This window comes from Pezoporus occidentalis, unplaced genomic scaffold (genome assembly GCF_034315485.1).
Source record: "Pezoporus occidentalis ecotype Australia unplaced genomic scaffold, CSIRO_AGI_Poc_V1 ctg4, whole genome shotgun sequence".
NCBI classification, from domain to species: domain Eukaryota; kingdom Metazoa; phylum Chordata; class Aves; order Psittaciformes; family Psittacidae; genus Pezoporus; species Pezoporus occidentalis.
This window is the reverse complement of record NW_026915724.1, coordinates 14,086,991-14,231,169: the sequence shown is the minus strand read 5'-3', so window position 1 is coordinate 14,231,169 and position 144,179 is coordinate 14,086,991. Positions and strand designations below refer to the sequence as shown.

Below are 144,179 nucleotides of genomic sequence, written 5' to 3'. Positions count from 1 at the left end.
ACTGAATGCACCAGTTTCTAACCTTACCACCATGCAATTTTTTTCACATGTGAAAATTTAAAATGTATCAGTTCATTCCTTCTCATTACAAAAAATTAGCATTACACCTACACTTATTTCCTTTAAGGGTATCTAAAATATGTTTTTTCCCGACTTTTTCTATTTCAAATACTTGTATTTGCAGCCTGACTATTGCAGTTGAAGTAAATTATTAAATAAACCCTTACTTAAACTCTAAAATGGTTCTTTTTGTAGAAAGTACAGCAATCCACATTAGACATGCAAATAGCACTGAGGCAATGGTGCCTAACACTCATTTTCTGCTTTGCAGAAATCCTTATTTAAAACGGGGGAGATTCCTTACATGAATATCCACAAGCTCAGTACTTACAATTTTTACACAGCCACTATATTGACTCAAGTTCAGTGAAAGCCTGCATTGCTCCATCTGACCTTAATTTTTGATGCATTTGAAAGTCAGAATTCAGTCAGAATCAGTACTGCAAAATGAAACTTTGGGGTTTTTCTGTAAATGTCAGTGAATAGATAGCATTCAATCATTTTTATACATCAAGTTATAGCATGTTTTGGTGGGATTTTTGCAGGAACAAAATAGATTTGTTTTTCTAATTATTATTTTTTATTTTTAGACACACTGGTGATGAAAATAATTGCAACAGATGCAGATGAACCTAATCACTTGAATTCTAAAATTGCCTTCAAGATAGAGAGTCAGGAACCTGCAGGTCCACCCATGTTCATTATGAATAAATATACTGGAGAACTCCATCTTGCAAATTATCTTGACAGAGAGGTAACATTTCCTGTTCCAAAGTTAAATAATATGAGGTTGTGGTGTATATGTGTTGGGGGAGGGAAAGAAGGGAGAGGGCAGAAAAAAAAAGAGAGAAAGGTTGTGCGGTTTTACAAAAATTAAGGAAGAAATGCATTTTTTTCTGTATGTTACAATAAAATGTCTAAGGCAAATTCTGCATTAGGAAATAGTAGCAAGACATGAATATTTATAACATTTAACATGCACACGCAGTCCTTCTAATACACTCATTTCTCTTTCTGCAACAGCAACATAGTAGCTACACCCTTGTTGTGAAAGCATCAGACCGGGATGGAGCTGCCGATGGAATATCATCCCTCTGTAGCTGTAACGTTAAAGTTATTGATGTCAATGACAATTTCCCAACTCTTGCTCAAAGCTCTGTAAGTTTTTAATACCAAAAGCAACATCACTGTTTAAAAACCCTGTTCAAAAGTTGATAACAGAGCCCTTACCAACCCATAGAATTCATTCATGTTTGAATGCTCCACTGGATTAACGTGGTTGTTTCCTTGAAATGTGCTCAAAATCCAACTCACTGCTTGCACACCAATTCTGATAACATACATACAGATTGTTCTTGTATTCAGAGAAGTCAGTCCTGACAGACACTTCTCTGAATGAATCCAGTCATTCAGATGTCCAGATCCTTGCAATACGGATTACATACATTAATACAATCTTTGTATGTGTTTTCTTACAGAAAGCACAAACCCCTTTCCTTTAAGCCACCTCCACCTTCAGCTCTTCAGATCTGCAACCAGAATCATAATTCACCCAGAAGACATGAATTTTATTAAATTGGCATGGACTAAGGGCAGGACAACCTTTTAGAGAATCTCTGCATTTAGCTTTGTTTTCCTCACATATATTTTAGTGTTTGCTGATAGACATTTATCTGTCATTGCAGTTTTCAGCAAGTATTTCAGAAAATTCACTCAGTTCAGAACTGCTACGAATACAAGCTCTGGATGCTGATGAAGAGTTTACAGACAATTGGTTAGCAGAATTTTTCTTTATATCTGGTAATGAAGATAACTGGTTTGAAATTGTTACAGATCGAGCTACAAATCAAGGAATCCTTAGAGTAATTAAGGTACGGATAAATATTGTGATTCAGCTGTTGAAATTATCATTTTTAAATAGTTTTAATTCATTTAAAAAAAAAAATTACCAATAAAAACACTGTCACTCAACCTTCTAAAATATAAAATATTTACATAAAATTAAAGGAACTTTTATATCTAGTTCTCTGTGGTTTATCTTTTAGGAACTGAATTATGAACATCTCCAGACTCACTCACTGATTATTGGTGTCAGGAATGTGGCTGCTTTCCACCACTCTGTTGCTCATGAATACCAAATGTCTGGAACACCCCTCACAATAGAAGTAAAAAATGTGATTGAACCACCAAGATTTAATCCATCTTCAGTTGTGTTTTCTCTATCAGAAAGAACAAGAGTAAATTATGTTGTGGGAACATACACAGCCATCGATGAGGACACTGGAGCTATTGCATCAAATGTTGTGTAAGGTCTACCCTGCTTAACTACCTGGGTGGAATAATTCTGAGATATCAGGGGGATGAGGAATTGGTATTTTAAAGGGTGGTTTTAAAAAACAACTTTTAAAATGTTAATAGATTAGCAGTAGAATAATAGCAATGGAATAGCATATTCTTCCACCCATTTTTATGCTATGATTGTTTCTATTTCCTGACGCACTTTCCTTACTTAGCCTTGTATACAAGACAAAGAAAATATCATTTTTCTATCAGGCTGTAAGTTAAATAAATCAGAACAGATTTTTTTCTCTAACCTAAACTAAGAATATTTTTTCCTGGAACATTTGCTACAAACACAGAATTTGCTAGCATCTCTAAAAATCAAGCAAAAAAACCCTGCCAAGAATGGAAAATACTATACAATCAGGATATGAGAGGTCACTACCAGCTCATTCTATATTTAAAAAAAGGAAATATATTTCTCCTAAAATTAATATTTAATAGGACCATAATTTGCTTTTTAATGTATGTAGAAATAAATACATCTAATTTACAAAGTTTTGAAAAGTTTTCTTAAAACAGAAAAAAGTTAGCACATACAGCTTCAGGCAGAAGCTGTAGATTTAAATACTGATATCAACAGGGTTCTAATAAAGGTTTGCAGTGTCCAGAAAGATTTTATTTTTAGACTATGACACCACTTTCAACATATAATGGACTTCTATGCATTTACTTTATTCCTAATTATTTTTCTCGTCTACATTTTTTTAAGTCTACAGGAATTCTGCTTGAACAGGGTAAAATGCAATAGCACCTAGCAGGGCCTAAAGGAAAATATTCCCAAGTGACAAGTATTCTTTGAAAAATGAATATGTAATAAATATCTTCATAACATAATGTTGACTATTTTCATTTCACCAAACACAGATATAGTATAGGACGTGATCCAGGTGCCTGGTTCAGAATCAATCAAAACACTGGTGAAATCACACTGAACAAAGTTATTAACCGGGAATCAATCTATGTAACCAATGGGCAGTACAGAGCAGAGGTTCTGGCTATCACCAGAGGTAAGAAAAAAGATAAACTTCTCTGAAAATAAACTCTCTTTGTTTCATCTTTCTCTCACTGTTTTTTCTTTTTTCTCTTCCTAGTTTTCCCACCTGAGCTGCACTGTTTATAGTGTCAGTATTCCCTCCTGACCATGAATACCTTCTTTTTACAGGGGTTCCTCGATATACTGCTACTGGCACCATTGTGCTTTCAATACAAGACATGAATGACAATTGCCCAATTATTAATACTGAGTTACGGAAAGTATGTATGCATTCCCCATCAGTGATTATCACAGCAAAGAATATGGATGGTGAGGTATATGGTGCCCCCTTTACTTTCAGCATACATGGTGAACCTCAAACTACATGGATTATCAGATCAATAAATGGTAAGCTAACCCACATCTTATTACAGTATAAACCGTAGTAAAAGCTCTTCCCTAAAATAACAGATTAAGATAATCTTTTAATAAAAAACAAATATGTAAACTCACTTAAATGTGATTTTAAGCTCATATGTATTCACAAATTTACTATGGATTTGCATACATGTGTGTGTATACATATATACATACATACATATATACACCTCATATTAGCACTAGAATCAGAATCATTACATGTGTTTTAGCTGGTTATCATCTTTTAAAAGAAACTAAAAACATACTGATAAAAATGGAGCAGCAAAACTCTACTCTGCTTGAGCGTAGCTACAAGCACTGCCTATGGTCTAAATGTAATGAGGTAATTCAAAAGGATTAATTTAGATTAGACATTAGGAAAAAATTCTTTGCTATGAGAATGGTGAGACACTGGCACAGGCTGACCAGAGAAGCTGTTGCTGCCCTGTCCCTGGCAGTGTTCAAGGCCAGGTTGGATGGGGCTCCGAGCACTTGGTCTAGTGTACCTGGTGTACCTGCTTATGATGGGTTGGGGGCACCTGATCTTTAAGGTCCATTCCAACCCAAAACAGTCTGTGATTCTATGATTCTGTAATTTGATACCTTTTTATTTCTATATTATAAAAAAATTCTAAGCATATGACAAAACTCTAAATTTTTTTTATTAAAGTTATTAATTTACTTTTATGAGGCATATGAAAATGGCAAATAAAGAAAGCAGTTTTTGCAAATTATTGTATAAATTGTACTTTACTTTTATTTCTAAGAAAAACATGTTAATTGGTGCCCAGTGAAGCTTTTCCAGTTTCCTTCAATAGTACTTGACTATATTATTAAATGACAGAATCTGCGTAACTTACTGTAGGCATAGAAGACTATATTAAATCATAAATATCACAATTACAGCTACTTTTGTCTCCTATTTGTCCTAAACAGATGCAAATGTGTAACTTTAAATATTTTAAAACTACTGAAAAAAACTTTCAGAAAACACATTTAGATTCCTTGTAAGAGAAACAAAAAAGTATCAAAATTGCAATTTTTATGTTCACCTTTATGCAAATAAAAACCAGTAAAAGCAGCAGTAGACATAAAAAGGCGCATTTGCCTCTTTTATATTTCTCACATTAAAAAGTGATGACTAGACTGATCTGGTTCAGGTTTTCAAAAACTGAAAACTGGCATAGATGAATATCATAAATTTCAGCTTTGAATAAGTACTGTAGACACAGGAACAGCAGATCTTAGAATAGCAGCACTTCATAATGTTCTATGAATATGACTTCAAAATTCATTATTCAATTGTACAGTATTTGCAGTCAATACCCTAATCTAAATATTTGTCTCTTTTTTTTTTCCCCCATAGCTTCCTCTGCAGAACTAACAACTCAGAACATTGACTTTTACATTTATAGAATCTATGTCAGCGTAAGAGATAGCCAAGGCCGACGCTGCCTTAAACCACATGTAATTCCTGTGCAAGCTTGTCAGTGTGATAGTCGTAATTACTGCACCAGTGGGGCCACAAAAATAATTATCATCGGCGGTGGCGGTGGCGGTGCCGGTGGCGGTGCCGGTGGTGGTGGTGGTAGCAGTGACAGTGATAGAGGCCAGGAAGGTGAAGGGCAGGGACAAGGAGGTGGTGGTAATGGTGAGATTGGACCTGAAGGAGGATATACTGAGGACCACACAAACTGGCAGACTTACACTGGTGACTATGATGAAGATGACGTATATACTGCCGCCACCGATTTTGGTTATGGTGGAGATGGAAACTATGGCAGAGATCTTGAATCTTCTACTACACTTAGCGGTGCTGCCATTGGCCTGATGTTCCTTGGTGGATTAATATTTGTTCGTAAGTATAAAATTAAAAAAAAAAAGTATTTATTTTCTAAAAGGTGTATTTTTTTAATTCTTCTAAAATACGGTGACTTTTCTGGTTGGTTGCTAACCTATTAGCTCCCATGGGCCATTTGACAGAGAAAAAATTGTCTCATAAATTATAATTTCTACATATTTATATTCTGCATATTTATACACATAATTCATTCAGGCATAACTATTTCCTTCCTAAGGGTTAGGATTTTATTCCCAAGGTGTTATCCAGATACATTAGACTGGGTAAAAATGTTTAGTAGAAGATACAGATCTGGGGCAAGAGCTGCCCCTGCAACTTTGAACTTACCCTTTGCAATTCGTACTTCAGTTACATTACTAAAAGTAATGGACTAGTATCAGCTCCAAGTAGGGTGTGAAGAGATATAAAGAACAAACTTCTTCTGAACTCAGAGCCAGCATTTCAGTGGTAGTACAATAAATACAATAATCTTACATTTTGAACTTTTTGGCTGTTGCTACCAAACGTTGCATCTATTAAAAACGAGTAGCATTTGTGACAACAGATTCTAAACAGATCATTCACTCATATGTCCTGGTATTTTTGAAGAAATATAAGTTTAGGGATAAGATTATTCAAGTTAGTCTTTATGCAAAAATTTACTTTTCAGACCACCACAATCAGATGTGGTCATCTTTTCTTTCATGGCCTGGGCATCAAGCAATCAGCATCTAAAATTTCCCAGTGCAGAAATACTGATTACAAAACCAGAGGAAATTGACTTTTTTCCCCTGACTTTTTGAACAACGTGGTTTGTTTGAGTTTTGATTTTTGATTAGTAGGAATCAACTAACACAAAATTTTGAAGCTGCAAAAGGCTGTTTTGATAGTTCCCCAGTGATTAATGTTACAGGACAGTCTGTCTTTCTGACTTTGGAAATTTCTCATAGTTGGTAGTCTGGAGTACATACGTCCTTAGTCAAGCAGTGTGGAGTAGTGTTTTGTACGCTCTGTAGCCCTTTCCTCTTTTCAGTTCACTTTGATGTTAAACTGGGAGCTTTAGATAGTTTAGGTAATTGCCTCCACTTTCTCTACAGTAGGACAAGGTTACTAAGCTAGGTTAAGGACCTAAAGACAGCCAGATTTAATATTGCAGTGACTTTCTAAAATAAACAATGTTTTCAATGTTGGCATTTAAAGCATTCAGCAATTTCCAGCACAGAGTCCTTGAAACAGCTAAGCATAATACAGCACAATGGGAAAACTGACTCACTCTATGTAATCATCTCTTAAAGCTAGCATTTGAGATTTGCCTCTATTGTTTTTTCAAACCAAGTATTATGTGTAAGTGATGTAAAAAATACAACTGGACCCATAGCCAAAGATCACTGTAGTCAAATGGACCCCCCTTCATTGATTCTTCTGTCTATTATAGATAATGTGTATTTCTTTTCAATTACAATATCTGAAGAGAAAATTGTATGCTTATATATCAAGAATGAATATCACTGAATGCTACACAGAGCACAGCTTGTTCTATTTAATTTTCATATGCATGCAACTTACATTCATTCTCCTGAGGCAGGTCAAAGTCTGTTCCCAGGTGCATAGGCATAAATTTGGAGTAACAGCCCTACTCCACCCCCACGTTGCTCTGCTATAAATGAAGATACAAATTCTTCTGAATTTCCAAATACATACATTTCCAAAAGCAGCTGATTCTGAAAGCCAGACTTGCAGGGTGCTTGGTTTGAAACATTTTAAAAGACACGTTTTCAAAAGTTCTTGAGCACCTGCCTTCTGGGAAAAGCAGCTATTCCTGTGAGGAAGAGATGTCCTAAATACCTGTTTTCCTGTTTCTGTCATGTTAAGTGATTCCAATTTTGATGTCAATGAGCGACTGTTGTGGATGTGGACCTGGTGCTGCAGGTGGAGTTGGAACTGGATTTGAACCTGTACCTGAATGCACAGAAGGGGCAATTCATCCATGGGGAATAGAAGGAGCCCAGCCTGAAGACAGGGTCAGTACATCCCATGTTTTTAAAACCCGCAGCAGCTCGCATTTATAGAAAAGACTGCATTTGATTAGAAGCGTGAAAGTGATCGGAGTATTGTGTTGTCATCTAGAAGAAGTCAGGCAGATACGAAAGGTGATTCTTAATTGAAATTTGGAAATGGAGTTCGTGTGTTTTAAGTTGTGTTCAGTCATCTTGGCCAAACAGTTTGGTGATACCTATTCCCTCAGCTGAAACACAATAACTAGCAATCTTAATCAGTGCAAAGCAGGACAAGGTAATAGAAACCATCTTCACTAGTCACCTTTTACATTAACAATGGAAAAAACTTGAAGTCGTCTTTTCCTTTTTTTTTTTTTTTAATGGGGATGGTAACTGACAGCTACTGTTAACAGTTTAGTTTAGACTGCTAATTTCTTAACATGCTTCACAATGTCTTGGTCTTCAGAAGAAAATTTCAAAGTCATCATTCAAGCAGTCAAAATATTGTTTTCCAGGATGTCTCACACATTCTTGCCCCAACAACTGCTGCAGGAGGTGATTTTGGTGAGCCCTCTGGTAAGCAGATCCTAAAGCTTTCTTTGTGAGCTGTCATAAAGCTATCTCTCAGAACTTACATCTTCTGATTCATAGAGCACTTTGGTTTCACAGATATAACCCAGCCCTCCTAATCATACATCTGCAGATAGTCAAACTGATGCTAGTATGACTTCCAGTGTGAATAAGGAATACGAGGTTTGAGTTCTGAGCAGATTCACTTCTGGAAACTACATTTATTTTGAAATATCTGCCAAGGCTTTCAAATCTTGGGCAATTTATCATTTCAGCTAGTGAATGGAGGGACTTCTCAAGGCAGCAGTTTTAGTACAAATCAATCTTGAGGATAGAAGAAGGAAATTTTCTTTCATAACTTGGTGGTGAAAGGTTCAGCTCTTCAGCTCTCAGTTTTCTGGCTCTGCTTCCCACAGGAGAATAGGACCTGTCAAGCAGCCAGTTAATCACTGACCATTTGTGCACTAGCCTGGACCGAAAGCTGGTATATAGCAGAATAAATTCATGTTTCTGAGATAAAGTTCCCCCAGGGATTCAATGGCCATAGAGAATAAGACAAGCTTTTTTCCCCATTCCTTCTTCCACAACAGGAAGAAAGGATGCTGTCACAGATCTATTTTCACTAGCTTCTGACAGGAAGACATGTCACTCTGCAAAACACCTTCTCTAATGGCTATTGATTATTAAAAAATGTTCTCATGCTTAAGGTAAAATCAAAAGGGAACATTTGGGGGCATAAACATGAATTAAGAGTCTTCCTTCTCAGGGAAGTTACGCTGCCATTGAAAAGTTTAAGACTTAGACATCTCATTTACTTTATTTCCACTCTCCAGTACTATTATGGTGAAAGCCCCTGGTTTAATTTCTATAAACTCAGACTAATAAGATTAAATGAAAAAAAAAAAAAAAAACCAACAAAATTTAGCCTATGTTTCTTAATATAATCAAAGCTAAGACTACTGTATGCAATTGGCTTATTACATGATGATATTTAAGACCCTCATTCCTGGTTATTATATATGAAAAAATCTGGAGAAGATAAATCCTGTGAAAGTATGATTTTATAATTTATCGTAAAGATCATTTTCATTCTTCATCATGAACACTGGTGGTTATTATGCTCTATCATTGTTCTCCCAAATCCTCCTTAGCAATCTATTGACTAGAAAATGTGAAGAGTTACAAAGGTATTTCTTTTGCAACAGAGTTTAAGGCAAAACAATTTTAACCCCAAAGTGATCGTAAATATACATTTATGTATTTGCATAAATATCCACAAGCATTATCTGATTTTCTAATGCAAATTCCAAGACGACATATATATGCATCAGACACAGGACTCTCCAGTCAATTACTCAGGTAAATCATTGATTTTCTAAAGCACATATGCACATGTTGCCTAGCCTCAGGAATAAAATCAAGGTCTTAGATGTCTTCTAATATTCAATTTTTAATTGCAGTTTCAATGTTTGGCACCTGTGCATGGATCTGTGACTAAAATTAGTCTAAAACACCTTTAGAAACTCAGTAGTGTCAGTAGTGTACTGTTTTTAAAAACAGCTGCCAAATTCTGTGTAAATTTTCACAGAGCACAGGAAGGATAACTTCTTCTGTTTTCAGACATATATACAAACACATACGGAGGAGGAGGAGTAGTAGCTTCTGGTGTTGAAGAAACTACAGGGGTTGGCTATGGCACTGGTACTGGTTATGGAACAGCTGGAGCAATTTCTGGAACAGGTGAAGTAAAAGGATCAATTGGAGGAACAATTAAAGAGTATCGAGAAGGAGGGGTGAACATGGCCTTCCTAGACAACTACTTCTCTGAGGTAACTGCTTGATCTTCTTTGCGGTATATCTGTGAGCCTACTTTTAGATTCTCCTCTCCAATTTACATGGTGAAAATCCAAGATAACCCCACTCAAATTGAAACTTCCATGATATGAGACTGGTGTGAGAACAAAGCTGACAATACTAGTAGGCAAAACTATGATACTTAGGAGTACCACTTTTGAGCTGCTGCCAGGGTAGGTTTCATTGTTCAATGGCCTTTTTGTAAAACTGATGGACACACTTCAGGTATGGGTAGCAAGCAAGTAAATTATTGCAGCTTCATAATAGACCACCAAATTTATATATTTGTCATCTTTTTCAGTGTAGAGTTCAATAATAACTTTGTGAAATTATTCACGTTTCCTCTACAGCTTGTTTAATAAAATCACTTTAATCATTAAAGAACTGTGAACACCACTTCACTTTCTTCCTTATTTTTACTGGCATTTCTGTTCCCTAAAATATTTATTAACTGCAAGTGGCACAAACATGAAGCTTTGTAATTGGCAACAAATTAATTATCCTTTAAATATGGGATTAAAAAATGCTATGATGTTTACAAGATTAATTAATTAATGGGATATATTTTCATAATTATCATAAAAATGCATAAATACTATGATTGCATATGTCACCAAAATATCGATTAATATATAAGGATTGCTGTCTCAACATCTCGAGCATGGACTTCTTCCAGACCACAGTCTACCTGCCTAGCCTGGAAGCCCTACATATTAATTGTCTGCCAGCCATAAGCCTCTACAGATTATTCCTGCTATCTCAACCTCCAAACACTGTCTTTCCCTCACAGGCCACCCCTTCTGTCCTTCCCTGCTTTCTATAACTTGACCCCACACTCATTTTAAGTTCTCTTCTTTCCTGCCTGATCCCTCTGTACTGACCACCCCACCATCCCCAATGCCATCTCAAATCAGTGATCTCCATCCCGCTCAAAATGGATTTCCTCTCTAGGTTCACAAAACTTTCTCCACTTTTCCCTTTGTTCTGGCCTCTCCACTGCTCCTCTTGCCATCCTGCTTTGTTCTGTTTCCTACCACTTCACTCAGATACTGCTGCCCAAGCAGCAGATTTGTTCCCCTGTCTCTTTCAATCTTTCCCTTCACCCCACAGTCAAGCTCACTGAAAACAGACCAAATTTGAGATGCCAACTGTGTGCAGAAACACAAATAAAGCATCAGTAACTTTTGAATAGAACTTATTTCAAGGTTACAAAGATGTTGATTATATAATTGGTTCTGTGGATGCCCCATTTTTCAAGTCAGCTGGGGTATACTGTGTTTAGGGAAACCTTATCATGGTCTGAGTCTTCGTGGTTAAAAACCTGATAAAAAGCCGCTCTCTTCTTTTTTGTTTCTTTATTTGTTTTCAAACTACAGAAAGCATTTGTGTATGCAGATGAAGATGAAGGTCGGCCGGCAAATGACTGCCTACTAATATATGATCATGAAGGAGTCGGTACTCCCGTTGGCTCTGTAGGTTGCTGCAGCTTTATTGGAGAAGATACAGATGAAACGTATTTGGATACACTAGGACCAAAATTCAAGACCTTGGCAGAAATCTGTCTGGGCAAAGAGATCGAACCTTTCCCTGATGTCAATCCACCCTGGCCATGCGTTAACGTCACCTTTCCCAACCCTGAAAGTGATATAAACCTTCCGCCACCTGGTACCACCATCATTGTCAACGGAGCTGCACCTATGCCTCCCCCTGTTGGCGCTACAACAGTTGTTACTGAAAACACCTACACATCCGGGTCAACCATACAGCACTCAAGGCCGATGTCAGATCCTTTGCTCCACGGCAATATGACGGTGACTGAGACCTACACCTCCGGCTCCCCCTCAATTTGCATTGACCCTCTGCGTGCATCCAATGTTGTTGTAACAGAAAGGGTTGTCGGTCCTGCATCTGCTTCTGATTTGCGCGGCATGCTAGATATCCCCGATCTCACAGATGGGTCCAACGTTATAGTCACAGAAAGATTAATTGCACCTAACTCCCGCCTCCCGACCTCTCTGAGCATTCCTGATTTGGTAGACGGATCAAATGTGGTAGTGACAGAAAGAGTGTTCAGGCCTGCCTCTGGCATGCCAGGCAGCTTAATAAATATTCCCTCAGAATTAACAAATGCCCACAACATGATGGTCACCGAGAGGGTAGTATCAGGGTCTGGGATGAGCAGCATGGGGGGAGCAAATCTGGGGAGCATGAGTAGCACGAGTCAGATGCTCAGTGCTGACTGTCACCTTGGCCAAGCAATGGGCACAGCATCCCCCAGCACCTCCCGGAGAAGAGTGACAAAGTACAGCAGCATGCAATACTCCAGTCAGTAAAGCCTCTGCCAGCACCCCTTCCTGCTGAAATCACCATTTGCACCGACACTCATTAGCTGCCACCCACCAAGAATATTGTTATTATTTATAACCAGGAAATAGCGCTAAAATTTCAGGGATTCCTACTTGTGTAAGGATCTCCGAAGGGTGACCCATCTCAAGATCAAACTTTGTCAGTGAAGGGAAAGTCAAAGTTAGCTTTAAATTTACTTCTCTCTCTCCACATAGACTACAAGTGTATGAACAAATACTTCTGGTTTTGGAGGGAGATTTGATTACTGAGTGGAGCAGTGAGAGGGGTTCCTTGTATGCATACAGTATCAGTATGAATTTATGTCATATAAAAGAATGTTAAAATATTGTACTGCTGAGTGATCTCCCACAATAAGCAGATTTGGGTTAATAGCCCCTCACTGACAAGACAGGAAAAGAATGTAATTGATAATTAGTCAGCTCAAGACTAAATAAGCACTTTCAATTGCACCATTTTACATTGCATGTTATTCAAGAAGTGGTGTAAAATGGCACTTACAACCATTTCTCCCATCATCAACAACAGTTATAAATAATAATCATATAAACACAATGTATTTTCATTGCTTTCTGAAGTTCTCAGTAAAACGAACACTCTGCCATGGCCTGCCATGATGTTCTCATGGAAAGGAGTGTGACCAGCAAATCACTGCAGCTGGCACTGCTGTGTTGACACTGTCACCCAAAAAGATGTTGGCTTCACCTCTTCTCCCTTACTGTTACAGCTTTACTTAAATCTAAAAGGACTTCAGTGACAACCAGGAGCTCTTAGTCAGATTTTTGTGCCAAACTCCGACTACCATTTAAATCTCCAATGTCAGATCATATTAAGAGGGCTATAATATACTGTGCCAATCCTCTTTTGAAATACTGACAATAAAGTCTTAGAAGCTTTGTGATATGGGGAAGGAAAGAGCAAGTATTGTATCACTGACACTGGTAGCTAAAGTCCTTCAGGAAAAGAGAAAGCACTTAGGAGCAATATAAATTTGCTAATAAGCAATGTGGACAATTTTTATTTCATATGTCAATGTATTTTACATTGATATTTTGAAACTTTATTTGAATGTGTTAATTGAAAAAGTCTTTATGATAATATAATCTTAATTAAATCTGGCTTTTATTTTCCCACAAAAACAGCTCTACTGGACTCTGTTATTTTAATTGTCTTAGAATATGATCTGAAGGAGTACTGAAATATAGTATCTATCTCATTTTACTTATGTATCATATGTAAAGTAACCATAGTTATCATCATAATTATCATATGTAAAGTAAACATAACATCGCTTAGGTGTGAATATAATAGAGCTATACAGATGGACTAGCTTTTTTTGCTAGCCCAACAAAGCCGTAGTTTCCCCTCAAATTTTGCTTCTTCAGCTTTGATGGATGGGTTAATGAAAAGGTTAAGGCTTGTCTGTGAACGTCCCACTCTATAAAGTGGAAAAGAAACTTTGGGTTGCATATCCAGCTTACTTTATCTAAGAAGAACTAGGGGACAAGTTTCTGAGTCAGATACCAGGAAAAGGCTTTTTGAAAGATACTTTCAGAAATCTGACTAGATCCACTGTCAAAGACAACCTGCAGTGCCCTTTGAGTCAATGCCACTGCTATTAACACTAGTAATCCCCAGGAGTCATGATCAAATCCAATGCTACCTCGAGAAAGGGTCCCTTCCAGGGTTTCAAGTTCTTCATAAGTCAGTTGTGCTAGATGCTCTTCCCATATCTGAAGTATTGCTATTTTTATTTCATCCTGTAGCCTGATTATCTTAGGTATCACTAAAATTGCATTGACTTCAGTGGTATTAGTCTCTCCCATACGTTATGTTGTTATTCACCAACTGTAAGTTTGGTTTCTGGAACTATTTGTTAAAGAAAATAGGTACTAATCTGCATCCTGGAGAATTTGTGCTGAAATTCACTAAAATGCTGACAAGCTCTATTTTGTTTTGCTAGCCACTTATTTACATAGAAAAGCAAATATCTGAAATAACTATGACCCTCTGAACATTTAGAAAGATTATACAATATAGTCAAAGCCCACTAGAGATATTTTTTAATGTAAAAAAAAAATACAAAGTCTTGTGTAAATATTTCCATAATCATCTATGCAAATCAGAAATACTTTTCCTAATTGTGATTCAAAAGTAATAAAAGTAGTCTTTGGGATCACATGCTGAATTCTTTGTGGCCCTCTTGAACAGGGATGCTGTGTGAAGTATGAGTGAACTAACTGGTCTCTTGTATGTCTAGAAATACAAAGGGTAGAAACTAATAGAGAAAAAAAGTTGTTTCAAAGGACAGATTTTGGTTATTTAGTGATTGTCTACATCTAGTACTATCTTCTACCAACTTATTAAAGATCAATAGCTTATTATTTAATGCAATGTCTTGAAATATTTCTAACATTTTTTAATATTGGTTTCTCACATCGAACAGCAATCACATCACCCCTCAGCGCATTTCCAGTGCATCTCTGCATATTAATTTCTACTACTGTGTAATTTTTACAAACTTTCTTGAAATTTCTTTCTTAGTGACATGTGGATAACTTTAGGTTACTACAAATTCTGGATGAAAAATGTATATGAGGATGTGAACAAATATTTGATTCATTAAAAATTCTGTGTGAATTCTTTTCTAGCTTTATTATTAAAAGTTAGCAAATAGTTTTATCCTGACTAGTAGGTATTAGTTTTGTTTCTTTTCCTTCAGTTGTAAGTTAGAAGTCCGCCTGCTGTCTACCTTTAATTATATCATTTAATAAGGAAGAATGAGTGATTTTCAGGGAAGAAAGACAACTCTGAGTAGTGATTATCAATCCTGCTCTATACCATTCAAGCAAAATATTTTTATTAAAGTGTTGGCAGCATGCAATACTAAGTCTACAGCTTCCTTGTTTTTTACTTGGGTTTTGTGGAGCAGGGTCCTGCAGTTTTACACAGGCTCATGCAGTTTTACACAGGCTCATTGAGATCTTGGCATCATGAAAAGTATACTGCCATGGAAAAAAATAGAGCCACAAGGTGAGGGTCTCATTAGATTTCTATCTTGGGAACACTGTCTGAACTTGAACTGCAGGTTTCGATACTTTTTACACTTTCCTGATTTAGTGGTACTAAATAGAACATTTAAATTGTTGTGAGCAGCACCTACTATGTGCACCATCAAAAGAACACATAATTTAAGCAATAGTAAACAAAAACAAGACTATTATTTTGCTTGAATTGACATAACAGTGTAATTCAAATGCTCCTCACTACTGAGTAACCAAATGCATTATTTTCATTTTTCATTCTATTTAAAATATCATTAATATTATAGTGCTATTGTGCTTTCATAAATAAAAATATTAGAGCTTTGTTTGTAATAATTTCTGAATGGCACTGAAAAAATACAATAAATAATCATTTGGAAGTCATGTTTTAAGTAGAGTGGCTCAGGATTATTTTTTTTCCCCATTTATCAGTAGGAAACTTAGTTTGCATAAAAACTGCTAGTTTGTACAAGAAATTTCTGGGTTTAATTTTCTTTTGTAGAGAAAAAAATCATTAAACAAAAGGTCTTGATTTAGAAAGTTAGGATATTCCAGGGTGAAACTATTTCATGTGTCAAACTGACTAAGATACTTTGGTTCAGGTTGTGAAGCTGAAACTTGTGTCAGGACTCACAAGAATTCTGGTACAATTTCCTCAAGCCATCATTCTCTGCATTGTTCTCTCTCTTTAGACACTCTTTTCTGTGATACAGTTGTATCCTACATCTCCGAATTGCTTCAGAGGAGCTATAGATTAATGCTGGAGCACAAGCCATAGAGAAGAAAGAGAGCATATGACACTTGAATTACAGTGTTTGGGCAGCACACGCATTGCAGGTACATTCAGTGCATACAGGTAAAGATGAGTTGAACAAAGGAAAACCACTTTGGTCCTAAAACTAAAAACTGAACATTTTGATTTTTCTGAATCAAATTTCCTTCTTATATTCCAGGCCAGTATTGATTACAATTTTTTTTTTTTTTTTTTTGCACAGATATTTTCCAAAAAGGTTTATCCGAACTCAGTAAAAGAGTAAGTATTTGACTCAAATCTTTAATGAATGAGTCAAAATATAGGTAAGCTAAATGGTAATTTTGTATTTGCAGGCTCTGATCTTACAGTGATCCAGTACCAAAGATCTGGGCAAGGGTTTGTCCATGTGCCAGTCAGTGCAGGCTCAGGTTGTCAGGGAGGTGAATCACCTTATGACTCAAGAAACAAAGATCTCCTCAGTACACATTATAAGACCTTGGTAAATTGTTTAATTTTCCTGTTTTCAATAAAAATTGTCTTTGAAAAGTGGAATGGCAATTTAATCTCTTCCTCTTAGGAATATGATGATAAATTCATCCATGTTTGTAAGATGCTGAGGTGTTAAGGTGCTTTGGAAATACATACAAATACACTGTGGGCAATGTGCCTGTAGCATGCATACAGAGGACAGCTCTCAAGTCTCTGATGCTGAATGTGTGTTAAAATAAAAGTCTTTTGACTGTAAAATCCACTCTAGATCAATTATTCATACATAAATAACTGCTATTGGACATGCAAAGTTATTAAAAATAGTAGGAAAGTAATGTTTTTCTTGGTTGTTTCTGGGTTTGTATATCTGACTTGTTTTCTTTAGTTAATATATTACTGAATAAAAATTACCATGGTAGGCTCTAGGTGCACCATCAACAGGCTGATCAAGGAACCAGAGAAATTCATGTGTAACAGTTTTATAACTGCAAAGTAGCCTCAACTGGGTGAGTACTAGGGGATGGACAGCAAACAATGGCCAGGCTTGAACACGCTTTCTAATGGCATCTCCCATTGCCACTGTCAGAGGCAGAATGAAAAGAAATACACCTATTTTCCTTTTAAGTCTTCTCAGTTATGCTCTACTGCCATGCAACAGGTGCTTTCAATTTTATTATGCCCAGATCTGAAAACTGAGCAAGAGTATTGCCAGTGATTGCAAATAGCTTTCTCTATCACCTTCAAGAAGTTGCCTAGTCTCATTTCTAGGAGATTGTATGGGATTTGCACTTTTTACAGAGGAAAAGTCTGAAAGCATCTGAAATAAGCAAGTCTTAATGGAAAGTAGTCAGCCTTAACACTATGTTAACCATTATGGTTTGCACTTTCTTACATTCATAGCTGCGTAACCATTAGGAAAAAAATTAATGCAGCCCTTGGGTCATTGGGGATTTTTGCTTTTTGCCATCAAAATCAGAATGTATTTCAATTCAACAGAGTATCAGTAGTCTCAAGGTGATGGGATACACATCTTGTAACCATCCCACAATGAAACATGCATGTCCACGGCCCACTCTGACAGAAGTCTCACCAGACTCAGCTTATTTTGTTCTATCACCGTTTGTGATTCACAGAGTATCTCTGTAATTGTTTTTATCAATAAAATTTCTTCAAAAGGAAAATATCACTAGCGTGTGTGAAAACTACTTTGGCATCATCCTTAACATTTCATTTCTGTAAGAAAAGCCTGTGGAGACATTTTTAACAGGTGCATAAATCCAGCGGAGAATAAAAATGACAGTTCTAATATGTGACAGACTTGAAGCACCTTACAGTACTTTATATGTGTGCATTTCAGCATAATATATCACAAGCTGTGCCATACCAGATACCATAAATGTTGCAGACAAAATCATCCACAGAAGTTTCACCTCAAAAGTTCCACTAGCTTCATAATGGACACCATGAGCTAAGAGCTTTCAGGACAAAGCTAGCATATATAATGAAACATCTAAACACAATGTGCCCTGATTTCCTTTATTCTAAAGTACAAAAAAAGTTAACTATGTTGATTTTTAATTTTGCATTCAATTGAGCTCTCTGTTGAAATTATCTGTGACTAGATTGACTCACTGGATATTTTAAGCTCCTGAAACTATAGCTCGTTACTTCACCATTTTTCCTTAAAATTATTTCCATGATTAAATTTAGCTAGAGTTAATGTATTTTCAGTTGGAACAGGCCTTTGACACTAATATTTGATGACAGGCATGAATTTTCTTTACAGCATTACTTCTTTCTTCTTTTGTCCTCAGTAAGTACTTTTAAAAAGAGTTGCCCATGTGGAACCCCTGGAGTACGAACATGAAGAAGTGAGGAGTGAGTTTAGGATTCACAGTAAAGCCCACAAGCAATATTCAAGAGAACAGGGCTGAGGTGAAAAGTTCATGTAAAACTAGGCAATATGGCAAATTCTTGGCAATATATTTTGCCATGTTTTGATTTGCAGGTGAAAAGAGAAAGAGAAGGTTAAACTGCAACTAGACCTTTTCTTTGAAGTGTGGACAGGGGGTGTGGTATGAGGAGATGAGAGGGGAAAAAGAGAGGAAAGAAAGAAAAGTCTAATTCTGGAAAGTGTTTTAGACTTAAGGATCATCCATTCAAGGCATTACAAGAAAAATCAAGTGCACACAAAGTTATAGAGTCGGATTCTACATCCCCAGTGATAAATGAACAGTACCTGACTACATCAGCAGCCCCTCTCAGATCACCAGGAGATGTCAAAAAGGAAAGCCCAGTGGTTTAAAGGACTGGACATTGCAGTCTCATCTAACTTGTGTATTATCCAATCACATTGCTTCTGTTAATGAAAAAGGGAGCAGAAGGGACTCAACACAGGATCAACTCTACTGGGATCTTTCCTGACAAATGGCCATTCTAACCCTAACACCTCTCAGTAATGAGGATTCAACAGCCTCCCAGCTGATACAAGTTCTTTAATTACTACTAGAAAGTTGAAATTACAGTTTTCTTAATTTTTTTGCATTTTCTCATCTTTCGCAAATTCAGAGCACATAAGCCCTTTTAATGGACCTTTTAAATATCATAGAATGGGTTGAGTTGGAAGGGCCTTTCAAATATTGCCTAATCTAACCCCCTGGGATTACCTAATCTAACCCCTTGTTTTACTGAAATTTCTTGGACTCTGTGAGGACATGGGAACCAAGATTTCTTCCACTCTACTTTGGTGAGACCCCGCTTTGAGTACTGCACCTAGCTCTGGAGTCCTTAGTACAGGAAAGATATGGACCTGTTGGAGAGGGTCCAGAGGACTGCCACAAAAATGATCAGATGGATGGAGCATCTCTCCTATGAGGAAAGGCTGACACATTTGGGTTTGTTCAGCCTGGAGAAGACTGGGAAGACTGTATTGTTGCCTTTCAGTTCTTAAAAGGGGCCTATAATAAAGATGGGGAGAGAGGTTTTAGCAGGGCTGGCTGCAACACAGAAAGGAGTAATAGTTTTAAACTAAAAGAGGAGAGATTCAGGCTGGAAATGAGGAACAAATTCTTCACAATGAAGGTAGTAAAATACTGGCACAGGTTGCCTAGAGAGATGCTAGATATGCCATTCCTGGTGACATTCAAGGCCAGGCTGGATGAGGTTGTGAGCAACCTGATCTAGTTTAAAATGTTCCTGCTCATTGCAGGGGATAGGAGTAGATGTACTTTGAAGGTCCCTTCCAACCCAATCTATTCTATGATTCTATGATTCCTTTTATTTTCAGAGTGACTGATTTATCTTTATTAGCTTGAATCATGTGAGTCCTCCTGATTGCCCTTCTCACTCTATAAATCAAAGACATAGAAAATTTAAGAGTATGAATAGAGACTCTACCTTGCTGTTCTTTTGCTTTTGCAGTTAACTTCAAATTACTTATATTATTATATTTACTGTTGTTCTTTTTCTTGTTGTCTGCTTGTATTTGCTTGGCCCAATACACATTCTCACTTATCCTGCATAGAACTTTTAGAGAACACTAGTAATTTCTTAGTGTAAACACAGCTAATAGCATTCTATTTCATTCTTTTCATAGTTCAGCTATGCAAAGTACCTCAGTGAAAAGAACAACCCAGCTAACTTCACAAGGATGATTAATATAAAAGCCAATTCACAGAGTTCCACAACAACAGTCTTTTAGGAAATCTTACAAGTAATAATAGAACAAATTTCAATTTCATATATTTTTTTCAGTCTTGGGTATTTTGTACCACTTTAATAGATTTTTCTCTCATAAATATTTTATTTTTTTATGATGAATACCACCCTAGATATATGTGAGGTAATGTCCATGTGTAAGGCAACAGCAGTTATTTCTGCTCCAAGGCTTTTCAGGTGGTCCTAGATGGCTCTTTGCAGCTGGCATAAGCTGAGTTATTTTAGGACTTCTTCTTGGGGGGAGCTTGAGTTGACTTGTGGGCTCATATAATGAACTTAGGGTAGGCATTTCCAGAGTAGCAGCTCCAAATGGTTTGTCTGTAACCTCACTGCAGTGCAGATATATTACCAGGACAATTAAAAGCAGAGCCAGAGGCCAAATTTTGTGCTATACTGTCATTAATTTAATGCATGGATGGTACTGTGCCAACTCTCAACTAAGAACATGAGTTAAATGCAGTGAAAACATAACCTAACAGCCAGCTTATACACTTATTGATATGACAGACATGCACTCTCTAACAAGTTAGCCAACACTTGCAAAGAGCATGTTTTTCAACAAGGTACTCTGTGGTGAAACCAACCAAGGGTGAGGTTTTAGTTAACATTCAGATGTATATGTTGCACAGGTAACTTTCAAATAGGCCTTCAAGAAATCAAACAGGGTCTTTAGCGATAGGACAAGGGATAGAAGAAGGCAGATTCAGTCTAGATACAAGGAAGAATTGTTAGAAAATGAGGGTGGTGAAACACTGGCACAAGTTGCCCAGAAAGGTTGAGGATGCCCACCCCTGGAAACATTAAAGGTCAGGATGGATGGGGCCCTGAACAACCTGATGTAGTTGAAGATATCCCTGCTCATTTGGTTTAAACCCAGCCAACCAAGTATCATGCAGCCCCTCGCTCATCCCCTGCCCTTTACCCCATCCGAGGCAGGATGGGGAGAATCGAAAGAGTGTAAAACCTGCAGGCTGAGATAAGAACAGTTTAATAACTAAAGTACAGTATACTACTAGTGCTACTACTACTACTACTAATAATAATAATGTTAAGGGAAATAACACGGGGAGAAAATATAAAATCAGAGAAGGAAAGGGAAAAGAAAACCAACAATAAACACAAGTGATGCACAATACAATTGCTCACCACCTGCTGATTTGATACCCAGCCCGACCCAAGCAGTGACCTGGGCCTTCCAGGTAATTCCCCCCCAGCTTCTATACTGGGCATGACATGCTGTGGTATGGAATACCCCTTTGGCTAGTTTGGATCAGGTGTCCTGTCTCTTCTTCCTCCCAGCTTCTTGTGCCCCTCCTCACCGGCAGATCATGAGATACTGGAAAGTCCTTGATTAGGGCAAGCATTACTTAGCAATAACTAAAACATCGTGCCTTATCAGCACTGTTCTCAGACTAAAGCCAGAACACAGCAGTGCACCAGCTACTACGAAGAAAATTATCCCAGCTGAAACCAGAACAATAATCTTTAAAGGTCCAATCAACCCAAACCATTCAATGATTCCATAATTCTATGATTCTATGAAAATTTGAAGGAACTTTCCCTGTAGCCACATCCAGTCCATTAATAACTGGCAAAAATAGAACATAGAATCATAGAATCATAGAATAGTTAGTGTTGGAAAGGACCTTAAGATCATCTAGTTCCAGCCCCCCTGTCATGTGCAGGGACACCTCACACTAAACCATATCACCCAAGGTCATCTTTTATAAGCTGACTGTAATCTGCCCAAAAAAAACAGTTGAGTTCCTGTTGCTGCATTTCCAGCTGATAATCACCCCAAACCCCACCAATCTGAGTTCACTGTTATGATTTCCAGCCTGAACTTCAGAGCAGCTGATATCTGGCTTTGTGCCTGCATTTTCTTCTCCCTTAAAATGGAAATCTGTGGAGACAGTGTTCTCACAGGAGAATGCATAATTGGTACATAAACTCTGAATAATCCTGAAAGATACAGCAAGGCCATGAGAGGACCAAAGAAGCTTAAGCAAGCAAGATAAGAAGAAGCTGGAATTCACTGAGTTAATGAGAACTGTGGACTGTCGGCAAGCTTTCGAGGTCATGTTCTCACACCTGTGCTTAACCAATTATATGTTAGTCACTAAGGGTCTTCAAGACATGTATCCAATCATAATATGCCAAATCACTGTAAGTGCATGTAAGAAATAGTATATAAGGAGTTAAGGCTTTGTAATAAATTTGGCAACCACTTGATCACATTGATCGTCTCTGCGTTGTCCGTGACTCCCGCGTCAACAGAGATCTCTTTTTCTTGCTCAGCCAACCTACTGACTTTGCATAGAGGCATACAAAATAATTTCAAGCATATTAGCTCATGGACCTAAATTGTGACAGAAAAAAGAAAATAAAATCACAGAATAATACTTTTTTTTTTTTTCTGAGACAGGAAATGTCATATTCCTTATTCTACTATCCCTGAAAAGTTACACTGGACTGTAGCATTACAGCTGACACTGGACTTGACAAACTACAGTAAGAACAGCACAGATTCATTCCATAGCCCAAGCTGTGGCTTTTCAAAATAATCTTCCTTTTGAACACAGTTCAGTTGTCCAGCACTGATGAAGACTCATGGATGAAAAAATTGCTAATATTTATGCTTCTGCCAGACACAACTGTAAACAAGGAGAGGAGTGGCTAGAGAGAAGCACTGCAGAAAGGGATCTGGGGTTGCTGGCGGACAGCAGGCTCCATGTGAGCCAGCAGCAGGCTCTGTCAGCCAAGAGGGCAAACCACACCCTGGGGTGGGTGCATCAAACACAGCAGATCTGGTCAGTCAAATTAGGTGATTATCCCGCTGAGTACTGTGCAGTTCTGGGCCCCCCCAGTTCAAGGAAGATGTGTGTGAAGGTCCTTGACTGACTCCAGAGAAGGAAGGGAACAAAGCTGGAAGGAACGTTGTTGTGAAGAGTGGCTAAAGGCTGGGCTTCTCTAGTTTGGAGAAAAGAGGGGTGATCCCATTGCTTTCTATGGCTTCCTTAGGGACGAAGTGGAGAGGGAGGTGTTGATCTCTTCTCTCTGGGAAACAGTGACAAGACACACGGGAATGGCTCAAAGCTGCTCCAGGGGATGTACATTTCTCTACCAAGAAGGTGGCCAAACACTGGAACAGGCTTTCTAGAAAGGTGGTCGATGTGCCAAGATTGTCAGTATTCAAGAGACATTTGCACAATGCCCTTAAAAACTTGCTTTAACTTTTGGTCAGCCCTGGGGTGGTCAGGCAGCTAGACTAGACGATTGTTGCAGGCCCCTTCCAACTGAAATAGTCTATTCTGCTCTGTTCTATTCCACCAGCTGCACAACAGAGCAGTCATTTGTTTGTACCCACCTGAACACCCTCTGACATGTAAGTTTTCAGAAACAGTCACCCTGCCCTGAAAAAAGGTCTACAGGCAACTTCAGAGCAGCCTCAGTTGCTACGCAGAGGAACATAACAAGAGTTGCTCGGCCACTCCTTGTTACATACACATAAAAGTCAGTATTTCATGCTGTCAGGCAGTAACAAAACGCCTGTGTTCAGGGCAAGAATCCGGTCTGGCTTTTTTACAGCTCTGCCAATCCCACTGGTCGCAGCTCAGCAGGCTTACTCATTTCTACAGCTGCAGCTGACACCTAGAAAGTTAAACAATCCAGGCGCTCCAGAAAATAAAAAGCAGGCAGATAGCAGACAGGAGAGTGGATACAGGAGAAAGAGCTGGAGAGAGACAGATAAGGAGAAAGCAGCTGAGTGAGTGAGAGGAGCTAGTAAAGCAAAATAAAGGGCAGGGAAGGGTTGCTCCTGGTAGTTATAAGGGCCTAAACAGCTTGAATTTGTCTAAGGAGCGTGCAGGAGTCACAGAGAATCAAAAACGCAGTGAACGTGCAGGGGGAAAACAACTTCTCCATTCTAAAAGTGCCAACTGTTTACTTAAAGAATCAAAGCCTGTCGCTAAATGTACTCCTCGGTCTGTTCATTTCTGCTCCCAAGGGCCCTGGTCCCGCACGCACGTAAAGCTGGCAACTGCACCTAACACAACCGCTCTGGTAATAAGAGCTGTCCGAGGGTTAGGAACCCTCTCTGTGATGTGCATATTTTTTCACAGCATATGCATTAACCATTATATATTTTGAATAACTAAATGTAATTTTGATATATTCATGCTCAGCCTTGATACGTGACTTTCTACTGGGAACTTTTACCCAAAATCAAGTGGCAGCTGGGGACACATTGCAGTAAAGAATCTTTAAACAATGCAGAAAAGACCAATGACCTAATTTCAAAAAATGTGAAATATTTGCATGATAGCCTCATACAAATCCATTAATTTCAACATTTCATTACTAAATATGTGCACTGGATTTTCCACCTTAGCACTGTTTGCTAGGTACTGCACTTGTCTCGGTTGATTTAGTCACTTGTCTAACGGAAGAAACTGTACTTTTCCAGCAACAAAAAACAAAACTCACAGCTGCAGTAAAGTTACCTTTGCTTTTGTCAGAAGTGGAGATGGATTCTGCTGGCCTGATCTAAAGCACGTCCTTGTCTCCACCCCAGGGAAGCCTGCAGTTGCTTGGCCCTGCTATAAAGCATTACTTGGCATGAGGAGGGAGTGGCAGGCAGAGCTGAGCGAAAGCAAGGTTTCAGAGGCACCAAGTCACTGTCCCTTCAGCCAAGGTCACTCTGTGCAATGGTATCTCACTAGAAAACCCCTGCTGAAAACTATTAACCCTGAAAGTAAACACTCTCCCTGCTGAGAATAGTCAGGTTGGTTTACGTGATGATGTATTTGCTCTTAAAAGCTTATCAAAAGAATTTAGACATAGAAGTTTGAGAAAAGCGCAATCTGGAGCATGCCTCCCACCTGACAAAGCCCCTTTCCTCACCAGGCACCGAAGAAGGGTTCAGCTCCTTTTATGGTTTGAAAAGCAAAGATGAACTTCCTCTTTGTTCTGTTTGGTGAACTCTGAACTGCTGCTGTCTCAAGGGGGAAAACAAAGATACAATGCTTCATGGATCCTCCTGTGCAAACTGACTGTAGTGGCAGAACTGCAGCTTGGCGGTGGGACGAGGAGTGTTTAGCAGCTGCCAGGTTAAAGCAGAGAGATAGAAAGATATTCAGAGATAGACAGAAAGATATTCAACTTCAGTGGTCAGTGATGCAATTATGTTATAAACAAATTGATCCTGTTTGATATTTATTTCATAAGGCACACTATTTCTGTAAAGTATGAACAATGAAGCTTTCCATACAACAGAACTAAGTAAAAAAAAAGACCCAAACCTTTTTGTAATGGCTGAGGGTCTTGTAGGATGCTCAGGACATGTAGCTGACCCACATCATAGTTATAAGCCATGTGAGAACAGATGTCTTCTGGCAAAATAATCTGCAGAAGAGCTTCTGCCTCTTTGCAGCTACTGAGCTCTGTGAAAAAGAGTTTATTCTACTCATTCCCCTTTAAATACATAGGTAACTTTGAAGGGACATAATGCTAACAATTTTTCAAATGAAAATAAAATATATTCTTACTCTATCATATCAGCAATAAAAATTGGTTAATAGTTGTAAATATATATATTTACTACCATCTCATTGGATAGGCAACCAAAAACTCTTTTAGAATTCCACAAAGCAATGTACACATTGAGAAGAAAGTTGACAATTAAGGTTGTTCTCTTACAGCCTTTTGATGTAAAGAAATCCTTTCAAGTTATGCTTAACCACTAGGCTTGGAAAGGTAATATACGGATAGCATCAGAATCTACTTCTGATCATCAAATCACCAAATTAAAAGTAGTGTAATATAAAGGCTCCCTGAGACAAGCTCTGCTTCCTTTATCTCAAATAGGAATTACTAAAAGCAAATTTCACAGTACTTTTTAGGAATATAGCTGCACTAGCAGCATTATCTGTTAAACCTGTACCAAACCACAATCCTGTCCTTGAGATCCTGAAGATCCTCAGAGGATCTCGGGGTGTATTATTGTGCTTTTGTTCACTTACACAGTGATCAGCCCAGCATAGTGACTCAGTGATGAAAACAAGAAAGAATACAGAAACCCTTAATACTGTGCATTTCATGTACGCTTGCAGCTTTATTTCTGGCTTTTATTTAAATTAAGAAAACTATATTTATGCAAGCGTATCAGCGAACTCTGTAAATTGTGATATTCTAAGTCAGTAATACAAATAGATACATATAACTGTAAAGTAAAGCTTTTTCCCTTTGTGACCCCCATGTAAATGACAATTGTTGCAACTGACATCACGTGGAATGTGACATTATTTATCATACACTGTTACAACATGTAATAAGGGGACATAATTGTTCAAGGCCAGGTTGGACAAGGCCTTGTCTGACATGGTCTAGCATAGGATCCCTGTCTATGGCAGTGGGAGTGCAACAAGAGGATCTTAAGGTCCTTTTTAACCCAAACTATTCTATGATGCTACAATAATGTAATTGGAAAGATTCCCATACAGCTGGTTCCCTCTCCAAGCCTTAATAGTATCACACATAGTCATAACCAGCCGCTTCAGAAATTATTTACACCAATTGAGTGTAATGTTATAAAGATTCATTAGGTAACTGCCTCAAAGAAGAGAGGATGTATGGGAAGTACACTTAATTGTTTCACCATCATGAAGAAACAGTTATGCCAGCATAAGCACCAATTAATCAGGTGTATCCAGGAAAGATCTCTGCCAAGTAGAGATAGGAAGGATATGGCTCAGAGTATTATAAAGATTACAGGGAAGGTTATGATAAAAACCTCACCGTTTGATTCCCTCTCCCCCTCCCCCATCAATAACTCCGTACATCGGTCGGATGTCACAGTTACTTTGCCTGCTTCCTACTGGCTGCAGCTCGCTTTTCCTGGGGGAGGGGAAATAAACCCCAAACTTTGAGAGCCCTGCCGGAACCGCGGCCGGTCCCCGACGGGCTGCTCCGGCAGCACCTCCGCTGCCCTTAGCACCCCCAGAAGGCACCCGCGGGCGGAGCTCGGCGGGGCGGTGGATGGGGGCTCCCGCCGCGGTCAGGTCGAGCCGGGCGGGGCTGGGGCGGGCCAGGCATCACCTGCCCCCTCCCGGCTCGGCGCTGCTCGATACACTCCGCCCACCCGTGGCTACTTGTTCGCCCCAGGACGGGCCGCCTCCATTTCCACTCGTGGGGCGCCCGCGGAGCTGACCCCTTCCCGGACAGAACGCGGAGGGCACGGCGACCATGTCGCGGGACCCCGCCGCGGCGGCGCGGCTGCTGGCGCTGCTGGTGAGTCCGGGGACCGGGGGCACAAGGGAGGTGCTGCGCAGGGAGCGGCACCGGCGTCACCCGGCCCCGGCGTCGCGGGGCAGAGCTCTGCCCGTAGGGGGTGGTCAGCCGTCCCGCCGCCGGCTGCTTGGGGCTGGGAACGGGTTTTCTCCGTTGCTTTGGAAAGTAGAGGAAAGTGATGGTTGTTTGCTGTCCGAAAGCAGGCAAAGGCAGAAAAACCCGATGCGAACGGTGTCAGGAATGGGTGGGGTTTTTCGAGACACCAGGAGGAACGGAAACGCAGTGAGGAGTTTGTATTGTTTCCGTCTTCGTGCTCAACATATTATCTGTGTTAATAGATTGCATTACCTTAGTGAAGAAATAGTGCCATAAGGCAAAATGGGTCGTAAAGGTGAATTTAGTAGAATACCGTGTTGCTTTAGAGAAATTACACAAATTATTAATAATCCAAGACACTGCAGGCCTTGTCCTTCCCTGTCCTCACTCTTTAGACATCAGCCTTCAGGCTTTCCATTCTATGAAATACTTTTTCATGCTAAAAGCAAGGTGCATTTCATAACAAACTAAGAGCAAAATGCCTGATTTGTTTGATTTGGACTGATGGCTTCTATCTGATTCTAGATGCTTTACAGGGAGCTTTCCTTCACATCTGTGGCGTTCCTTAGTTCTTCACTTTTCCAGGATGGCAAAATGCCTGCAGAAGTCAGGCTGCCGCGGCTCAGATGAAGGTGAGGGTGGAGGCCAGGGCACAGGCTGCACTGGGAACCTGGGCAGGTTTCAGGAATGGCATACTGTATGGTCAGGCTGGCAGCTGCTGTGCATCAGGACCTTGCTTCTGGAGCTTGATACCCTGCAGAATCAGAGTTGCTAGCTGGAGACCGGTTGTCCCAGCTGACCCATAACTGATGTAGACTAGCAATTGGCCAAAAGCTGTCCAGCAACAGTTAACCCTGGTCTTTGCAGAACACTGGGAGTTATGAATTGGTTGGAAAATGTTTTACCCTCGTTTTGCCCAAAAGACCGGTGGGAAGCATGCAGAGTGCTACTTGTACAGAACGTACCACTAATTCTTTCTGTAATATCTGACGCCACACCATTGCCTGTTCTGGTGGGCTTGCACTCGCTCAGGATGCTGTTGGTTTTGGCTGAAGAGGAAAATTGTTTTCCTGAATCCTCATCGTGCTCAGTCTCAGCTGAAGCTGGGACAGGGTACAGTGTACTAAGAATGAAGTTGTTTTGGTGCTTAAATCGCTCATTGTTGGGTAGAATATTAGAGCAAATCAAGCTGCCTTGGTTGATGTCAGGAAAAAGGTGCTTATGGACTTTGCCTTTTTGGTTTGCTTGGGTTTTTTTTCCCTAATCAGGACAAAGACATTCTTGTGGCAGAAGGTCTGGTGGCCTGTTTGAGAGCATCAAATTAGGGTCATTTATATCTTACGACATGCAGAGATAGCACTGATAACTTCAAAACCTTAAGGAACTACTGAAAGACAAAGCCAGCCTCAGGAGGTACTGTCTTCCCCAGGCACGTTCTGCCTTAGAATCATCGAGAACTGCTTTCCCGAGGTCCCTGCCTTCAACCCTTTTCCAGGTGTGTCTGGGTGTGCCGGACAATAGTGCACCCGTAGGGTTGGGCTCTACCTGGCATGTGTCCAGGTGTGCTCTCAGTGCCATGGGCATGATTATTAGACTGGGAGGCTTCTCGATCATTTCTGGAGGGGGTGGACGTCACGTCTTCTAGAGAGGAAATGTTAGAACACTTCAGTGAACAGTTGACAGAGATTTATGAATCTTACTATGCGAATAACAAAACTGATTTTAATTCTCTGAATGTCTTCTTAGATTGTACTTCCTTGATGTTCGGAATATCAGACAGGGTATGATGAAATTCAGTCCAGAATCCATTAGATCACTATTGTAATGTCAGAGCCAGTAGCAATTTACTTTCAAAATTCATAGAAACAAATTAAAAAAAAAAACCACCAAAAACAAAGAAGCCAACATGAACCTCAGTTTTAGAACAAAGGTGAGATGATTCCAAGCAGCCTCACTTCTATCGCCAGTAACGTGTTGACACATGGTAAAAATATTTACAAGCTTCTATGCACTGATTCAACAACTTAATATTGTTCCAAAAGCGGGGGGAGGAAGGGGAAACCAGCACTATGGTGAGATATGAAATCAGGTTAGAAATACATAAGGTCTAGTATTTTATCCATCCTGTTGAACTAAAATGGTGTTATTATTTTGGACACCAGACTTCAGAATAAAGTGAATCCACCCAGGGGAGACTAGAGGAAGGCAAAAAATGGGATCTAAGTTTAGGTAATCCTGTTTTATGATTCCTAAAGTGAGATTAATGAACTGAGTACTGAGAAAAGAAAGTGGGTAAGATGCATGGTAAGTTTTCAGATATATGAACAGTAATTGTGAAGAAAACGGAGCTACACTGTTCAATGAGGGCATTATTAATGTGGCAAAGAGGGAAGTGTGGTTTGAGGCTAAGACATTTCAGTACAGGTGTTTGAATTTCTTTTATGGTAAATGGAGGTGCAGTGGATGCAGAATGCACCTGTGTGGTTGGATCGAATTGTGCTTTCGAAGCAGATCTTCAGTGTGTGGACCTGATCCCTCCTGGGTGAAACTGCTGAGAGATGCATCCCCCTGCTCGTGGGTGTTTGGTCTGTGGGACCAGGCTAATTCTAATCCGAGGTAAATACCACAAAATACAGGTCATGTAGTATTGTGTTCTCAGCAGCAACTGCTTTGCTCTACAAATCCTCTTGTGTTTGGTTTACAAACTAGATATAGCTACAGTCAGTGGAGCTTACAGAGAAATAGATGTGAACTGTCTTTGGGGCAAGTTGAACTGCTGTTTGTCTGCATTGGCTATATTTCTGTTAATTATAACAGAAGTTTAGGCACTTGGCGTTCATTTAGACGTGCAGATTGGTATGCCTTAATCTGAAATTGGATCTCATCCAAACAGCAATATGATCAAATTGTAAAGAGCTAAAAATTAGGATAATAAAATGAGGGTAAAAATTGAAAAACACGTTCCATCTGTAAGACAATCTAGGCACTGCCTTAGGTTAGTGAGGCTGTGGGGCCTCCATCCCTCTGTTTTAAGAACAGGTTATAAACAGTTGTCAGGAAGCACTTAGGTGTAGTTCACCTGCCTCAGGGCCAGAAGATAGTCTAGTCGATAACCTTGGATTGTCCTTTCAGCCTTTCTCCTGTAAGTGTGAAAGATCTTCACTTGCCCACTGTCTTCAGCACAAAACTGACTCAGAGGAGGTGTGAGATCCAAATTTCCTGACACAGCATATGTGAATGACCATGTTTCTAGGACTTACTGTTCATAGAATCATAGAATGGTTGGGATTGGAAAGGACCTTAAGATCATCTAGTTCCAACTCCCCTGCCATGGGCAGGGATATCATACACTATGCTGTACATAGTGTAGCAAATACAGACACATACCTTCTTGCTTACTCAGTCGTTATCTTTAAAGTATAAAACTAAGCTGTGTGTTCAGAGTTTGTCCTTTAGTCATGTCCTGACTATACATGGACATGGATTTGGGCAAGAGCAGCGTTGATATATGTGGCAGTCACTCCCTTCTTTCTCCTCTCTCTTGCCTACTCCTGTTGCTTTCCTGTAGTGTCTCATTCCATTTTTATTACTTCAGGCCTTAGGTTTTCCACCTTGTTTTCTGTAACCACCCAGTCAGACACTTCTGACAATGCCTTCTCAGTTCTGTGTCATCAGTGAATGTCATCAACAGATGCCTAATTTTTGTGCCAAGGCTATGATCCACATCAGATGACAGGGCTTTCTTATTAAGCCAGTTAGAGAAGGCAGCTCTAGGATATTAAAAAAAGGGAAAATTCAGAATTCAACACCTGTTGGATACGTGACTTTTCACTTTTCCTTGAAGAAAATGTCATTGAAAAGTGCTTTTCCCCTTTTTAATTTTTGGAACCTTTACAAATTTTCACTATAAATGCATGATTCCTTTATATCTTTGTTTCACATGTATTTATGCTTCTCAAATAAAATTGCCATTCTTAAACACCTTTTGTACATACCTTAGAAGTCCCGTATGAGATTACTTGTGGACTATAGATGAAAAAAGTACAAGAGCAAAAGTATTTTTTACTGCCTTAGCAATAAAACAGTGTTTTGCAGCTGCTTTGCTACTAAGCAAACTGATTTTTACTTTTAGTTATCTTAATGAAAAACTTTTCTGTTTATAATGACTAATGGAATTTTCTATGCTTCATACACATCTCAGTGGAAGACCTGCTTATTCCTTAATTTCAGACACTTTTGATTATACTGCGGTTCTCAGGATTCCAATACCAGGAAAATTCTCACTTCGTGCCTCTTGTTTCCATTTGGTATTGAGTCAGAAACACTTTTCCCTTCAGTTTATCAGTAAGAACAAGCAAGAAAGGATGGTCACAATAACATCTTGCCAACTATTCACTTTCTGAAAGAGATGCAGCTTCTGTTGGAAAACCTTTTCTAGGAAACAAAATTCTGCTGTCACTCTTGCTGGTACAATCTCATTAATCATAGAAGTTTTTAAAATTTATTATAACTAATAAAACCAACTAAGACTACCAATATTCATGAAAACAACTTGGTCTAAGGTGTAAGAACCTGTAGCCCTCACAGTGCATATCTGTGAGGGATTTAGGGCTTGCTGATTTTTGTCTTCAGAATATGCATATTGGGAAAATAACCCTTTGGAAAAGAGTTGTGTTGTGCAAGTTGAAACAGCCTGCTACATTGCTCAATCCTGTCCACTGCATTGCTTGTTTGTGTGGGAAAGAGATAACATCTCAGGAGAAAAAAGAAGCCATCATCAATTCAGGAATCAAGGCTGAGTCAGAGGGGTGAATAGGGAGAGAACCCAGTCAGCAGTCCAGAAACCAGTTAAAGAGAATATACAGAGATAATCCCTGACTTTTCAGTAGGAATTCACCTTTTCTGAGCTTGCTTTGCCATAGGCATTAGCATTAAAAAAGAACCAATCAGTGAAGTAGTGAAATGTAGGTAGATGTGATAGTTGTGGAGAAGGATAACTGTATTCTGTATCTATACAAAGCTTATTATTTGTTGGTTTCAAGTGTTGTAATAACCTAATTTTTGATGTTATTGTTTCCCAGGGCTTGGTTTTGCACTTTAAGTTTTGCCCTCAGTTTTGTTACTTGCACAATCTTAGGCTCTTGGAGAGCAGTTAAACACAGGGTCTCTGGTAATTTAACTGAGGCTTCAGTTCCTTCCAGCCAGGATAAGGCACCTAGCTGGGGTGTTTAAGGGCATGCATAGCTGTCCTGAGCTGTCCTGGTGCACCGAGATTGACAGTGCCAATACTGAATGCTGGTATGTGAGATTTTTGTCAGAGCAAGCGTGATTTGCTTGCCAGATGCCCATCTTTAAGTAAGGGTTGTATGTATGCCATTTATCCTTTCAGCAAGGGGCAAAGCAGAGAGCTGCTTCTGTCATGTATGCGTCAGCAGATGGTTTAATTAGTCCTTGCTTTTAAACATTATTTAACCAGTTTTGTTCTTTGGTGGAGTTGCTAGCCCACCACAGCGGGTCTAATCCAGAGTTTGCCCAGAAGAGGGAGCTTCTCTAGAGTCTTGCTGGCAACCAGTGCTGAACTCGGTGAAAAATTCGTGACGTTTTGGAATAGTGAAACACTATTCAGCACTAAAAAATGGTTGTTTAAAAATTATTGTAAAGTCTGAATTTATCGGAAAAACAGATATTAATTACTTATTATGTGTTTCCTGCTATTAATTGCTTATTAACCTTTTCCTGCCGGGAAAAAAAAAAGGGCAAAATTTTAATTATATAATTATAGTGTATATTTTTAATGTGAATGATTATGGGTGAATTTTTGGAAGCTATTATGGGTAAATAGTAAAAATTTGTCTCGGTCAAATGCCCCTTTCCTTATGGCTTTGCTTTTCTTACGAGGAAGGTCACGTCAGGTAAGTTTTAATATTGCTAAAGTGACATAGAATTAATCATGATTATCATAACTTCCATTGCAGATCTGTTTGAATTACGGAAATGGACTCTATGTGAAGGTAGGAAATAATAGAAAACTGCTTTTCTTTATCAGTGCCTGAAAAATGGTTCTCTGAGCAAAGTGTCAAAGGTGTAACTTACTTCAGTTGATAAATATATTGATTTTTACCATTTTCTGAAACTATGAAAGCTGTGTAATAAATAATGAAATTAAAGGCAAAATGTAAGTGAATAGATTCCTACATCCATCAAACTGGGTGGTCTTCAACTTTGAGAAACTTCCCCTAACATAAAGTTTGCAGATATCTCTTTTTAACTCTGTGTAAATCAACTACTATTTTATGGAAGATGTTAAGGGGAAACATTTCCAGATGTTAATCTGGAAGTCAACAGGCACAGTAGGGACTAAGCTGGACAGAAGGGTGAAGGGTGTAATACAGAGTAAGAATGAGGAGTAGTTGAGCGAGGAAAGCAGAAAGCAGACAGTGGATGGGTTGAGTGGATGTTTCATATATTCTGTTTTGGAGAGAAGATTGAGTAAGAAGCAGTATTGGTGGGATGGTAAACGGGTTAATAAGGCAGAAATGGTGGTTCAAAACAGCCTTAGTGCCAAACATCTTCCCACATCTGATGACAAGCATTTAAATCTTCCAGAGCAGGTATATTTTCACCAACCCCTAGTCATGGGAACTTGCTGATGTATTTAAAGCCTGTCGTACCTAATTGTGCCTTGATGAAAAGACTAATATAGTTTTCCTCTTCAAACAGCTCGAGGAGTGTATAGCTCTTAGATTGTGGCTCAGAAGGCTAATGCTGCTCATGATTTTGAAGTTACTAGCTATTGAAAGAGCAAAAGCTGTTCAGAAGTCTAGGCTACAGCAGCAATAAAGCATTCACCTGAAATGGCTAAGTGTAATGCTGACATTCAACCTTGTTTCTTCGCAGGTTTATAATCAAAATGGCAGGAGTGGCATGTTGTCTCATCACAACAGCCTAGTCAGACAGAAACGAGAATGGACAGTCCCTCCGGCTTTCATACGGGAAGAGGAAGACAATTCCTATAAGAATCCGATTGCTAGAGTAAGCCCAGAAAATAAATAGATGCAGAATACACATAAAAATAGAGACCAAAAAAAAAAGTAAAATAAGGGTGTGGCTTCCATAAACATATGCACACATGTTTATTTAATTTTAAAGGTCTGTTGAATGGCAGTTGAAGATTGGCATATTTCCTTCTGTTTCCTTCCTTCAGCAAATGGGTTACTCTTGCAGCCCAATTTGGCTCAGTCTCTCATCTTTCCTAATTACCAGTTTTTATCAGACTTTGGGGAATGCAATATCTTTGAGGTATTTTACTCCATCACCCCAATAGTTGAACTTGGCAAATGGGTCCCAAAACTGCTGGAAGTGATTGGGCAGAATGTAGCATGATTATGCATGCCTAGTTTTTTTAGGGAACAGAGGTAAATATAACCAATGTGTTATCCTTTGTACAAGAGTGATATTCATTTGGTTCAGCGCTAGTGTTGGAAGCTGAATTCACCACACTTGTTATGAAGTACCACACCTTCAGCATATAAAGTAACTGCTGATGGTAGCAGGCTGTTACCCGCTGCTTGGGCTGCCCCTTGATGGTGATGCTGGTACTCCTTTTCCAGATGTTTCAGGTACTTGCTGACAGCAGAAGAGAGGAAGGGTATAATCTCTAGTCTATGCAGCCTCTTCTACCTGTTCCTCTCCAGGTCTCACCTTTCATGCTCTACACCATCACTTCCTCCAGTGCTGGGTACACTCATTAGCTTAGGTCCAACCTGCCTTTAAAAGTTGTTATATATTATTTTCAGGTTTTGCTCAAGTAACTTCAATTTCTCTTGCTCAGCTTATTGTTCAAGACTCTTTTTTTCCCCTTAGTCTTTCTGCACATTTTGTTTACTCCCATCTGCTTGGTCAGTTTCCTTCTTTTTCCTTGACTTCAGATTTTCATCTTATCACAGTGGTTTTCCAGCCTTTCCTTGCACTTGCATCCTATCCCGCTCTCTGTGTACAACCAGTTATATTTTTCTTGTCCCACAAACCTCTCCACGCCATGGTACCCAACTGCTGCACTGGCTATCATCTTCCTCATCTCCCTGCAGCAGATCCTCAAACAGAACATGCAGCTCTTCCTGCATTCATCTCAACATCTTCACGTTCAAAGACGTGCAGGGAAATGTGTTTAATGTTTATTATTGTTTGTCCTTTACAAAAATACCAACAGTATTTTCTTTGAATTTTTAAATGTGGTTTTATTTACTTATGCTATTTAATCTATTATATTCCTGCTAGATACATTCTGATCTTGAAGATACAGGGATAGTGGTAACTTATACTATATCTGGTCAAGGAGTAACAGAACCCCCTTACGGATTATTTGTTATTAATGGGAAGACTGGAGACTTGAACATAACAGGAAGGGTTGACAGAGAAAAGACTCCAATGCTGCTTGTAAGTTGAGTAGTAACTTTTTTTCCATATAAGTGTCCTCCTATCCATTTTTATTTGTTTTGTTTGGACGTGTTTGCTTCATTTAGTTTTAATGTTCCTGGATATTTGTCTCTGTACACATGTTGATATTTATAAGCATATTACATATGCTTACATAATGCTTAGATTTATATATATTTATTTCACATGTGTATTTATATATAGTACAGTCACCTACTGGATTTTCTTATTGTTTCTGTGTTATTTCAGCTCAGAGGTCACGCACTGGATAAAACTGGAGCAAAACTAGAAGAGCCAATAGACCTCCCAATTAAAATTGTGGATATAAATGACAATTTTCCAGTGTTTTCCCATGAAGTTTTTGTTGGTTCAGTTGAAGAATTAAGTGAAACAGGTGACAATATTTTAAGAATTGTTTTTTTCATTCAGCTTTTTCCAACACATACAAGGGTGCAAGTTGAATATGCTGTTTTCAGCAGCACATCTGCAGTGACAAGGATATATTCTCTTGCTTGCATAGGCCAGGTTATCCATGTATGAATGCAAGTTTTTATTCAGGGCTAAGCTATATGGTGTGACTAGGGGAAAGCATTCACATAAAGACAACAGAGAAGATGTCCTCTTATGATGTCTTTGGTTTGGTATCAAAGTTACTGCAAATCCAGGAACCAGAGTCCTTCAGCAGCAGTTTCATGAGAAATGTAGTCTACCCTTTAGCATAGCAATTGCAGCTGATTTGAGAGGGACTCTACTCTGACATGCTCCTGGAAAGCCCTGCTTTATCTATTGTGTGGAGAGGTACTTCACTGTTAAGTGCATATGGCTGTGACCTAACTTTCAAAGAATGAGTTAGTGGCTGTTTTCCTGTTGATGTCAGTAGATATAAGAGCAACAGATTACTTCCCAGGAGACAAGAAAAAACAGAATAAACCAATTTAATAAATAGCTGACATTGAAATGGACACAGTGACATGGTAATCTGAAAAAAAAATCAAATTCTTGACCATACACTTGGCTGAGGTATTGAGTTCCCTCAGCATTCTTCAAATCAGTAGCAGCCATAAAGTAATTGCCCTTTATCTGAATTCCAGCTACTGTTCAAACTTGGGCACTGGACACTAAGGTACACCCTTTCCCAAAGGATTGCATTGTGGAGCATTTTGAATGAAGTTACTGGAAGGCATCAATACGGAGCAATTGTTTTAATAACACTCAGGTAGAGGATTCAGTAATGCTCCCTTCAGAACAGTGTGCGAGGGAAATGTAACCACTTGTTCAAAACCATTTTCTTTCTTCTCTGTATATCTACAGTTTTCTGTCAGAATTTTTGAGAGAATTCAGCCTGTTTAAATCTCGTCGCTGAATTCTGTGAGTTACAGATGTGTGGATACAATCCTTTTGTTTGCTTAGAAGGGTATACTTTTAACATATGTACTGTTTGGATTTTCGGAACGCTTCTATTCATTAAATAAATAAAGGCAAGAGCATCAGAAAATCATGCAGTGCATCCTGACAATCTTGTAATTGGACACCTTGAAAATAAAAATACTTCACAGTGCATGGCAGTATAAACAAATACTGTATTTTGTTTGTTTTTTTCCAGGTACAATTGTACTAAGGATAAATGCCACAGATGCAGATGAGCCAAATAACCTAAATTCCAAAATTGCTTTCAGGATTGTTTCCCAAAGCCCTAGTGCTGCATTCAGTATGGATAAGGATACTGGCGTGGTTCGAGTAGCAAAAATAAACCTTGACAGAGAGGTAAAAAAACCCTCCCATTTTTAATCTGTGAACAGCAGTCTTCAAATGGCTCTGTTGCCACCTTCAGCGCTGCCTGCTGAAGTGAAGGACTGGCCCTCTTGCCTTCTTTCACCTCCCTTGGATTAAAGCCTTGTCTGGCTGATTTGTGTTTTTCAGGAATTGGGGAGTGGTGTGTGTGATGGAATGAAGGTTGTATTCCCTCTGTCACCTCCCTAGCATATTGCCAGCCCCAATGGCCATTGCTTTCTGTTTCCCATACAGCCAGGGCAGCAGTTACATGAAGCAAGGGGTTGTTTCTTCCTGCTGGAGAGCTCTTGGCAAAGACAGTCCAGATCACTATCTGCAAAACTGCTGATTGCATCTAGAGTTTTTGTAGCCTGCTATGCAAATTGAGGTACAAATAATTAGGATGGTCACTGCTGTGAGACAGCATTGAAAGCCACGTATTATGAGCAACTTCATCTGAGCTTGCATGAATTTTGACTGGCCAGCAGATGGTGATCTGGACATTAGCTCTGCAGCTGAGGACAACGTCTCTGCCTCTAGCCCTGACTGCAAGTATCATTGGTCCTGTCCCTGAATTTCTTTCATTTGCCACCTAAGTAAAGTCTTGCATGTGGGGAATATGCAGTAGTCTGAAATCCTTTTCAAAGCCTCAGCAGAGCCTGTCAAGGTAGTTGAGCTTGAGATTTACTACTGGCTAGAAAGGAGTTATAATTGACCATGAGAGGGATTATGAAAATGTGATAGTGATAATACAGCTAAGGATTTTTTTTTTGCGTGGTTTAAACAAGTTTTCTTATTGTGGCAGACACAAAGTAGCTATTCATTGGTGGTGGAAGCAAAAGACCGTGGTGGTGAAGTAGGTGGGAATGCTGCAACGTGTTCTTTAGAAATCAAGATTTTGGATGTCAATGACAACCTGCCTGTGGTTGAAAGCAGCACAGTAAGTAGATTTATCACACTATTTGGCATGTTGCTATACTTGCCAGTATCCCATTGCTTAATACAAGGCTGTGCAGACTTTCTTGCACTAGTGGAATGAGGTAAATAATGACATCTTCTTAAAGTAGAGTGGTTTTCATTTGCAGTTTGAAGGAAGCATTGAAGAAAACAGAGCAAATGTGGAAATTCTGCGAATAAAAGTATTTGACAAAGATGAAGAGTTTTCTGATAACTGGCTGGCAAACTTTTCATTTGTTTCTGGCAATGAAGGTGGTTTTTTCCGTATAGTAACAGATACCCAAACAAATGAAGGAGTTTTGACTGTTGTGAAGGTTAGTATATTCTTTAGAGAGTCTTCTTTAACTAGTAGAACCATTTATTCTCTTTAAGTTGACATACAAATTATTTATATTCAGTCAGTACGTAAACTGTAAATTTACACAGTAGACACTCCTCCTTTGGCATGTTCTGTGTTGGTGTATTAAGTAATTGTGTGCAAAATAATGATTTTGTCCAGCATTGTGTGTTATCTCAAATAAATATATCTAGTGGGGCAGAAGTCCCCAAACTTTCTGTGTTGTTTGGGCAACGGTGCTAACGATTATGCTGTCAACTTTCCCATGTATTTTCTCTCCTTGATGATCTCAGTTTCAACTTCTTTATTTCCAGTGGCCACAGATTAATGTTGCAGGCAACACCTATGCCGTGTCATGGGCTACAGATTATTTTATGGATTTCCATAAATTGAAATTATGAAAGTATTTTCTATACATCAAAATTTCCATTTTATGAATTTCACTCCTCTTTAGTCCACAAGCATTGAAGCGTAGTGCCCTTTTTTTTTTCACTCTGTTATGTTATTTGAAACCTGGTAATTGTAAAAAAAAATTGATATGCATTATTAAGTAAATTAATTGGTTAAAAACCAAAACCAAACAGCCCACAGAACAAAACAACAAGGAAAAAAATCCCAAAAATTTAAAATTGGAAAAGACATGTAATATGGAGCACTGGAAGTAAAGACAGAATGTGTGGGTAAGACTCATCGCACCTTCCATAAATTAGTTTAAATTAAAATAATATAAAGACATACCTATGGTGCTATCCATTAAAAACAAGAGTAACCTTCCTACTATAGTAGTTTGAAGCATTATCTATTAAGAGTAACATGTTAGCCATCAGTATTACTTAAATAGCATTATTTAAATATTAAATGTCTGAATGTTGTCTAGATATCACATTCTGTCAGATTTAGAGTGTGTTGTTTTTTTGGTTTTCTTACTGCTTTAGGAGCTGGATTATGAAACCATGCAGAGCCTGAGCTTGGGCATTGTTGTTACAAACAAAGCAGAATTCCACAAATCGATTAAACACAATTATAAAGCACAAACAATTCCAGTCAAAATCAATGTGATTAATGTGCGGGAAGGCCCTGTATTCCCTGGTGGCACAAAAATTATTGAAGCAAGTGAGAAACTGCAGATAAAACAGGTTATTGGACAGTATCAAGCCTATGATGAAGACACTGGAAAACCAAGCAAGCAAATTATGTAAGAATCTTTTTATAACCATCATAACTGTGTCAGAAAACATATCTTACTGTAAGAACATGTATATTGAACTGCGATAATTTCAAAGGCAGTCATAGAATCAGAACAGTTTGGGTTGGAAGGGACCTTCAAATGTCACCTAGTCCAACCCCTTATGTAATGAGCAGGGACGTCTTCAGCTAAAACCACATCCAGCCTGACTTTCAATGTCTCCAGGACAGTTGTTTTCTATTATGTGTAATTCACATCTAGAACAGCATTATCATCATCTTCAGTATTCAGTTATGCAGAAAATAGCTGATGTGAAAATCCTACTTTTTTTCTTGCACATGGTGGGACATGAGTGTTTGGGCTGAAGTTGTCTGTGCTTCCATGCTGTTTGCTGTGCCTGTCTACTTTTGAGAGTAGATTTACTCATCTGATTTCATCGTCTGCAGAAACATTAGGAAGAAATAAGCAGAAGCATCTAGCAATCAGACAGAAAGGGTGTAAAGTCCACCAGTCTGTGTGTGTGTGCTTAGATTTTGAATCATAGCTCTTCAACTGTGGTAGTTGACCCACCACCATGGCTTTTACAAGTGGTGCACACCAGCAGAGGTTCGTACCCAACTACCCAACACTGGTCCCCTCTCCCCCATGACTGTAATACAGTCTCTCTCAGACAGCTGCTGCTCAGCTTTTGCTGGGAGCAGGGATGAAGGGCGAGAGGATGATGACCAGCAGTGCAGGTCCCTTCCCCTGCGAGAGGATGATGACCAGCAGTGCAGGTCCCTTCCCCTGCTCCATTCTTGCTCCTTGAGTCTACTTTTTATAATGCCTCCACACCTAAATCCTGGCTCTAGAGAGAAAAGCAAGTTTCAACATTTAGGATAGGTTTATAACCTTAGGTTTATAGTTGAAACCAGTTTCAGTGGCAGGAGCATCAGACCTCAAACCTAGGGATTTGGTCTCTGCTATAAACAGAGTAAGCGTACTGTGAAGCTGCTTTTCACACTGATGGTTGTTATCCTCATTGTAAATGTGTACATCTTTATATGTGATTTTAATCAGATACATGAAGGGAAGAGATACAGCAAACTGGATCACAGTAGACTCAGTGACAGGTGAAATCCGACTTGCTAAAGAACTTGATTATGAATCGCCTCATGTAGTGAATGGTACCTACACTATCACCATGTTGGGTGTAACTACTGGTAAGTTGAGAGGGTTTTGTTTTCATGATAATCAGTTTGTTTAGGCTTTAGTTTGCCTTTCTACAACTGTAGTGTGTGTAACCTCCCTATCTTTAATTGCCTAAAAGTTAGGTGCCTAGTGCTCTATATTTGGAGGAGAGACATGGGCAACTCCCTGAAGCAGAATGAACCTTGGAATGGGTTCCCAAGGTATCTGTTTCTCTTCTTTGACTACATGGAGGTGAACTTTTGCAACAAGTTTTGCAGAGACCAAGTCTGATAGGAACATCCCTTGTCAAGGTGGAAATTACCGGTATCTCTATGTACTAATGAGCAGACTTCAGAGTCCTGAGTTTTCTTGAATGCTAAGTAAGGATTCCCCAAACTTCTTGTGTATCTAATCAGAATTCTCTGCATGTTGCTGTGTAACCATACACAGGAAATACTTTCTTTTAAGTTAAAATAGTAAACCCGCTTGCCTTCAGAAAAACTTTGTCAATATGTTTATTAATATTAGGAATGAAATACATAAACTCCAGGGAGAACTCTTTCAACTTACTTAAGCAGTGTTTGTGTGAAAATACGAAGGCTGTTTCAGTTGAAGTTTTTGGACTTTCAAATCAATATAAATTTTTCATATTTTAAAATCTTAGATCTTCCCAAGAAAACTGTCACCGGCACAGTCGTTATTCAAGTTAAAGATGAGAATGATAACTGCCCAGTTATTGTGAACCCTGTGCAAACTGTGTGTTCAGATGCAAAATCAGTTGGTGTTACAGCTAATGATTTGGATGGTTACCCAAACAGTGATCCCTTCAGCTTTACTGTCATTGATGAGCCAGAAGGGACAGCAGATAACTGGATAATTGGATTCGGCAATGGTAAGCAAATATATTTTTAATTACTTTTAGCTCTTTAGAGTCCTACTGTTGTAGTTTGTTAATTTCAGTCAAACTGACAGTTTGGCTGATCCAGACCAAAAAGCCCTATATGTAGAGTCATGCATGAAAACACATAACTTGGTGTTCTGCTTCCTTCTTTCTAATGGCTGTAAAAGCACAGTCATGTCTTCCGGAGCTTGATGCCTTCCCTCAGTTGGACCATCTTTGCCTAGTTTGATGACCCATATGTGATAACCAGGATTTCAGGAGTAGTGCTGGGCTGAAGCCATTCCACAAAAATCATGCAGTGACTGAGGATGATTTTTGTTAAGCTTGGCAATAGGGTTGGGTTGCTGGCTGCAGTTGCCCTAACTTTTGATTATTATTTTCATTCATGTGGGCATCTCTTGCTTAGTTGTGTCTTTGACATGACTTGGCCACAGGAGCAGGTAGTATGTTGACTCCCTGGTTTCTGGCTGTGGCCTCAACAGATTAACCTGAAGACTGAAGCTGTGTTTTTGAGAATTCAGCCTCTACCTATCCAGATGACATGACATATATAGGCAATTAGGCTGCCTTCCATGATAAATACTCTGGTGGTCTGAAACTCTTCACAATTTTCTGAGACTGTAAGTGAGGACGGCTTCTTTGTTGCCAGCATGAATTAGTTGATAAGAGCACATATGCTGTAGCAGCAGCTGATCAAACTTAATTCCATTGCATTAGCTGGACTTACCTAGAGGGGGTTTGTTGGGAGGCTGTGGAGGTTTTATTTCCCTTAGTTTACAGGAATCAACTTTTTCTCCACTCATTTCTTGTCTTTTCTTCTTTAACTCCCCCCTTCTTCCTCAGGCACCAGCATACAGCTGGTACCACAAAACCTGAAGCTGGGCAGAACTAAAGTTCCCATCCTAATAAAGGATTACCAAGGGTTGAGCTGTGCTCAGACACAGTCTCTGCAACTGACTGTTTGTAAATGTGCGGATGACGGCGTATGCAGGGAGAAGTTTATTGGCACTCAATCAGTGGGTCTGGGACCAGGAGCGGTTGCACTGATCATCTTGGCATTTTTACTTTTGCTGCGTAAGTAATCCTTTCTTACTATCTCGCAAGCGCTGTAATTATGGTCTGCAAGGCATCAGGAAAGAAACAGTCCAGCCCCTGGGTTTCATCATCTTGATATCTACTCTCTGTAAACTCATAGTCTATGTGAAGTCATGGCAGAGCCCCAGCCAATTTTGGTAACATCAGCATTTCGCCCTCAAAGGATTACAAGCTGGGCATTTTAAAATTAATATGTACAACTTTAATGTTTGTCTGTGGCGCTGTAAATAACAGCTGGGGAAGCAGTAAGGAGTCCTGTCAGTGTTCCTACACATCTCCATGTGAAGCCTATCTCTTCCCACTCAAACTGCAGCACTCTCTCTACTCTTCCTCACTGCAGACCTCGGTCTGGTGCCTTGCTCTGGGCAGCATCTGACATTGCTCTTTGAGGCAAAATAGAAGCTTGAAAGTAAGAGAAGAATGCTTGTAGTCAGGGTATGGCCATGTATACCAATGATATATTTAAAATGGCAGTAATATATTGCTTGTACTGGTAGCAGTCTCTCTGTGGCAAAACAAAGTTCATGCCACACAAATACGCTCTGTTCTTGAAATTGGATTGTTTTGAGTTTCCCAGGCAACACTCCAGACATGTCATAGGAGTGGTGAGGTGGAATTTACATGACACCATATCGTTAGCTAGCAGTAAAAGAACAGGAGGAGTTAGAAGTGCTGAGGTTGTACAGTGATATTTAGGGCTTGGTATATGAGATTATCTATAGAAGTGTAGCTGTGCGCATGTGTGATCATCTGCAGGATTGAGGCCCTGACAGGTTAATTGTCAGTTTACCCTTTAGGAAACCAGCCTGACATATGTTTCTAGGAAATACCTTGAATATCTGATAACCTGTCTTCAGTCTTTATCTGCCCTCATACTGATCACTAGCTCATTACATTTAGGTATGGGAGCTGGGCAAACTTTGGTACTGGCTATTAGTATGCTTTCACCCTGTAATCACATAGTTAATGGCAAACTTCTGTTTCCCCATAGTTGTTCCACTGTTACTGCTCCTGTGTCCCTGTGGCTCAGGAGCAAAGGGATTTGCTGCAATTCCAGACTACAGTGAGGCAATGTTGCGTCAGTGGAACAGTGAAGGAGCAGCTCCCGAGGAGAAGGCATGTATCCGTAATAGCATTTTTCTTTGATTTCTATCCAAGTGTTCAGTTCAGCTCCTAGCACCTCTTTCACGTAATGGGCTGCTGTTTCAAAGCTGTACAGCAGATTTTAACCACACATGAACATTAATTAAAATTAACCCTGTGAGCCTCAGTGAAGGGTGGGTGGAAAGTGAATTCCACCAGCAGAAAAAAAAACACCATAGCTTTTAAATCGTAAAGGGAAAACAACCAAGCAAATCTTGTTGGTATCCTAATAGAAGATAAGAGTGTGAGAAAAGCATCGATGCTGTAAAGAGTGAAGCATTTGTATTTGGAAGCATGGAATGTTCTTCACTCCTTTGGGAGCATGGTAAAGCAGCAGTTTAAAGTTTTGGGCTGCATTTTAAATTATTTCCCTATGTATTTGCCTTCTTAAACAGAGGAAATTCTCAATTAAAAAGAAAAAAAGAAAAAGGCAGAAAAAAGTGCAGATCATTAGAGGGAACAGGGAACGCCGAGAGAAGTTTGCCCTTTGTTTTTATGCTACAAAATCCTGTTTTCAAAAAAAGGGCATGACACTGGCATGCTTCTGCACAATAATAAAGAAACAGAAGGTAAAAGACCTGGGGTCAGTGCTCACACCAAATTCTTGTTAAAGACAACAGGGAAGCCAAACTGGTAGAAAAGAAGGGCCTGGCAGCACCATAGAGGCAGCAGGCAGCTCACATTCCCCCAGTTTGTGTCTGAGGAAAGCTGGGCAGAGTCTTTCTTGGAAAAGCTGAGCTCCCTGGAATTTTGCAAGTCGTTTTTAGTGTTTTGAGTTTTTTTTTCCTGCTTTCATTCCCAACCCTTTCAAGAAAACAATGATCTATAGAAATACTTCCATGATCCTCCTTGGGAACGCAGTTGTGGAAGCTGCACCCTGGTTCAGGAAGCCTTTTACTCTTTGCAGCAACATGTATTAAGTGCGAATTCAAACAAGTCATAAAACTGCATCCTCCCAGGTTCCACCCAGCCCTGCTGCTGGTTTGGTGAGTTCCATGTGCTCACTTGACAGCACAGCTTTCATGTCGCATTCTAATTTGTGTTATTTATGTAGCCAGTGCTAAGCTTCATCCCACCCACTGGACTGGGGAACTCCAGAGGAGCAACCGGCGGAGCAGTAACAGCAGCGACAGCAGCAGCAGGAATGAGTGGAGAGGGAAGTGCAGCAGGAGGAGGCAGCTCTGCTTCTCATGTAAGAGAGCACTGCACCACTATTACCAAGGAAAGATGGGAAGAGCAAAGACATCTCCTTTCTGGTGCTGAGTATGGAGCCATGGCAGCTGGAGGGGCTGAAGGCATGGCAGGTGTAGAAGGCAAGACGGTGATGGCTGGAGGAGGAGTTGCAGTGGGAGCAACAGGAGCCATGAAAGAAGAATTTTTAAGAGACTACTTCAATGACGTAAGCATATGAGCCAAAAATAACAGTATTTTGATATTTACACTTACCATTGTGAAACACAGATGAGTGGGTATGTGTATATATATATATATAAGCAGTCCTGATACAGTGGCCAATATTGTGTGCATGTGGAGTTGTGGGCATTAAGGATTTTTGGATTAGGCTGACGTGTGGGACTTGGAGCATGATAATGCTCAGTCTTGTAGCACTGGGTGCTTATAAGGTCTCTCACAGCTTCCTGAGGGAGGTACTTGGGAATGGGATCCAGAGTATTCAGCAATGACCAAGCAGCCCCTTGCCCAGGAAAAAGCCATGAGAGAGACTACGTGATCTAAAACTCAGGGATTTAAGTGTGTTAAACGGGCCTGTTGGGAGGCGTCTGTGACTCATGATGAGTCACAGCTACAAACTTCACCATGAGGCAGGTTTTTGAAAGATAAGCCATAGATGTCATACAGGAGAGGGTGGGTCTGCATTTTCAAAGCAGCTGATGAAGTAAGTGGTGCTGGACTTGTCTCTTTGCCCAACAGCCTGTGTGAAGGGCCATTCATCAGAAGCGTATGAGGCACATGGTGCAGTCCCCTTTCTTCTGTTTTTTTTTTGGTGACCTAACCATTGACCACCAGTAGGCTATTCGTACTCACTGCAGCTATTCCTATTTGCATAACCACATCATTAGTCTTTATGCCAGTGAGTCCCTTATAGTGAAAGTTTCATTTCCGTGTGCCAGGGAGCATACAGATTGTCCATCACCTATACAAACAAAACATCTTCACACCCATAAGCATAGCTGGCTTATGATGGGGTTCTGCAGGGCAGTAGGTAGGTTTGAATCACCACCTCAGGCCAAGGAAGGATTTGAGCTGAAGACGCTTGTATATCTCCTGAGTGCTCTAGGTACTGGTTTTCTGGGTGAACAGATGCAACAGTAGCAGTTCCACTTTCCTTCTGCTCTTTGTGTTTCCTGATACTAAGGCATGCTTTAAGCATAGCTGCGTGCTGAAATCCTGAAGCAGAGCTTAGTAAAGGTCATAACTACTGCAGTCTTTAAAACTTGTGGGAGACTGAAATATCTCAGGTTGTGATTCTCAGGGGGAGCCCAGACAAGTAACCAAACCAGGTAGTTTCAGATGTGTGCTGATCTTTGTAGGAGCATCTTGAGTAATGTGTCTTCTTCTGGGATCGAATGCAGAGAAACGTAGAGAGTCAATTTGGGTCTAGGTATATACCACATTATACAGATGCCTGAGCTAATGTGCACTCTAAAACCTCAGATGTGGCAGAAAAGTGGTTCTCAGCACAAGCCAGCAACCGTATTAGTTAGACCTGGTTCAGCAGGCCCAGGGGATTTGTCTGTCTTCACTCCTGAAACTAGAGCTGTGCAAGCATGTACACAAATATCTGGGCTAGTGCTGGCAGCAACTCCATTGTGAATGCTGCTGTCAGGCTGAGCTGGCCCTGGGAGAACTATAGTGTGAACCTGTAAGCCCTCATTATTCCAGAGTGGCCTGCATAGAGCCTAAAAATTTATGTTCCCATACTTATCAAGCCATTTAACTTTGTGGTTTGTTTGCTTTTGAGCTCCTTGGGTGTGATCCTAGCAGGTTATGCTAGTGAAAAGGGCCATGGCAGGTGATAACATGTCAGCATGTACTCATTATATGTGCGTTTAAATGTTAAGATACTCTTGGGCATGGTTTTGGCACTCTCCCACAAACACCTAGTTAGAGGTGAAGTTCACTTACTGAACCAAAATAAAAGCAATCTCTTTGTGAAGATGGCACAGTTCCTGGTAAGAATAGCAGCAGATGGTGACAGTACCATAAGTTTTGCATTTAATCTCAGATTTTTCTTCTCATCAAATGTACTGTCGAGTTCAGACTAACTTCAGAAAAGCAAAAAGCACTTTTAGGTACTGCCTTTACTTGGTTGATGGGTTCTGCGAGTTCAGTTAAATTTCCTTTTTTTGTAACCTCTTTGACCAAGCATTCCTGATCTTCAAATTTATTAAGTCTCAAGCTGACATTAATGAACTTCTGCTTGCTTTTGTTTTCTGTCTGTAGAAAGCTGTCTCTTTTGCGGATGAAGATGAAACCCAAGCTGCAAATGACTGTCTCCTGGTTTATTCCCAGGGAGAGTCAGGCTCCCCCCATGGCTCCATCGGCTGCTGCAGCTTTATTGAGGGCGATCTTGACGACCACTTCCTTGATGATTTAGGAGACAAATTTAAGACTCTAGCAGAAATATGCATAGGCAGACACATCAACATGAAAGACAGTAGCTCCAGGAATGAGTCAGGTTTCAGTCTTAATGACTCAAAATCACAGTTCTTAGATCAGCGGAATGCTTCCAGCTTGGAACAAGCCTTTGCTTCAGGCAGCTGCTTCCAGTCTGCCCCACCAGTGCATGCAGGAGAAGACACCCTGTCCAAGGAGGTGGTCACAGAAACAACCTTTGCATCCTGCTCTGAGCAGCACGATGCCCAGCCCTTTCCCACTGCCCACTCTGAGACCAATTTCACCATGACAGAAATGTCCTATTCTGCAGGGGCTCCTGCCCACTCGACCACTGTCTTTCTAGACCCTCAGTTTAAGGAGAACGTAGTGGTGACAGAGAGAGTGCTGGCACCTGCGTCAAGCTTGAAGGGTATGGTGGAAATCCCCAATTTGCCACATGAAAGTAATGTGGTGGTTACAGAGAGGATGGTGAAATCTGAGGGTGCTGGGCCAGGAGCCCTGACAGTTCAGGATCTCCCTGACTCAAAGTATGTTGTGGTGAGGGAGCGGGAGAGGGTGCTCGTGCCTGCTGCAGAGCAGGGCTCGCTCACATTCCCTGCTGGGGAAGGGGGCTGCAGTGTGGTCGTGAATGAAAGGGTGGTAACAGCCTCAGGGATGCAGAGCAGAGCCGAACAGGCAGCAGGTGCTGGCCCAGAAAGGCAAGACCATGTCTTGATCACAGACTCCTCGCTTAACCAGGTGGGCTCCAATGCAGAAGGGCCTCCTTCTGCCAGCGCCATACTGAGCAAGTCTTCCAGGGTCACCAAGTACAGCACGGTGCAGTACACTCGCTCCTAGCTTGGACCCTTGCAGGGGCGTCTGTGTCTGGCACTCTTGTGTCCACATGTGTCTTGCCTCAGGTGTTTTCTTGAGACCTGAATTTACTGGCGCTTTCAGAATGACACAAACTCACTTGCAGTAATTCGTATGAATAAAGTTTATGACCAGGAAGTTAGTAAGGAAGTCTCCTGCTGTTACGCAAGATTGGCAGCAATGCTTTTGAAGTGGAAAGGTGGGGGAAATACATTTGTTTTCCCCTTCGCTATTTTTGCAATATTTTTTTATTACTGAGTGTAACAGTAACACATAACCACAGCTGCATAATTAGGGGAGAACAGAAGTCTAAAATCTAGTGATGGACAGCAGCGTGCAAAGCACAAGCTAGGCTTCTGAACTGTCGTTTAGTGTGTAAGGAAGTTCTTTACTGTGAGGGTGGTGAGGCACTGGAACTGGCTGCCCAAAGAAATGATAAATGCTCTATGTGCAGCTGTGTTCGAGGCCAGGTTGGACAGAGCCTTGGATGACATGGTCTAGTGTGAGGCATCCGTTCCCATAGCAGGGGGTTAGAACTAGATGAACTTACGGTTCTTTCCAACCCTGACTGCTCTGTGATTCTGTATCTGCTGAAGTCACCCCTAAGGGGCATCAGTTTCTCATTGTATTTTGCCATCTATAACCTTGTGGGCCAGGGAAGCTCCTGAGCTACAGCTGGTAAGAAGCCGCTCCTTCATTAGAAGCACAGGCCAGCAAAGCCTGTACATCCTCAGTTGCTTTCCTGGATGTCACAACCTTGGGTTATCAGTGTACCTTAAGCAATCAGTACTTGCATATTAGCACAGGGATTAAAAAGAGCAAGTAGTAAAAAAGCTGAGAATGCAAATTTTTTGGTACCTCGATGTAAAAATTCCATTACTTTGCTCTAGGCTGATATGACAAGTAAGCATTTGCATTGTATAGTTTTTCACTGGTTCTTTTGGCCTATTAACAAGGTATGAGAAACAGCCAAACCTTATGTTAGCTTTAGAACTAAACATTCACCTGGTGGCTTTGCTATCAAAGTTTATGGCCCTTAGATGTGTAGGATCTGATTTACAAGTGGAGTTAACTAAGTGACTTGAATTCTGTCTGTGATCTCGCAGATGCAAGCACAGAAATACAGTCTGGTGTGTGTGTGTGTGTGTGAGGTTCTGCTGGCTCCAGTACCAGAGCTCAAGTGACCTATGTAGTGCCATATAATGGCAGCTTTCCTTAGCTCTGACAAGGCAAGATAAAGCCCCCCTATGTCTGCAACACTTAAGATCACTTTTGTTTCCATGTCCTTTATGTGATAAAAACTGAAGACAGTACTGCGCTGTTTGGCAGTATGTGTATATATGCACATGTAAATATTGATATGCAGCCTGAAACATTTTAAAGTGTATTTTGTTAAGGAAAAACTGTCATACACTCCTCATGTTTTTGCAGAGTAGGAAGTACTTTAGACCAGGTATTGGTACTGTGTTTATCTTATACCTGTAAAGTCAGCAAGCTGGTCATATGGTACTGCAAAGCCCTTGCACCTGCAGAACTTCCAGGCTTTCTCCATCTCTCCTGGATTTTTTCTGCAGCTGCAGGGTTGTTTTTCACTGATGTGTTTTGCCTTTGACTGGAAGTGCTTTCAGAGTATTTGATTTTACTGATAAAGTTGTAAAAGTTGATTCAAAAACGCAAACATTCAAAGTAGGAACCATGGCTATACTTAACAGGGTGCATCTTAGCAGGTGGACCATTACACCATTACATTAAATGGATAAGTACTTCCAAGCAAATCACACTACCCTTGCATGGACCAGTTGATTATTTATCTCTTAAACTTCATTTTTAAAGTATGTTTATTTACTTTTAAGCAAACGTGCAGTTTTAAGCGGTCACCACTTCTTCCTGCTTTTACAGGGAGTGAACTTATCTCTGAATTTTTAATGGAATATTTTTATGGTTTTATGCAGTCTTAAAATAAAGAACTCTGCTGTATTTTTTAATTTTTTTTTAGTCTTCATTCAGCTTTAAGCCAGCTACCCTGGAGAAAACATCAACTTTTCTAGTGCAACTAAAAGGTAAAAAGATAGAATGAGGACTGGGATTTCCCAAACAGTCTGAAGCAATATTTGGAAGATGCAGATGTAATGAAAGTTGGTGTACTACTAACTTGGAGATTCTGAAAATAGTAAATTCTGCCTGCTGGTTAAGCACATTAAATTCTGGTAGAACTTGATGCAAGACAACAGCATCCTATCCACAGATTTACTGTGCTTTAACTTCTTCTAATCAGTTTATACATCCAAAAAACATGGCATAAACTATTGTCTGAGGTTTTCAGTTGTTAAAACACATTGTTAACATCTAGAAGAAGATGTGAGAGTCAGGGCTGTGTGACAAATCCTGTGTTCACTGCATATTGTTTATATGCAAACTCTTATCAGCTTTGCGAGGGCTGTAAAGAGTATTTGACTAGATTTGTTAAGAGTGGATCTCCATTATTTGGCTCAGTCTCCTACCAAGACTTCAGATGCTATCAGTGTGTGCTAATGCTGGCAGAACATCCATCAGATTAAATAAGTCACTTCTAATGGAGCTCTCTTTTGTAAATGATGGTGGCTGGTGGGAAGAATATACAGACCCGCACTAATGGAAACGCCTGGTAGATAACCCTGAGACCAGGACTAGCCCTAGTCGCTTATCTTTGTGAGAGATACCCTATTCTGGCTTCAAAAGTAAAAATAAAGTCTGTCATTTTCTTATCTAAAAATAACAGAGCATGGTTATGTTGAAGTACCAGCAGGACAGGGACTGTAACCATACTGCTCATCTGTGATTTATGTTTCCTGTGAATCCTTATTAAGTGCGTCAGACTCCACAAGTAGGAACCAGCCTGCTGCACCAAGGACATGGCCATCCCCAGCAGCAGGGCAAGTGGAGTGACTGGCACAAGCCCCCGTGAGAAAGCATTTCCTTTGTCATGCCCCAGAGTGTACTTGGAGCCAGGCTAGACTTAGCAAGATGGGATCATCTCCTCCAGGGTCTGTTCTTTCCTAGAAGTTTATCATCCATCATGAAAGGCTTAAAGCTTGTCAGGGTTATCAGCTGTAAATCAGAGGGTTTTAATGTTAAATAAATCAGCTGCTCTCCCCAGGAGAGTGATGGTAAGTGTTTATGGCCTTGAGGCATCCCAAAAATGCATCAGTGCGTTGCTGTAGGGAGCTAGTGGCTCTGGCTCTGGCTCTCTCCTCTACTGGCCTCTTCTCCCACCTGGTGGCCTTTGATCTCCTTGTAAACTCAAAACACAGTGACAGCCATTTGCTTTTCCTGCCTTGTGGGTAGGAAAGCTGGCCTCTGCCTTGTACCAGTGCACGTTTTCAAACACATTTGTCCAGCTGAACCAATTTGGGTAAAAAGTGGGAGGGGGGAGGAATCAAGCTCCTTTCATGTGTGAAGGCACAAGGCTGGGCTGAACAGGGTCCCCAGGGATGCTCAGAGTGCCAGTCAGGTGTAGTTTTTGAGCCCATCCTCACACACAAGCTAGGAAGCTCAGTCCCCAGATGGCTGAGGTCCTGTAGGTGCTCAGCTCATCGTGCAGAATCTGCCAGCTCACCCTGAGCTGCAGGGCAGACCACGATGGGACTTGGTTTTGTTTGCTCCTGTGCTCCTGGGTGTGTGTGGGCTTTCTTCCAGGGGCCATGCATGGAGATGGCAGAGGGACCACAGCTGGCTAGCACACATACCCCTGCCCTGCCCACACCAACCTGGACTGCAGGCTGGTGGTGGGGCCAGAAATGTGTTGTGTGTTATAGTGGGGGATCATAGAGGGGCACAGCATGGCCAAGGACTCAGGATTTTGGGCCTTTCCTCAAGGGGTTTGAACCCACTGCTCTCCCAGCCCAGGATGCTCCACGTGGGAATGTCTTCTGCCACACAGTCCACACTTCTGAAGCTGAAGCACACGTTGCAAAAGCTGCTGCAAATAATAGCCTTTGCATGGATTCAAGGCATAAGTGCATGGAAAAGCAAGCTATTGGGGTTACTGAATACACAGAAGTGGCTTTCAGCTCTGGGAAAGGCTGATAGCTGAGTTCTGGTGTGAAGACCCTCTTCCATAGGCATCCCCCTATGGTGACAGATGATGGTGATGGGATACTGGACAAGAAGGATCCTTGGTGTGATCCAGGAGAGGCTCAATATTGAGAACAGGACAGTAGTCACCTGGGGCAAAAGGATGGTAGATTAGGGAGGTCACTGGATGAGGAGAAACAGGATGTTTTGTTTTCCCTGTAGAGAAGGCAACCACTGAATAAAAAACTGATACGGGGCGGGGCCATGACTGTCAGCGAAGCCATGCTCCATGCCCCAACCCTCTAGTGAGAGTCTGCCAGAAACAGCTGTAGTGACCCTTGGACCACACAAAGTAGTTGCAGTCTGAAGCTCCCATGTTTTCTGGGTGTCCTACCCTCAGGAGCCAGCACTGCAGGTGATAGAGTTCCCTGGCACATCCTGCTGCTCAGCACCCTGGCTGCTGAAAATCAGACTCAGGACTGATACCCTAAGAGGGGTATAGATGGCAACACAGTCTATGCAGAATAAATGCTGAAAGCTGCTCCAAAAATGGGCACCTTAACTGCAGATGCTGCCACATGGAGCATTGCCGTGTCCATGACTTTCTGCTGCCTGCCTGCCACAACAGATAACCGCCTGGGCAGTACCGAGTGCTGGAGGGTCTTGGGTTTTGCAATCAAAGAGGATACAGCCAAAATAGTTGCACCAGTAGTTAGCAATAGTAGGCCATGCCAATCTCCTCACTGCACCGCATCTTTATTTCCACAGCTGGAAAACCCACCAAAGTAGGCAAAGCTGCAGATATAATTTTGAGGCAGAGCAGGGCTGTTTCCCTGTTGCTGGGTGTGAAACTTGGGGAGGTGACCTTCATTTTTACAGCTCCCTATTCATGGAGCCACTGAGGCTGTAATGAAATGGGGCATGAGGGTAGGAGGCATAGCTGAAAATTGTATTTTTATTCAATACTAAGCAGCCAACTGCTGAAGAAAACTTCCATCATTACCGTGTATTAGGTGGGGAAGCCCAAAGTGAGAGGGACTCATACTGTGCAGGTGTTCCCTCTACTTCCTTATTTTCTCTTAGTTGCTGGAATATGTGTAAAGTTAGAGCACTGGTTTTCAAATCGCCTTGAAACTCCTTTCAGTGAAATATACAACCTAAAGTGTCTTCAGCCAAACAGTGGGAATGCCCCCAGAAGGTGCTGTGGACATGCTTGTGGAATACTGCATGGCAGTTTGTTCTGCAGGGCACTGGGGGTGGGAGTGTTTATAGCCCTCCTGCTTCAGCTCTAAGCTGGTTTCTGACCTACTATTCAAATGTTTCATCAGATTATTTCTCTCAGATCTGTTATCTCTAGTAAATAAAGCTCAGAGATGAAATATCACCTTCCAGTGATTAAGCAACAAACTACATTGATTCCCTGGCTAATCATTAGCCAAGATCTTTGGAGCATGGCTAAAGTTTATACCCTGGGGCAGGACAGAAGCTTGAGAGGACAGTGCTGATACCAACCGATGGGTATCCCTCAGGCCTTGAATCCAGGCTCCTGAAGGAGCCAACTACCCTTCTCCTGCTGGGGATGGGGCATCTAGGAGCAGCTGTAGGACATAGAATGGTGGCAGACACTGAGCTGCTGGGAGTGGCTTGGTGGCAGTGGGCAGCAGGAGGCCCCTAGGCTGAGTACCAGGGGCAGCACTGCAATTCCCCCCCGGGTGACCTCCAGCACAGCTGGTTGTCTTTGCTGACTTCTCTTGCTACCCATGCTGGTCAAGCTGGTGCCTTCCTTGCTTCCCTTGCTTCCTTCGCCTCATGAAGAACTCCCAGCATTGCCTCTCTAATGTAAGGCAGATGGTTTTTTCCTTTTTTTTTTTTTTTAATCTGCAAGCATTACCAGTCACTCCTTTCGTCCTTCCTTGAGAAGAAAACCCAAAGCAGAGCTTCCAAGTAGAAGGAATTATGTACTTACGGCATCAGCTTTTAGGTGAAGCCAAATCACGTCTCCCAGATGATGCATTGCACCTGATGTAACTCACATCTAACAACACAGCTAGTGTTGACAGGTGATTTGCTGTGTGCAAGGGCACTCGCTGTTTTACCATTTATCATCCTATGGTACACAGAACACTTTTGTCCTGCAGCCAGCATGCTTGACTTTTGCAATAGCAGGAAAGACAGCCTCTCACTCGCCTTTTGAATTGGGACCCCAGAGAAGTACTGTTAAAATAAAGGACCTGTTAAAGAAAAGCTTCCTTGTCACCTGTTCTACATTTGTTTTGTTCCTGTAAGATATAGGAGAGCTGAAATACAGACCCATACAAATATTTACTTTTCCATAGTCCTGGTAACTTGGAGAGGAGGTATTCCTCCTTCCTACACTCTACCTCACTGGGATAAAATATTTTTCGCTAACACAGACCAACCAAACCATATCCATGCAGAGTTCTGTGTGAGGGGTTTCAGGCATCTCTTAAAACAAACAAGCAAATTAGACTGTCAGAAGTGTAAAAGTGTGGTTGTGCACAAATAACCTTTCCCACATTAAATAACATCCTAATGGGTGGTGCTAGTGGAATTAATAGCTGAGTTTATAGCACTTTGGCTAAAGGGCTGTCAGCTGGGGCAGATAAAGCCCAGACTGCAGCCAGAGTAGATCTCAAGGACATGTCCTAAAAGAGGGGTGGAGAATCATTCTCACACCCCTGCTCTTTGAATTAATAAGCATTAACTAACAAGTGACCTTACAGCATCTTTGAAGCTGTTAGAATGCTCTTACCAAAGACAGGGCAGATAAACAGGGTGAAACTGATCTTCTCTCCCATTAAAACTTCTCTTACAACTTGAAGAAAGGCAACCATCACTACAAACTCTGCTTAATTTCCTGTCTCACTCTGCTCATGTTACTTCATGAGATTAGTTCAGAATACTTGAAAGACATTCAGAATCTTTTCTTTTCTTTTTTTTTTAAAAAGCCAAATCTTACCTGCCTTTAAATCCTCACCCCTTCCCATTGTGTTCTCCTCTTGTCAAATCCAACAAAATTCCTGCAAACTTGTTTAAAATTAAGACAACACATAAATATCTTGCACATGTTAAGCATAACACAGGATTAGCAGCTGGGAAAGCAAACAAAGTAAAATTGGACTCATAAATTAATCCAGGTCAGTTATAGAAGCATAATTAACTGTTCAAGGATTAAGGAAGTCTTTTAAAGAAGATATTTAAGCAAGCATTCTGCTAAAAAAAAACCCTAAACATTCAAGGCCCCCACTAACCCACTTATAAGAGAGATTTCAGAGTATAATTCACCAAAGATCTCACCACTGTATTGTGACCCTTTTCCCATAGCGCAGTCTGGCATCCCACTCTGCGGGGTTTCTCTGGTATAGAGTTAATTTTCTTCCTGGTGACCAAAACAGTGTTGATAACAGAGGATGTTTTGGTCATCGCTAAGCATAAGTGTCAAGGCCATTTCTGCTTCTCACATTGTCGTGCCAGTGAGTAGGCTGGGTGTGCACAAAGGGTTGGGATGGGCACAGCCAGGACACTACAGCCACAGTGCAAAACCCAAAAGGAAGAGCAGTACATGGTGCTGTCCCATGCTTTTCAAACATCCTATGCAGGTTTTCCACTGAGAAGGAGTATTGTGCCCTATGACAAAACAAAAAGAAAAAGAATACTTCTGAAGCACGTGACTAGAACAGAAACATTTGTGATGTGATCTCATGTGAGGAGCAAGAAAATGATTTGAGGTAGAAAGCTACAGGCAGTGAGGTTCTGCTGTAAACACGGTTTTAGGCTCCTGGAAGCTTATTTATTGCATCATCTGAAGTTTTGGATTAACAGAAAAGGACAATGTGACACAGTATGTGGAGGCATGGAAGAAGGAGAGAAGCTGTTCTTAAAATCGTTTCTGGAAGAGAATGTGCTGAATTTACCCCCCCAGTCTGAGCTTACAGAATTATCTGCTGTGTATTAGAGAGAAATAAACAATCCATGAGGAATGTTTGCTGCACAGGAAGGAATTTATACCACAAATAAATTAGCAGTTAGTACCACCAGGGTTCATTTCAGAGAGAGCTTCCTTTGAAAAGCCCTGCCCCTCAGATAACCCCTCTTTCTTTGTCTCCCACATCTACCTTTTCCTCCTGAGCTCTATAGCCAGATTAAAGGATCAACAGGGATCGAAATACTCCACTGTGCAGCCTACTCGTCCAGCAGGCTCGGTGCTTTTTTATTTAGAGGAGTCAGAGTCTGACAATATCTGACTTACCCGAGTGCATGAAGTTTGTTTGTGGGGCATTAGGGAAGAAATCCAGCCTTTCAAAGGGAAGGGGAATCTGCCTTCAGCATTTTTCTTCTTTACTTTGGCGACAGAATGATTTTTAGGTTATTTATGGCTGGCTCCAACTGCCACAACAGATAAGCTTCTGAATCACAGCAACAGAGGAACGGCAGGCATTTTCCCTGGTGTCATCGTTGAAAAGAGAATTGGTTTATTACCTTTATTACCAACAGATGGCCGGCTACTTCCCTAGAGGCACCAGGGGTGAAACGCATTTCTTGGAGCAGATCCACTGAATCTTTCCTTCTGGTTAGGAAAGCTCCTACCCCACAGCTTCGGGGAAAAGAAAAAGGGGATTCTCCCGAAGTTGATGAAAAACCACCCAAAACGGGGTGGGAGGAGGAGGCATCTGAGGCCGCCAGGGGGCAGCATGTGACCGTGGCGTGGAGGGAGGGATGCCTCTGAGCATCCATCCTGGGCGAGAGGGATGCTGAGAGGCACAGTCAGGCCGCTGGCACCCGAAAACCCCGTTACAGCCGCCTCTGCAAGGAATGGGGAGCAGAGCCGCTGACAAAAAATATCTTCTCACCCAGCACCGCCACGCAACAGCCAGCGAGGCTTCTCCAGTGTCTTTACCGCTGAAAGATACTTGGTTTGTCTAGAAAGACATCCTTACTGGCATTAAAATCCAAACAGTTGAGCTCAATAAAGCCCATGGGAATAAACAAGAAGGTCTTTGTCTGCAACACAGCCTCTGTTTCTAGTGGTTCCTTTCCTTTTCTGCAGGTAATAAATCCTTTCCAAAGAGTAATGATTTGTCTGGCTTTGTCATTGATCTCTTAAAAATGTTCTGTGGCAACATACCAACACTTTCCTCTTCTCAGAGGACAGGTCCCTTAGGAAGCACTTATGGCTTTTTTCTTTCAGAAGTTCTGACACATTTTGTAATGAAAAGAAAATCAATAAACCTGAGTAATAGAACTGCGACAAACAAAAGGCACCGTGGGGGAGCAGTAAGTTTCCTTCCATATCTTATTATCAAGTAATGACAGAGAAAAGGCTCTAGAAGCACCTCTCCACCCCCTTTCCTTCGTTCTTCTTCCTCTCAACGTTGTATGGTTTTAACCTGAGGCAGCTCTACCACGGTGCTGGACTTATACAGGTGATGAGTCAAGCTACACAGGAAAGGAGGAGAGATCCCAGGTCACTGTGTGGTGGTTTCTGTGTGGCTATCACCCCAAGGCAAAAAGGAACAACCAATCAGTGACACTTTTAGAAAAGAGAACTATTATGGATTGGTTTTGGTTGTTTGGTTTGGGGTTTTTTTAACAGCAAAGAACAGGAAGGGATCGAGAAAAAAATTACACACAAAAGCAGATGCCACCTCCCTCAAAAATCTAAGTCTTGTTGTGTGCTATGCAACACAGTACATTTTTCACCACTTTCTCTCTCCTTGCTTTGTAGGTTTTCCACTGAAGCTGTTTTTCTTCCGTCAGTGCTTCTTTCATTTGCAGTCCATCCTTTCCATCCCACTATCCTGGAAGAGTCATGTCTCCTTCACCAGGGGCGCTGCAAAGGAGGATGTCAGTCAAACACAAGGCCTTGTGTAGGTGCATGGGCAGCACATGTTTAATGTCAGCTACAGGTTAAAACACAGAGACAGCCCCAGAAAAAAATGTTTCAGTCTTGTTTGGTTTTGGGTTCCTGCTTCCCTGGGAGACTCAAGCACATGAGACATCGAAAATACAGTGCCCTGGAAAGCAGGTATATTGAAATGCTCACAGAATTGTACATTACTACTTTCTGTGCTTTATTTGCATCACAGTCTGTGTCCGTCACCTCCTGAATGTGTATACTTCTGTTTACCTCTCTGCTTCCACACGTCCTTCCCTTCTGTTGTTTTTGCAGCTCCTTTTTCTCACAATCCCTCCCTTCCAATCCTACCTTTTACTTCCATTTCAGCTGGGCAATTCTTCTCCTGCCCTTCCCTGCTCCATTAAATGTTCAGCTCACATGTCTTCCTCCTGCTCAGTCTCAGGGGCACATCCCTGCTCAGCTCTGCCCTTCTTTTGTCTCCTGTTCCTTACATGGTTCTCCTCAGTGAAGCGTTTCTACTTAAAATAATCTAAACCGCTTTCCCACATGAAGAGACCTTTGCTCCTCATGCTTCATTGAATGCATGTGCTGTGCAAGACCATCCCCTCCTCCCAGCTGTCAAATTGCCTCTTCTTCCCAAACCCTCTTTCTGTCTGCATCCCTGACACTGGCCAGCTATGCTGTTTCCTGATTTTGCTGTGCCCTTTTCACTGGTTGCCTCCCAAACCCCACTGTAAGCAATTTGTGCCAGAGATTCACCCTTAACATTTGATAATTATCTTGGCCACTCAGTTATGTTTCTTCATCCACTTTCTGAAGCTGCTTGACTGCTTTTGCTTGAGAGAGTAGAACCACACTGGCTGGGAAAAGAGAAAAAGAAACAAAGAATTTCTCAATGAAGGAAGCAAATGGGTGACCTCTGAAATATAGGAACTCTCCAAAACATTTTATAAACTCCTTCCTTCTTTCTCCCCATATAAAACATTCAGGAGGGGTAGGGTAGGACTCTAGTTTCTGAGACACGCCCCCTAAGAGCAGAGACCCTCGGGGTACCCTCGAAGGCAGAGCCACCCCAGGGCACAAAGGCTGAGCATGGAAAGGAAAATTGTACAGAATCCTGACCAGCCCCCGAGGATAACAGAATCATGGATGGGTGAGGGTGGAGTAGGAGCACAGCAGCTAAAAATCAGTTCTCAAGTAAGTAACAGAAAGGTAACATTACAAAGGAGCACTGAATAGAGGTTTCTGTTAATCTGTGATCTGATAATCTTCTTTCTTTGCCGCTTAGCAACAGAATTCCAAACTGAGGATGGAAAGCCAGGGTGACTTAAAATTCCTCTTTTTGCTGAGCAGAGAGGAGAAAAGGCACCTCTCTGGGCAGGCACAACAGATTTCCCAAGTACTGGTCTGTGCCTTTCGGCACTGTTATGCAGGCATCTGAATTTCAATTTGCCCAAAGTCCAGATCAGGTGGGCAAATAAAATTGTTTATGAGAAACAGCAAACTTTACTCACAGAAACACAGGATTAAGCCAAACAAATACATCCATCCCTGGACTGCATCAAAATCATATGTCGCAAGCACAAATGCAGGCTGTGAGGAAACTGGGTTGAAAGCAGCCCTGAATGCCTTCCAGTACATAAAAGGGCCTGCAAGAAAACTGGAGAGGGACATTTTACAAGGGCATGTAGTGACAGGACAAGGGGGAATGGCTTTTAACTGGCAGAAGGGACATTTGGATGAGACATTAGGAAGAAATTCTTCACTGTGTGGGTGGTGAGGCACTGACACAGGTTGCCCAGACAAAGCTGTGGCTGCCCCATCCCTGGCAGTGTTCAAGGCCAGGCAGGACTGGGCTTTGAGCAACCTGGTCTAGTGGAAGGTGTCCCTGCCTGTGGCGGGGGGATTGGAACTGTATCACCTTTAAGGTCCCTTCTAACTCAAACCACTCTGTGAGTCTATGATTCTGTGATAAGCAGGAGGAGCATAGAAGGGACTAGTGGGCCAAAACTGCTGCACTGGAAATTGCTCTTAGCTAGTTGATAAAAACAACACACCTTTTGGGGTTTGCAGTCTCACAAAGATGCACAGAATTGTGCAGGAGAGTGTTATTCTTCTGCAATGATCCCTACCCAAAGCTACTGGCCTTCCTCATCCTATCTTTGAGAGACACTCTGCACATGACTGTGCCAGCCTATCTCAGCCCTTTCCCAGGTTCAGTTATTTTCATGAACATCACAAAAAGTGTTAGCTCTAGGTGCTTACCACCGTGCTCTTTACATCTCAGCCTCTTTTTTCCATCTCCTTCTTACCTCTTTTTCCTTCTTCTCTTACCTCTTTTTTTTCTTTTTGTGCTTTTTAACTGGAGAGTCTGTAGCAGTCAGACAAGCCATCATGTTTTGCAATGTTGCTATGAATCTGGGGGCAGAGAGGCAGTTAAAGGACATGCTATATACTGCTTGACAGCCAGGCTCAGCCACATCTCAGAGTGGCCAGTAGGACTGCACACCCTCCTTGTTATTCACCAGGTTCTCTCCCATAGTCCACCACGGATGCCTCTTTCTTTCCATGTGTCATGATCCTCAGAGACTAGACTCCAGCGATGACAGCTTCCTCCCACCTTGAGCAATTTGCTCCCCATTCTGCAGAAGGGGTGGCCTCCTACCTCAGCAGAGGAGAGAGGGGAAGAGCCAAAGGGCAACAGACCCATGGGTGCTGTTAAAATGAAAGCTTAATTTAATATTTACATTCTAAAAGGATTAACTTTGCTTTGCAGGGTTTGTTTATCCTCAGCCAAGGACATGGCTTTTTTTTTTTTTCATTTTTACAGTGATGTTTTGCTCTGAAACTGAGCAGCCAAGACCTGCCTATGCCAGACCCATAAACCTTGTCTGACAGTGTCTCTTTGTAACATGGCATGACCCTGCTCTGAGCTGCTGGTGCCATTTATTCCCAAGCCAAACCAACCATGGTGGCACAGGTCTGGTCAGGGGGACTGCAGACCTACATGGGGCACAGTGCCCTCCAAAAGGAGCTGAGAGGCAGGTGAAGAAGAAGGGCAGAACAAGGCACTCTGCTACCTCTTCTCTACTCTATGGGGTAGTTGGGTGAAAGGAACAACTAGAGGAGTTCTGGCTTTTAAAAGAGTCAGGGAGTGGTTTCTCAAAGCAATTACACGTGTTGGTAGATGTTACTGGAGTACTTGCGGACCTCTGCAGGAAATTATTCCACCATCCACAAGCCAGTTACATGCATGCATGCGGCATGCAGCTGTGCATGCCACTTCAGGCAGAGGGTGGGGGGAAAGGTCTCATAAGCCATGTATAGCTCTGTGCTTTCATGCACTGAGTTTTCCCTAACTTCCGCTTGCCAACCCCAGGTTTAAATAATAAATAAATAGATAAATAAGAGACCAATTGCTTGACAGGAAGAAGTGTGACAAGCAGCCATACACTTCTGCTATTTACAGCTTTCCTCACATAATGGTACAAAGAAGGAGCACTATGTGTTCCTCTTTTTTTGTGACTTTTCATACTTTGCAGAGGAACTTCAATAGGCTCATCAAGCTGATACTAATAAAAGATCTACAGTTCCGTCTATAGTCAAATGTTCCCCAGATAACAGTCATGGGCTGGAGTTCTTTGCTGGTTTTGCCTATATCAGGCTATGCTTCTTTCATAATTGTTTTGAAGACTAAAGCACCTACTTGTCAAGTATCACCTCGAAAGAAAAAGCTAAAATTTACTTTTTCTCTGTTACCAGGAGCCCAATAACTAATGATGTCAAGCTCATGTGAAATCATCAGTACAAACTAAGAGCCAACAGTGTTCTGAAGTCTTAATAATGAGGACAGAGGGAATTCTTTACATCATATGAAGGAAAGCAGAGTAAAGAAAAACACCCAGGGTGCATAAGTCTTTTGTCCTCTGTTGGGGGGAAAGTGCTAATTAGCAAGGGTGGATGAGCATTTCAATCTGACATTTCAAAGGTTTTTGACAGATCCAAACTTTCCTACAGACTTGTCTATTTGGCCACACTTGAGAGTTAGTTAAGGCAGTGTCTGAACACAAAGAATGGTAACTATTCTGTTAGGTGTGGATAAGTTGCTGGCTGCAGTGTCTTCTCTGGCCTACATGGAAGAGGATTAAAATTCCTTTGAAACACGCTTAGAGAGGAAAATTGCAGAGATGAAGGGGATTAAAGGAATTTAGTTTACCAGTACGTATTTCCCTAAGCTGGTTTCCAGTGGCTCCATTATGGGCTGTGATGCTGTTTCAGGAAGACATGAAATGCTGCACGCTGTGTCGTAGTGCTGCCTTACAAACTGGGAGGGCACTACCTGGCAGATGCCTTTGGGCAGGAGTCCTTGTGGGGCCACCAGATCAGCTCTGTAGTAACACTGGGGTAATGAGGAGCAGGAGTGGTCCACGAGCTCTGGTCTGGGAACTGCTTTTAAAATGGCCAGTATAACAATCACAGTTCTTACCATAAGGACTGCAGATTTTCTTCGATTACTTCAGTCAAGCAACACTGAATTCCTCAGAGATATGAAAATTAAATTCAATCTCTGTAGGGAAAAAATGTCCCAAAAAGTAAAACACAATTTGGGCACACTTAACTGGCACATTCCACAGCATAATCCGCATTATAGAATTGATTGATAGATTTTAGAGCCTAGCAAGGAGAATGGTTTAAACTAATTCCCTAAATATGAAAGATCTGTGGGCTTATATTGAAGTTAAGTCATTGGTATATAGCATTCAGTGGACAAACATCCACCATCAAGGGATCTCTTGGACGGCTCTGCTACTAGCCCAAATTGCTGTGAGCAAGGAAAATGAGCCTTCATACAAAGTTGCTTGACACCTCCAAATCCCATAATAGTGAACAGTGGGAATAATTCCCTTAGAGCTCCAAGCTCATCCAGCGCTGTGTATCACTTCACCTGCATAGTGTTTTTTTATGCAATGTTTAAAGTCACTATGTGGACTCCAGGTTTGTAAAACAAGCTGTTGCTAGTCAGAAAATCAGACTTACTATCTCTCTGACTTGAGTACAAGTATACATCTTCTTTCCTTAACTATAGCAGAGATCTGACTGGCCACTGCAAGCCAGCTACTGTTTCATCCCCGGAAACTACCTACTATATTAGAGGATGAGATAGAGCTGGATAAGGTGTTTGTTGTTCTGCTTGAGTTTGTCCTAAACACAGCAGGCTGTTATTGATAAAGCATCTCTGGATGCAGAACAAGTCCTGACCAGTCCTGTGACTAAACAGTTTCTCAGCAATTGTATGTGGTGAGCTCATACACTCTGCAGACCAAGAAAGAGAAGCTATATGCTCCCCAGGAAGAACATACACAGACACAGGGCCAGGATAAAAAGCATAGGCCAACTGCAGAAAGCATATTTTATAATAGCTGTGATTGTAGATCTACAACAGTGGCACAATGGCCATGCATACAGCTAAGTTGCAGCCTTGGGTGATTAATACACACTTTATTTTTGTGCTACAAGAGGTGTTCTGAACCTAGTTCAGAGATAGTGAGCAAAGAATCTGCTGTTTTTATCCTCAGCAAGAGTTGCACTGAACTGTTCACAGCTTGCACTTTATAAACCTTAGCATGTACTTGTTACATGATCAGAATTCAGTCTCCCAGCTTGGCTAGCAGTAGACAAAGGGGATTCTAACCACAGAGGTTTCATCAGGGGAAAGTATACACATGTTGCCTTTATCATCCACTTAAAGCAGCAGTCTGTGTTTGCAGTTATGTACAGCAGGCAGCACTTCATGCAGAGTTCATATTGGAGAGTTCATCCATTTACATATATGAAAACATACACATCCCTCACAATATACCATCATGACTGCCAGTTAATCTCTTGTTGACTCATGTAGCCCACAGTGTTTCAAAGTGTACAAATTATTTTTGTCTCACATAGTACAAACACAGCTCAATTTACCAGCAATGTGGTGAGAAGCACTAAGAATCTCAAGAGTTACTGAACCCATGACAACCATGTATTTCCTACGCAGAGTTAGCTTTCAAATCTACTACAGGTATAACCAGCAACAGCTTTTCTCTCAGGTAAACGAGTCTAAGAGCAGCTGCAGGTCTACAGTAGATATTAAATCTTCCTATGCATCACACCATTTGTTGGTTCGGCAGCACAGAAGTGTCTAGCCCTTCTCCAACAGTTTTCCTCCTTGAAATGTTGTAGTATGCTTTATTCCTGATCTTAAAAGCTGAGGAAGAGCAAAAAGACAAAAAAAAGTAAACATCCAAATGTTATTATTGTATTGTACATAAGGGTCATCATCTGCCCTTTGATAACTTCTTCTTTCTATCCTTCAAAAGACAAGGTTGTTTCCTCTCAAATCCATTTTCATGCAGTACACGTTTGCTTTTGCCAGACCAGTGACACCGCTAAGTACTTGGAAGCTAATGCAAAAGTTCAGTGAAGCCCATGGTAGATACAGGAACACTGTTTATGAGATAAAATGATTAGTGCAGAATTTCTGCAGAGCTTTTGGCAGGAAGCAGGCACTGGTTCAATTAATAAAAAGAAAGGCATAGATGTGTGACTGTCACTGTAACTTGGTAGCTTCCCACTCAACGTCATGCTCAGTGGATTTCATTCCAGGGCAGATGGGGACCTTGTTCCCAGGAGGGACAGATCAGCAGGAGGGATATAGGGGCTGGGCAGCCCAGGACACATGACAGCATGTAAAGATATTCACAGGCACACCAGAAACAGTTCACATTCAAGCTGCATCCAGATGAGTCCCTGTGGTGATCTATACATATTGATCTCCTCTGGAGAAAGAATTGAGTAATTCAAATGACATCACAGGATGATTTGTGGCTGCCCAATCCCTGGAAGTGTTCAAGGCCAGGTTGGACAGGGCTTTGGAAAACCTAGTGTGAGGCATCCCTGCCCATGGCAGGGGGTTGGAATTAGATGATTTTAGGGTCCTTTCCAGCCCTATTCCAGAACCATTCCATGATTCTGTGATTAGCAGTTAACCAATGGCTAATTTGGCCCTGTGCAAATTTGAAGAAGCTTTTGAAGAGACTACCCAGGTGGCCCTGCATGCTGGAAAAACAGGCATTTCCACACATCTATTTGTATTCAGGTACCAGAATGAAGTGCCTTAGACTCAGCATTTTACAATCTTGAACAGCAAGATGCTGAGCAAAGTACATAACTGCAATAGCTTTAGCAAATATATATATAACCTAAGAAGAGATTATAATTTAACTCTACAGAATCTTTTCAATGGTCATAATAGCTAGAAGAAGATTTTAATTGCCATGTCTGATCTGATTATTCATTTAACATATGCAGCCCACTGAGAATAAATTGAGAATTCATGGAGATTCCCTTAAAAAAGTGTCATACATTCCCCAAAAAGCCCAGCCAAGACCCTATGCAGATAGTGGGCTCTCTTAATGTTTTTTGATATCAATCAGAAACGTTTGCACCATGTTGTAGATTTACTGTGGATCTCTTACTGTAAGAAAGAGTCAAAAATATATTTACAGCCTAAACCATGTAATCATTTCGCTAATAAAGAAACTGACCTTTAGAAACATTGATCTCATGGCAAGTTCCAAGCATCTTTCAGCAATAGGAAAGGTTAAGGCATCAGGGCTGGCACAAGATTATTCAGTTACCTTCGTGTATAAATTGATTTGTTTTTTTTTCTTTTTGCAGTCACTTGTCTAGACTGATGGATTGGGATGTAGACATGAATGCATATTAAAACTGAAGAACAGAAGTTTGTTTCAGAGGGATCACAGGGACTATAAGGGTAGCTAATGAAGTAGTGACTCATAGTGATCAGTACCCAGTGACCTTGGAGTTTAAATACTTCAGAGCAAAAGCCTGCTGAAATGAGCAGGTGCCAAGTGAATTCAAACATTACAAAGGCCCCAAAGCAGCAATCATCTATTTTGATGTTTCTTTTTTTGGTCTTTGGGCTATGTTCCAGGATGTCCCTTGGACATAAACCTATGATTTTATTCCTGAAGCTCAACCCATCTGTCGTCTAGATTGTTTCTTAAGTGTATGTGCTTCCTCATTTTCAAATTAACTGGATTTGATATATGTTACAAGATAAGGATGATTTTCTTATTTTTCTGTTGTGTTTCCTTACTTCCCATTAAACCAGCCAGTGCTAGTCCTATGAACAAACAAAACTGAGAATGATCATCAAAACTCTACAGACATAGTCCTCATAGAAAATCAAAGCAGACAGCAAGCTGACAAACATGCACACACCACACGCATCTGAAATGCCACTATTTTTAATGCAATCCTGTAGGAGCTGAAATTCAAGCTCAAACATGAACCTCCCTGAGCACATTTTTTAATTAGAAAGGTATTATCCCTGGCTTTGCAGAGAGGGAAAATGTGACATAATTAGCAAGTAGTGAAGTCAACACAAAATCTCTCATTGACTTCAGCAGTTACTGTATTGAGCACTCACTGACATGTCAGAGCTCTGTCACAGCAACTCAACTGGCAGTAAAACTCAAAGTGTTCTTGACTCTGGTTCAGAAAATTCAGACAAACTTCTCTGAGATGCAAGTTCCAGGTCTTTTCTACAAGTCGCTATGGAATATTACTCCAGAAAAGTGAACAAAGGTGTCACATTCAGGCCTCTATACTATAGAAAGGATTTTTTCAGGGCTCAGGAATTTATCAGTTCTTTGGAAAGCACTGTGTAAGTCTATCCAGATTACTGAATGTTTTACCATCTATCAGTCTCTTTCACTCCAATGTCACAGGATAATCTTACAGGTTTTTATGGTCAAAGTCAGATATTCCAGCCTGTCTGAGAATTTTGTCATGTAGAAGTAGCTGAGTTTCTAAATAAATTCCAATAGAAGGGAATGGAGCAGAGTATAAGAAGCTTATTTATGTAGAACAACCACAAGTGTGTGAAACTTCATGGAAGCGAGAGAAAAATAGCATAGCACAGTTGGAAAAATCCTTGACATAAACAAGAGTATTAGCAGGACATGTTTGTTCTTGACCTGAACACTGTAATGTTTCCAAGCAGGGAACATGCTTTCATTAAAAATAGGCATTAATTCTAATTCTTCAGAGATGTACTTCAACTGATTTGGAATTCAGATAAGCCTTAAAGCATTCACATATTTGAGGATTACCTAAATTTTTCCATAACTGGGGGTCTCATACTTCTTGGCTTTCATAAGGCTGAGCTTACTGTGCACACCAGGGACCCTTTGAAATTCTCTCCTCTGGCCTTCTAGTCACCCTGTCTGCTGGGTGATCACCCCCTCTTCTAGGTGTTGTGTGTCCCCTAGCCCCCAAATAGTCTGATGCTATCTCTGTATTAGCTATGTTTCCTACTATTTCTTCCACATCATGATTCCTAAATATCTCTTTCTGAGGAGTTTTCAGTGACTCTGTTTACTCTGTTCTTGCAGCAGGGCTTTTATGCTATTGTTCCATGCTAACCGCTCTGTGTTGCACCACTTTCCTTGTGGCATGCATCCTGCTAGCAGTCTCTGGGAGCTGCCCTGTTTCCTGCTCTTCATGGCAGCTGCTACTTCAGAGGGCCTAGAGATCCCCAGCTCCACTTACTCCTCAGTGTTCAGCTCCTTGTTATTTGACATTCCCAGATTTTTTATATGGGAAAAGTTATTCAGTATATAAGTTTCAGATCTGCACTACACAGAAAAGGTTTAATAACAATAGACAACACTTGCTGGATGCTCAGCAGTCATGCATCGCTTTCTCCATTTTGCTCCCAAGCCAAGGGAGAATCATTCTTCTCAGTCAGCTGTTCCAAGTTCCTGAGCCCTTCCATGCATTTTATGGAAAGTATTAGTATATTGTGCTAACAGGTTGAGTCTGAGCATTGATACCACTAGGCTGTAATAATTCACAATTAGGTTCACATGGGATTTTAGTACAGTTCTGTATGAATTCTAGATGCCCCATGACCTTCCAGATCAACAACAAAGATTTTTATTTTACCTTCCCACAGACTCCATTTATACCCCTAGAATGTACAGAAATAATGTAGTTATTGGGAAAATGTGTGAATGGAGATTCACCAACACACAAAGTCTAATTTCCTTTTGGAGTGGTGCCCCTGCTCATAGTCAAAGGATCTCTATCTAGGCTATCTCTGGGATGGCGTGAGCTGAAAAGAAAAAAAAAAACAGAAAATGAAGGAGAATAAAAAAATACATGTTTGGGGTTAGAATTTTTTATGCTCCTTATTCACTTCAAAAAACAGCTGCCAAAAATAAATGTTATAAAGGAGGAAAGTAAAATGGATAATATGGACAGCTGCAATGTACCATCCCTGCAGACCTGGGCTTTCAGAAACTGTTACCTTGCAGGAAAAGGTAGGAAAAATAATTATTTTTTGAAGTCATTCTCTCTTAGGAGAGCAATTTCACGTGTAGGCAGGTGCCAATATCATTAGCTCCTTTCTTTCCCTGTAGAACAGCTGATAGCAAATGACAGGACAGCCTACTTGCACAAGAACACAGATAATTTCTCTTCCTCCCATACAAAGCTTTACTGTTTCAGAGAAATATTTACAAACAATGAGAGCAAAATAATGAAATAAAATGTCAAGGCACAGATCTAAGTGCAGTATTTACCTTTCCAAGACCTGAATGCAACTCATAAGCACTAGATTGCAGCATGAGTTGTTACTGCTGGGCACCTTGAATTGACTTTCATGTGCATGCAAAGCTAGTGTAGAATGCTACCTACGTATCAGCCTGCTTTGCTGTAAGTACAAAGTGCACTTTGATCCCAGTTCAGGAGATTACTGTAATATAGCTTTTTTTTCAAAACTCAACTCTGCCTGAGTAGAACAAGCGCACAAAGCAGCCCGAAGGCATGAAAGCCACTGGAGAAGACTGTCCGTGACTTCTCTCTAGGACCTTCATCATAATCCTATTCAAGTTCAGGGGTAAAATTGCTTTTTGTTAGAATACTGTGAAATCAGTAAAAGGTAAGCATGCCAGCTCCTGAGAACACAAGGGTAGGCTCAGGGTGGTTTAGGACATGGGGAGAAGGAGATGCCAAACAGAAGTATTTCTTTGTCTCTCAACTAGCACAGAGTACAGCATGAACAAGTTTTATGCAATGCAGCTGGAGAAATCCAGCTACATCGTGCCTACACCCCCAGCTGACATCTTCTCTCAGTTTGGGGCAGAGTTCATTCCTGAGAAACATCTTACCTAAAGTTACATTTCAGAGCATAATAATATTTCCAGCATAACAAGAGTTTGGCAACAAGAACATTAGCTATATGTTAACATAACCTACCAGTCTATCCTAGTTGCTTTGGCTCCTTCTGGGTTACATGGAGCAAGACAGGACTCATTTCACTCTTCTGAGACCTTTGTCTTCCCAAAGGGATAGATCTCTCTAGGTCTCTTCCCAGTGACTAAGAGGAAACCTCAATGTCTACCTGAAGATTAGGCAAGATGAATCCTTAGGAATCCTTAGGTTGAAAGGCAGACATTGCCAGATCCTATCTAAATTATGTTTCAAAATGAAACATTGCTCCTTTTCAACAAGCAAGGGAACTACTTCAGAATCTGTCTCCTAGGATGGAGCACTGCTTCAGCCAGACAACAAACTCCATCACCCTTATACTGAGTCTGCATCTGTCTATATGTGGGAACTGGTCTTCAGAAAGCACTGACTGCATTGACAAGAAACATGGAGCAGGAGTAAGAGGAAGCACTGGGGCATGGTCATGCACAACCTGAGGGCAAGGTAAAGAAGATCTCCTAGAACTGGTTGGATTTCTGGGCAAACAAAGGTCATTTGCGTTATTTTCTGGAGGGCTTTCTACGAGTCTAATCTCCCCAGGCAAGGGTCATGTTTGTGTGTGTTACTTATTCTCTTTGCTCTAGTGATCCTACAGTCTTTCCATTGACTGTAATGGCAGTGCTATTCATGGACTGACTCTAGGATTGGACTGTTTACTAAGCAAATAGTCAGAATCAGCAAATTTGGAGTCATATGGGCACCCAATAAGCAGCCTGTTTTGTTGTCGGATTTGCTATAAAATCCCAAATCCCCGCAGCTCGTAGCTGCTGGCACCAGGGCTCACTAACAGCAAACAGGATGGCCTTTCACTCTGTGCTCTTCATTTTCTTAGCTGGACTGGTATTTCTCTCTGAAGCTGCACCACTGGTGAGTCTCTTTTTATTTAAACTCAATCATTAATGATAACTGAGATTTTCTACATGACTAGCATTCTCTTCACCCATGAAATTCTTTAACCATTTGGAATTGCTGGAGTGTTATTTTGCTCCAATATTTTAAGCAGCTTCTTCAAGATTCCTAAAAAGCCTTTTTTGCCATTTATCATCTTTTTCAGGATATTATGAAAGGGTCATAGATGTAGAAGGTGTGACCTTTTATTTCTGTCTGTTTCTGTCAGTCCATGACTCACATCCCGTATCTCCAATATAAGAGGTAGCTTTACCTCTTCACCAAACAACTGCTTCTCTAAAACACCAAAAAAATACTTTTGAAGTATGACTAATTCTTTATAGTGTAATGAATCTCAAGAAACAAATATTCTTTCAGTTCTAGGGATGTCATAGGCATTTCATTGTTGGTTTCCTAGGCTGCCTGCACTTATAATAATTTACTATTTTCTTATTTGTTACCTCATTAAAAACATGCACATTATAACATTTTCCTAGGGCCATATGCAACTCTAAATATTTATCAAGCAATCTGTTTGTGTGTGTCGGTGTGTGTAATAGAGTCTTCAGTATAAAACCCTAAGATAGTCTGCTTTAAGAAATAGATGTTTGTGAACCATTTGTCAAAAAAATTGCTTTTAAGTCAACGTTAGCTCTGCAATAAGAATTCATCTCTTCTTTGAAAGAAGGTTTTTGCAGGGCTGATGAACAGCTCCTATTCAACCTCTCCTGCTTTCCCTAGGTCTCCCATGGCTCTGTTGATTCCAAATGCCCTCTCATGGTGAAAGTGCTGGATGCAGTCAGAGGAAGTCCTGCATCTAACGTAGCTGTTAAAGTCTTTAAAAGGGCTGCAGATGGAAGCTGGCAGGACTTTGCTACTGGGTAAGTTACGGGGTCTTATGGAGCCGTTTTCAAGGTGCCTCGGGCAAACAATTGAGAAATAAAGGGAATGGGGCTCTGATCAAAAAAGCTCTATGCTTTCTAGCACATGTCACACTATCACTGTTAACAGGACATGAATTCTGGTCTAAAATCTGTCAGATTCAAGTGGAATTTATCCACAACTGAAATACATGCTAATTGCAAAAATATATTGAGATGCTTCTCTTACCTGTGTAAAGGAATAGGTTTAATAATTATTCTTCTAGCTCTAGTACTATCTTTCATTTCTATAAAAAGAATTAAAAAATACTTAAAAGCCTATTTACCAGAATTTTGTAGGTAATCCAGACTAACCTGCTGTTTTATACATAATGGATATAGTTTTATTTGCAGCAGTAAACACATACAAAATCCTCTCTGTAAGATCTGACTGTACACATGCAAATAATAAGCACATTAATTGTCTTTTCCTCTTTAACAAGCATGCTGGTTGGAAGAAACTCCTTGATCAGGGAGTTTTAAGAAGTCCCATGATAACACAGCACAGAAGCATTTGTTTGTGGTTATTTCTATATATCTGCATGGCTTTTGCTAGAATGACAGCTTATTGCCTATAAAGCATCACTGAGGGGAAGGCAATAATACAATTTTCTTCAGTCTTTGGGAAAAGTATGGGTAACAGAGGAAAACATTTTACTAGAATTCAAATAGGTGAGATGATATTCAGGCATTTAGGTTTCATTATAACAACTCATGTAATTCTTATATCAATCAAGAGAAATCTTTAGTAACAGCAGGATATTCAAGCACAGAATGACAAGCACAAGCATGGACAGGAGCCACCAGAGCATTTAATTGTCTTTTCCTTCGATTTTTATAGCATAATTTACATAAAAGCTGCAGAAAAAAAAACACAGAAGACCACAAGGAGAGAGGTACCTTTCTCTCCCCCTGAAGGGTTTCTTTTTCTAAAACTCAAAGCTAACTTACTTTTTCCCCATTGAAAAGGAACAAGGTCAGGAGACTGAAGGAGAAACAAACACCTCCACTCCCAAATACTGTGTGTTAAACCAGGAACAAATTACTCTCAGAATGAATTTATATACCATAACGAACAGAGAAACACCATTAAAAAAGATACATTGCTTTCCAGGAAAGCAGAGACAAGGATAATGTCTTGTCCTTAATGAGTATTTCTGCCATTATCAGGAAACCCAGATTACTTCAAATGCTTTGTCAAGTGCTCTTGAATATATAATACAAAATACAGTTTACAGAGGAGTAAGATAAATGGAAGATAAATTAATGTTGGTGTTAAATGACCTCAGTTTTGTGGCATAACAGTGTTTTCTTGTTCAATTTGCAATGCTGGTCTCAACAAGCCCAAGGAGACAAATCCTGCAGTCCTCAGCCAACCACTGTTGACATTTTAGGTCAGCACACCCCTGAGAAAATCATATCCTTTCTCCTGAAATATAAACTGAGACTAACCCTAGGCAAGTGAGAACCACCGTGCTGGGGGAAGGCAGTGGAAGAACATTAAACCACAATTTTTATTGCAGGTGAAGATTTTGATCTTTCCCTTGACTTGCATCTTAACCAAGGTTTCTTACAGTGACACCCTTGACTTTAGCTGATGACACATTTTTAAACTGAATTTTCACATTATTTTTCTTTTTCCTTTTTTTTTTCTTTTGGGAAAACCAGAGTTTCTCTGTGTTAAAGCAGATGAAAATCTGAATGCAATCAAAGAATACAATCTATAACTACTACGGTCAGGTTAATAACATTTGTAAGTTACAGTACCTAGCAGATACATATGGAAAAAATACATTTTGTACAAATGTCTGTAAAAAATATTTTTCTCCTTTTTGTTTGTTTGTTTTGACTTTGCTAACACATTTTAGGAAATTAAGCAAATGCATCTAGCAACTGGTGAATTTGGTGTAATGGTATTTAAGAGACAGGAAGTTACATAGCAACAGCTAACTTTATTAAAAAGGCTATTTCAAAATTAGTCTAACCAAAAATATGCAAGAAGAGATAACTTGAGCTGAGATGTACTCTGAGGAAGGCCTCAGGGCACAGAGACTGGGAAACATGTGATTTGGGTTCTGTATTAGCTCCTCCCTAGCTTTGAACCTCTCACTCCTCACATGTTCGTGAAAAATCTAGGTCTTATTATATAGATCAAGAGTTGCATTCACCAAACATAGTTCTCATGTGAGCTAGGCTGTAAATCATAAAAAACAACTGCAGCATATTTGAGTGGTTCCCCCAACATCCTTCTTTCCAAAAAAAACCCAATCTCCTTCAAAATAATAATTCGTGTTGCTGAGATATATTTCTTCAGCATTCTGCATCTTAGCGCAGAGTTTATATCAGTGCAGTATGTAGCCCAAGAGTACATAAAGGCATTATTGCATAGGCAGTGTAGATTTAACCTGGTCACAATATATAACTAAGGTCCAGACAGTGAAAACATGCATCAGGATTGCAGTCTAGGCTGGAACCACAGTAGCTTAACCAGAGGTTTGCAAATTTCCTGCTGGAAAAGCACAGCTTTAACTTGACTATCCATCTTACAGCAGATGCTGGCAGTCCGCATCCTATTAAGAATAAACAACCATACTATATTTATTCCTCAACTCAGACAGTAATACAAGTGCTGTTCAGAAGGGATCGCTTGTAGCCTTTTGCTACCAGGGATGAATGTAGGTCACCCTCTGGCTTGTGCTAGCCCCATCCAGGCTCTGAATTGCACACTGCCCTGTTGGCTGTCAATGAAGCAGTACTGCTGAAGGCTTTCCTTGTGATACCACTTGCACTGAAGGACTATCGCTTAATAACTGAAATGAAGTGCCACTAACTCCTGGTAGTGGGCCAGAGTCTTCAAGTGAACTTTTGTTTCCAGTTTCCCAACTGTTCAGTGCAGTTAACATCTCCAACTCTGGGTCAGCACTTATTAGGGAAAGCACCCTTCAAGATGCATCCATGCTTTTCTCAAACTAAAACTTATGTGTTTACATGAACAAAGATTTTGAGGTAGACACTATTTTTCCTTTTAATGGGTTTGTGTGTAAACTACTCAGCTTCTAAGTAGATGTAAACAAATTGTTATCTAGTACTCTGAACACTTCTGCAGGATCCTAGCAATTCTGTTTCATGGTTTCCAGGACACTTGTCATAGAATCATAGAATAGGGTTGGAAAGGACCTTCAGATCATCTAGTTCTAACCCCCCTGCCATGGGCAGGGACACCTTATGCTAAACCATGTTACCCAAGGCTCTGTCCAACCTGGCCTTGAACACTACCAGGGATGGAGCATTCACAACCTCCCTGGGTAATCCATTCCAGTGCCTCACCACCCTCACAGTAAAGAATTTCCTCCTTATATCCAATCTAAACCTCCCCTCTTTAAGTTTGAACCCGTTACCCCTTGTCCTATCACTACAGTCCCTAATGAAGAGTCCCTCCCCAGCATCCCTATAGGCCCCCTTCAGATACTGGAAGGCTGCTATGAGGTCTCCACGCAGCCTTCTCTTCTCCAGGCTGAACAGCCCCAACTTTCTCAGCCTGTCTTCATACGGGAGGTGCTCCAGTCCCCTGATCATCCATGTGGCCCTTTTCTGGACTTGTTCCAACAGTTCCATGTCCTTTTTATGTTGAAAACAACCAGAACTGCACACAATACTCCAAGTGAGGTCTTGTCAACGAGTTCTTCCTCCTTCTACCTACTGCCTCTTATTAAAGCAATATGAATTAAGCAGGAAATACTAATTGAATGAAAACAGATGTGTACACTTCACAAATTGCCCACGAACCGTGTTTCAAATAGGGCTTGGGTTCTCTGCAGGTTCGGTCTACCCTGGATCCAGTTGATTTCACTTGTATTGGACTAGTGAAACTTTTGTCAGTCTTCAAATTGCTAAACTTGAAATATAAGAAAATCTGAAAATTAGCATGGCAATTCCTATCCTGTTTCTTCTTAATTTAAGAAAAAGCTCTGTCATTCAGACTTTTTTCATCTACCACTGTTAACCAAAGATAACAAGTAAGATGAAGAAGGAGGCAACAGCTGGAAAAGAAAAGCTGCAATAGCCCAACTAATTGTGTCTCTGATAAGCAGTGTGCCACTGCTGTCTCCCCTTCCTCTCTTCCTCCTCAAGCTTTTCTGTTTTCTGCCTGAACTCTTCCTTCTGGACTTCATTCATCCATCCACATATTTTTGTTAATAGCTGAGTACATGCTCTCTCTCAGCTGAGAATTCCTATTGTTCATTTACGTGGCACCCAGAAGAGGTCCCTGCTCTTTGACCAAGGCACTGTAATTAAAATCTTGATGCTAAATTGCTTTTCCAAGATACTACCACTCAGGGTCACATAAAACTGTATCAAAGGTAAAACCTATGGCCTCAGTTCTAACAACTAGAGAACAAAATAATTTTCCACTAAAATCTCTCTTCCCTCTTTAATTCTAATTTAAGATTTGCCATCTTGCCTTTCATCATACCAATCCTTTTCCTAAGCCGCTAACATTTGGTTCCAGAAGGCACTTGGTACAAGTTAAACATGATATTAAAAGAGGATTCTTAACTATAATCTCTGCTGTAGCAATAGAAATGACAAAAAAAGCCACCCAGCTTTGATTTGTGCTGTGTGGTTCAGTTGATACCCTGGAGGGAAGGAATGCCATCCAGAGGGACTTTGACACACTTGTGAGGTGGGCTGATGCCAACCTCATGAAGTTTAACCATACCAGGTGCAAGGTCCTACACCTGGGTTGGAGCAATCCCAGGCACAGCTACAGGTTGGGCAGAGAAGAGATTCAGAGCAGCCCTGCAGAGAAGGACTTGGGGGTGTTGGTTGATGAGAAAATGAACATGAGCTGGCTGCAGTGTGTGCTTGCAGCCCAGAAAGCCAACCGTATCCTGGGCTGCATCAAAAGGAGTGTGACCAGCAGGTTGAAGGAGGTGATCCTGCCCCTCTACTCTGCTCTTGTGGGACCTCACCTGGAGTATTGTGTGCAGTTCTGGTGTCCTCAACATAAAAAGGACATGGAACTGTTGGAACAAGTCCAGAGAAGGGCTGTGAGGATGATCAGGAGACTGGAGCACCTCCTGTATGAAGATAAGCTGAGGAAGTTGGGGCTGTTCAGCCTGGAGAAGGCTGCGTGGAGACCTCATAGCAGCCTTCCAGTATCTGAAGGGGGCATATAAGGATGCTTGAGAGGTACTCTTCATTAGGGACTGTAGTGATAGGACAAGGGGTAATGGGTTAAAACTTAAGCAGGGGAAGTTTAGATTGGATATAAGGAGGAAATTCTTTCCTGTTAGGGTGGTGAGGCACTGGAATGGGCTGCCCAGGGAGGTTGTGAATGCTCCATCCCTGTCAGTGTTCAAGACCAGGTTGGATGAGGCCTTGGGTGATATGATTTAGCATAAGGTGTCCCTGCCCATGGCAGGGGGGTTGGAACTAGATGATCTTAAGGTCCTTTCCAACCCTGATTATTCTATGATTCTAATTATTTTATGATTCTAAGTAAGCCACAGGGGCAGGCTCTGCAATACAGAAACATACACTACATGGGAGGGAATTATTTCAGATGATTAGAAACCATTCAGTGTAGAATTTGGCTGTGCAGCACCTCTGCTGTTTAATATTCCACATCAACTGTTTCTGTTTAGCATCTAAATGACAGTATAAAATATTTATGTAGATATTTTACCATTACAGGAAAACCACAGAATATGGGGAGATCCATGATCTCACAACAGAAGAACAGTTTGTAGAAGCAGTATACAGGGTTGAGTTTGACACCAGCTCTTACTGGAAGGGACTTGGGCTTTCTCCATTCCATGAATATGCTGATGTAAGTATCTGCAAATATGTCTAATAACCTGTATATAATGTAGTGGCATCAGTTGGAAAAAACAGCTGCAGTCCTTTAATACTGCAGGAGTGTCAAAATTCAGTGAAATGGTTCACTGCCACATAACATTGGGCAGATAAAGGCAATATACAACTGGCTAAGCCAAAGGAAGTAGCTGACTTCTGTGCACATACTGATACAGCTCTTCCAAATGGAGCTGAGCCCATTCACCCATTCAGACTAGTAGGGACCTTCGTTCAAAAAAAGCTACATTATTCGAAAGTACACAGTGTTTAAAAACAAAGGAGGCGGAAAAAGAAATAAAAAACTGCTTTTATTGTTGCTGAAGGAATACAGGGATTTGGAAAAAACAGTTTTATGGGAAATAAGCTATTCTTTAAGCAGATGTATTTTGCCCATATCAGCCTCTGGCAATCCCTGAATTCTAGTGTGACCTGTAATTATAGGAAAAGACAATTCTTTGTGATGTCCCTTCAAAAAAAGAAAAAGGAAAAAGGTGCTTATTACTGAGATATGCAATAGAAAAAAAGAAAAAAAAACAACCCCAAAAAAAGGCATAAAAGTATGAAGAAATAACCATAGTGGGAGCAGAAAAGTTGGCTGTTTCATCAATACTCAGATGTCACAAGTAGGCCAGCAATATAATCATGTCTTATGTCTCCCTTTGCTTTCAGCCCTGCACTGATTTATTGTGTGCTCTTCAAAAATATTGTTTTAATTATTCAGGCTTAATCTGCCATTAAATTTAAGATTCCCCAAATTAAGTAGTCTGGAATGGCTACAGTTTGTATTATAGAACATTTTAAACCCTAAGTTTATGAAGGTCTGTGAAGACTAAAACAGATGACTAAGGCCCATGTCCATAAAAGTCTGAGGTGCAGCTTGGGTCATTTAGGTCAAATAAACAATCCTCAAAAACATCCTCTAGCCACCTGGATGTCTGAAAGTTGCTGGGTCATACAGAAAGGCTCACCTCAAAAAGTGCTTAAAAGCACCTCTTTGAGACTGTTCCAGCTAGGCTGTTGAAGAAGACTTCCTTTGATGTAATAGCCCACAGGTCAACAAATTAACCTCGGAAGTGGGCAATGACTGACTGTGTCTGTGTACAAGGTAACGGGAGCCTACAGCCCTCATGTCCCAGCTGCTTAAGACTTTGGCGGGGCTGGGATGTAGGAGGGAACTCTAGTCCTTTTGTAGAAAGCATGTCATGGTTCAGAAAACAGATCAAATATTAGACTGAAGAGAGACAAAGAAAGTGGGAGCTTAAGCCTGGTGATGACACTTTCTTGGAAACTAGGTGTCTCAAGTTCCAGGGACTGATCTGGAGAGCAGCAAACCTGAATTATCTTAGGACAAGTGTTCTCCTTGTTCTAGCAAGTCTAGACACACAGTTCTTAATGCAACAGCTGACCCATCACCAGCTGTGTTAAAAATAGGAGTGAAGCATGGAAGTACAGAAAACAGCATCGGCCTCCAACAGCCCACCTTGCTTGGACACCTCACACAGAGAGGTTGCATTTAAGGTCACTAGATGGGATTTCATCTCTCTGTCTTTCTTATTGGTTTTTTGAGGTACCTCCCCCTCATCTTCCCATTCCACATCACTAACTATTTTGGCTGACTCGTGTGTAGGTCTCTACATTTAAATTCACTGCAGCCAAGGCTCTTTGTGATCCTCACTCTAGATCTTTTCTCAGTCTTCAGCAAGTACCACGAAGTAAGGGGGAGCATTACACTTCAGAAGGGCAAAATCACTGACTGGACAGAACAGGCAAAGTATTTTGCAGAGGAAACGGAGTGCGCTTCTTTATTCTTACTAAGGTAGTTTTGAACATACATTGCTCATTGTGATCACAAGTTTTCTCTTTTCCAGGTGGTGTTCACTGCTAATGATTCTGGTCACCGCCACTATACCATTGCTGCTCTCCTCAGTCCTTTCTCTTATTCAACCACTGCTGTTGTCACTGATCCCAAGGAATAAACATGTACTGTCGTTACACAAACTCCCTCCTCCACTAGAACTATAGTAGGCTTTTAGGAGGAAGGTTTTTCCTACTGCTAATGCATAACTTTTTGCTACATTAGGTTTTTTTTTTCCATTTTGTAACCTGGCAAACTTCAGACAAGTCAATAAAATATTACTTCTTTAAAACAGTTTTGATTCTATAGGTGAAGTTTTATTGTGTTCTAAGGTGTCATGATTTACATTCAAGTGCAAAGGACATCTGGAAAATATGCATGGCATAGCACTTGAATTGGTTCTGTTATCTTCCTCCGCTACCTCAAAAAAAAATCTCACCACATGCACTGGCTCAAAATAAGAAAGATATAAAATTGTATTACCTTAAAAAATTTTGACCAAACACACATACTCAAGAAAGTCATCCATGCTACTCACAGTTTACACACAGAAGAGATGGTCAGGCTATCAACTGGGTCACAAGGTAAACAGGAGAAATTCTGAATAACTAGCAGCAGAATAAACAATGCTGAAGGGCTGTTTGAAATATACACATGCAGAGAACTGAAGGAGTTAAAAATCTGTGTACCTTTACTTAAAACTTCAGGTAAGCCTCAATACTTTGTCTTTTCAGGGGGAAAATTTGCTGCTTAATCAATGTAGGAAGTTCTGAAGCTATTTCAATTAGCACCATTTTTAATAACTTTGATCTTTAACCCTGTTGGCTCTTTTTCAGATGCATTTCAGTTAAACCTCTAATAAATCAAATCTCCATCTATCATTTTAAAAAAAGTCCTAAAATAAAACCAACATCTTAAATTTCTCTTTATATTTTTAGAAACAGGAAAAGGTAAGCTGTAGAGTGACTGTGATTCAAATAATATTGTTGATAAACTGACTGAAGACTTCAAGGGCTTTCACAGTGATTTCTACAGACTCACGGCCTACTGTGTTTAAAGTATCATAAAGCACAGGAATTACTTTTTTTAACAGGATTACAGAAACTACAGAGATAGTTACTGAAATCATGCCATTCAGAAACTATCAGCCTTCACCTGCCACTGACATTGGAGTTTACCTCTACATATACAGCCTTCTGGAATGACTGCATACCAAATAAATTCATAACTTCTAAAAGCTTGCCTTTAACATTTCACTATTCAGTTACTTTGTTCCCTGATTTCTGGACACTACCACAGTTATGCAACTCCTGTAAGCAGTGCAAATAGTTTCAAAACAGCACCCGTTTTAAGGTATGCAGATTTCATGGGGTCCTGCTGTTCCTGGGGCTTGAAAACCAGTAGGTTTGATTTGCAGTGGCTTATGCCCAGCCCTCAAAATAGGACATATGTTTACGTATGTGTAGTAATTCAAAAACCCAAAACCAAATAAAAAATCTACTCTGCACACATCCGTTCATCTGGCAACAGGATAAACCTAGCAAGAGAGTGAACACACATGTGTCTAACCAAAGATCAGAAAGGCAAAGTTTAATTTCAAGAAGTAACATTTCCCTAAATTGAAGCAGATGCTTCTGGTGGGAGCTGACTTGAGTTGTACTTGAACTTGTACTGAATCCAAGGGAGAAGTGAAGTGACAAGACTTAAACCACTGTTTAACTATGCTTCAGAAATGGGTATGTAGGTATCTGGTTATCATGCTGGAAATGGAAGTATTATTTTTTCTTGAGAGGAATGCATAAGGTAACTACAGCCCACACATTATCCACTTACTTTTCATGAGAGGTGGGGAGAAGGCCACCATAGAGGGAAATCTCTTAACTGATAAACATGGGTGAGTCAATTAAGCCAAGCCACAGAGAAATTCTCACTGAAACTGAAATTGTCAAGAAATTTGTATTGCTCTTCATTGTATGAGGTCTTTACAGCACTGATTCCTCAACAGAGACAAACATAATAAACATTGTTTCCAAGAAAATAAATATACTGCAGTTGAGCTAGGCAATATTCACAATACTTCCATAGGCAATGGTAGCAGACACATATTTTTGCAGACAAGGTTCATGTTTGTATGGGTTACTTATTTTCCCATTGTTTACTAAGTAAATAGAATGAATCAGTATGTTGAAAGTCATATGGGTTTTCTGATAAGTAGCCTCAGTTTAGAGGCCTTGATATAAAAATCAGAGATCCCAACAGTTTCTACTTGCTGACACTGAGACTTCCTAGGGGTAGGCAAAATGGCTTTTCATTCTGTATTTCTCGTTTTCTTAGCTGGCCTGGCATTTGTCTCCGAAGCTGCACCACTGGTAAGTGTCTCAGGATTGAGGTCCTTCATACTATGTAGTCCCAGATTTTCTTTTTTATATATACTTTAATTCTTACAAATGAAAAATAGATTATTCTATTTTACTGCAATTCTTTTGATTTCATCAACTGTGGTTCTCTCCTACTGCTCTTTTTCTGGTCCTTCTTTCCCCTGTGCTAGTGACTAGTGAGAAGGTTACAGAAGCAGCACTTGTCATTAGACTCAGCTACGTCAAAAATAATGTGAAACTTGAAAAGAAAAAAATATCTTAATCACTACACAAAAGCCTTGGGCCTGTTGAAAAGAAACTAACAGCCCTTATAATACAATAACCAAAATCCTGTTGTGAGGGATTTCATTTCTTCTGGTGAGACCCATGCTGAGGAAATGCCTTCTCTAGTCCTCTCCCTTTCTACTCTACCCACTACAGTTCTATCCCAAGCAAGCAAGAAGAGATATCAACACTCATTGATGCAAGCAAAGAACAGAGCCAAACCCAAGATCACACTTCCAGAGAGCTCATTTATTCCAGCAAGGCAAGCCAGAGACATATGCTTCAGCCTGGAATTCTTCTAAAATTGACTTGTCTGTCTCCCTTCCTACTCATCCTCTCCTGCTCTGATCTTTGGGAAAATAAATACCTGACCTGTGAGGAAGCAGATTTCCACTGAGCTCCCAGGGTATAAAAACCAGGAAAATAAGTAGTGGAATTAGAGCCCCACCTTGCCAATGCCTTAGAACACTAGTGAGGAGCCTCTGCATTCCAGAAAGGTAATGTGAGGAGTCTGGGCATACAGGCAGTATAGACACATGCAGATACATTGGTCTGATATAGGGCAGGGTTCCTGGCTGGTGGGGAACTCAATAGATCACAGACTGTAAGACAGAACATAAGAGAGGGCTCTTAGTTTTTAACATCTACATCACAATTTATTTTGTAATGATTAAATGGAGATCAATGATTGCTATTCTGAGATCATCGCTGATTAGCACCTTCCACAAAGCTCTATTTTCTCACTTTTCACGTACAGACTTAGGTAATGGAAGGTCAAAGTCCTGATTCAACTCCACTTTTGAGTAGGTAAAACATAAAGGCATAACCATTGCTTGCGATTAACATGCTGGGAGTGAAACTACAGCCACCCCATCTTGGAGGGAAGGTTTTCCTCTCCTACCCCTGCACAACTGCCAGGGGGTGACAAATCTGATACAACATAAGGAGAGGCTCCTTATGTGGTGCTTTTCAAATTTACAGGAGAATGAAGATAACTCCATGGCAACAAGACATCACAGTCTCTCAAATGCAGAAAGCTGTGCTTGAATTACCACTCCAAAATAAAGAGTTGATAGATTTCTAAACATTCCTACTACTTTTGGTGATTTAATTATTTCCCGTTGAGGTCACAATCTAGTTACAACTTCATGCTGGAGATGATGTGTACTTAAGCCATGCAAATAGAAAACACAAGTGTGTACTCACACACAGCCGCAGTGCCTCCCCAGTGCACATAGCTACACTCCTGACGGCTCCTGACATCTTTCTTCCTAGTTCCACACAGTATCCAGCCCCCAGAATGCTTTAGGCTACATTTGTGCAGTACACCTTGTTCTTGTTCAGAAAAATACGGTATACTCTATAGATCTAAAGAATAATAGTGCTTACTGCTTTATTACACATCATTGAGAACCCTTCTTACAATACAAAAATTCTCTCTTCCTCTCTGAAGGACTCTGCTGACTCCAAGCATCCTCTTTTTATAAAAATTCTGGATTCAGTCCGAGGAAGTCCAGCTCCAAATGTTCCAGTTAAGTTATATAAAGAAGCTGCAGATGGATCTTGGGAACTGTTAAACTCAAAGTAAGTAATACCAAAATAGTGAGTGAAAGAAGGGAAAGGCAATGGGAAGAGGCCAAATAGTTGAAAAATCAGCTTCACATTCTCTAACATGTCTTTTTTTTATTCAGAGGAAAGTAACATACTATTGAACAAATTTGCTGCTGTCTTTTAACTGTACTACAGTTTCAACTACCAAAATGGTTTTATAATGCTTTTATAATTACTCTGAGCCCAAGAAAGTATTCTAAAATACCCTTTAATTCAATCATCACTTCTTTTCAATTTCATTACAAAGGATTATATTACTTTTTAGTACCCAGCAATGAACTGCTGCATTGTTACCAGAAGAATCAGGCAGATTCTTAGGGTTTTTTTAAACTAAGACTCGGGTTGAGTATCCTACCTTTACTGGCTGTTTTCCTTCTTTCAAAATGGATTTTCATTTAATCAACACCACAGCTTTAGCAAGAAAACATGAAACTCTTTTGAACATATACAACCTCATATTTGATAGCCACCTTTAATTCAAAAACAAGGAATCAGCCAAAGGAGAAAATCTGGCGACAAAGCTTCCTCATCTCCTCCCCACAGAAAAGAAATTACATTTAAAACGAAAAAAATAATCTCCCAGATATTTAAATGCTGCCATATCTTAAAAAAAAAGGAATTGTGGAATTTCATATGTAGATAACTTTTAAATAGTGGGACTCCAGATGCATTTCTAGACAGTCCGTGAGAAACTGTACGCAAGTGGCTCTTTGGTGTTATAAAGCAGAAGGCTGGCAGAAACGACAGTGCTCTCATATGTGTCCCTGAAAAACAGCCATAGTGAAGGCCGCACGTACTTGTACAAGGTGGGGAAGAACAATCTATTCACATTGTCCTACTTAAATCACCTTCCACCCCTCAAGTGAGCAGATAGCTTCACACATATTCTGTCACTGGAAATACACGAAATCTTCTATTAAGAGGGTGTTTAGTTTATCTTCATTCAACTCTGAACTTAGAGGCTTTATATAAAGATACTGGGCCGAACAGCTAGATGTTGACTAAAGCCATAAAAACATCCTTAACATTTGAAACAAAGAACAAAGTAACCTTAAGATAAGGTGCGCAAACATTGTGATAATACTAAATCAACCTCTCCAGCCTTCTTAATTTGTAAATAACTGAATTTTAACAAGAGATTCTGAAATAACTGTTCTCAGTTAAAAATATGTTTGGGTTTAGTTGAAAACGCTTATTAAAAAAATGAAAATTTATCTAATAATGACCAATCTACAAAAATAGAGACATTCAAATGGATAAAAAAAGTCTGACAACTGACTACAGAGCAACTTAGAAGTTACAAGTGCTATTCTATGACTCACATGCTACATTAAAGTACAAATCTTAAGTAATGCATTGGACAATGATATCAAAAACATTGAATTCTTAATTTTTTTATGCATGCAATTTGAATAAAATATGTTCAGAAAAGATATGGCAGCCAGAACACAAAACAGTGGCTTGTGACTACTAAAATCAGACACTAGCAATGGATAACCTACCCAACCAAAAACCTAGGATTACATAATTTATTTCACAGAAATAGGTTTCAACCAAGAGACATGTTTAAGAGACAGAATTCAATATTGGTTCTGGAGCCCTAAATTGGTTGGTGTTCAAAGGTGCATCATTTCAAGGCAGAACTATGGCCTTGGATAGCATTGATAGCATCTTCAAATAAAACAAAACCATCTGTTTGCCAAGGATGGAAAATCAACTGATCAATACAGACAACAGGGTATTCCATAAGGCTATGTTGGCTGACCTCCAGTAATTTCAAATAGCAGACTTCAAATTTCAAAGAGCCAATTGTAGAGAAAAATTTATACTCAATACATCTAAATAAGAACAGAAAAATCAAGAGTTGACCCTACTTACTTGCACAGTAAGTGCACCATAGAGCTCCTGCATTGCTTACAACAGTGGCAAAGCTCTCCCTCTGAGTGGCTAAATTTAATTAACTCCAAGACCCTGTCAAGAGTCTATGAACAATAACGTCAACTTCTGGCTCACCCTCAAGCCATACAGCGTAGTGACATGGCAGGCAGGCAGCCAGCTGCTGTGGCAATGGTGGATATAACAAATGCCAGGATAAGCTCTGAAGCATCCATAATACAGATGGACATACGCCATTCCAGACCAATAGAAGTATTTGTCATGTTACTTAAGCTACACAACGTCACTCAAATTCAATTGCTAAGATCTGCATTCTTGGGGTTTCAACCAAAATATAAAAGTGCATTCTTCTGTCATCACAGACAAACCAATGACAACGGCGGGCTCCATGAACTCACTACTAAGGAACAATTTGTAGCAGGGTTGTACAAGATTGAGCTTGACACAGCCTCTTATTGGAAGAGTCTGGGCTTGAACCCCTTCCATCACCATGCTGATGTGAGTATTCATTTTCTCCTGTACTTTAGCTGCAAAGAATACAGATCCTTTACCTGTCTAGGCTTCAATTAGTAACTGAATGTTGAGCTTTCTTTTCACTTTAAAGTGTTTCTGCATTAACACTTTAAATCTATAGCCTCAAAGCTTTTTAACATACTCAGGAGAGAATGTAATTACTAGCTTCCCCATAAGTCTCAATAAGCTCTTAGATGCATTACTTTCAAACAGGTTTTCCAGCCTTCTACCTCTACTTAAGCCTGTGATTCTTTCTACTCTAGACACCTAAGGGAGAACAACAGGTGAATTATTCTACTGGGAAAATAATTTTTCTGCCTTTTGGATCCAGGAGTTTCACAACTGTAGGCAGTTTATAATTTAGATTTTTAAAGATAATGGAAGTATGAAACGCATTCTGGATGCTTGGATCCTCAGGTTAAAAAAAAAAAAAAAGTATAACAGGCCTTTTTAGTTTGCATGGGATAGATTGGTTAGAGAAGGTGGTCTAAACCAGGTACCAGCTGAGGCGAACTAGAGGGTTAGGGACTCCATGGGGGCGCTCCCCTTCCCCTCCGCAGTGTCAGGCCTTTCATATAAGCTTTCAGTAGCAGCTGCAGCCCTGTATTATTGTTTACTGGACTGTGACAGACCAGCGAACACCACCAGCCATACAGTTTGCAACTGCTGTCCAAACAGCCATTCCTCATCTCTTGAAGAAAAGGTAGCAAACCCCTGGGTTAAACTTTGTTTCTGCCTCCCTAAAATATAGATGAGAAATTATATTCTTATTCTAAACAACAATGAAGGTTAACACTGGATAGTTTGCCTTCTGTGATAACTAAAACAAAAGAGGCAAGATGATTTATAGCATGTAAGAAATTTATTATACATCAAGATGCTTAAGTCTATATTCCAGACTAGAAATAAATTTAATACAGAGTGCAAGAGCTCCTTTCTTAAAAATAAGCCTCAGTGGGTAACATCATGTTTTTGCTCAGTTCACTGGTTGTTTCATATGCATCTTTTTTACCAATGTTGAAAGGAGCAGAAGCTGTGCACCACAGAATTATTAGACTACCTATTTTAAAAGTTGACACCCATAACCTCACACAAATAATTTTACTATGTAAAAGGAGATATCAAAGGATAGGATATGAGCTGGGAAAGATGTTAAAAAGACTATTATAAATCATTCATATATAAGGTTATTACCATGTTGTGGCTGAAGGACTAATGCCGTTCTTCTCTATCTACTAGATATGTAAAGAGAAACTCATTGCATTGTATTTTTGCCTGACGATAGTGACTGTAGCACTATGTTTAATTCTGTTCCTCAAAGCTCAGGACTTCATAAGAGCAACAAAAATAGTCAAATACTTCAAATACTTGAAAGAATGCCTTTTTTATTTTTCCATTTTTAATAAAGACAGTCAATGGGTTCAATAAGGAACCACTTATGAGTATCAACAAGGAAACCATTATTTGGATGATAAATATATTTGATGAAATTTTAAATAATATATGTGACAGGGATGCTTTTAGGAACGGATATTTAACGTGGAAAAACTGTGTGACAGGCAGTCACAGATTACTGTGATCAAATCACAAGAGAAGGTATTTTCGAAGTTTTGTGAGAGGTTAGATAAAATGATTACAATGGTTCCATATAGGCTCACAGCTAGAGATCATTTCTCATTTATCTTGTATGTTTTCTTTTTCCAGGTGGTGTTCACAGCTAATGATGGTAGTTATCGACATTATTCCATTGTTGTTCTCCTCAGTCCCTTTTCTTACTCAACTACAGCAGTAGTTAGTGAGCCAGTGGAGTAGAAGCAAATATTAAGGATGGCAATATAGAGGTGTAAATTAAAGATTCCATCAATGGTAAGAACTTAGTTTCTAACTGTATCAACAGTAAATCACTTGTTTTCTCACTTTGTTAATTTTATGAGAAACATGTATTGATTTTGCTTTCAAATACTCTTCTGAATAAAAGTATTCTTTATTTCTGTATTCTGTAAGTATTGTTCTTCTGAATAAAAATTTAGGGTTTGAAAAAAACACATTAAGCTTAGAAAAAAATGCACTGAAACTCCATTATTGAGACTCTAAGAATAAATCAAGGTCTTCCATGAAGTTAATAAACTATACTCCTTGCAAAGGAAGATAACAAAATGCATCTGAAAGGGGTCTCATGAAAAGCAAGCCCACAAGAAACACAATCTACCACCTACCATCATCTACACTTCATCACTGAAGTCCACAACAGATGAAGTTGCATGGGACTACTACCCAGGATGCCACATAATCACCAGATTCTGATTTTTAAGATATAGAAGCAAAAGCAGCTTAAAAGAGACAGCAAGGTAGAATAGCAATTAAGGATGTTACACATACTTAAAATACCTTCTTTCCTGCTTTCCAATATATTGTAATTGGTGACTCTTTCAAGAAGAGTCAGTATCCAGCGCTGCAGAAAAGTATATACATCAAACATACTTAATAAGTTTGTGTACTTTCATAAAATTCTGCAAATACCTTTGACCCCAGATGAAGTACTCCCAAAAATTACTTGCATACCTCTAACCATCAGACACTTTTGTAATAGCTACAAGATACAAAGAAAAATAAGGATAACTGATGATTCCTGAGAAAAGCAGCTCCCTGTTTAATGTCAGGAGAAATAGGGATAAATACTTCTATTTCCCATTCTTATAACCCATACATAAGGAAGATTATTCCTAAACTTAGAGAGCCATTAGGAGAGCCACTGGAAAAGCATGAGTCATTTATCCTAATAAAACCAGAAGCTGAACGCATATAAATACCAGTAAAGGGAAACCAATTTGTTAGCCTATGGCTTGTTCCCATCACTGCCGAACCTGATATATCTGCTGGCCAGGTGTTCCTTTTGTTGTTACTTCTAGGGACTAAGCACTAGAAAAATGAGTTCTTTGTCTATAAACAAAACTCAAAGAAGACAGTTCTCCACAGAAGCTCAGAATAAACAAGCCAACACAATCTTTAGAACATTATATTTCATAAAAGACAATGATAAAAAAGTACAAACATTTGCATGAACAACAAAAAAAACAAAACTATGATAGTACACAGGAAATTCCCAGCATTTTAGTGCATTTTTCATTAAGACTATCTTACACACCTCTACAAATAAAATAAGTACGCTTCCTCTTGCTGATACAATGGATCCTTTTAATATTTTTAAATAACTGTTTCATTAGTTACCCACTACAAAGTCATTAGTAAACATAATGATAGAAAAATAGACTGGCGAGATCCAAGAAAAAGGACATTTTGCACTTGTTTTTCCATATACTGTCTATTGCAAAATTGATTTTATATTTTCTCCTTTAATTTGTAATACAGCAAATGGGCTGAAGAGTACCACAGCATATCAACCAGATTCCACTGTTAGTATTTCTGTAATATTTTCACTTGTTAATTTGCAACACCTTCAGGGTCTTGTAAAATACTCCCTCTTTCTTCTCCCTCCATACTCACTCATTGAAGGGAAGACATGCTTAATTTGCCTTGAAAGCAATGCAAAAGGCAATGTGATTGGCTCCTCTCTACAGTTTACAAGAACCATGAAAATATCAAAAGGAATGTGCACAACTCATAGTTCTGCATCGTATTTATTTTGTTTGAAGGCACTGTCTATGTTAAAATTCACTACAGAATAGTACTGAGTTCAAGCAGGTAGTATACAAACACTTTTTTGATGTAATTTAACATGGCAACTTTTAGAAGTTCCCAGCAAAGTGATAAAAGGTATTTAGAGAAGAACGTTGGTTAACAATTCATAATTTAACATCTATCACTTTGGGGCATCAAACCAAAAACATTTTAGGAACTCAGCTACATGTCGTAATCCATTCACATACTGGTTTAAATCACATTTTTTTGAGACCTTACATGATTAATCACTTGGACCTGTAAAGTTATATTAGCTCAGCCACAGCATATGTGTAATATAGTATGTATATAAGTGTGTATATATACATATATATGCAGTAGAATTTTTAAAGATTGCACAGTAATTTCACAGAATGCCTAACAAATAGGCACAAAAGCATGCTTCAGAAAACAGTACAGACCTACAGTACCAAAAAATGTTTCATAATCATAGGTATTAAATTGTAGGTGAACTAATACTGAAAACCAGAAATCACTTCAAATTACATCAGGGATTTAAAAATTTATTCAACAGTTCTTAAAGAATTGTATTAGTCTGCTATAAAGTAAGACCAGTTTTATTTTGAAGATATAATTGTTCATAGAGTGTATTACCTCACATTTATCTAGATGCTTCAGAATATTCTATACACTCAGTTATAGAAAAATGTATCAGGAAGTGATAAAACCACTTAAGCATGCTTTTGAAGGATATTTTGTTCACTTTATGCTCTTAGTTATTTTTATTGCATTACATCATTCCTAAAGCATATTAGATTAACTGATAGATTTCAAAGTAATTCCAATATGGTTCTCTGTTCTCAACTACTTAAATCATTACATTTCTACTAAATATTTGGGATGCCTACAACTAAGCTCCTAACTTTACTGAAGAATGGCTAAGGGCAAAATTTGCTGCTGGGATGTCAAAAAAATAAAAGATGTTTATGGCAAACAAACTCAAATATACAAAGCACCACACCATCTGTGGTAGCAATTCAGGAAACCAACACACAGTAATGAGTTAAAGTTAATATTCTTTGTCAACACTCTTACAGAACACTCTATGGATAAACAATCCTTATTATATACTGCTTTCCATTCTTCATGGGAGCAGAAGTCACTCTTTGGTTCCTAAAGAGTCGAGTAACTGTGACAAACAAAACAGCTTAGTAGATCTTGGTCAGTATCTTTGCATTAACATAGAAAATAAATGCTCCAGTCGTTTTCCTTAGTATTAACAAGGGATGTAAAAAAATATTGGAAAAACATAATAATGCTTAGCACTGGGATACTTTTAGGTAGCATAACATTACAAGGAAACAGAAAATAAGAAGATATGTTTTGCATTATAAGCCAAGGAAAGGGGCTAGTTATATACAACACCACAAAAAAAAAAAAATAGAGAAATAGAAAGGACCAATCCTTAGTTGGACTGTGCAACCTCAATCTCATTGAAAGTCATCGACTTGAGGATACTCAGTGCATCATGGAAGCACTCAGCACTCTACCAGAATAGGCCCTTAAATAGCTATATTGATTAATATATTATGAGTGGAATTTTAAAAAGCACTTGGATTTGGCCAGCTTTTAGTTCCACTTAGGTCATCACATCATCATCAGCGGAGCAGTGTGACCAACATCGTGGTTCTGAAAATCCCACAATACAAGAATTAGAACTATTAGAACTATGTTTTATTATTTTCTTAAAAATCTAAATTAAATATTCTTCCAATGAAGACACATTTTTGGCTCTTCTGATTTTGGAGGAATAAAAGTGCTGTTTACTAGGATTTTTTTTTTTTTAAAAGAACAATACCAAAATACTGTACGCACCCAGACACACTGTTTTAGGCATTAAAATCCCTGACATTGACACTAGTGGCACACTTGGAAACAGTTCCTGTAGATCATAAAACGCAACAACGGCAAGATTTTCTGTAATACACATGCAATATGCATATAAGTAGCATTTAGATGGCAAGCAGGGTATCATACAATTTTGCTGGCAATAAATAAAATTAAAAGCTTTCTTTCTAGCACGTTCATATATGAAATTGATTTTTCTATACAGATATGCAGGAGGCCTAGAGCTCAAAACTAGTATAACAGTTTACAGTCATAGCCGGCCAACAATTAATATTTCCTTCATTTCACATAAGGTATAACCTTTTTTTAAGCATACTTACATTTTACAATTGTTCTTTCATGCTAATAAAAACATTCCTATAGAATTCAAACAAGAACACACTCAAATACATACCGAAGCATAAAATATTGAGCAATTTAAAAGCAATGTACACACATTCATTTACATCACATATTTACAAAACACGTTTTAAAAAGAAACAAAAGCATTCATTTAAATATTGGGGGGGGGGGAGGCAGTTTAGTATAAAAAAATTCCTGGAAGAGGCCTCTGTCCCTACTTCCAGAGAAGCTACAAGTCTGTTTTCTGCAGTTTATTTAGTTGAGTAGTTTAGATAGAGAATATGAAGAATGAAGGCTTGAACAGTAGTCTCATGCTGTAAACATCTGAGTGGTAGCTGCTGCCTTTCCTTTTTGAACAAAATACATGGTACATACAATCACTTCTCATTGCTAATATGCATTATCAAATGGTCAAAAATCTCTAATTCTTAAGATGCTGCTTGTTGGTTTTGTTTTAAAGCGTCTGTTAGTAGCTTCCAGTGTTAAAAGTTTATTCTGGTAGGGTAGCTTATCATTCCACTTTCATCAATAGTCTCTAACAGGAGCAAGTTCTGGTATGAGATTAACAGTTATATTTTTATACAATCTACTGACAAGTATTTTAGGAGTATATATTAAATTGTTCAACCCATCAATATACTGACGTTCTCTGGAATACCTCAGAAGTTTATATCTGCAGAGGGAGTTGGAAGAAGAAAACATGAGAAACATTTGCAAGACGATTCAACTGATGTTAGACATGATACTCTAAACTCATTTAATTCTGAAATATGCTTTAAATTATGAAACTACCTCTCAGCCCTTGAAATTACAAAATTGCCTACCTAAGCTTTCAAAGAAGACACTTTCCGGTTTTTCAATACAGTGATATTTTATATTCACATACACAAGTTAACATTAAGACTAAATAACAAAGAAGGAATTCAATATGTGTACTTTTAATGGTCCCAAACAAAACTGATTTTTAAAGAACATTGAATTTCTTCATGTTCTTTCACTATAAAACTCAACTATAGAGCTCAGAGAATATCTAGGAACCGTCACTGTTTATCATTATATGCTTAAAAGTTGGAATTGTTCTTCATTTCATTCTTGAGACTCCTGCATTTGTAAATTTGACTAAATTTTGACTAAAAAAAAACAGAGTTCCTCTTCCCCAGCTTACATATATATAATTTTAATTCCATATCAGGTATTTATTCATGTCTATTGTACAGGTCTTTTTTTTTTTAAATTATGAATAAAGCAGAAAAAAAAAGATGCTCCCACAAAAAAAACACCCACTGTTAACAGAAATGAGCAGTACTTCTAATTTCCTGAAAACACATACCGTAAGCCCTTTATCTTACTTTTCACATACTAATTTTTAGGTGTAGCTCAGTTGCTGCCTTCTATTTGCTATTTCAAGGTAGAGCAGCCAGAACCTACCGGCCAATTAAAGTGGCTTTCGCATCTTTGTAGCAAAACAAAGAAAACCCAAAAGAAAATGTTCACGTCAATATAAACAGGAAATGAAAAGAAAGTAGCTCAGAAAAGAACGAATATGATGGAAGAAACCAATCCTTGAGAAGTTTTAAAGCCTGTTTTCATGCAGGAGTGATTTTCCCTAGATGCACTGCTTTCTTTTGCAGAATATCCAAATTAACCAGCTAATGGAGCCCTGCCAGCACTAATGCCCAAACTATTAAGGAACAATAACATTCTGCATCAAAGATTATGATGATAATATCTTCTGACACACAAACTTAGTCTCTCTCATGGTTAAATAAGAAACATCTGAACAGCAAACTGTGTTTAAGAAAACACAAAGTTTAGCATTAAAGATGGAATAACGCTGATAAGCACTGACTGTATGTGTGGAAGATTTATATATGCATAAGAAAAATTCTACATCTTTAGCTCTAGCATTCAAACAGTTTTCTGTTTCCCTTACCGTCCTAAAAACTGGACTTCACCTCTGTGATGATGAGGAATGGATTTGTATTTCCCTAAATCTCCTTCTGGTCTTGTTACATTGTATCCAGCATAGTGAACCCTGTGGTACAATACATAAACATTTTTCTGAAGTGTATCAAAGAGACAGTTTTAAAAGTTATAGCAAAAGTGAAAAATGTGCATCAAATCTTTTAAAGCTGGTCTTTGCATTCACTGACATCCTCTCCCTAAAATACCGAAACACTGCTAAACCAACAACTACAAAAACTGGCAAAACCCAATGAAGTGTGAAATAATAGTAGTAATAATTATAACTATTATTATTTCCTATTTAGTATTTCCTGCTTTGTTCTTAAAGCACAACTGCATAAAAATAATCAGAAAGAAAGAATAAAAAACCTACAAACTCTTCCTTTAAAATATCTCTTTACATATAAACTTATGCAGTCACTAGGTTTCAACAGCTCAACCGGAACATTTTACACTTGTTTACTGTAAGCAGTTTGCAGTAATTGCTGTCCATTGTCCAATTTGTGAATATTACTATAGTCACAAATTAGCCTCTGTCTCCAACACTGCTCCTCACGCTTACTTTTCATGTCTGTGGGATGGTATTCCATAATGCCAGTAGCAAGAGAGATGGAAATTAAAATCAAAACACAGTGCATAGGAGACTAGAAGGAATAAGAATAAATATGCTTAATACTGGTATCTACTGTTAATTCTGTTATTTGTTACAAGATCTCACTCTTAAAAGCCGGGGCTAAGAAAAAAGAACATCATACTTATCTCTTCTAATGGTATGTTTTGATATTTTTAAAGTGAACTCTTTAGAAGTGTTAGAATTTGTTCATCTGAAACAAATTTTAAAAAGGTAACATCTGACAGAAAAAAAAAACCAACACCTAATAGCTCTCAAAGGGTGGATTGCACAAAACAATGAGAAAGACGTAAGTACTGAACACTCACCTGTTCCAAAGATCATCATCTTCTCCACCCCATCCCCAAAAGGCATTTGGAAACCCATTGATCTTCCTGAATTGCTCTACTGTCAGGCCACTTACACCACCAAAGAACTCATTGTATGGAAGACTGAAAACAAAAGGCAAATTCTGTATTATTAGCTAAACTTAGATAGGTAACCTTCTCTTTGAAGGATACCTTTCAAAAACACAAGAACCCCAAGCTAAGGACATGAACAGATGATGAACAAATTTACTAACCAAAACTGGCTCACAGATCACTGACATTAAGTAAGATACATGAAAGTTGAACAAAATGTTTGTAGTAGTGTCTGATTTGCATACAAGCTACTCTTAAACTATCTCACATTAGTACCATGAAACAGAAGTCTACCACATATTTCAGATGGCTGATTTAGACCCATAGCTGAAGTGTTAAGTGAAATCCTCAAACTGTTGTATTTCAACACTATTTGACTGGAAAAAAAAAAAAACACTGAAAACATCCTCTTTGATCATCTGAAAAAATTACAATTAGTAATGCATCAATCCATTAATTTTAATTAGTAACTACATCCTACAGAACTGTTAAAACTCAAGGGGAACAGTTTAACAGTACATATGTAACCACAGGGAAAAGCATACTTATTTGAGAAACAATTTTCCAGGTTTTAGAACTTTTGAATCAAAAGGATCTATAGGCAAGTTGGTTTAGGTTTGGGTTTGTGGGGTTTTTGTGGTTGGTTTGTTTTTTTTTTTGTCAGTAAGCATACAGTATTTCCTAACACATATTATTAAACCTACAAGAAATCTGGAGAGGGACTTTTTACAAGGGCATGGAGTGATAGGACAAGGGATAATGGCTTTTAGCTGACATTAGGAAAATATTACTCATTACAAGAGTGGTGAGACACCAGTACTGGTTTCCCACAGAAGTTGTGGCTGTCTTATCCCTGGAAGTGCCCAAGGCCAGGTTGGACAGGGCTTTGAGCAACCTGGTCTAGTTGAAGGTGCCCATGACAGGAGGCATGGAACTAGATGATCTTTAAGGTCCCTTACAACCCAAACCACTCTATGATTCTATGATTAAGTAATAAGCAGTTGGCCAGCACGAACAGACACTATAGCTATATAACATAACATACTAAGGCCCAGGCAATGTGACTTCCAGTTCTCAAAACGTATTTTCAATCTAAAAAACAAAAAAAAAATTTAAGCATCTATATTTACTTCCATTAATATTGATTTGTATCCTTAACCTAGAAGCTGCCACAGTAAAGCGTGCTCCTCTTTACAGAAAAAGCACACAATTTCATGAAATAAAAGTAATCAAACATATTTCTCAGGCGATGCTTCCAAACCTGGAACCTTCAAGAAGTTAGGACTATCTATGAAAAGATTTACCATTGCTTAGGACACAATTGCCACACTGAAGGACAAATAACTCCAGAATGCAAGGGGAAAGAAAAAGAAATACACAGTCACATAATTTCTGACCTCTGCGGAAACACAGGATTCAACCAAATCTTAATAGTTTTGGGGGAAGGTTGTTACTATATATATCCCTACTCAAATGAAATAACAGGTGCTCTAAAATCCCAGAGACACCCCACTCCCAAAAACTAAAACATACATCCCCCTCCCAAAAAAGTCCCAACCAACAAAAAAAAACCCATCAACAACCCAAAACCAACCCATCAACCAAAAATAAAAACAACCAGAGTATGACATTAAATGGAACTATTTGAGCTTTATATTCATATGTATGTATGTGGTACACAAGCACTTTATATATATGTACACAAATATGCATTTATTTTTATATTTAATAAATATGCATTACTGCATACATTTATTTGCATAAACATATTTTGTAAATATTTATTTTGATGTTTTATAAACTTTATAAATTTATGTATCAATACATAAGTTATTATGTAAATACATATTTTTTGTTTAATTTAGATATTTTTTAATACATACAAAATCTTTACAGGTTTGACTGCCAATTGACTGACAAACTGAAGACCAAACACTGTCATGTTTTCAGTGCATTGTTTTTGATCTGTCAGGTTGACCAAGTTCTCAAGTTGATAAACTTCACAACTTTTCAGGATGGCAAATACATACATCTAACAAGCAATAAGCTACAGCTTTATATGAAGCGACATAAGATAGCAGAGTGTTAAAAAGCAAGTGAAACATCATCAATGTAAAATGGCAGAAGTGTAGAACATAACAAAACAGAAGGACCAACTATATCCATCAAATTACAACAGGACTGAATACAAAATACCAAGTGTCCTAGCAGTAAGAAAATCTCCCATTTAAAAATGAGTATAAAGCAGAAATAACTTGCATATTCATAAGAAAATTAAGATATTTTTCCTGTAATATTTTGCTGAAGATTATCTCCTTATTTTTGTTACCAACCACTGAAAAACTCATGTTGACAGGGAAGATTCCTAATAAACAAGTTAAGTTTTTCCCCTTTGACATACATGGACTTGAATACAGTCAACCTCAGTGCAACAAGTTTAACACTGAAAATAATAAATACCTTAAAATTAGCAACATATCAAATGTAGACGCTAAACTTAAATCTTCCTTTAATAACTACATACTTCATATATGTAGTAGGAGGCTGTTTTATTGGTTTTACCCACTGTGTGTACTGTCAGAAAATTCATACACACTTTAAGAATGTTTCTGGGTCTTTAAGAAACAAGAATAAAGCTAATTACTTACATGTACATGTATTTGTCCAGCTTTGCTGCAAAATGGCGTGGCATTTCTCCACATCCATAATAATTTCGGTCATTTTCAGGTAAGTGATCAACATCGTGAAATATTATGCAGTCCCAGACAGCATCTTTCATAGCCTCTTTGAAACCAACGTTAAACAGCATGGCACGATTAAAAGGTTGCGTACCTGTCTTCAAACAGAAAACAAAGGAGACATTGCAAGAACCAAGAAGAAAGAGACAAAATTTCAATACTATAAGAAATATATTCTCTATCACACACACACACAAAAAAAAAAAAAACAAACACAAAAATTGACAAAGATGGCTGTTACTCCTCTAGCTAAGCAGAGAAATAGCTCTGGCTAGAACCAAATACATCAACTGCATTGTTCTCCCCTTTTACACAAAACGTAACAGCACTAGCAACTTATAGCACTAGTAACTCTGAAGTATCAAAACATAGGTGGTTTCGATAAAAACAGCATGAAATTACAAGTTAAAGAAATAGTGATATAAACTAAGAAAGAAACACTATACTTTGTTTCTTGTTGAAACAATCAACTAGAATAGGATAGACTATCTCAGTTGAAAAGAACCTACTATCAGCTTTCAGCCATTCCCATGTGTCCTGTCACTGGATCCCAAAGAGATCAGCACCTCCCTTCTCCTCCTCAGGAAGCTGTAGAGAGCAATGAAGTCACCCCACAACCTCCTTTTCTCCAAGCTAGACAAGCCCAGAGTCCTTAGCCACAACATACTTCCAGCCCTGTCTCCAGCTTTGTTACTTTCCTCCTCTGGAGGCATTCAAGGACTTTCACATCCTTCATGAACTGTGGGGCCCAGAACTGCACAGAGTACTCAAGGTGAGGCCACGACAATGCTGAATACAGGGGGATAATCACCTCGTTTGACTGATCAGATCTGCTGTGTTTCACGCACCCCAGGGTGTGGTTTGACCTCTTGGCAGCTAGGGCACACTGCTGACTCACATTGAGCCTGCTGATGATGAGCAAGCTCAGATCCGTTTCTGCAGCACTGCTCTCCAGCCACTCCTCTCCCAGTTTATACTTGGGCCCAGCTTTACTCCACCCTAGGTGCAGAATCCAGCATTTTGATGTGTTAAGTTAATCATTGCCCAATGCTCCAACCTACCTAGATCCCTCTGCAAGGCATTCCACCCCTAGAAAGAGTCAGTAGCACCTCCCAGTTTGTTATCATCAGCAAACTTGCTAATGTTGCATTCAGCTCGGCATCCAGATTGTTGGTAAGTATACTGAACAGAACTGGCCCTCTAACTGAGCACTGAACAGCACCATTAGTGACCCATGGCCAGTCAGATGTAGCCCCATCTTTTTGTCCTTGAATACATACAAAGACAATAGGTTCAAAGACAACATGTTATCAGCTATGAAATATCAGCCCATATTTGAAGAAAAGCAATATAGATCTGGCCATTGCTTAAACTGGGGAATGGAGCTGAACTTTCCTTTCTCATTCAAAGGATTAGAACAGCAGAGTAATTTTTTAATTCTGGATTCATCCAAACCTTATTAAAAATACCAAATGTCCTTTAGCAAGGAATCTTGAAAAGTAACTTTTCAAGAAAATGTTGTTACCTGTTCAACAACATAGAAGGCAAATTCCAGCCGCTGCTTCTGCAACATAGGTATCAGATGACGGAAAAAAATTGGAAGATGCTCATGGCGATTCCGAAAAGGAATAAGGATTGCCACCTTCAAAAAATTGGATATATATTTAGCTATTGTATTAGCATTTCTAAATTTCAATGTTTCAACACAGATCAAGTTTCCCCATGGCATACACAGGCTTTTCAACTTTTACATTTAAATCACCTATGTGTTTTAAATTTTCATTCCTGATAGGAAAGCATGCTGGAATTTTGCTCAAGCAATTTAAAAAATTCTGAGTAGAATATAAGTAAGATTTCCCTTTTATGTTCACTTGCTTTTAATTATACTTTAAGCAACATACACACAGGACAGGTTTGCATCCATATGATGTTTACTAACAACAGTTAATGAAGCTTTAGAAGCTCTTGACAATCCATTTGAAGTTTTCTTCAAGTATAGTCTCTTGAGCACAGATAGCATAACACATATACAACATATTGTTTAAAATACACAGAAGCAGAAGACTGAGTGCTTGCAATGGTAAACTATTCCTATACACAAAAAGAAAACGACAAAAAAAAAAATATTACAAAAATAACTCAACAGCATCTCACCTTCCATCTTGGCTTACAGTCTTTTGGTTTCCAGTGTCCTCCTGGTTTAATGTCTAAATCTTTTGAAAACAGTTGCTGAATTTCATCAAAACTAATTTCACTCATATTGACATCTATAAGGCCTCCTAAGGAAAAAAATATCAATTTGAATTAAGACATCAGATCTAACACTACAAGGGTTATCACAGATAAATAATAGCACAAGAAATTTGTGGTTGCATTGCCTACCGATAAAAACTGAAACTATTATACTATCCTCTTAATATTCAGGTTTTACAGAATGAATTTCAGTATTTCCCAATATAAACATTCTTTCAATAAACCTTACTAGCAAAATACTCCTTTCAGAGGACACAGAACATGAAAAGTAATTTGAATTCTGTATCTATTACCACTGTTCACAATTCCACATCATCTGCACTACTGAACTAATGCTCAAATCCTTGGTGTCTTCCTACCTGCACTTCCACAAAAAATGAAAATGCACCATCACTAAACTCAACAAACTTCCTCAATTTAAATTCTAAATAATTACACACATTGCATGTGCAGCCTTCATCCACTAAATCACCACTATCTGCATCAAACCAGCTTACAGCAAGTGGCTTGGATTTGAGAATTACCACTGATAATCAGCCAAACAGAAAAAGCATTTTCAAATGGCTACTGATGACAGTGGAATTAGGTAATATATTGCATAATGACCTCAATATGGTAGCAAAAATAATCAGGTTATTACTTATTATGAGAAAATACTTAGCTGATAGCTAAGAGTTGGTGCTCATTCACTTATACATGTGCATAAATTTCAAAACTGGAAATGATGATTCATAGTAAACACACTCCAAAGCAGAAGGAATCACAAAAAATTTGAGGGAAAGAGCAGAGTAACACTAATTAACCAGAAACTCAAGTTGCTCTTCAGCAACTACTATACTAGATTACCATATAAAAAACTTGCAATAGTTATCTGACACACGATAAAATACTGGGCTTATTTTTTTCTAAAACTTTAAGTTTTTTCAGGAAGGGTTGGAATTTTAAAGTCAGTGAAAGAAATTATTCCACTTTTCTCCCCTGTGCCTGCACCCAAAAGATCCTATTTGCGTCCAAAGGTTGCTTCATGTTGTAACAACAAATTGACTAGCTCGCTAAATCTTTTGAAAGATTGACATATTTGGAGTATATTAGGAATAACTACTGTTTTCAGAAGGCAGAAATACTGAAAAAGCTATTTTAGTTTGGGATCTGATTAAATGTAGAAAGTAACTATAAAAAAGAAAAGGAAAATGATATTAAATAAAAAAGGATCAAGAACAGCACAATAAGGAGAATATCTTCCAAGAACAGATTTAAACACTCATATTCATTTATTTACTTTGGAAGAAAAAAGGAAACTTGACAGTTGCTGAAAAAAAGATTATAAATCTATACCAGAACAAGCTAATCCTACAGAGCAGATAAATAAGCAAGCTTGGATTAGCATTATGGTTGTATTCGAAACTGTTCAATAACCTGAAAAAGAAATGTTACAAAAAATAGAAATAAGGGCAATCAACAAAGGACAAGTTTATAGAGCATAAACGCGTACAAATTAAATTTCAAGAAGTAAACAGATCACCAAATCAATTTCAACTACCAAGAGAAAGAAAAGCAACAAGAGCCTTTCAGTTTATAGAATCTAATAGGAAAATAAAGACGAAAAGGTCAATTACTAAACCAGAAAAGGAAGCAAATAACACATGATGCAGAGGACTCGGGTGTCTTAGTCTCCCAAGAAAAGTTTAGATGGGATCAGATGCTTACAGAGTTTAAATTAAAAAACAAACAAACAAAATCCCCAACAAAACAGGAGGACAGGTAAAACAGTACTTATGTAAGGCAGGTGCTTCTAACTTTATGGGACATGATGAAATTCCATCCAGACTGTTTAAAAATTACCTGTAGTAAAATTAAAAATTGGTACTATCAAAAGTACACAGGAGATGGGTGAACAGAAACCACCAGTATTTCTCTGTCACTGGCAGGGAAAGAAGGCATCTCAGTAAATATCTGGGCTTAGTATTCACTACTTGCATCACTGTCTAGCATGCTGCAGTAAAGCATATTTATGCAATCCACCAGAAAGTAAAGCTGAGGAAGGAGAAGGATTTTGAAGAACAGAATCAGAAAACCAAATAATTTCCACAAACCAGATACATGCTGAAACCCAAAATGAGATTGTTAAAAAAAATAGTATTTTTATTGAAGGAGAAATGAAGCATACACACACAAACCAGGAAATACCTGGCTATGCTGCAGTATGAAGAAAGATATTTTGACAGTTTATAATGGATTGTCTATTAATATGAGACAATAAACTGTAATGCAATTGCACAAAATGGCAAATCTCATTCTGAAGTACATTAACTGCTGTTACATGAAAAACAGAGAAGGTAATTACTAGCTTGTTTTGTAACCAGGGTTTTAGCCAGTTATGATGCTTCAAAAGGAAACCCAATTAGAGAAAGTCTACAATACAAAAATTAAGAATGACAAGAGCTTTAGAAACTATGTAGTCTAGAAAGGCTGAAATTACTGGCTTATCTACAAAGGAAGAGGCTGGAAAAAACTTAAGTCTTTTCAAGACAGAATAATCTGGTACATAGATGGCAACCAACTTTTTTCCAAGCATCAGGCAGGGCAGTTTACTTGCAGGAGGGGAAAAAGAGAAAAAAGTAAATGCAGGTTGAGTATTGCAAAAAGCTTAGCTATTCAGTGAACAGAATAGTAGAATATACTACTTCTGGAGACAGCAGAACTTCCACCACAGATGACTTATTATTTTTGAAATACAAAATAATTTTTCTAATATCTATCTAAAATGGTTTAGGGATAGTCAACCTCAGTGTACTGAAGCGATCAAAGTAAAGTAGCTGGGTATTATATTTATTATAGCTCATTAAGAGCTGGTTGTTAGACAAACCATGAAGTGATTGCGTAAAAATTCTTAACAGGACGGTTTTAATTCATATAACTGAAAAACTAATCTGCTTTCCATTTACCTCTCTAGTCAGTATTAAAATCATGCTGATTAAAGCTGCTTTGTATAGCTTCTCTCTTGAAGTAGGGGTGTCTTGCTTATGAACTAGCACAGCAGTACTCAACCTGTAAGTTATAAACTGAAATACTGAGTCACTAACAAAAGCACTAGCACTATTTGGTCCTATTTTAAGAGTGCATATATTTGGGACAAAACACAGTTTTACCATACTCCTTTCATGATACAAATTCATCAAGTTGATGTAAAGAAGAATAGCTGACTTCTGTAACAATTTTAAGCTATTAAGCAGGTCAAAATATATGTCATTCAAAAAGCTTTCTTCCCTTGCTATCTCAAAATAACCTACAATATTACATTGCATTAAATAACCTTCAGAGAAGCTTTATTTAGATTATAATTAAACACACAGACGATTAAAAAAGTATGCATGAAAATCAAAGGGTGAGACATACATTTCTTTGCAGAACAGCAACTAGTGAATTATTTTCTATTAAAATTACAAATTATTAAATTAAGCAGAAGAGAATAAGTACAAGGATGTTATTAAAAAAAGAAAAAAATAGAGAGAGAGAGAGCAGTGATATGGAGACCTATAGACAAATTCTGGTAGAATTACATATAGTCAAAGTGACTGATAGCAAGGATGACAGAGTAGAATGCATCCCTACTCTGGCAATTCTAAACTGCATCAATGATTTAAGATAACATGCGATAAGTGGGCTGACCTGCTAAGGTATCTTAGTGTGCTATAAGTAGGTCTGACCTACTAATGTACCTTAGTACCTTCTAACTTGCCTCATCACTCCTGGACAGCAGTCTAATACACAAGTAAAAAAGGCAGCAGAAGCCAACACAGTTTTGAACTAACTAATCTGGCAGAATTCAGCCCTTGAAGGTCTCATTAAAAATACTGATTTATATTAATTTTTCAGTCATCATAACCATAATTCTTGTTTCTCTGGTTATCCAGAGTAGACCTTTTTCAAACTTATGTTATCCAAAGTAGCTAAAATATTTACTATTGGAATAATTTAGGTTTGGGTTTTTTTTTCTACATAAGGAATATACAGGAAGGAACAACCACATGATCTTGAAAGTCAAACTTTGTCTACGGGAAGAAGATAAAAAAAAAAAAAAAAACATGCCAACAGCATTTCAGCCATATTATTAAATCCGGTTTAGGACACTGACTCGCACAAAGGAACTCTTCACATGTCAATTTATGTAACAGTTTTAACTGTGCAATACCTGCTTATAAGGCCTTCTACATACATTGGGATAATACTGCTACTACTACAACTCTAATGCTACAGGTTTTATAAAAACCCAGGAAACCAAAACAGCAGTGGTGCCAAGGTATTCAGTCTCTTATTTCTGCATGACACTGCTGCAACTAAACTTTCAAACAAAACAACTAGAAGGTTGATTCTAGGCTTAAACACAAATAAAATTAGGGTTACTTAAACAAGTTCCATTTAACAGCTTAGGATCTTAAGCATCTGAGTTCAAAAGCTTAATTTTAAAATTTCCTGAGGATCACATCTTTCCACTTGTTATGTAAGTACTACTTATTCATTATGACAAGGCTTTGGCACTTTCTTACCTCTATCACTTCTCACTTCTCTGCACCAGCTTGTTCAGTTTTCCATTGATTACATACTGATTAGCTGCTGAAGTTTTGAGAACTAGTTTCTGATTCATGAATCACTCTATTAGGACTACCATTTCCAATACAGAAATTTTTAACTATTTCTCAAAATATGCACCTCTGAATGGGTACTTTTAATAGACTATTCCTACATATTAATTAAGCGATTTAATAATCAACTTGTAGACAGTAAAATAATTTGTAAATAAAATTTAAAACATACTAAGATATTAGCAAAGAGGCCAAAAGCTTTAGTAATGCAATGGTTACATGCAAAATTCTGCTAAGCACTGCTGTCCATTCTCAGATATTCATTCTTTTCTGCTATATATTTTAACTCCCCACATTGATATTTTATATTAAAATAATTGTACTTTGTTTTAGTACACTCCAATTAACTGGATAAAACATTAAGGTGAGTTTAAAACTTACTCATGTAAGGCAGCTTCTCTGGACAAGCCTGGTAAGGAGAGTAAGTGAAGTTTTCTGGAAGATACATTGTTGTTTGAGCAACACAGTCACTAGAATTGTTTCCTTCAGGATAGTCTTAAAAAGAGGAATTGATTTTTGTAAGAAACTATGTTACCACTGAATTTAACATATCATCATGAAGGTAAGAACATTCCTAGCAGCATGATTTAAAAAAAAAAAAAGAGCTAAACAAAAAATTACTGCACTAAAGGTACAACAATTAAACCAAGATACCTTTGTTACAACTATGACAAATATTTCCTACTAAAGTGAATTGATAAATAGTAACTATTTGACCTTCACTTCCATTACACAAGGTAGGACTTGGGTCTAGCTTTTCATAGTGAAGACATGCCGTAAGGGTTTGGCTTTTTTCTCCCCTGTATAAACCTCCTTTAAAAATTAAAGAAGAAATATTCTTACCTGTGCCATTCAGTGTAGTATTTTTGTTAGTGTACAATCTGATCATGTGTCCTATTGTTTTTACATTTTCTCTCAACATTATACCACGAGCTTGCACCATAAAGAGATACGTGTTTGCTGACAAAACAAAAAGCAAATTTTGAATTTTAATTAAAACAAGGTATTTTACATTAACATCCATTTATAATGTGTTCAGTATTTGTTACTACGTCTGAATCCATGGCTAATGAACATCAATCCTTCAAGATAAAGATCCACGAAAAGTTAAACCTAACAGCACAATAACCACAGGTCTATATAAAACTCCCAAATTATAAAACTTTAATACATACCTTAGATGACACTTTTATTTTTTTAACTTACAAAAAGCAAATGACAGTGGCAAGAAACAATTAAGAAAACGTTTTTATTGGTAATGTAGCTACATCTGTCATATGTAGCTATAAAAAATGTCTAGGCAATAAAAAATAGTCCCATAAAATAGTCCCCCTGTTTACTCATTAGTTAATACAACTTTCAGTGAAAACTGCTATTCATTCACTCCTAACAGCTGTTTCATTATACAGCTGCTACAAATCATTGCCAATCTTAAAGTATGTTTGATAATTATATATGAAATATTTATTATAGGCATCAAAGGTGAGCAAATCAACAATCTGAGTAATTAAGGGACTCACTAACAATAATAGCATAAAATACTCCTCTGTCTCAGTCTTGCACTCAAATCCCCAAACCTGATCTCAAGACAATTCTTTGTTCTAAACAGAGGAGAGTAAGTCAAAATAGAAGCTGCATTTATGTCTGAATAAGCAAATGTCTATTCAGGACCATGAGAACTCAAAAAGTAAAGGGAAGGACAAATTTCATTGACAGAACAGTTTTTACTCTGGGTAGCAAAGAGGATCAAAGGGATCATCTGTCACTTCACCTATGTTAAGCACTCACTTGTCTGGCAGATATTTAGGTCACTGTAACTAGTAACCATCCTAACCTAAGAAATGCTCTGAGATGCTGGAGGAAAGAACTAAACATGCCAAAAAAAAAAACAACAGATTAATGCTAAAACTGGCCTAAAGAGATTAAAAAAAGTTAGAAAATTATCTCAGGAACTCCACTTCATCAGATGACCCAGCACTACTGGCATGACACAAAAAACTCCAGATCAGTTGGTATCGTCTTACAGCACAACACAAAGTGACTAGAGTTACAAAGAAATGCTTATAAAGGACTGGGTCATTAACAGAGGAAAATGTAGTGACTAATTCTACCACATTAGCAAACAATACTACCGACACCCACAGAGATACAATCATCAACATAACCTTTTAAGGAATATTATTTGCAAATGCTACAATTTTTTGTTTTAAAGAAAATGAATGGAGACACCCTCCTAGCTTTCAAAGAAATCCTCATTAAAACAAAGAACATTATCAGTTAAAAGACAAGCTCTGAACATGTGAGTTGCTATGCATGCTGTGTAATTCTCAAACTCCTGGCCAGCATGACTACCTGTTTTGGTTAACAAGAATTTACACGCGTGTAAAAAGTTACTCAGCTACTAAGATCCTGAAATTGTCCCAACACCCCACCGCCATGAAAACAGAAACAAAACAGAAAACCTATAAACTTGGCCTGATGGCAAAGGTAGGAAATCCAACAAGAATGACATTTACCAGGATCCAATACAACTAGACACAAGACAACACATAACATTCAGATTCCCTTAAAGAAAATATGCACAAAAACTTGAAACTCTAACCCAATTCACTGTAAAGTAGCACATCAGGGTTCAATTATTTTCTTACGTTTGTAGTTTTCCATTCAAACTCTGCATTTTTTTAGGGTGTCTGTATTAAGTACTTCAGGGCATATGTACAGTTCTTAAATTCATATATGAAGTTACCTGCTCAAGAAACCTTCTCCTTTAGGAACCAACACGAAAGCAATTTGATCTGTATCTTCAAGAAACAAATGCTTTCAAAATTCAAGGCTTCCCTAAAAGTAAAACTAGGTGGATTTTTGCCTTTCAAATAGGAAAAAAAAATTCCTAATTAACAAAGAACGACTTTCTGCAAACTTCAAAAAACTGGTATCCTCCCTTCTCTTTTCCCCACATATTACTCTTTTCTTCAGCTTTCTTCAAAATTGCCATATTCCAGCACTAAAATAATGTTCATTTTTAATATAAATCAATTAGCAAATGCTGATTTCAAAGATAACCTCTGGAATATTATGTGTTATATCTCCTTTTTAATGCAATCGCAAAACCCAAAGTCACCTGAGCTTTTAAGACTGTAGAACAGCAGGTTTCTACAAACATAACCTTAATTCACATATATCAAGTGTGGTGTGTTGATCCTGCTGGCAGGCAAGCCCCAACCCAGTTGCTTGCTCACTCCCCTGCAGTGGAATGGGGGAAAAGCAATCCAAAGGAAAAAAGTGATGAAAGGCAAAAACAAACAACCCAACCAAACTCATTACCAGGAGACAGATGTCCTGCCAGTCCCTAGGCAACAGCTACTTGGGGGGAAAACAACCCACCAGTTTTATTGCTGAGCAAGACATTACATGGTATGAAATATCCCTCTGGTCACCACAGGTCAGCTGTGCCAGCTGTCCCCTCCCAACCTCTTGTCGCTGTGGGGGACAGACTGGGAAACAGAAAAGCCTTCATGCTGTGCAAGCACTGTGCCACAACAGCTAAAACATTGCGTTTATCAACACTATTTTGGTCAAAAATCCAAGGCATGTATCTCCAGAGACCCATGCCTAGACCTCTTTTTGATAGCCCATAAATAATTTCATTAATGGTCCTTGTTCCTTTTCATCCTCAACACCACAAGCCCCTACCTTCAAACTGATGATACTTGATACCACTTTTCTTAATGAGAAAAATCACTTTTTCTTCTACCTACAAGTTCACCAGCCTTGGGAATTTATTTCTTTTGCTACTAAATCACTAAATCACATTGATTGCAAACAATTCAGCAATTAGACAGATGTCACTTACTACACACACAGTTACAGAAATTACTGTACAGCCAGAAGCATACGCTCTAACATTGCTCCTGAAACAGCTGAGACAAAAAATTTGCTCTAGAAGCCACTGCAAGGAATATTAGAAAAACATCTGCTCAAACATGCTACCGTTGAAGTCTTAGGAACCAGATACAGTACAGAACTGAGACTAAGAACTTCAATTAAAGCCACAAAAAAGTCGGGAGTGCTATATAAGTGTTCTAAGTTTCTATGGGAAACCTTACTGTAGTCCAGATAAGGCACACATAAAACTTGATAAAGTGGATTTTCTGCAAAAGTATCTGGATCTCCCCTTTGCTGAAGGACAACTTTCTTTTTCTGCAATACGAGAAAAATCAGCACACACGAGAGTTTTGTGAGAGACAAAGCTAGAGAAGATTTCTCTCAAAAGGAGGCATTACGAAAAGATAATTTAAAAAAAAAAAAAGAAAAAAACAACAAAACAAAAAAAAACACACATAGGTAAATTCTGCTGCCACTTTGGCCTAAGTATTCAAGAGCTGCTCTTTCTAACAGGAAGATCTAACCTTGCCATGTTTTCATCAAGCTATTCTTGTCTACCCCAATTCAACACCTCCTCTTCCTGGCTGATCTTCTCAACTCACTATCCAGCTCTACATAAATACATAAACACAGTAAACCATCTTCCTTTCTGTGCACTCTTTGCCTCAGCTATGTGGGTCTCCAACACAATCATAGTTAGAGTACAGACCTGATCAGTTTATTCTACTGTCATACAACAGCTGCTTAGGTACTAGCAGATGCTTGAATAGTAAATTAATTACTTTTTAAGCTAAAAGCATCAGGGAAAAATCAAAGATATTAATTTATTCCTAAAAATAAATCTCATCTACTGGCACAGGTCTGTTGGCAAAAACCTGAGAAAAATGACATAGTTCACATGTCACACCACCCAGCAGTGACAGCAGTAAAGCATTCAAGATAATCCACACTGGCCAGAAGCATAACAAAAACACATCTTTTCTGTTAGTGTGGTGAGGGAAGAAAACTGACAGCAGAATACCAAGGGTTGGAGTTTGATGACTTCCACTGCAATCCTCTTTTCAACTGTTATCACTGGCTATCTTCCTGAGCGTCGCACAAGTTTTCACACATCTTACTTATGCTGTCATGAATATGACATGCTGAGGTACCCCTCAGGTGCCTGAATACTAATGCACTCAATATCGGGAATAAACATGATGACTTGGAGATCTGTATACAGTTCCAGGGCTACAAACTGATTGGGATGAGAGGCATAGGGGGATGCCTCCCATGACTGGAGCATTGCAGTAGAGTGATACAGGCTGGTTAGGGAGGACAGGAAGGGAAAACAAGGAGGAAGCGTCACCCTTTGTGGAGCTCTGCTTGGGGATGGAAGAGGACCCAAATGGGAATTTCTGAGTTAGGATTAAAGGTGACACTACAGTGGAAAAGCAGCTGGAGCATGCCCTCTACAGATATGAGAGCAGCCAAGTCCTGCTTCCAAGACTTCAACCATGCCAATCTCAGCTGGAGGGAAAAACGCAGACAGATAAAAGCAGACCAAGAGTTTCCTGGAGTGCACTGATGGTAACTTCCTGACACAAGTGATAAAGGAGCCAGTGAGAGAGGTGCTTTGCTGGACCTCCTACTCATCAAGGAGGGGCTTATTGGGGATGAGAAGATCAAAGACAGCCTTGGCTGCTGTGACCTTGAGATGGTGGCATTCAGGATCCTAGGGGAAGGAAGGAAGAGGAAAAACAACTGCAGAACCCTGGACTTCAAGAAAGCATGCTCTGGTCTTTTTAAAGATCTGTTCAGAAGAGTCGCACAGGATAAAGCCCTCAAAGGAAGAGGGAAGCAAGAAAGCTGAATAATATTCAAGGATCACCTCCTTGTAGCTCAAGAGAGCACTCTCACAATGAATATAAGGCCAGTGACTAGCAGTATACCCAGTATCTTCATCAGTGATCTGAATGGTGGGGCAAAGTGTAGCCTCAAAGTTCATTTACAAGATAAAACTGGTATAAGTAGCTGATATGCCACAGAAACTTGAACAGGCTGGAGAAACGGGCTGAAAGGAGCCTCATGAAGTTCAACAAGGAGGAGTGCAAAGTCCTGCACCTGGGGAAGAACCACCCCATGCACCAGTACATGTTGGAAAACCGCTTGCCAGAACAGGCCTTGGAGGTCCTGGTGGACACCAGCTTGAACATGAGCCAGCAATATGCCACGGCTGCAAAGAAGGCAGATGGCATCCTGGGTTGCATCAGGAACAATGTTGCCAGCAGGTTGAGGCGATCCTTCCCAACCCTCACTCAGGACTGGTAAAGCTGCATCTGGAGTACTGTGCTCAGTTCTGGGCTCCACAATGTAACAGAGATACGGACATACTAGAGACAGTGCAAGAAAAGGCCATGAAGAAGACAAAAGGGATTGGAGCATCTCTCCTATGATGAAAGGCTGAGAGAGCTGGAACTGTTCAACCTGAAGAAAGCTCAAGGGGATCATATTAATGTATATAAAGGGTGGGTGTATATGTATATAATGTATATGAAGAGAGGGTGCAAAGACAACAAGGACAGGCTCTTTTCAGGAGTGAGCAGTGACAGGATCAGAGACAACAGGCACAAACTGAAACACAAGAGGTTTCACCTGAACATCAGAAAACAATTCTTAGAGCACTGGCACAGGTTGCTCACGGAGGTTGCAGAACCTCCATCATCGGAGACACGCAAAGCTGTTTGGAAATAGTCCTGAGCAACTGGCTCCAGTTGTCTCTGCTTGAGCAGGTGGTCTACGCCAGGGAGGTTTAGACCAGAAGACCTCTAGAGGGCCTATCCAATCTCAACTATTGTGTGATTTTCTTCCACTATCATCTCTCTGCATTTGTACCAACCATCACTCCTGTCAAAGTACAAGGCAATGCACAAACCAGGAAGGCAAAATTTCACATTTAACACTGAAAACACCTAACAATGTAACCACCTAGAACTAGTTTTATTCATGTTACATGGGAAGAGAGAAACAGCACTAATGATTCAAGAAACATACAATCCAGACTGTTTCACAGTTTACAAGGTAAGCAAATGGGAAGCACAGAGCAGGATCTAGAACAGCACACCCATATAGGACACCCTGGAATATATACCATACTCAATGATACACCTTCACTGTGAACACAACCTCATACCTAATACAGATTTTCACTAGCAATTGATCCAGATCTTTATCAGCAATCATGGACACACAGCCACATGTCAGTCATCAAAAGTCTTCGGTTTAGTGCATTATTTAAAGCTAATTCTGAGAAAGCACATTAGGACATTAAAGTGATCATCCTGTATTTCCGAAGAGATGTTAAAAAAGTCAGATGGATCATTATTTGTCTCCAGTTTTATAGCTCACTAGCTAATAACAGTTTTATGTGTTAGACCATTGAGGGGAGGGAATGCATCAATTCTTAAAATATAAAAAATATATGGTAAAATGGCTCAATGTTTTACATCATTCCTATTATCTAAATACTCACCCAAGGACTATTTATACCTGTTTTAAAGAAAAAGGTCTCATTGATGGACCACTGTCAGTTAGGGAATCAAGCTCCTTCCAAGCTGTACACCAAAAATCAAAGCACTTCTCACAATACTACATTAGTTTATCATCCTTTAGCTTGACACAAAAAGCATAAAACTCATTTTTATACAGAAGCTCAGTAATTTACCATGCTGTACACATACACCAAAGCAAAGCCAAAACAATGTCCCATACTCTTAGAAGCAATCAGCGCAGTACAGTATACAATAGAACTGAAGGTAAAATCAGATCAATGATTACAAACTATGATTTCTTAAATGCCAATGAAGAAAAGATGAACAGATTTACAGATCATTAATTTAATTTTAAAATACAGTTTTTATCAGGAAAAAAAAAAAAAGGAAAAACACACATACAGAGGGAAGCCTTACCTCAAGAACACTTTCAAATCAATTAGCAAAAAGACTTAGCACCCTCTATACTGAATAAGTGAGAAGATTATCATCAGAACAGCTGTAGCAACATTAAACATTATACACTGATCTTCCAGGAAGGCAGAGGGAGGAAGGTGGAGGAGAGGGAGGAAAGGAGGAGTAAAAAAAAAAAAATAAATATTGAAAGCTCAGATAATAAATACTTATTAGAGAATCCAGGGACCCTGCAAAATTCAAATGCAATAAACACAGCTATACAGAAAATAGGTCCTGCCAAATGATCATTGTCCCTAAAGTTACTGATCTGCAAGTCACCACCTTTTTTCACAGGACTTCTGAAAAGCACATTCAACACATTGCATAAAAATTGACATGGATTTGAATGGGTTAACAGAAAGTTCTCCGCTAGTAGTTGTAAATGGGCAATCATCTCATGGGTACATTTCTAGAACAAGTCCCACAGGGATCTCTTCGCATCTCAAGGTTATATGATACTATTCTTAGCAATCCTAAAGTTATAAATACACTACTGGCAGAGTTCATGCATGGCAAATTAACACAAAAGAGTTAAATATTAAATTCTAAAACTAATCTAAATATACACTACATAGAGTTTAGCTGAAGATTGCTTCTAAAACATCATAGTCACAGTTCTGGGAGCTAGGAATATTTTCCATAACTACAGAATAGGAACTTTAGTCTGTAAAACAGATTTATGAAACAATTTTGCAGTGAAGAATGATACTCAAAGTAACGTAAGATTGCTGTAAACTGGCTCCTATTCACAAACTGAAATTTACAGTGAACACAGATAAATCCTATAGCAAGTGCTCAGCTTCCATAGGATTTTATTTATTTTACACATTTGTTGTTAATCAGAAGTTGGTTTTAAAACATATGTAACAACTAGAAAAAAGGCAAAAACCAGTATGCCTTGAAACATTTTTTACTTCATTTGTTGTTGAATATTTAATATCAATTTTGCACTAATATCAATTTAATAATAAATTCAAACTTCTTTCATAGGGATGGTGAGACTGCATTTGAGCCTGCATATGTACACTTCCTTGTAGGGAAAATACATTAGAGAGAGAGATCAATCACCTCAATCTACTGAAAATACCAAAAACTACCAGTGTTTCTGGAGGCTAATAGGGATCATTCATATGGTGCAGGCAGATGAATCTGTATTAGCTACAAAACAGAGGCTTCAATATTGTTTTTAGTTGTGGTTTGGTTTGATTGGGGTCTTTTTTTTTTTTCAATACTCCAGAACAGAGGCTTCAATATTGTTTTTAGTTGTGGTTTGGTTTGATTGGGGTCTTTTTTTTTTTTCAATACTCCAGATAATCTCTGTATACTCGCTGACACAAAGGACATGACGAATGGATGAGTCCTCTGACTGCAAGTTTGAGGAATTGAATAAAACCCAGTTCACTATTTATTTTATATGTATTTTATATATATTATATACGGTAAATGAGAAAATATCATTGATCAAGTCTCCATTTATAGGTGAAGAAAAAGAAACAACTTAAAATTTTTTCAGCAATATATTTATGCATGATAAATGATACAGTGTTCTAACACCTTTGGTATTATTGTATCCTCCAGTCTCAGGCTATTAGCTGATTATATAGCAAGTCAGAAATAACTCAGTATTTAATTCTGAAACAGTATCCTACAGAAATTTAAAACTCAGCATTGCTGTAACCACCAACAATACAACTTATTTATTTGGTTTGGTTTTTCCCTCCACTCAATGCAAATTGAATCAGGAAAGCAAATATTTTTCCTTGAATTTCTACTATTTTAACAAATTTTCAACTTTAAAATACGTAACTAAATTTCACTAAGACATTTAGAATCATAGAATAGTTAGGGTTGGAAAGGACCTTCAGATCATCTAGTTCCAACCCCCCTGCCATGGGCAGGGACACCTCACACTAAATCATATCACCCAAGGCCTCATCCAACCTGGTCTTGAACACTGCCAGGGATGGAGCATTCACAACCTCCCTAGGCAACCTATTCCAGTGCCTCACTACCCTAACAGGAAAGAATTTCCTCCTTATATCCAATCTGAACTCCCCCTGTTTAAGTTTTAACCCATTACCCCTTGTCCTATCACTACAGTCCCTAATGAAGAGTCCCTCCCCAGCATCCCTATAGGCCCCCTTCAGAAACTGGAAGGCTGCTATAAGGTCTCCACACAGTCTTCTCTTCATTTGTTCAATGAAGACTGTTGTAAGGCAGGTCAATTTTGAACATCAACTATTAAATGGTTTTATAGTGACATTTTAAGCCTAAGCTTTGCCAGTTGTTCCAGAATTTTGTTTTAATCAGTTCAGTTACTGGCAAAAATTGAAAAGTGTAGCATCAAATATTCCGAGTACCATCATAAATTCAATTTAAAAAAAAAAAAAAAAAAGACAAACCAGCTTTTGTACCTGCAAGTCCTGACATCAATCTCTGCACTGTATTCGTAAGAATCTAGCACTGGATCTCACACAACGCACAGTCATTGCATGCTGCTCCCATGAAATCAATGCATAATTTGAATACGAAAGATTACCCAAAACAGACTAACAGCTGCAGAAAAGCAAGCAGAGATAGTCATTTGTAGAAACAGTCTTATTAATGAGAAGCCAGTAAATAAGCCAACTTTCACCAATGACAAATGTGGAACTGGTTAAAGCTTTGACCATGTCAGTAAAGCACCACAGTTCAAATAAATTTTTCCAGGGCATAGGGTTTTTCCTCCTCAAAGGATGAGAAGGCATTCAAACAACTAGCTGGCTTAAGTGAAAACTGATTTCACATGAGGTCTCATACCTTGTCCTTAGCTGCACACCCTAAGTTCCTGTATTATTTTCCCTTTCTTGACTAAAAGCAACACTGCAAAATGAATACTTCATGAAATCTTATGCAGGCAAGTTCCCTGACTAATAACTAAGTATACCTAAGGGCTTTAGGAAAACTATCAGATAAAGGTGCAAAACAGCTGATTCAGAAAGAAATATGCATGTTTAGTCAAAGCTTATCTGTTAGTAAAAGTGGAAGACAGTAATAAATGACTGAACTGCAATAATTTATTCAGCATCAGGTGCTAGGAATGACTGTGCTGGACCAACATCATGGAAAAATCTTTGCACATCCCAGAATAAGGCAGAAAACTTACCTATGAAAATGCCTGAATTCATAATGAGCTCAAGCCATTACTCAGAAACTTCTGATCACTGGAAATCAGTGATCAAGCAGAAGAATGTATAAGCCTCACAATCCTCTTTGCACAAGAAAAATAAGGGGAAGACCCCACGCATAGAAAGGTGACTAAAACTTTTTTGTTAAAGGGTTTGGTTGCAATTTGTAGAACTGAAGTGAAAAACTGTAATGTGATAAAAAAAAAGACCACTGCAGCTAGATGAAGTTACTCTTGCCTCCAAATGAACCCTGTAAGAATAGGTGAACTTTAATAAAGGAATATAGCTGAAAACAGCTCCCAGAAAACAACCAGGAGTCTGTAGTACAGACATTTCCCTATACAAATTATGAAACAGGGACAGACAAGTTTCTTTCAGTCAAGAAACTTGTAAGAGGCTCATGAGAACAATTCCCTAGAAAGGAGTAAAAAGCAGCAACAGCAGCAAAAAAAACCATGAACATCTACTACATCCTGCAAAAACCAGCAGCCTGTTATCAGACGATATTTCCACACAACATCAAAGGAGGAGAGTAGCAAATGATTTCTGTTGTTTAAAACAGGGTAGCTGTATTATTTCAATTTCAGTACAGCCCTTGAATGGCACTAAACCTATTGCCTTGAAGACACAGGCTCTATCACAAAACGCTCAAAGTATTACCATCTGTGTATTACTGTGGTAAACACATGTATACTATCCTGTATTAGCAACAGCATAACCAGCAGACTGATAGAAGCAACTATTCCCTCTGAACAGCAACTTGCTAAACCTTATTTGGGGTACCGCATCCAGTTTGGGGATCCCAGTAAGAGACAGACATTAACATACCAGAGGAACGCCTCCAAGATGGAGCATATGATGTACAAGTAAAAATAGAAAGAAATGGGTATGTATAGTCTTAAGTAGAAATGGTTAAGGAGAGGATGGGTTTTTTTTTCTGTCTTCATCTATATAGTAGAAGTTTAGAGAGATTAAATTGAACACTTGAAGGTACACACAGAAAAGATGTACGTCTTAGCAACCTACACAAGGTGCAAGATGGGAAATCACTGTTACATATTTCTTACAGTTGTCAAACAGTGGAACAGATTTCCCAGGGAGCCTACAGAACCTCCATCCCTGGAGTTATTCAAAACTCAACTGGACATGGCCCTCAGCAATTAGATCTGGTAGGATCTGCTTTCAGCAGGAGGTTGGATCAGATGACTTGCAGAGGTCCCTGCCAATCTAAATCATTCTCTGATCAAACAGCAAGTCTTTAGAAATACCTCAACTGCCACAGATGCCAGGAACAAAGAATATTAGCACAAAGGCTGTGCCCATATCCACAGGCTCAGCACCTGGAAACCCGGCAACCATTTATCTTGCTATAGCACATTTAGCTCTTTCTTCCATTTCTGCACAAGTTCAAAAAGGAGTATTAGGAATTATTTCCCAAAAACAGAATATAAAATAGATAACAAATTGTGAGCTAAAACCAATGGAGGTGTTTCTAAGTTCCACCACCCAGCCTGCACACCTGCCCTTTGGTTAGAATTGCCAGAGAAGTAGTAAAAAGTTTTAATAAGAGAAGCAGAAGATCAGAAGAGAGAAAATAGTGGTTGTTTTTCCCCCTTAATGTTATTCCACCATTCAGGATTTCTAGCTACTGATGTCAAAGACAAGCTGCATCTTCCCTAATTGCTGTTCTGTAACTAGTTCTTATAAAACTACAGAGGTCATCATGTCCAAGCTACCTAAGTTAGACTGCAATTGACTACATTATTGAGAGCTCTAAGGTACTACACCCAATCTGGTAAAAGTTCTCTACTGCAGTCATCCAGAAAGGAATAACCCAGAGATAAGTAAGAGAACATTTTCTGAGATCAGTTATGTTGTCCAATGTGATTCCAGTTATGATGCTGATAGAAAATGGGAAAAGCAAAGAAACAAAAATTATCTGGGAATACTCATATTGGCTTGGCAGTGAAATAAGATCAGTAAATGCTCTTTCTTGGTCACCCCTCCCTTCCTACTTTGTCTAATTGTCCTCATCTCTAGATCCTTCCTGTGATGTAAACTTGAACCTAAATAGGTTCTGAATAGCTGTCAACACCAGACATAGACTAAGTCCCATTTACCAGTACTGTTATCTACAACAATGAAAAAGAACGTATCGGTGTCTAAGATTCCTGCTTTCAGTTAGCTTCTTCAGTCTGTAACTGCAGCACACATGGATATTTGTAACTTCCAGTGAAGTTTCAGAATCACAGGCCACCTTCACTGACTAGTTCAAAACCAGCAACTTCAGTTTGTATCTTTTCATTTCAGGTTCCACAAAAGGAGCACCAGGTGAAGTGCTGTCAGAAAATAGGTCTTTCTGGGGAAGCAGCACCTGTTGCCTGCTTCCATCAAATACTTGATACTATCACATATAAGTATTTAAACAAGATTCTGAAATTTGAGACGTCAAAAATGTTCTCTACCATTTTACCTTGCCATCCTACCCTTTCGGTTTTGCTTCAAAACATTCACTCAAGTAAACAGGAAAAATGAAAATCAGAAAAATATTTCTTCTCTAATCAGCCCTCAGAAATCAGCCTGTGTTTGGCCTCCTCTGACTATCAAAAGGCCACTGGGATGCAGCCTTATCTACCTGATCCCATCTTCTGTTCTTAGAGAAGAGAGGAAAGGATGCACATGAACAACCCCAACATAGTGTATGAACTATTCTCAACCATATAAACTTTGTATTTTTATATTATGTGGAATATTATATTAATATCTTAATCTCAAAACACAAATTGTCTGAAAACCTGAAATTTAAATGCTTTTCCTCTCCTCATATTCTGAAATACATGGGATAACAAGTTTCTATTTCCCAAAGAAGTAACATTCTGAGGCCTCTACAAAAACAAAGTTATATACAAGCAATTAATGTGCAAATAAAAACATTTCAAATAGATATAATTCAATACCTTAAAATAAGTTTTTTCCCCCTCTAAACAAACTGTCAGTATTTCAAATTGACCCAAACTGCATTTGTCACAAAATCTGCAATTTCGCTAAAAAAAAAAAAAAAAGAAAACCTGGCAACTTATTTTCTAATTTGCATGAAGGACAGAATGTATGTGATAATGACTTCTTTGAGAATTCTTCTAGTGCTAAGATATTACTTGTGCAGACATCTCCCCCCTTTGATAATTCATGACCTGCTTGCTAGGAGGGAAGCCTGCTCTATTAACCCATAAGAATTCAAATTTTCAGTCAGCTTTGACCTCTCAGGAAGTCATTCTCCTACATAACCCACTTTTTCTCCCCTCCCACTGTCTGGTACACTGATGCTTTATCAAATATTTGGGAGCCCAATGTCTCCCTCTCTTCTCAGTTCCTCTGACCACTAGGAAGAGAAACCAGCCAGGGAGCAGCTCCAGTTCCCTACAGTACAATTAGAATTTTCCTCCTCTCTGCCAATGTGACCTACGAATTCTTGTGGAAGTGTTCTGATGAACCAAAATACCTTCACAAAAACACCTGTACACATAAATTGACAGTGTACCCATTTATGATAACTGCAGAATATGTTTCCTTGAAAGCTGCCAACAGGTAAAGTGGCTGAACTTCCACAAGCTTAAGCTCTCCTTCCACATCTTAAGCTCTCCTCTCCACACACACACACACACACACACACACACACACAAAATCACATTTGACTTAGGTACACCTATTTCATCACACTCAGTGGAAAGAAGCAAGCACACTGAAACAGTCTATTCTATTCTACTACAATATGCAAACAGCATGAGCATACAGCATAGGATTATTAGAGAAATCATCTGCCTATAAATTTGGGAGTTGGAGTGCTACTGGGGATTTTGACAGTCTTACATTCTTACAAATTACATTTTTCCAAAAATACTGCAAAGATGCCTGTTAGTTTTAAGATAATATCTGACCTTCTTTTGACCATTCTACACAGTAACATTTTACAGTAGCAAACTCGTGGAAAATCAGCATCACATCTGGAAGCCGACAGGTTAACAGTGTAAAAACTTTCCTACTGCTCCTTCATTTCCCATTTTCTATATTCTCTCCCTCAGTAAGACCAGAACAGCACGACAGCATTTCAAACTGGATCCAAGAAGTGCCACAAAGAGTAACTCCAGTATTGTAGGGGTTTGGTTTAAGACAGACAACCTCACAACACAACTGCATACACTTAGGGCAGCACCTCATTGACTGATCACCAGAAAGAGCTGTAATCTCACAAACTCATGTAACTACAGAAGATTTCTGTATTGCTAAACCACTGCCTGAGAGCTAACTGCAGTATATACATCTGAAATAGCAAGAGAGACCAATTTGAGTATAATTTTTTTCCTTACAGTTAATCAGACCTAACTAACCTCCCACAGGAATACTTTTGGTGCACATTGTTGATTTAAGTTCACTCCTGGTACAGTGGAAACCGAACAGACGAGTAAACCCCAATACCTGAGCAGCAAGAGAGAAGCCTCATCACTAGAGGCTCCAATTCTAAACATGGTACTGCATAAGCATTGCTTAGTAAGAAGAGGACGCACTTCCAAGATACCCATTGAAGAAGAAACATTTAAGTAAGGAAGTAAAACTCCAACTGCATGCATTATGTAAGATGCGAATAGGTTCATTTACTTACAAAGATGTGGAAACTGAACTTCGCTTTCTAAATCATACACCAACTGCTTATAATTAAGTCCACTCTGATACTGCACTCTTGTCCCAGAGAACTAAAATGTCCAAATGGATCCTAGCAGCATCATTCTCTCACTTGCAAGACAATTATATCCCTTTCAGCAGGGAAACACTGAACCCCAGTTCAAGAACTCCAACCCATGACACACTCCCTAATATTCTTTTTGTATTTATTTGAACTGTAAGAACAACTGACAGGTATGTCAATACTGTATAAAGTACTGTACACATGGGAAAAGTAACTACATCTTGAAAGAGTTTACAAGCTAAAGAGAAGATTGTGAACAATAGGAAGCCAAACAGCAGAAAGATACCAGTGAACGGGAAACAATTCATGCAGATTCAGCGGTCAAATCAACATGGACATTTTGTAGTAATGACAGCAGAGAAGAGTTTTAAGCACTGGGGACAAAGATCAAGACAGATTTACAGGTATTTGGGTAGCACTCTATAAGCAAGGAAAGTGCAGGAAAAAGTGACTGTTTCCTGGAAAAAAAGGAAAACATTGCCTAGCTAATAGATACCCACCACACTGAAACACCACAGGGCACCATACCTGATACCACTTGCCTTAGCTCAGGGGTAAGGCTAACCAGGTCTGAAATGATCATGCAGCAAGAAAAAGCCTGATGATGGTCTCTCAAAAAGCAAACCAAGGAAAAGAGTGGTTTGTTGTTTTGGTTTTTTTTTGTCCAACCAGACTTGCAGTGTTATTTTACATAGCTTTTCTAAAAGAAAAGACTTGTTTCCCCTCTGAAATGGTTCTTTCAGAAGTGGAAATTAACAAAACTGTAAAACCTGTGAAGAGAGATACACTGACAGAAATAAATAACAAATATTCAAACTGATTCTTAATTTCTGTTCACACATGCTTTATTATTAACGCGGTTACTAATGACTTTAAGATGAATTCATTCAAGTGACTCCAGCAGGCAGCTTCGCAGTTAATTCCTGGTTCCTACCATTAATTTATAACACGACGAAACGGCGAGGTGCTTTCTTGCCCCACTTTTCCATCCTGGTAAACCAAGAACATCATTCACCTAGCTCGCGATAGCAACTGAATCTTCTAGAGCGTTTGAAATCCACAGAACAAAGATGTGGGATTAACACATGCATTACCGCCGCTGCGACGGCCCTCGCCAGCTCGCCCAGACCCTCCCTCGGCAGCGGAGGGCTCGCGTTTCCACACCCGAGACGTCCCTCGTCTACCCGCCGCGGTGCCCGCCGTGACAGGCCGGGGTAAGCGGGCGGGGAGGGGGAGTGTGCACAGCCGAAGCCGCCCCGCAGCGCCCGCCGCCCCCCGGGCTCTTGGAGCCCCACCCCGCCCTCACATCCCCCGGAGGGGACGGCTCCCGACTCACCGATCCCGGGGGCCACATAGATGAAGTAGAGGCAGGAAGAGGAAAAGGAGAAGAAGAAGATGAACGCCAGCATGGAGCGATTGGAAACCCGCAGCACCTTCCGGAAAAGTGGCATCCTCTCTCTGCGCCGGCGGCCGGCCGCTCCGCTCAATCCCAGAGAGCCGCAGCGGGGCTTCCCAGAGGGAAGCGGCCCGCTCCTCCCATGAATCAGGCAGCAAGAAGGCGGCGAGGGGACTCTGCTCGGCCCCTTCCTCCCTCTCTCCCTCAACTCCCGCCGCCTCCCCGGGAGCGGGGGAGAAGCGGCGGCAGCGCTCTGTGGCTGGCCCCCTCACGGCCGGCCGGCCGGAGGGGCCCTGCCTTCCTTTGCGCTGAGCCCGCCGCCGCGGCTCGCAGGTGGCGGCCGGAGCGGGGAGGGGCCCCTAGCGCTGCCGCGGGGCTCGCGGAATGTTCCCGCCGCTGCTCATGCCGCCGGCCGCCCGCTCTCCCGCCTGGTGCCCCCTCACAAGCGGCGGCGGCGGTAGCGGCGGCAGCATCCCCGCTGCCGGCGGGCAGTCACCTCGGGGCCCGGCCCGGCTCCGCCGCTGCCGCCTCTCCTCCCGCACCGGCGGGGAGCGCGCACTGCAACCGCGCGGCACAGCCCTAACCCAACCCGGCCCGGCCCGGCCCCGCCCCGCCGAGACCCGGCTACTGCGGCGGTTGGAGCGTGCGCGAGCCCCGGCGCAGCGGCGGCAGCGGCACTGCAGGACTGCGGCGGGCGCGCGCCCCGCCGGAGGAGCCTTGAGGCGGGAGGGGCGGGGGACCGCCGACGGTTGTGCCGACGGTTGTGCCGACGCTATGCTGCGGCCCTGCGCTCCGAACCAATAGGAGGACAGGGAGAAGCGAGCCCGCTGTCCCGATTGGCTGGTGCGGGGAGGAGCGGGGGACGCCAGGCTCCTCTCCCTGCGTGGTTGGGGTCTCCGCTGCCGTCATGTGGGGGTGCAGCGGGAAGAGCCGTTGGGGGCTGTGGAGTTGGAGAGCGTTCCTCGTCGGGTCCCGCTCTGCGGGCGCTCCCGTCGGCAGGGGGATTCCTTTTCCGCGCCCCTCCACCTCGGCGGGGATCGGCCGGGTCCCGCTGCAGGGAGCACCGCCGTGCCCCTCAGGAGCTCGGCCCGCTTCCCAGCGGCGGTGCTGTACCCCCGCTCTTTGCCCCTGCGCTGTCTGTACTGCCTCTCCGCCAAGCGCAGCTGCAGGCGGACGTCGTCACACTTCGGCTGCTGTTAGTGCAGAAGGGTTTGAGCGGGAGTCAGGGCTAGCCGACCCACCAGTTCTCCGCAGAGCAGATAATAAATCATTTCCTGAACATCTGGCTACACTTGGGCTGAGTTCGTATGTGATAACTTACACAGTCCATTAGCAGTTTGCTCTCACACCCACCGCATGATAAAGGTGTTTTTTAAAAGTCGGTAGTGGAAGTGCCACATCAAGTCGCTCTTTATCTTTCTTGCTTTAGCAGCTAACCTTGGCCACCGCAAGTTGCTAGGTGATAGGGGCAAGCCACTAATCTCTCCACTCCTCTGCAGAATGCTGTCACTGATGGGAAGATGTGTGCCGAGGGGTTGGCAGCAGGCCAGGATGTGCCTGAGCGCACCTGAGATGGCAGCAGGGTCTGGTTGTGTAAGAATCCAGGTCTCTGTTGCTAATGTGCGTTTAGTTTATACGGACATAAGTAAAACGAATGGAGATGTAGAATTGCCCCCCCGCCCCCCAATACAATTTTGTCTCAGTCACTATACTGGTACAAGTGCTTTTTATGCAAGAAACATTACTGATAACTCCATTTTTTTTTCAGTAACAACTGAGACAAATTATTTTGTTCAGCCAGCACAGCTCATGGTCAAGTAGAGTTTATCCTTTAGGCTCAGTGACCTTATCACTTCTTTCCCTTCAGTCACAGTGTAACAAAGACTCTGCAGGATTCCATATCAGTGTTTTTGCAGCATAAACGTAGAAAGCCTAAGTCAGTTGACATGTAAACATCAGATCTAGAAATACAAAATTATTGGTTAATCAAGTGAATACTGATGCAAGTAAGTGATAGTAACAACAAAACCACATGTTTACTAAAGGGACCTTAAACAGTCAAAAAGAGGTTACTCTATCCTCCAATCATGCTAGATATTGAACAGGAACATTTCTATGTACAGCAGAATACAGTACACACAGTAACAATCTGTAGCCACATCACATTATTTCCTGATTGTTCACTTTAATGCAGAGCATAGACATAAGAATTTCTCAATAAGGGTTTCCATAAGAGAGAGAGAAATTATGCTCCTTCAGCTCAGAAGCAGAGATTTGAGAATAATATTTTGATGGATGTTATTGCAGTGGGTATCAGAGAGATGGATAGACTGAGTGATGCCTTTTGTCAGTAAATTGTTTTTGAATTGCCAGTAGTGGCTATGTAACTTGATATATGTCATTTGTGTTTTTGAGCAGAGTGTAAAGAAGGCTATAAAAGTACAACATTGAACTACTATATGCATATATAGCTTAAATTTGAAGCTACAGCTGACTGTAGTACAGAGGGTCTCTATGGACATGAACTTGGGTTTATGAAGCAAAAATGTATCTTTAGGTCATGTTATTACCTCACATTAAGGTAGAATTCATTTTACATCTGATGCAGTGTTATTGCTGCTTTATTTTTACATATTAAAGCTATAGATTTACTGTATTAACTAATACATGAGTAACAATTGACACATGCTTCTCTGGTATTCCACTTTTATTAGTGGTTTTCTTATTGTACTAAAATAATTGTTCCTATGCTGTAAAAATAGAGAAGTACAGTAGAAGATCAATACAATGACAACCTGCAGAATCTTGGCTGATCTGAGTGTAAGATCCATAGTACATGAAGTCTAAAACTGGCCATAACTTTTGTGTGGAGGAACATTAAGTGGTACCATACACATCACTGTCTCTGCATAACTAAAAGCAAGTTCCATACCTTCAGCTCAAACAGTATTAATTTGGTTTTAATTCCTTAGAATGTTAGGTACACTTGTAAGACTTTAAGTGCTACTGTGATGAGCGTGAGAAAACCTACAGAGGCATTTGTGGAAGAATATCAAAATGGAGTTTCAGAAGATAGATGTGTCATGTTTAATTGATTCTCCAGCAGCAGGACGCTGCAGTAGCAGCAGCATGACTCACACACACCGTTGTGGCAGATGACTAGGTCCCAGTATCTGCTCTGAAGAGAACGCTTGAAACATCCTCCATCTTCTTTAAATATTACTTTCTTCAGTAAAAAGATTACTGCACAATATGTAGATCACTCCTCTGAATAATTCATAATATTGCAATTTACTCATAATTGTAAGAAAAGGAAGTTCCATCGAGTATACATTGCACTTTGCTGTATTTCATTCTGCAATGGATTTTATGCAGAAAATTCATAAACAATTGTAGCTTACCACAGAAGAAGTTGGTAGTTCAAAAAACTCTCCCTCCTCTTTCCTGTTTTCAGTCTAACCATCCAAAAGTGTGTTTTTTGTGGATCAGCAAACACAAAATCCGGTAAGATCTTACCAGAGCAACAACTGTAAAACCATCGATGTCTCCAAAGCTGCAATAATCAACACATTTGTCAGTTGTTCCAAAAGGTTATATATTTCATCATGTCCAATGAATAGTGCCATAGAAAGTATGTGAATGAAATTAAACTAACATGCTTCCCATGTTGGATGGGCCCAACTGTGCATGACTATGCTATGTTAACAAAATCTGACTGGTTGGAGAAAATTAACAGCACTTTTTTTGATAGGTCTGGTGACTTTTCATCAGGGTGACTTCTGGAATCCATTTGAAAGAGTGACACTCCAAACCATTGTGGTTTTATAATTGTGGACATAGGGTGCTGTGAGACAATGGGCAGGAAGGAATGCCGAAAGACCTTGAGCGAAGCAAAAGTATCTTACACTGCTATAGTCACCAAGTGTAGAATCTGAGCCTGACACAAGCATCACTGAAGCTGGGTGAGAGGTTCTACTACCCAAGGAAGTAGAAGGTGGTATTCTGCTTAAACCATTAGTTAGAGCTGGAGGTTAAATCAATACATGTATAAATGTGCTGCTCATACAACATCCAGTTTTACAGTCTGCAATGCTAATTCAGAATCTCACATTTTGTTCTCTAGGTCTTTTACTGCTGCTTGTTTATGTTACTTTTTATTGCTTATACCCAGTCTTTGAATCAGGTATGATAAACTATTGTTTAACTAGCTATTCTTTCTCTTCTGTGTAATGATCTATCTTGAGTCTGCCTTTGCTTCAATTAATACTCATTAAGCAATGTACACATTGCTAAGTTTTACCTGGCTGCCTCTGTGTTCTGTATGGTTCAGGTAGAAAGAGCGCATGCTTCTGTCGCAACTTTTCTTACTTATCTGTTTAAAACTATTTGTATAGACAATGAAGTATTAAAGTACCACATAAATCTTGGGACTTTTGCATTGTCTTTGTTTCTGCAAGTTTAACCATTAACACCAACATCATTTTGTCTCTCTTACACCCTACCTGTAAATTTCAATACAATCGTGTTTATTTGCTCTTGTTGCTGACTGTCCCTTTGTCTTTACTTTCAGCTAAGCCAGTCCAACTGCCTTGTTTAGGCTATAGTTAATAGCCCCAGCAATCAAAAGGATTTTTTTCACGCTCTTTTTGCAAGAGCTCTCTCCTACTCACACTGCCTATTCCCCAAACAAACCTGGTGAATTGTAGCCAACCCACAAACCTACCTTGGTTCCAAGCAACCCCCTGAGCCACAGGCAAAACCCCCATACTAGCTACTATGAAGAAATTTAGCTCTTCCACAGCCAAACCCAGCACATTCTTCACCCCTTATTCCATACATCACCCTTTATTATTACATCACGCTCAGGTCTCACACTATCAAATACATCCTCATTACCCACCAGTCCCTTCCCATCCTCTGATGCAATACACAAATATTTTTCCCTTTGTCCATGAGCCTTCTGGATTCAGAAATTATTCCCTGTGAAATGTCTGTAAAACATCCATAAATTCCCACAAAATGTACAAATTGCTGTGAATACTGAGTTCCTTTAGACTTTGGGCTCCATCTATTGTGGTGGTCACTCACAACAGGAGGGATGGCGTGCTGCGTGGACTTACTGGACACTAAAGCCAGCTCTGGTCAGGTCACTGATGCACTTGAGCTGCTTCTTGTAAGACTTGTTCTCCACTGGTTTGTGTGGTTTCTGCTATAGTAATTCTAATAACATGCAACTCAAATCATAGGTCACAATAATTTAAAGGTATTTCCATTATGGTCTCCACCCCTAGTTCCTTTGAGCTGTTTAATATTGCAATTAACTCCTCTTTCCCTTGCTCCTAGCTTTGCTAGCAACAAGGGGTTCCTGATATAATAATTACCATAATGTGCAACTCAAATTATGGATTATTTTCACCCAGAATTAAATTGCCTTGAGGCACACATTGGGCTTCCCCATCCTTCTACATTACCCTGGGTATCAAGTGTACCCAGGTCCTTGAGCAAAAACAATCCCACAAATGGGTTTGCCCTTTCCTGAGGAAAGAGTAATCCACACTGTTTTCCCCAACAAGTTCCTTATATGAGCTACGGTGATGTCAGTCTCCTTTCGCAGTGTGCAGGAATTTTGGTTGAGCAGGGGCAGGCCAACTGGCAGATCTTTTAGTGTTAACTAGCCAACTGGCATGTATCCCAATGCTTGAATATACCACCACCCATTTTTCTCAGTAGTTTTCAACAGTTCGCTTTATCATTCAGTTTTCCTGGGGGATGGTGCCTGATAAGGGATATGATACACCCAGACAGGGCCACGCTTTTTGGCCCACACGTTTATGAATGTTTTTCAGAAATTAGCCCAGTTGTCTGATTCAATTCTTTCAGGGGTACTGTGTTGCCATAAAACATGTTTTTCAATGCCCAAGATAGTAGCTTTCCAATATCTGAAGGGGACCTACAAGGATACCGGAGAGGGACTCTTCATCAGGGACTGTAGTGATAGGACAAGGGACAATGGCTTTAAACTTAAACAAGGAAGTTCAGGTTAGATATAAGGAAGAAGTTCTTTAATGTGAGGGTGGTGAGGCACTGGAATGGGTTGCCCAAAAAAGTGGTAAATGCTCCATCCGTGGCAGTGTTCAAGGCCAGGCTGGACAGAGCCTTGGGCGAGATGGTCTAGTGTGAGGTGTCCCTGCCCATGGCAGAGGGGTTGGAAGTAAATGATCTTAAGGTCCTTTTCAACCCAAACCATTCTATGATTCCAGGCAGTGGCATGGGGCACAAGATATCATCCAGTAGTTGCTTCCACTGTTGTAAGCACATGGTGCTTGCCATGGTGGGTTCATGGTAACATCTGCCAGGCTGCCCCTATTGATATTTCAGTCATCATCCTTTATACCAAAAAGGTTTTAGCTGCTTAGCTTATTTAATAATGATGCACTTTTGACATTCATGGATAACCTGTGCAATGGCATCAATAGTCAAGTCCACCTCATAAGCCCATTTGTACACTGCATCCCTTCCTAAATGTCCTGCTCCCATTTGGACTCATTACAGGTCACAGTCCCTTTGACTCAAGTTCACACTGGACTTCTAGCCTGTCTGGTACAGCAGCACAGGAACAGCAGCAATGCCCTGGCCTTTGGCCAGCCCCAGCACGTTGCCATTGCTGTTATCAAACTGTTCCCAGGCACAACAGAGTAAGATAATAAGCAGTACAGTGGTACAATAAGTAGCAAAACCAAAAAACATCCACGAATAAGCACTAGAGTCTAAGATACAGAGAGGCAAGCAAGCCCTATGGCAAGCAGAGGAGCCTGTCAAAAGCTAACCAGCAGTAACTGTTACAAATTTGGTCTAGCGCATTCCAATCAAATCTGTCATTACCTCGAACCCTTCAAACCCCATGTTGGTGGTCAAAAAGGACTGTCATAGCTTAACCCCAGCCGGCAACTAAGCCCCACACAGCCACTTGCTCATTCTCCCCTGGTGGGATGGGGGAGAGAATCCAAAGGATAAAAGCAAGAAAACCCATGGGTTGGGGTAAAGATCTTCTAATAGGTAAAGCAAAAGCTGCACGCACAAGCAAAATGAAGCAAGGAATTCATTCACCACTTCCTATGGTCAGGCAGGTGTTCAGCCATCTCCAGGAATGCAGGGCTCCATCACACATAGCAGTTACTTGGGAAGACAAACATCATCACTCCAAACATCCTCCCCCCCTTCTTTCTTCTTCCCCCAGGTCTATATGCTGAGTATGACACCATGTGGTATGAAATATCCCTGTGGTCAGGTGGAATCAACTGTCTCAGTTGTGTCCCCTCCCAACTTCTTGTGCATCCCCAGCCTACCTGCTGGTGAGGTGGTGTGAGGAGCAGAAAAGGCTGTGAAGCTGTGTAAGCACTGCTCAGGAATAACCAAAACATCCCTGAATTATCAACACTGCTTCCAGCATAAACCCAAAAATCCAAAACATAGCCCCACGCTAGCTACTCTGAAGAAACTTAACTCTACCCCAACCAAAACCAGCACAACGATAGCTTCCTTCTCAATGCAGGGAATTCAATGAGACCTTTTCCGTGGGTTGGCTTCTTAAATCTTTGCCAGCACTTCTTTAGTTTTCCTCCTTGCTTTTTCTGCTTTCCTGAATGGTAGTAATAAAAATCAATAAATGAGCAGAACATGGTTTCATCACTAATACTACAGGTTACTTTGTCAGCATTGTTCATAAATACCTTTGGTTTTTCATTTACTTGGATTTAGCAGCTTGACTGCTACTAATAACACCTTGTTATATAGGGCAGCAGCATTCCAGGATCCTGTACAATATTTGAGATGTAATCCTTCTTGCAAGATCAACAAGGAGTTAAAATGCCTTGAGTTAAAAATCTCAGGATAAGAATCATGAGAACAGGCCTGACAAGTCCAATAAAATGCAGCCTGTCTGAGATTTTTTAAAGCTTAAGATTTTAAAGGTTAAGATAAAGTTTAATTATGATTAAAGATTAAATCAATTTGGGTCAGGGTGATTAAGACTAATTTAGCAAAGAAAGTTAGTGTCTGTCAGTGTGGCACACAAATATGAAAAATTCACACAAATAAATACTGAGAACCAGAGTAATGTACTTAAGTTTTGGGTCATATGACCTAACCTCAATACATCAGTTATAATCCCATTATTAAATCAAATGTCAAATTGGAAGTATTTTGAGAATGTTACAGATTTTTCAACTTTTGACCTGAAGCTTATTTTTAATAACTGCTGTCTCTGAGTTCTATATTCAAAAGTAAGTTTCTAAGTGTGTTGCGGCTACTACCATAAAAGAGTATTATTCAACAGTGTTGTGGGTCTACTTTCTTTCCCAGGTGGAATAAAAAAAAAAAAAATTAAACAAGGCCTTGTATTCTTTGTTTCCAGCATTTCTCCCATATGTTTCCCAGGCTGTGATATTTTGTTTAATCATACTCTTTTACCTTAAATTAATAAGAAACAACTAAGTTCATGTTTCACTATGTCTATTTTATGTGTGTGCTACTACAAAACAAGAATGCACACCCTTGTTTCTGCAGGGTTAGAGTTTGGTGTTCTGTAACTTTTATTGGTTTTATACTTTGATGAAATCTATCATAACAAGGAAGTCAACTATCTTATCTTTCCAGTGATGGGGCACTTGTGTTCAGTCAGTTTCTCAGAGTCAGTTCAGAGCGGTTAGTAGTTTTTATCACTGACAAATTTCTCTAGTTCTGAAAGGGAAAAGTAAAGGGAAACACAGTAAATAAAAGAGTTAATTGTTGCCTTTGGATTTACAGATGAGTCATACATTTTAAGGTATCATATGATTAAATAAATAAATCATTATCATATCATTAAACATCATCAAACTCTGAATATGCTTCTGGCCCTTTCCCCCCACCGTAGCACAGATCAGAGCCACAGAACATGTGTTCTTGTACAGTCCTTGACTGATATTAGTTAAAGAGAGTAAAGAGAGACTTGTGCAGTTTGATAGAGGGGATAGTCCTGTCACGTAACTTCAGGCTTTCTACATAATCAATCAAGAGAAAAAAAAGCACCTAATCTACATTTTACAAACTCTATTGTTGGCATAAGGAGCATCAGTTATTAAGGCTGTGTGATTGAATAATCACATTATCAGAGGTACATGAGCTATCCAGAATCACAAATAATCAATTATTACTGTAGGAAAACATTAATTATCTTAACCAATGCTGTCATGTATCTTAAAAGGAGTGAATCTAATAAGGATTATCATTTTGAGTTAGGCAATTTACAATTTTTTGTGTCATAGATACAACTATTTGCTATGCCACAAAATTGTAAGGATCATGTGTGAAAAAGACAATATCTTGCGTTAGATCATGTACAGATTCCTTTAAAGTGGTGTATGCATAGTTATTTGAAATCTACATAGCAAGGATTATGTGCCAGTAAAAAGTATTTTTATTGCTGTAAAAGTGCAGTATGAAGAGAGATTGACAAAAGAGTAGGTTTACTATTTGAATATTGTAGGGGTTATTTCACTGCAACTTGTACAGCTGAAATATAAATGCAAAAGGAAATATAATCAGTACTAACTAATATCAGTGACTGTTTTTACAGAAATCAGAATTCAAATGGCCTGAATTAGAGGCACAGAATTAGACTGAAACCTCTATTTGCTACATTTGGTGTAATAGCTGTTCCTTAAAATGTTTCTGAAAAAGGAGTATGACTAAGAAATCCTAAGAGCAGACTACAGGCTGAGCTTACATGCTTGGACTGCTTCCCTAACTTCACTTCTAAAGATGTCGTTCAAGTCTTAAAACTCAGAGTACAAAAGTAAATCATGCAGTTGGTCTGGTAATCGCTTCAGTGGTGAAATAAATTAATAGAAGATTTTGTAGGCTTGAGGAGTTCTGCTTTTTCTTGTTTTTCATGGCTAAAATCTTATCCTCAGAAACACAATTTCTTTGCATATATAAATAGAAACAATCTGGTCCCACTCTTTCTACTGCAATTAGGAAAAAAGCAATCAGAGTTTGTTAGACAGACTTCAGAGAGAGTGGAGTCTTATACTTAGAAGACAGATGTTTTCTGATTAAGCTTTCTAACACTGCCTCATTTAGAAATTGCACAAGTCAGACAACTTTTGCAAAGGCTACAGTTGGTGCAGTTTCACTGCTTTGTCCAGTTCTCAGTGATGGCTTTATTTAGTTTGTGACATAGGGTTTAAATAGTTTGAACCTTCTTAAGAACTGAAGCAATGCTATTGTCCTCAGAAAAACTCATTGTTGTACTGGAAACCTAAATAATAATCTAAAGTTTTCTTAAAATGTCATCCTGCAACTTTTCTCATTATGCTATGCAAAAAGGGAGTGCTAGAAATGAATACATGTATTTTCATGAATACAGTCTCATTTATGCAGAGATTCATGTACTGACAGCTGTGTAGAGATGGTGATGCTTACCATAACTGTTGTTGTCTCTACTTTCCACTACAAAATCTGTTTATTTGCTTATAATTTAAGTAACAATTAATTAGTTAAGATTAAAAATAAGTAAATAAAAAATAAAAATGTGTAAAGTATCTTACCTATGTCAAACTTTTCTCAAACCTATGAAAAAATTCTTTATGTAGAAAAATCAGAATGCAAAACTCCACCATTTATATTGCTCCCCAAGAGAAAAAAGACTACTTGGTCATCATTTAAATTATCTATGTTTTGAAAGACAAATAGTAGCCTTTTACACTATCTGTTGCCTCAATCATAAGCATGAACATCTTCCCAAATGTTGCCAAATAGTAAGCATTTGAAAAAAATTTAGCTCAAGTAAATTCTAAAGATTCTGTCCCCACCAACTGTGTGCCAAACTCTCAAGAGTTGCCAAAACCGGCAATGAAAGTATATTTAGCAAAAAGATTATAACATTATTGCAGTTACTCCTTGGGTAAGTGAGACATTCTGGGAGGAAAGGATACTATATGTATTATACCTGATACGAGAGCACACAGTCTCTGAAATTCTAAAAATAGGTTCCAGTGAATGTTCTAGACACCAAGAAGAGTACCTAACTAGAAGGTGGTACAAGTTTTTTAAATCATATTTAGGTAGAGATGTAAAATAAATTTTCAATTACAATTCCAGGTTACCTTTGTTAGAGTTAGCTAAAATTCCTTCCTTCTGTGGGTAACTTTCTTTGCAGTACATTTCTATGCCTGACTACTTATAGATTAGTGGTGATCTGCTCATCCTCTCCAGTCTCCAGGCCATAGCATGAGTCACAAGTAATATGGCTAAGAAAGGATAAAATAGCCTTCGGCATAACATACAGCAACCTGAGAGCCAATCTAGGACTGTACTACTATCTGAGGGCCTCCAAACCTCACTACAGATTGGGGTGTTTTTTTCTGTTAGTGGTGCACTTCCTTTCCCAAAGACAACAAAGAACAAGTATCCTACACAACTCTAAGGCAGTCTTAGGATAGACAGCTACTCCCATTATTGATTTTTGGTATTGCAATGGTGCCTAAAAATCCCAGTCACAGAAGAGAGCCCTGGGATTGTCCCGTTGTCTGTATAAGTGGAAAAAATTAAAATAAACCCTAAATCAGGAATTTGTGTCTGTTCTACATTCAGCATTTGGTGCTTTCATTGTAGGTCTTTATACACACACGTCTACAACTTCCAAAAATATGAGTCGTTTCATCTGCTTCTCAAAGCTGGTAACTTATCTTGATCTGATACACAATGACAAAAATAAAGTTCATGGAGCTCCATATGCTTAATTAGAACAACCAAATACTGCTGTGGAAATCTGTCTGCTCTAATTGTTTATTGTTGCTCAGTGAGTTTTTCACAAGTGAGAACTTAAGATGAATTTTTCCAAGTTCCTGTGGCAAAAGCATTGAGAAATACTGAATTCTTATGAATGTATCTCTGTATATCCTCAAATATACACAAAGGCAGTAAGGTCTTAAATATATTTAAAGTTGTTTAGGAATAAAGGTCTTAAAAAATATAACAAGAACAGCATCTTAGAGAAATCTTTCAATCTGAACATTTTCTGAACAAGTGTCAACATTCTTCCCCAAGATCTTCTGATAGAATGACATTCCAAGTGTTTAAACACAAACTAGAATGAAGATACAATGAAAAGATAGAGGGGAAATAAGTTTTGCATGTAAGAACACTTTTGCAGAGAATTAAGCTGACCAAAGACTGGATATGAAATTGCATCTAAACTGAGGATTAGTAATGTGGCACCAAATAACCAAACACACATGAAGTTAGATAGACACAATCTGGAAAGTACGTTTTGCGATAGGGAGAGAAAGTCTTTTCATTGGTAATACCTTCCATGTAGAAACATAATTATGCTCTTTAGGTTATTTAACGTCTGTTTCTCATAGCTAACACCTATTTGGAGAGAATTTTTAACTTTAGTCATGGTAAGGAGTAGGACTTGACAGCAAGAGGGCAGGATTACACAATAAAATTACCCTGTACTATGCTGAAAGATTAACATCCTTCTGTTCTGGTTGTTTTCTATTATACTGAGGATAACTTGGACATCTTATTTACTTTGGAGTTTGCATTTTCTTTCCCTATTGAGGTTTTCTGTAGTTACGCTTTTCATATCACGGAGTTTCATATCACATAATTTCCAGCAAATTGCCTAAATCAAAGGTTCCAATTCAATTCTCCCAAGGCAAAAAAAAAAAAAAAAAAACACCAAGAAAACAACAAAAAAAACAAACCAAAGCAAAAGAAAATCAAAATCAAAACCAAAACCACCCAAACAACAACCTCCAAAACAAGAAGTCACAGGAAAAGCTTTTTATTGGGAAAACTATGCACAGAACAACCAACCAGTCCTAATACAGTTACCCAACATGTAGAAGGAGGAGATGGAGCAGCCACAAATCAAGGTGCTGATGCAGGTACCCAAGAGAGAGGAGGTGGAGAGAGGAAATCTGGGCTGGATGTTCAAAGGGAGGGTCTCCTCTACATATCACACAACTGATGATACATGGAGTAAGTGGGCTGCATTAATTACACAATGAGCTCTTGAATAAGAAATCCCAATCGTCCAGGAATTCTCGAAGTCATCATGGACTGGCCAGAGAGCAAAGATTTTGGAATGTCACCAGAACCTGGCAGTGGAGGAGGCAGAGGATGACTGTGATAAACCCAAGCTGCTGGATAAAAGGAGGTTATTGCAGAAAATAATTCAATACTTACTGTATAATTTAGGAAATTACAGTTAAAAATCATACAATACATTGAGAAATATAAGTTAATACCATGCCTTTCCATCTGAAGATCTCCATGTGCATTATTGTAATGCCATGATGCCTTATTTTCTGAACTAGTTCTATTTTCTGAACTAATGTCTGTTAGTTCAAGTCTCTAGTTCTTTCTTCCCTCCTCCACCTTTATTTTATTTTGGTCCCAGTTTTGTTACTTAGGTGTTTTTTACTGCACTTCTGAGATATTTGTGCTTTCACTAATTTTTTTTAATTGCCTTAGTTTCTTCCATTATCTCTGGGTTTCTTCATTTCCTATTCCTTTTTCCTCTATTGTCTTCTTGATAAATACAGAAGTTCACAAATAGATATGTGACCAAAAGAAGCATTTGAAAATAAATAGTCCTGTAACACAAAATAAAATTGGTGATTTATATTTGTGGTTCAACAGAAGATACTTTAATTTCCCAAGAAGATAGCTTTAATTTCAAAAAACTCACATGTTCATTTTAGTTATTCCTGTATTCAGTGTGGCTTAGTTCAAGCTCCTTAGCTGATAATTTTAGAGCTCTTTATGTTCACCTAAGTATAGATAGAGTTTAAATGACTCAAATGCTTTAGGAGGTGATAATAACGTATCAGATTTCCAGGGCTGTTCTCATTATCCTAGATGCACAGAGAGTTTACAGAAAGGTGGATGTGAAAATATCCAGAAAACATGATTTTGCCTTCCTGCAATGAACATTGGGGTGTTTGTGTCCACACAGGCTTCATTGGTGGATCAGGAATTAAGTAGGAAATGTTATTTTTTTAGTTGTTGTATAAATGCCATCTCTTTTCAATGGATAAATAGTTGCAGTTCTTACCATTGCAACTCCAAAAAGTATAATTTAAAAGGGTATAAGAAGAAGTGAAAAAAAAGATACGCAGAGCAGTGGGTGGCTTTTGCACAGAGGAGATTGAACAGGTCAGGACACTTCAGTTTGGAATCTGACAGCTAGAACAATGTCATTAGTGAGTGATTATTCTTTTTTTTTTTTTTCCCTCCAAACACAGAATCTGGGAATCCTTCAAATGAATTATCAGATTGCAAGCTTAAAGCACACAAAAAAGAAGCATATTTTCATATAATGCAAAACCAAATTTTAGAGCTCGCTGTCACCAGGAGTTATAGGGTAAATGTTAATGTGTTTTGGGAAAAATTAGTCAAAGTCATGGGAGATACATTTAATAATTACTGATAGAATAAATGGTTCTGTCTGAACCTCTAGTTCTGTTGAAAAGTGCAGATTTTCATCACTGCAATAAGGCAACAATAAGGGAATTTTTTTTCTTTCTTTCTTTTTTTTTTATTTTTTGATCTTTTTTGGAACTATTGGCTCTCAAGTTTTGGTTGAATTTAGATTTTGTTATCAGGGTACAAACTGAACACGTCAGCCTTGCAGGTGATTCAGCTCTCGGCTATTCTGTTCCAGATGGCCTGCCCAAGGAAGAGAGGTATAGATAGCTTCAGGCATTTAGGTGACAGGAACTAGCCAGGAACAGATTTTCTCCTGCATGTGCTTTGCTTTTCTGATTTGACGTTTTCCTGGAAACAAACTTTGTTGCTGCCAGACCAGTTGTGCGATATTGAGTGTTCATTTAATCCATTGTCCTTATAGTGCAAAGACTTCAGGTTTCACATAATGATTGAAATGTCTATAACAATTGTAGTATCTCAGATTAGGTCTTCTGTTCTCTGATAAAATTATTACAGTCATTAAAAAGGCACATGTGAGAGAGGAAGAAACAAAAACATCGATCTCTGATTTTTTTCTTTTTAAATCCTACTACTCAATCAGCTTGCTCCTGCCAGGAACACAGTCTTCTCTGTGGCAGTGAACTCAGCAAGGTTAGTACTTCTAAATGTTATTCTAGAATTCTGATTCATAAAAATGTGCAGAAATAGTAAGAGCTTAAGGGTTTTGGTTTTCATGATTTCACTGCCAGTATTATTTTATTTATAATAAATTCCGGCCATCACTCATCAGTGTTCAGGGTGTGATGTGGTGTGTGTTTGTTTGTTTGGAGGGGAGGTAGGTTGGTTATTTTATTTTCTGAAAAAAAAAATATCTGGACTTGCATTCATCATAAACTAGCACAAAGTTCTATGAAAGTGCACCTCAAATTTTAAGTTACAAATGTTACATCTTCATAATCCAACAAAGCTTTAAATCTGTTCCTTAGACACTGATTATAAGGTCATTAGTTAATCCTTGGGTGGATGCTTTAGCCTTCACTGACTCCTTTTGCAGGTCACCAGCTTCTGGCCTGCAAAATGGGCATCATGGCATTGCAATAATGCACGTGGAGATCTTCAGATGGAAAGGCATGGTATTAACTTACATTTCTCAATGTATTGTATGATGTTTAGCTGTAATTTCCTAAATTATACAGTAAGTATTGAATTATTTTCTGCAAACATTGTATTTTGGGACATTTCCTAGACATACGGCATTAATTTTTCTGACAGGACACCAGAAATCAGACTCTCAGCTGCTAGAAAGTGTCATGGTTCCAGTAAGTCAAAGATCAATAAGCCTATTCTGCAGATTTTAAAAGACAAACAGAAATAAAGTTTTTATAAGGGTCAATATTTGTTGTTGCCTTAATTTGTAAAAAAAATAAAAAATCATCATGTCTGAACAGAAGGGAATAGCCTTTAAAAAGAGGGAAAGAGCAAAACTGATCATCTTTATTACAGAATGCTTCCCAGTGAGAAAGAAAACCTGTGATAAGCACAGTACAAATATTAGGAAGAAAAAGAAAGATAAAGATACTGTATGGCAAAAGGAGGGTAAATTCCTAAATAGCAACATTGTGCACATACTGCTGTAGTTTCCAGCATTGATAAGTAGAGCATTTTTCTGCAGAGCATTAGGATAAATACGATACCCCTCTTTCAGTTACTGGAAATAGACTGGGTTCTTAGATTAAAATATTGTATGAATAGCAGATAACCAGAAAAGATATCTTAAAAACCCCTTGGTTATTGGACAGCTAAGAGAGTGGAAGGAGAGAAAAGCAAAGATATCTTAAAAACCCCTTGGTTATTGGACAGCTAAGAGAGTGGAAGGAGAGAAAAGCACCCCATTACTCCAGGATGCTAAGAGCTAGAAATTATTTAGTGGTGAATAATCAGTATGAAGCCAGCAGCCTGACTCCATTTACCTTATGCCATGTAGGTCAACTGGAAAAACAGAGAGACAGTGACAAGTATTTAAATTAAAGTTTATTTTCACTCAGGTTGCATAAATGCAAATCATACCTATGTTATTTGCTTCTTTCATGAACAAGGCAATGAAGTTTCACATTTCTGGCTTTAGAATCCTGAAATGATTTAAATATCTAACTTAGTATGAGATGAAAGAAAATTGAAATTGGCCAAAATAAATTCTATGTGCAATAGTTAAGAATAGCTGTTATGTTGGCTGAAGTTCATTCTAGGGCCAGTCCTATCAATAGAACAAGGACTTTCTTTCACAGCATCTTCTGATCCCATCATCTCCACTGGTTGCTTTCAATTGGCCTTTCTCACCTACCATTAGTATACTGCAGTGACATTTATAAGTGTCTTTTATTTGCCATGTATACTTTGTTGCATTTCAATTTCATGTTGCAGAGATCCTCTGAAAGAACATTGAATTCATGGTCACAGGTTACACTTCATAACCTCAAGGCACTCTAATAGACTAAAAGGTGACTAAAGCATGAAAGACACTTCAAAAGCACTTTATAGGGAGTTATTTGCAGCAAACACCAATTATTAATGACCCAACACAAAATGTCATCTAGATTCCACATATTAATTATCTCTTGTAACCTAGGTAACTCATTTTAATTACATTTACAAGAACAGAAATGCCAGCTTTTTAAAACGAACCAGAAAGGTAGTGTTCTTAAGAATAAGACAGCTTAAACATAAACTATAAAAGCCAATAACAGACAACTGACCTGAAAATGTGGAGCGTCTACTTTAGTTGTATGTCAAATATCCTATTTATCGTACTACTTTTTTCCATGAAAACAAAATGCCCTGAATGAAAAGTATTAAGAAGTAATGAATACATTATCACTAAAAATTGAAGGATTTAAAAAAAAACAAAAACAAAAAAAGACACATAGCTGATTTTTTTCTTAAAAATCTCAGAGACATGTTTTTGAAGATTAAAGTCCTTTGAAATATTGTAATATATTAAGGCAGTATGAGGGGAGGCCATCTGGATTGAATCACAAAGGGATGATGTAGATTGACTTGTAAACTGACCAAAATATTCTCTTTTATCAACATTGCTAATCCTAACTTCATAGATCTTTATGAGGCTTTTGGAACACTTAGTTTATTTGTCATTTAGATATCATTGCATTAAAGTATGCTTGGGAGTAGAAATGAAGCAAAGCACTGGTTCAAGCAGATGAAGCATGTTATGTGGGCTTTTGTTGTTAAATGAAGTTAATGAAAGGTAGTTAGGGCACAGTGCTTAATCTAAGCCCCAGCACTTCTGGAATGTATAACCAAATCGATGTAATAGAGAAGACTGCAAACTGGCACATAAACTTTGATGACCAAGTTAATGAACAGCACAAACACTGGTTATTATATGAAGGTGGAAGATGCAATTAATGTTCAGTGGCACAGAACAATTCTAGTCATTAAGAAAAACCTTCTGTGATTTCAAGGCATAGTGCCAAATATACCAATATCTTTCTTGTCTGGAAAGTTAATCTGAGATTTTGTTTGTGCATTGTCCATAACTTGCCTCCTGGACACTGAAAAGCTTCTGATTTAGACTACCTGGGTTCCCCAGGTTACATAGTGTTGCTTGTTCTGAAGGTGGAGGGTTTGTGCAGAGCCAACGGCACTCCAAAATAATCCAGTAAACTCCTTCAGTTTCAGGATCCCCAGTATTGCCCCAGACAAGAGGGTGGGTAACTGTGGATAGTTCAGAACATCACTGAGGTTGTAAACCTGTTTCTCACTCAGTCAAACCAGTTATCCAGATTAGCTTTGCAATGAAAATATAACACTAGCATTTCCAGTATTTTCCAAATATGAAAGGGATCAGATAACTTTTCTCTAACCATCCATGAAAACTTTGAGAAAACCAGCAATACCATTTCTCAATCACGTATGTTTAATTTGGTTATCCTTTCCATAAATTCAGGCAGAACAAAAAAAAGCATTCTGCCTGCTAAGAAGATTAAACATTAGTCATAAAGGACCTTGTCAGCTAGGACTTCAGAACATTTTTATGAAGGCACTGCACCTAATGAAAGATGCCACATTGGTTGCACAACTGGGATATTAGGAAAATTAAGTTCTGTTTAATATGCTTGCTTGAGCATATTTTCAAAACTGCTGAAATAGGCATAAAATTAGGCTCTGTAAAAAGATCCATTCCTACATTTTTTTATTTCCATGTGTAAATCAGCAAGAAGAATGGGAGAGAAATAATATAACTCTCCCTAAGGGAAGTGGATATATTTAACCTCTGCAGCATAGCCTCTTTGAGCTGACTTTGGAAAGGGAACCAGGCTTGTACAATACTCCCCCTTGCTTCAGTCCGCAGCCAGTGAGCAATTAGGCCACAGACACAATGAAGGGGAACTATTGCACAAGTTGATTGCTGTATGAACAAGTATATGTTCATGTATCATAAAGAAGAAAATCAATTCACGTCAAAGACTAATTGACTGTAATCTTGAAATAAAACAGGAAATAATTGAAGTTTTTTGTCTGGTAAAGGGTATGTCATGTATTTTAAGACATCTACACAGTGCAAGCTTCAAAAGGTAATTACATATGCCCGACTATTAATAGGAAGCTTAGAACTTCAGTGTCTCCTGAGCATATGACTCCCATGAACTTTCACTCATGAACAGTATATCTTATTGGAATATACAATAGTAGTGTACAAGACAAAAGATACACTTCAACTACAAATACCTGACTGGAACATGAGTCATTCCTTGTTTGGTTTTGATTTGTGTGTTGTTTTTTTGTTGGTTTTTTTTGTTGTTGTTGTTTTTTGGTTCTTGTTTGCTGTTTTTTCTTCTCTTTTAGAGAACAGCAGCAGTTCACTGCAGAGAAAATTTTCAAAAAAAAGTGTTTCCAGGTAAAGAAGCTTCCTGATTTTCTTTCTAGGTTTATATGACCATCTCAACACTGCTTCAGCAATCAGATCAACACAGGGCACTTCTTTTAACGCAGGCAAGAGAGGCAGACAAGAAACCACCGCTTTCTAGAAAAAGTGGGCTGGTTTCGCTACTGCACCTTTTCACCATTCAGCTACTTTCCCTTTGTTCTCATTAGCCTCCTCCTTTTCAACTTTTTATGTTTCTTTGTTGAGAAGGAAGGGGGTGGCCGAGGCTATTTTTAGAAGCACTGATTCACAGTCTTTTATGCTTCCTTGTTCCTATCAGGCTGTGAGGAGTGCTGGTTATTAGTGGAATACAGTATCTGGAATACACCACAATACAGTTACAGCATCACCTGAAATTACCTTAGGAATCTGCCAAAACAAATAGACCCACACATTTAATTAGAATGTTGTGGTTCATTTTTAATGAGTTAGATTCATAATTCAGAGTTTATTTTAAACAAATATTTAGTAATTCATTTCTTTCCAGGTTCAAGGATAATATAATTTCTGTCTGAATGGTTCTCTTGATAACTTGCATGAGAAGATTGGATCAGTTAGCTTTGTCAATAATCTCAACCAGTGTGAAACTAGCAGAAGGAGAGACAGAAAGAGACATTGAAGCAGAAGTTATTTCTTAGTCTGCAGTATTCATTAATATTTTGATTCATTTTTGTTCTCAGATGGTTGAATAGAATACATTTTATTTTTATGTAGCTTCTTACTGCACAAATCTTGCTCCCTGAATTTCACTTATACTTAATTTATAACCTCTGGGCCAGGCTCTGTTTTCACATTCATCTTGTGCTGGGGAGCTCCATTAATTTCTGTGAATTACTCCCAGTTTCAAATAAAAGAAGGATGCATCTTCCTTTCATTTCCTTTTTGTCAGAGCAGAGACCGAGCAGTACAGCTGCTGCTTATGGTCTGCAGGGAAATGTCTTCTAATTCTGTCTTAGTGAGGTAGAAATGAAATACCAGTAATAGTGTTACTCAGGTTAAAGAGGGATTGCAGAGCTATTAAAAACAGGTGGTTGTGAAAGGTGTTGCTTGTTTTAGTAATTGTACATTACTCTTTGCCATGGAAAGCAGGAATATCCCATTCAGAACAGTTCATCCCACTTATCAAAGCAGAGGGATCTCTCTGTTCCATCCATCATATACAAAGGAATTAATAATTCTCAGCTGAAGTTTTCTCATTTGGTCCCCATCACTAGTCAAAGACAATAGGAGGGCTAATTCCATTATCAGATTTAAGGGGAGCTGCCAGCTCTCGTGATTGTCTTCAAATAGCTGGCTCACAGATCTTGATTACACATGAGCGCTGCCATCTTGCACAAGGGTTGCTCTTAGTCATTATATTGGAATAAAACAAGTTCACTTCCCAGTCACTTTGGACCTCACCATTTTTCAGTAAAACCCATCTGACTTAAAAATCAGGTATGGAGAGATGAACACTATTCATGGGTAGTGACATGGTCTCCATCTGTATTTCAGTTATTTCCAGCAAATTGAAGGAGAAAAAAGAGGACAGAAATTAAACTTCCTCTTATGCATTTGTTGTGCACCCAAGTATAAATGCACTGAGAAACACTGAATTACAGTCACAAAAGAAACCTGCCCAAACAATGCTTGAACATGGCTCAAGAGCTGAAACACAAGAGGAAGCTCGGGGAGCAACTCAATGTAGGGTCTGATTAGAGTATACCTATAGTAAACTGACAAATCTGCATATGTTGGCTAAAGTTAATGAAGACAGATGTTTTCTAAAATGATTCAATTATGGTATTGCTACTTGACATGGGAACTAGAAAGTCACGTATTAATTGCATCAAACTGAGATGCTGAACATTCTGTACAGCTTAGCGTGTGATGCTTATTGCAGGATTTGCTATTGCTAACTTCTGTGAAAGTTTTCAAATGGCTCCCACCTGAGTTCAGAAAATGGAAAGTCATGATTTAACACAACTGCAGGTAGGCAGCTTGCCTGCCTGTCAAGTGGAATAGCTTTGCAGTACTGTAATGGCTTGGAACTGATCATGTTCTCCTTTTAAAAAGATGAAAAATATGTAAATGTCTTTAATATATATGATAAGCCCAGGTTACTGGCAATCTTTTACTTTAGTGTAATGTTCTTGTAACAAGTATTTTCTATGACCAGTGAATAAAAATTGTTCAGGCCATTAATTTCCTTTCAGCTTATTAAAATAAAATCTGGCAATGCAAGAAGATCAAAATATACAATAAAACAATGCTTGACCTGAACTGCCAGAAAGTTTTCTGATATTAGACTTACCCCAGATTCTGGATAAAGG

At 39.3% G+C, this 144,179-nt stretch overlaps 5 protein-coding genes and 2 long non-coding RNA genes across 7 annotated transcripts in view; 4 read left to right on the top strand and 3 right to left on the bottom strand.

Moving 5' to 3' along the window:
- Positions 1-15,311, top strand: part of LOC134171353 (desmoglein-1-like) — a 23,940-nt gene extending 8,629 nt beyond the window's left edge. Inside the window, exons 6-16 of the mRNA XM_062633519.1 lie at positions 651-814; positions 1,084-1,218; positions 1,746-1,931; positions 2,106-2,365; positions 3,268-3,410; positions 3,566-3,784; positions 5,163-5,654; positions 7,509-7,657; positions 8,149-8,209; positions 9,824-10,032; positions 11,434-15,311. Coding sequence (XP_062489503.1) covers positions 651-814; positions 1,084-1,218; positions 1,746-1,931; positions 2,106-2,365; positions 3,268-3,410; positions 3,566-3,784; positions 5,163-5,654; positions 7,509-7,657; positions 8,149-8,209; positions 9,824-10,032; positions 11,434-12,390 — 2,975 coding nt within the window. The 3' untranslated portion in view covers positions 12,391-15,311. The remainder of the gene's footprint in view (positions 1-650; positions 815-1,083; positions 1,219-1,745; positions 1,932-2,105; positions 2,366-3,267; positions 3,411-3,565; positions 3,785-5,162; positions 5,655-7,508; positions 7,658-8,148; positions 8,210-9,823; positions 10,033-11,433) is intronic.
- A 12,065-nt stretch (positions 15,312-27,376) lies between these two features.
- On the top strand, positions 27,377-49,976 carry DSG2 (desmoglein 2). The gene is made up of 15 exons (XM_062633516.1): positions 27,377-27,712; positions 33,784-33,819; positions 34,706-34,840; positions 36,086-36,244; positions 36,494-36,638; positions 37,848-38,008; positions 38,820-38,954; positions 39,100-39,285; positions 40,244-40,503; positions 41,554-41,696; positions 42,329-42,556; positions 43,409-43,639; positions 44,652-44,780; positions 45,862-46,202; positions 48,266-49,976. The coding sequence occupies exons 1-15, from the start codon at positions 27,668-27,670 to the stop codon at positions 49,274-49,276; spliced, it is 3,345 nt and encodes a 1,114-aa protein (XP_062489500.1). The 5' UTR covers positions 27,377-27,667; the 3' UTR covers positions 49,277-49,976.
- Positions 49,977-53,287: 3,311 nt separating this feature from the next.
- LOC134171352 (uncharacterized) lies at positions 53,288-56,743 on the bottom strand. The gene is made up of 2 exons (XR_009967609.1): positions 56,325-56,743; positions 53,288-53,560 (listed from the first exon to the last, which is right to left on the bottom strand). It is a non-coding gene; the product is annotated as an uncharacterized LOC134171352 (long non-coding RNA).
- A 14,529-nt stretch (positions 56,744-71,272) lies between these two features.
- LOC134171348 (transthyretin) lies at positions 71,273-80,378 on the top strand. The gene is made up of 4 exons (XM_062633514.1): positions 71,273-71,429; positions 72,192-72,331; positions 78,068-78,203; positions 80,098-80,378. The coding sequence occupies exons 1-4, from the start codon at positions 71,361-71,363 to the stop codon at positions 80,203-80,205; spliced, it is 453 nt and encodes a 150-aa protein (XP_062489498.1). The 5' UTR covers positions 71,273-71,360; the 3' UTR covers positions 80,206-80,378.
- LOC134171350 (uncharacterized) lies at positions 80,216-81,513 on the bottom strand. The gene is made up of 2 exons (XR_009967608.1): positions 80,774-81,513; positions 80,216-80,505 (listed from the first exon to the last, which is right to left on the bottom strand). It is a non-coding gene; the product is annotated as an uncharacterized LOC134171350 (long non-coding RNA).
- Positions 81,514-82,294: 781 nt separating this feature from the next.
- Positions 82,295-88,741, top strand: LOC134171349 (transthyretin-like). The gene is made up of 4 exons (XM_062633515.1): positions 82,295-82,453; positions 84,180-84,310; positions 86,596-86,731; positions 88,451-88,741. The coding sequence occupies exons 1-4, from the start codon at positions 82,385-82,387 to the stop codon at positions 88,556-88,558; spliced, it is 444 nt and encodes a 147-aa protein (XP_062489499.1). The 5' UTR covers positions 82,295-82,384; the 3' UTR covers positions 88,559-88,741.
- Positions 88,742-89,746: 1,005 nt separating this feature from the next.
- Positions 89,747-122,734, bottom strand: B4GALT6 (beta-1,4-galactosyltransferase 6). Its single transcript, XM_062633513.1, has 9 exons — positions 122,382-122,734; positions 106,110-106,226; positions 105,648-105,761; positions 100,525-100,649; positions 99,896-100,012; positions 98,281-98,468; positions 95,540-95,662; positions 94,569-94,670; positions 89,747-93,308 (listed from the first exon to the last, which is right to left on the bottom strand). The coding sequence occupies exons 1-9, from the start codon at positions 122,494-122,496 to the stop codon at positions 93,161-93,163; spliced, it is 1,149 nt and encodes a 382-aa protein (XP_062489497.1). The 5' UTR covers positions 122,497-122,734; the 3' UTR covers positions 89,747-93,160.
- Positions 122,735-144,179: the final 21,445 nt, after the last annotated feature.

What these genes read in the sequence shown, in the direction of transcription:
- B4GALT6 (XM_062633513.1), bottom strand. Translation starts at nt 122,496, where the DNA reads ATGCCACTTTTCCGGAAGGTGCTGCGGGTTTCCAATCGCTCCATGCTG. An exon ending in ACTGTAAGCCAAGATGGAAG is followed by an intron (nt 100,013 to 100,524) that starts GTGAGATGCTGT and finishes AATTTTTTGAAG; the next exon opens with GTGGCAATCCTTATTCCTTT. An exon ending in GAAGTCCAGTTTTTAGGACG is followed by an intron (nt 93,309 to 94,568) that starts GTAAGGGAAACA and finishes CTCCCTCTGCAG; the next exon opens with ATATAAACTTCTGAGGTATT.
- LOC134171349 (XM_062633515.1), top strand. Translation starts at nt 82,385, where the DNA reads ATGGCTTTTCATTCTGTATTTCTCGTTTTCTTAGCTGGCCTGGCATTT. An exon ending in TGGGAACTGTTAAACTCAAA is followed by an intron (nt 84,311 to 86,595) that starts GTAAGTAATACC and finishes CTGTCATCACAG; the next exon opens with ACAAACCAATGACAACGGCG. An exon ending in CCTTCCATCACCATGCTGAT is followed by an intron (nt 86,732 to 88,450) that starts GTGAGTATTCAT and finishes TTCTTTTTCCAG; the next exon opens with GTGGTGTTCACAGCTAATGA.
- DSG2 (XM_062633516.1), top strand. Translation starts at nt 27,668, where the DNA reads ATGTCGCGGGACCCCGCCGCGGCGGCGCGGCTGCTGGCGCTGCTG. An exon ending in CGCGGCTGCTGGCGCTGCTG is followed by an intron (nt 27,713 to 33,783) that starts GTGAGTCCGGGG and finishes CTTCCATTGCAG; the next exon opens with ATCTGTTTGAATTACGGAAA. An exon ending in ATAAGAATCCGATTGCTAGA is followed by an intron (nt 34,841 to 36,085) that starts GTAAGCCCAGAA and finishes TATTCCTGCTAG; the next exon opens with ATACATTCTGATCTTGAAGA.
- LOC134171348 (XM_062633514.1), top strand. Translation starts at nt 71,361, where the DNA reads ATGGCCTTTCACTCTGTGCTCTTCATTTTCTTAGCTGGACTGGTATTT. An exon ending in TCTCTGAAGCTGCACCACTG is followed by an intron (nt 71,430 to 72,191) that starts GTGAGTCTCTTT and finishes TGCTTTCCCTAG; the next exon opens with GTCTCCCATGGCTCTGTTGA. An exon ending in CATTCCATGAATATGCTGAT is followed by an intron (nt 78,204 to 80,097) that starts GTAAGTATCTGC and finishes TCTCTTTTCCAG; the next exon opens with GTGGTGTTCACTGCTAATGA.